Source organism: Tympanuchus pallidicinctus, unplaced genomic scaffold, assembly GCF_026119805.1.
Source record: "Tympanuchus pallidicinctus isolate F22 unplaced genomic scaffold, pur_lepc_1.0 scaffold5, whole genome shotgun sequence".
NCBI classification, from domain to species: domain Eukaryota; kingdom Metazoa; phylum Chordata; class Aves; order Galliformes; family Phasianidae; genus Tympanuchus; species Tympanuchus pallidicinctus.
The window spans coordinates 21,001,361-21,145,539 of NW_026294769.1; the positions used below are offsets into that span (position 1 = coordinate 21,001,361).

The 144,179-nt window shown below is 35.5% G+C and overlaps 1 protein-coding gene across 4 annotated transcripts; it reads left to right on the forward strand.

The window, feature by feature from the left end:
- Positions 1-53,226: 53,226 nt before the first annotated feature.
- On the forward strand, positions 53,227-116,543 carry NETO1 (neuropilin and tolloid like 1). Of its 4 annotated transcripts, none has more exons than XR_008211288.1 (11): positions 53,227-54,783; positions 58,177-58,230; positions 59,687-59,824; positions 66,169-66,417; positions 88,332-88,373; positions 88,450-88,607; positions 100,070-100,298; positions 110,714-110,827; positions 113,054-113,612; positions 114,713-114,801; positions 116,019-116,543. XR_008211288.1 is itself a non-coding variant. In XM_052704204.1 (11 exons), exons 1-10 carry the CDS (start codon positions 54,756-54,758, stop codon positions 114,785-114,787), a joined length of 1,608 nt encoding a protein of 535 aa, XP_052560164.1. In that variant the 5' UTR covers positions 53,227-54,755; the 3' UTR covers positions 114,788-114,801; positions 116,019-116,543. The 4 variants fall into 4 exon arrangements, 3 of the variants coding, with proteins under 3 accessions (XP_052560164.1, XP_052560163.1, XP_052560165.1); XM_052704204.1 differs by having other exon boundaries at positions 114,751-114,801; XM_052704203.1 differs by having other exon boundaries at positions 53,236-54,783; positions 114,727-114,801.
- Positions 116,544-144,179: the final 27,636 nt, after the last annotated feature.

Sequence of the window (144,179 nt, forward strand, 5' to 3'; positions counted from 1 at the left end):
CCCAATGGTGGAGTGTCAAAGTTTTGTTTTTTTTTTTTGTTTTTTTTTTTTAATTAAACAAAAGATGAAACAAAACAAGGCATAAGCCTGAATTTTTTTTACACAGTATTTAATGGTTGAGGTCAAACAAAGTTTTGGTGAAGTAAATAAGTACATTTGGCTTTTTCTGTTTGCATTTGTTTTTTCTAAAAAGTTTGGTTTATAATTGACATCTACTATGCTGAAAAATTGTCAGAATGTTCCACTGGGGGATTTTTGTTTGCAAGAAAGAGTATTAGAGAATAAAGGAAATACAAAGAAAGAAGAAAAGGGAAAAACTTGGAGCTTGATACAGGATATGTATGAGATGTGATCAGGAAAAAATTATGTATGAACTGGGCATCTGTCCTGCTTGCCCTTGCATGACTGAACACTGAAACTGTATAGCTCAGTTATTCCCTTCAGAAGAAAACCCAATACTTTATTTCTTAAATATTTACAATTTTGTGATTATTGTGAAATATGTATTTCCTTCCAAGCATACTTGTATACATGATGTATATGTTTCTGTGTGGTATGTAATTATTAAATTTGATCCAATTACTGTATGAGCTGTGAATGTTTCTGATGAATGAAGGTGGCAACTCAGAAAATTCACAGATCTATAGATGTATACTCTGTACATATTGTTTTTAAATATTCCATAGAGGGAAGCCAATGTCATTGTTTTATTACATACAAGTAATTTCTAGATTTGAGTGTTGTGAAATATTACAGATGGCACAATAATATTCATAATACACTGAATATTTAAATACCTTTCACTTTGCTGCAAACTTGAAAGTTCATCTCTTACATTAAAAATCAAGATAAATTACGTGAATTGACTTGACTAGAAGCATTGATGCTGCATAGAACATGCTACCTGATGATATTTGTATTCTGGCCGCATCCTCTCCTGGTGCCCTTTGCCAGTGCTGGGTTGGGACTGAGCTGCCATCTAGGCTGATTCTGCAGTAGCTAGGAATCTTTCCAAGCCAGATACCTTTTTGGCTCATCAGCTTTCATGTTTTCTCTTCCTTCTATATTAGGGATCAAACCAAGATGCCAGAGTATTTTAAGATCATATATTTGTTTTAGCCTTTCTTCACACAATATAACAAGCAATCTGTAAATATTACTATCTAGTTGATTCCCTCTCTTTTCTTCCTTAGCCTCACTGAAAGTCTGTCATCAGTTTCTGTGCCAAGGAAAAGAAGCACAAGCAGGCTAATGATAAAAGTCAAGCCAAATATGCCCAAACCCCTGTTGCTGCTAGATTTAAGCAGAAGTGCAAATTATGGGAAGCTGGCTAAAAATAATAAAAAAAAAAATACTGCAGTTCAAGACTTGGGTTGTATTTTAAGTGCTCTTCTCTGAAAAGATTTCTGTGATGTTATGAAGATTTTCTGTTTTGCTTGTTTGTTTAATTATTATTCATAACTAAGGGGACAGCTCTATGTTGTAAGCAATGGAGGTACAATCTAGGTCTTGAAATCAGTACAGATTTCCAATTCATTTCAGTAGAGCAGGCAGGCTGAAGAGGGACTTTATATAATCACAAATAGTGAACCTGTTCCACAAGAGCTGATTGAGCTCCAGTGCGCTATATATGAGGGGCGGGGAAATAAACCAACATTACAAAATATCTAAGGAAAGATGTGTCTTACACATTGATGGGGGGAAGGGGGGCAGGGGAAGAAGTTTAAATCAGTTTAAATTATATGTTCTATGTTTCTAATTTGACTTCTTCCATGTTCAACAAGAGGAACAGCAATATATCTGATACTTAAAAAAAAAAAAAAAAGCACTATTATACAATAGTAGGTTCCCAGAAAAACATATAACAGGGTCCTTCTGTAATTCAATTAACTTGTGTTCTTGGCTTCAGTAGATTATTTGCTCCATCTGCATTTCAATAGTTAGTAAAAAGTTGTGCCATTGATTATGCTTATTCTTTCATTTCTTACAGTAAGTTGCCTTATGTACAGTGAATACTGCTGACAGCTCAAAAAAAAAAGTATTTACTGGCAAACATAGGATTTTACAAATAGCTGGTTTGGTTGTTTCTATAATTGAAAACTTACACAGTTGTGCCAAAAAAAAAAAGACACACTGTACTAAAAAATTGTACAGGATATGCTTCTTTACCTTAATGTAGTTATTAGAATATTTTCTTACTATTTTACCTCTGATGTGCTGACTTTCTGTTACAAAATTGTAGTAAAATTACTTTATTTGTATCATAACCTCTAAAAACACAAATTAAAGCACAAAGCAATCTTGATCACAAGTGTGTTACCTCAGTAGATAAACAATTCTACTATTGCAAAACAAAGGTAGACTGAGACAAATCATTTTTGTCAAATATCAGACAGAAAAACAGATTCGTAGTACTGTGATTCAAAATTGAAATTAATAACATTTATTTCTTCACCAAAAATGAATAATTTTACAATATGTGCACAAAAAACAATCTTCATACATGTGTCTACAGGATACACATTTTAACAGAAAGGCTAAAATTTAGTGGCACACCTGAAATATTGGATAATTGAAACCCCTGATTTTGACTCTCTATGTCTTGCAATGTCTTATCACTTAAATTAACAGTAAAAGTCCTATATGGACTTGGTTGACCTTTAAGGTCAACCAAGCAGGAATTCTCTCTCTTTCTCAGTAAACAGAGATAACTATACATCTTCATTTTCAATGTTATTTCCCGCAATTATTCCATGATCCTGAGTAAGTGTTTAATATCATTGCTTAAGTAGAGAAAATTTATTTTAAAAAATATATATTTATTCAAGAAGATTCTTGAGTATACATGAAGGATATACTGGCAATCTCTTTTTCTCTGTGTATTTGTTACATGCAGAATAAATACTCAAATATGTGGACATAAGGAAGACCCAGAACTTCAGTCAACGTAGTTTTCAGAATAGCTGTAGTAGTATTCAGTAGTAAGTGACTTTCAACTATATTGAGATGCATTCTTTACTAATTAAGTATCATTAAGTATGAAAAAACTAGAAAAAGTATTGATGTAGGTTTATGGAGAGCTGGCTGCATCCTCTGTCTTTAAATGAGTTAGAAAAACTGTTGTCTGCTGTAGACTGTTTAGCAAGCTTTAACTTTCTACAAAACTTCCTCAATCAAGTCCATCCTATCTGACTGATCTACAGTCTACCTTCTGTACTGATTAAGTTCGTTTCAGGTTCATAGAAAACATCAAGTAACTGAAAGCACAGATGAGGCATTTGCAGCTGTATTGATCAATATCTGATCAATTCTTCTCCCTGGTGTTTAATTTAAAGCATCATGTGGATGACTGACCAAAACAGAATTCTACAGATCTCACTTTTCTGTGTCTTTGAGGCAGTCATCCTCCAGGTCCTGGGATAAGTTGTAAGAAAATGAAAGCATATTATAGAGTTATGTCCCTCAAATTGTAGAACTGGTTCCAAAGAATGAGATTCTGATGGCACATAGAGGGGCAGCTGCACCCAACTCTTCAGTTTCAACTGTGATTCAAACAATTCTTGCAGTATTTGCTGAGCTCTGGAAGTAGTTTCTAAGTTCCCTCAGGAGTGCAGTGTGTGCTTTGTGAACTCAAATCTGCAACAGATGTGCAGGGCCTCCTGAAATGATCAGATCTCTCCTCTCATCTGTGCATTTGCTCTTGCCTCTTTTGAAAAAATAAGGTCAAGGCATGAGGCTCCAGCATGTTTTTTTTTTTTTTTTAATAGAATAATGATGGTGGCTTTCATGGGGGAAATGAAAAATTGGTTCCCTCTGCAGTCTAAGGTGGGGAAGATCGCATGGAAACTCATGTAGAAATTGTGCAGTTGTCCTTTGTGTCCTCTGTATTTACAAATAGTCCTATGCAAGAGAAAATACTTAAGTAGTTCAAGAAGCAGAGACCAGATTCCTCCTGTGTACAGTTCCAGAGACTCAGCAAAAGGGTAACACATGTAGTTCTCCAGTGCTTGCAGGTAGGAAGGAGGGATTTGAACTCAACTGGACCCGGATCCATTTGCCATACAACTGAGGCCATGAGCATTTTTCAACACAGGGCAGGTGGTTGCACCTGCTATTAGTATCCTTCTATCTGCAAGAGTTGAAAGGAAACATTAGGCACAGATGAGTTTTCTGAAATGAATGTTTTCTTCATCTACTGTGAAGAAAGAGTCATTGACTTTGGCCATAAAATAGCTTAGAGGTCTTTTTTGAATCACTGCCTTAGGTGCCTAAACTGTAGGAAGTATTTGGAATTCAGACTTTCACGTAATACTTAGCACTGATCTACATTGTTTCTTCTAGTTTGTCATTCAAAGGTCCTAATCAAATTTTGTGTTCCTGTCCATGAAAGTGACAAAGTGCTGGCAGAACAGCATTAACTTTGGGGCCTCTGTATCCTTTATTGCATGTTGTCTTCACTTTGCTGGAATTCCTAGAGCTAATCTATTAACCACAATACATTAACTTCACATCTTTCTGGTAAGACTTTTTTAAGTGTTAATTCACAATAAGGTTGTGGTGTATTGGTTTTGTAATTTTAAAGATAGATTAAACTCCTTCCCCTTATTTAATTGCTTTGAATTCTGCAAAGGACTGATACCTTGCTTTTCACACAGTTATTTTATTGAATACATGGGGGTTTTTTTGTGTCCTTAATGGTGTGAAATCAATCTGATAACGAAAGATCAGCTCTGTACAAAACCAGAGCTGTTTAAACTTTTTAGGAGGATGGTGAGCATTACTGTGTACACACCTAAGTCAGTCTGTTAGTGACTGAGAATGTGCTAAACATCAGATCCCAGTTCTTGAGGTTTATACTTTGCATTCTAATAGTGATAACTGTCTACATCATTATTTTCATGTTTTCTATGTGCACACACAAGGGGAAAAAGTTACTAATTGTGAAAAAGTGTTATAGGAGCCAAGTTTTAGTTCAATTTCTGTTTTTTCTTACCGTGGTTTAGCCCATTAGGCAGCTAAGCGTTGCACAGTTGTTTGCCTACATATTTCACAGTGGGATAGGGGAGAGGATCAAAGAAAGTGCAAAATTAACTGATTGAGATGGAGGTTTAGATAAGTTTAATAAGGGAAAAAAAGTCATGCAAAATGCAATTGTTCACTACTAGCCAACTGATGCCCAGCTGGTTCCTGAGCAGCAGTAGCTCTCCCAGCCAACTTCCCCCAGCATTATTACTGAGTGATGTCATGTGCTGTGGAATATCCCTTTGGGCAGTTTGGGTCAGTTGTCCTAGCTGTGTGACTTCCCAGCTCCTTGTGCATCTTGAGTTCATTGCTGGCAGGACAGCACAAGGAACAGGAAAATCCCTGGATTTGTGTGAGCGCTTCAACAACTAAAATACTGTTATCAAAAGTATTCTTATCCTAAATCTGGAGCAGCACCATTCGCTGCCACTTTCTAAGGTGTAGAGGGAAGGATATTGTGAGGGTCATTCTGTGAAGAGAAACTCTTTCAAATTTCAAGTCCACTACATCATGGAGAGTTCATAAGCACAACTGTCTCTTGACACAGTGCAAAAGTTCAGGGACAATCAAAAGACTGAGCTGTTTTCAAATGAATAGCCTACTTCTAATATAAATCATACCCTTAAAATATTGCATGAGAACAGTTTTTGATGGTCTTCATCTTGTATTACCTACGTATGAAATGTAGCTGCTGTATTAGGCGCTTCTGACAGACAAAGCGTGGGTATCATGCATTAATGCACAGTAGTGAAATTCATGTGGGAAAAAGGATGGCAATTTGGAAAAAAATCTAGTCTTCCAGCTGGCATTTTAAACTAGATGGTTCAAGAGTAAAAACAAATCTCCTTGGAAAAAATGGTATCATACAGTCCTGTGTCAACAGCCTTATGTGGAATCATGCTGTTATTGACTTAGAATGATGAGCTCGCAAACTGCTTGTGAACAATTGTCTATACAAAAGTACATTTCATGTTGAGGCATCACATCATTAGAACGTTGGTAGTCAATGCTTGAATATGATACTCATTTTTAAAGTATTATCAGTAAAATTAACTAATTAGTTTACTAATTTGTGGATTTCATCTAATACTGGCTTTAAAACAGCCTAATCAAAATTAATTTCAACTCTGAATACATTGATCCTTAAATGATCTATTAATGTAGAAAATTTTCAGTACTGATAATTGTGCATATTGGGTTTACGTAGCCAGATTTCAGTAACTGGGCACTGCAAGTCTCCGTGAGGTGAGGCTGTATCATGCCAAACACAGTTCCAGCCAACTACAGTGGCCCCACCATAGGGTGTAGCTGGGCCCAGTAGCTGCTCTTGGAAAGCATGTTTAAGAAAGAATTAAAAAAGTAAAATGCTGTGCAGCAGTGAGAAGTCATGAAAAAAGTGAGACACCATGCTGTTTTTCCTGTATTGTTTTTGTCACAGTCTGCCATCTTTTCAGTGGTTTCCAGCTGAAGTTGGAAAGTTTCGTTATAGCGTTCTCCAACCCCAATTATTATTTTGAAAGAGTATTGTGTGTTAGAATGACTACCTGTGCTTCTGAGTCAACCTCCATGTATTGTATGCCAGGTACTTGAGGCTTTAGACAACCTGAGCTAGTGGAAACTGTCTCTTGCCAGTCGCATGGGTGTTGAAACTGGATGATCTTTAACATCCTTTCCGATCAAAAATATGCTATGATTCTGTGATTGATTCTATGATTCCTAGAACTTAGGCAGTAGTCACTTGAGCAGTAGATCACTCTTATCACAGATAAATACAAGGTAAAAGTAGCTGTCAGTGGTTTATGGGCTGGTTCAGCTCGGTTCTGTGACTAATTGGGTGTGGGGTTACACAGACCCACAACCCGGGAGAGGGTAGGGAGATGGGCATAAAACAGTGGCGATGATTTGAGGGGGAAAGCTAATTTAGTAAAGACAATATAGGAGTGAAAGACAAAAATATAATACAATATAACCAGAATGAAAGCTAATAAATTAAGAGGAAGTGTCAAAAAAAAAAAAAAGAAAAAGAAAAAAAAAAAGAAAAGGCCTTACTCTAATGCTGAAGGTGAAATGATTTAGGGAGAATGTGCTGCTGAGATCAGTGGGAGGGAAAAAGAGCACCCCTCATGATCTGTGAACAGTTTTATCCTTCCCTATGAACTGAAACGGAAAGTCCCCTGGGTTATGTAGTTCTTCTTTTCTGAGAATCAGGAACCTGGAAGTATAAGCAGTCCGTGGAACTGGAGCAATAACTCTTTAACTCCCGGTGCACTACATGATGTTGTCATGTGGATAACAGGAAACCATAAAACCATGACAGTAGCATAGGCCAAGAAACAGTCAGACTGAGATTTTTCCCTGAGATTTTTGTATTATCAGGTTGTTATAAAGTCTATAGACTTTAATAATATTAGTAAAATCCATATGTACTGACCTATCTAAATATAGTGCATAGTGAAGTGTATGCCTTCTATGGGCATATGTGGACACATGTACATACATAGACATAATCTATATGAAGTTCTAAAGGAAAGCCTTATATGCTGCATTTTTATCACATTGTTGTATTTCAGAATGAGTTAGTATGTAAATTCTCTTCAGCTCTGATATTTTTTCGAGCACAGAGTTGCATGGAAAGGCCATTTCCAATCCCATCCAAGGACCATCATCACCATGGGAAGCTACTTTACAAGCAGAGCTGCAGCAAAAAGGGTTTTGCAGTTCTTCATTACAAAGTTCAGTATGTTGACACAGTTTTATCACCATATTGGAGTCTAGTCTACTTCTTATTCAATGTTTCATATCAGTGATTAGATTAGAAAGAGGGGAATGCTGTGGCTATGTATATCTTATGGCTAAGTTGGTCAAGCAGACCAATCTGTATTCAGTTCATTTCTCATGCTGTGATCACAAATTTAAAGACATTATGTTGATTGATAGATTATGTACCACATATCTCACTGGAAATCATGTTCAGCATCAGCTGGCTTTACAATAACCTAACACTAATAGTTAAATATTTAAGAATAGGCAGACCCTTGGAAGCCAATTCTGAGTGTTGTTAATTTGTCTATCTTCCAAATGCACAAACAGGTCAAATTTTCAAGGTCATTATTAACTGCTTTGGTAAACTTATCACATGTTTTTTCCTTTCCTAACCCCATCTTTAATGAAGTTCTGGACTAAGTGCAATTAAATAACTTGTTCTTTTCAGAAAGTTCTTGTGAGTCATATGACTTCTGGCTTTGAAAAGGAGTACCTTATGAATCCATTTAGTAACAAGTGCTCCTAAATGCATTTGTACAGCTCTTCTTGATTTTAATGCATGCTATTTGCAACTCACGTTTGGCCCAAAGTTGATTTTTAGAAGTAATTTTTATTTTTGCACAGTTGTGTCTAAGGGCAGGACACAGAAAGCTGACTTTATTCCAGAGTAAATACATAATTTCAAAATTAACTTGTACATTGCTTACTTGTGTAGCAACATTTTAAACAAGAATTTTAGGCCTCTACAACTGTAAATATGCTGGTTAGCAGGTCAAGGGAGGTGATCCTGCTCCTCTACTCTGTGCTGGTGAGTTCTCACCTGAAGTACTGCGTCTAGATGTGGAGTCCTCAGTACAGGAGAGACATGGACCTGTGTGAGTGCATCCAGAGGAGGGCCACAAGCATGATCTAAGGGGTGGAACACTCTTCCTGGGAAGACAGGCTGAGAGATCTGGGGCTTCATCCTGGGTAAGAGAAGACTTCAAGGGGACCTGATAGCAGCCTTTCAGTATCTACAGCGGGGCTTAAGAAAGAAGTCAACAGAGGTTTTAGCAAAGTCTGTTGTGATAGGACAAGGGGAAATGGTTTCAAAATAAAAAAGAGGAGATCTAGATTATATATGAGGGGGGAAAAAATTACCGTAAGGGTGGTGAGGCAGTGTAACAGGTTGACCAGAGAAGAGAGAAGTGGTGGGTGCCCATCCCTGGAGACATTCAAAGTCAGACTGCATGGGGCACTGAACAAATTGTTGTAGGTGTCCCTGTTAATTGCGCAGGAGTTGGACTATGTGACCTTTAATGGGCCTTTCCAACTCAAATGATTGTATGATTATGTGCTGGAAGGATTAGTTGTACCATTGCAAAATCGCAAGTGTTATTTTGATCATTGATCTTTCATGTGCAAAGTATGCATATAAAGATTGAGTGTCATCTAACGGCAAGCATTAATTCCTCTAATCCGTCCTAACATTGAGGCTGTAAGAAAGATTTCTTTTTGAAAGTGCAAGTCTTCTATGACTGATTATTCAGGAGTTCAGGTAAATTTAGGGGGGCTATGTAGCATAACTTACAACTATATTATAAATTCTTTTAGTGACTTTTTCAATATTACATTCTGCAACACTCTTAAATTCTACTTCTTCCATTCGTGAAAGTGTATTCATGAAGGCAGTCTGGATAAGAGTTTCCGTATTACGTATAAGAATAGAAAATTTAAATTTTTCCTCAAATAAAAACAGTGAATTTAAACAGATTTAATTAAATTGAAAAGATTAAAAGCAAATAGTGAAAATAAAGTGAAATGAAATCAATATGCAAATATGTACAAACTACAGTTTGTACCCCTAAATTCTAACACGTAGACTTAGATGTTAAATACATAATCTGTACAGCAACATGGGAAGTATGGGGGATGACCTGCTGGAGAGGAGCTCTGCGGAAAGGGATCTGGGTGTCCTGGTGGATGACAGGTTGGCCATGAGCCAGCAGTGTGCCCTTGTGGCCAAGAGGGCCAATGGCATCCTGGGGTGCATTAAGAAGAGTGTGGCCAGCAGGTCGAGGGAGGTGATCCTCCCCCTCTACTCTGCCCTGGCAAGGCCTCATCTGGAGTACTGCGTCCAGTTCTGGGCTCCCCAGTACAAAAAAAGACAGGGATCTCTTGGAAAGAGTCCAGTGGAGGGCCACAAAGATGGTGAAGGGCCTAGAGAATCTCTCCTAGGAAGAAAGGCTGAGTGAACTGGGTCTGTTCAGCCTTGAGAAAAGAAGACTGAGAGGGGACCTGATCCAGGATCCAGGTCTATAAGTATCTAAGGTGTGGGGGGCAGAATGATGAGGCTGGACTCTTTTCAGTGGTGAGTGGAGACAGGACAAGGGGAAATGGCTGGAAACTGCAGCATAGGAAGCTCTGCACAAATGTGTGCCAGGACTTCTTTACGGTGAGGGTGACGGAGCATTGGAACAGGCTGCCCAGGGAGGTGGTGGAGTCTCCTTCTCTGGAGATGTTCAAGACCTGCCTGGATGCCTACCTGTGTGACCTGCTGTAGGGAACCTGCTTTGGCAGGGGGGTTGGACTCGATCTCTGGAGGTCCCTTCCAACCCTACAATTCTGTGATTAGAAATATTTGATTTTTTTAGGACATACTAAATTCACGATTCAGTAAAAACTGTCCAGCATTTTAAGTATCCAATCCTATATTTATCCTTTAGTTTCTGTTCTTATTTGCTGAGTATTTTCCCTCAAGCTCAAAGGGTAATTTTTCATTGCACTGTTTAATAAGTTATTCCTCCAATAAATTAAATTCACAAATAAAATATTAATGTTTAAGGAGTTCTTATGAAAAGGCTTTTGTGTTTTGAATTTTGAATATAAATAGCTCCTGTTTCTTTTGTTAAAACAAAATCTGTTCCTCTCAGGAAATAGAAGGTGGAGTAGATTATCAAGAAAATTATTTTCATTTTCCAGGCTCTTTTGAGGAACTGTTTGTTAGCTTTGTCTTCTCTCCCTGCTGAATAATTTCAGATATCAGCCTGGTTGCTGCCCTAAAATTCTTCATTACAAAATATCAGGTTTCAGGAAATTATGTTGGCATTTCTATGCTTTTGTTTGTACTATGCACACTTTAAGTTTCTAATTTAAAATACATCTTAGCATTCCTTGTCATAAAATAAATATCCATAATTTTGTCTGTTGGCAATATTTCACAGTAAGTTAATGTAAAAATAGATATAATTTTTTTAAAAAAAATTCTGTTCAGAGAATCCATACTGTTAAAGGAACAGTTCAACTGGTAGCACCTTAAAACCTCTTCTGCTATTCTCTCAAACACAGTAAGATATGATATAGAACATATATTAAGGAATCCAGAGGTGCAATTAGATATAGTAAGATAGACTCTTTTAAACTTTAAAATATTTTAATCATTTTAAATATCATGGTCTGAAAAAGATAGATGCAAAAGGGTTTATAACAATAAACTGGCTTTTTATGGATATATGGATTGAAAAGACCTAATTGTAAAGACCTGCAATTGACTTATGCTACTTTCATTGCTTATTTAAATGCAATTTTTTTTTTTTTTTTTATGCTATCCTTGCATAGGATATTTTGCATATCCTATGCAAAGAAATTTAATGTACTCATAGGATATTTTATCAAGCTATTGATTTAAAAATTGCTTAAGTTCTGCTTGCCTCTAGAATTGTCTATACAAAATTATACAAAATGTATCTAAATTTTCCTTTGTCCCTTAAGCCCTAGGGCAACATTAAGATTAAATGCTAAAAAGAATTCTTGAGGTTTTCTTAAGCATTTAACAACATTTACACTCAAGACTTCCCCTGCACACCTCAGCAAGACAAATACTATAGTTCCATTATTTTTGAGATACTTTACAGTCACTGAATATATATATATTTAATATATTTCTGATTGGACTTTATAACAAACTTTCCTAATAATCTAGATGTTCTGGGCCTTTATTACCTGGGTAGAGGTAGCGTATAAACACAATTTTAACAGATGAGTGACTCCGTTGTAGCAGAATGTGTCATTTTCACTTAACTGTTAAAACTCAAGAGACCTTTGGGAGCTTTTACTTTTGTTTTCCTAAATACAGAATGCAATGGAATGACTGTGACAGAGTTAACTAGATCAATCTATGCCTGTGATGGGGAGAGCAGTAGACCCCTGGGCTCCCTTGGCCCTGCAAAATGGGAAGGAAAGGAGTTAGAGATGGGAGTTGTGCTAGGGAGGAAAAAGAAACAAAAACAAACAACAACAACAACAAAAAAAAAAAAAAAAAAAAAAAAAAAAAACAACAAAAAACAACAGCAGCAATGGTCTATGGAGCAAAACTTATTTTACTAACTATGATATTGGAATGCAAGATAACACAATATAATACAATCTAATTGAAATTGAGACTAATAAATCAAAAAAAAAAATAGGAGAGAGTGAGTTCCTGAGACCGAGTCAAATCTGAAAAGCTTGCTACGACTAGGAAAGCACCCTCCAATACCCCCTGCAAGGCAGTAAGAGACCACCCGACCCTAACAGTCCAGATCCCATGACTTCTGCGACGTACAGGGAGAGGTATCTGGAATTGGAGCATTAACACTTGAACTCCCAGTGCACTACATGATGTTCTGATGTGTAATACCGAGAACTAAAAATCACAAAACCATGACAATGATTAAGTTTTCTTTTTCATCCTGAAAAAGAATATTGTCTTGATGGAAAAAGGAACAATTTCGAGGATATTTATTTTTGTTAAAGAAAATAAAAGCTGACTCTCATTTTTGAGAAATGAGAGTGCCCACATGATCATTAATAAATTAAAGGGGGTGGGGAGAGGTAGGTTATTTTTGTTCTAGTTGGCAATTAAGTAGACAGTCATAGCAAGAAGGTTGAATGAATTGGTCAAACCTGACATTTGTGTGAGAAGTCCTGTGAACTGTTTTTCTGCAAAATAGCTACATTTGCACTTCTATAGCTTTTAGTCATGAGATTTTGAGCAAAACAGACATATCAGTGAATTATGAATTCCTTTTAGCAAGCTTGTTAAGTACTGAGCTTTGTATCCCTGTTCTATGACTTGAGATCTAAAAGCCTAAAATATTAATACATAAAAGACTGTTCATGCCTGGTGCAAGAGTTAAATGGAATCTTAGAAATCCCAAATGCAAAAACATAGGCCCTTAACTCCCTTGTTTGCCCACAACCTTATCTTGATGGTGCTTAACAATGTTACCCTCTCTAGTGAATTTCATGAAGAGAACAAAGATATCAGATTTAAATCCATGAGCATGAAAACAGTTAAAAAAAAATAACTGCGGAATGAAAATACCAAGTAATTTTAGCAGGAATTGGAAACAAAGCTTCCTTTCTCTGAAGTGGGTGCATCAGTGACAGTGAAGCAGGGCCATACTTCGAAGGTCTTTCCCTGACTGTTTTGAGTCCAATAAAAAGTGGTCATTTTTGCAAAATGACAGCATAAATTGACATATGTTACCACCACATGATCAAGTCATTATTTGGGAATACAGAAAAGAACAAACATCAACATCTTTAATGAACTTTTCTAATTTATGGCATGAAGTACACCCTGCTATCTGCTTCTTAATCAAATTTTATTATTTCTATAAAATTTAGAAAAAAAAAAAAGGAGTCAAGAAGAAGGAACAGAGAAAGGAAAAGTGATGGGAGAGAGCATGACAAGGGTTGGGCAGAGTGGTCTATAACATATATGCTAACAGATTAAGAACTATCTTCCATTTAAATGGTAGCTCTAGTTCCCAATTTTTCCAGTAGACTTGTTTTCTCTGAGCAGTGTGTCTTTGCACTGTACTGAGAAATCCACAGTAATTCCTGTAAAAGTATTTTCAAAAATAAGACGGCATGACTCAGTCTGGTCTGTGTACCAACGGATGAGTTCAATGTTTGTTCAATGCACTTTTTATATTTCCATAATACTAATGAAGAGAATTACAGAAATCTAAATAAAATACCTTGCAACTTCTTCCATTAGATGAAGGCAGAAGCAAATTCAATGTATTTTGAAAAGACCTGATGTGAAAGTTACGCTCAACTGCAGATATGGTATAGTTTTCTTCTAACCAGCAAATACAAGCAAACATTGCCTTTATTTCTTCAACAAAATTCTGAAAAGGGGAATTCTTTATTTAACAAGTGAAAACAAAATGCTAGTTTTGTATTGTCTGTCATCTGGCCATTTTCCAAGCATTTACACTTTTCCCATAAAGCTGATGACTCATTCTAGCTTCAATGTTTCTGATTCTGTTTCAAATTCCAGCCTGGATTTTATTAAGGAGTCACAAGTATGTATTAAGAATAATGATGTGCATCTAAGCTTCAGTTTCTACTAAACAAACCAACTTACTTTCTTAGGCTAATTTAGAAAGAATGAAGAGTTCATGGTTTTTAACAGAAATGAAATGAACATATGAGTTACACTTCTTTCAATATAGATTTAACAAGCATTTTTACCAAACGCGTATTCCTGCTTTTGCAAAGTTGTCTTGTCTTCTAAACTTAGTAAGAAAATGAATATATTCTGCATATAAAAATGCATATAAAAATACAAATCTGCATATAAATCTTTTTCTATTTGAGGTTCAATTTCTTCATTGTAATGATTTCATTTCTGATTTTCCACTGTCCTGTGAAGTTATTTTAAATCTTATTTTCTTGTTTTCCCACACCAAAAATAAATCTTTATATGCTATGCTTGGATAGGGTTATTGGCACTATAAACAAATGTCTCCCTCTGTGGTTTATATAGCTTTTATTTTGGGTGTTTCCCATTGTTGTCCATATCAGGTTTTTAAGAAGAGGAGATAATGCTACTTTTAAGAACACATGATTTATGTTAATTTTTATTGATATAAATAAATATTTGAAGTATTATTGATTGTGGAAAGAATGTAGCAAATGCATTATTAACATGTTCATCTGGAGACTAACCTTCATATCTTGGCTTTCACTCATCACTTAGCATAATCTCTATGTTCTTTTCCTTCTTTATTTTACCATTTTATTTGTTCCCATGCTCCTCTTGCTATTGTTAGGGTTCCACCCTCCACTTCTGTTTTTCGGTTGTTTGCCCACAAATACTACTCTTTTCAGTTCTTTCTGTCTACTTTTTATTGCCTCTTTACTTATCATCATCATGGTGAGATACACATAGCAGGAAGTACATAGTATGAACAAATTACTGCTTTTTGTTAACATTCCTTACAGATTCATTTTAACATAAGATTCTGTGAATAAATCAAGTAATTTTCTTAAAAATTAAAATATTAGGCAAGAAATGTACTTATTCAGCTATCCAAACCATACAGTGTTTGTCCAATTCCTTCATCTCTAGCTCTCTTAATTCTCCTTTCTCTCACATCTGCTGAAACCTACTATTCATTCAATACCTCTAAGCTTATATAAGCATCCAGTAATTAAAATAACAGACCTGATAGTCTTGAGCTGTAAGAATAACTAGCTCCCACGAGTACCTGTGGGAGATAAAAAAGATTTTTTACTTGCTTTCATTTTTTATAACTGTATGTAGAACAATAATAAAATTCTCTTCTATCATAAACACTTCCTAGACTGTTTTTATGTTATAGAAAAAATTTAATATACTTCTTAAAAGGTTATTAAACAAAAAAATATTTTGTTTAATAATATTCCTTTCCTTTTTTCTTTAGTTTTTTACTAAAAAATTTGAAATCAAAGTAATAAGAACTTTATCATAGAAGCTCAGAATTGTGTGGTTCTGGATCCCCAAGATATAGCCGGCAGAAACAGCAGATGTTCAGAATGTAATGGAATTCATGAAAAATTGAGGATGACAAATTTACCAGGTCCCTGAATAAGAGGAATTGCAGTTGCATTCTCAGAATTGTTCTACAGACATTAGCTGTATTTTAAAATATATAGTAACACCTTACTTTGGAAAAAAATGACAATTTTTCTTAAGGAATGGCTGTTGCTTGTTTTAACAGTGCTGAAATTGCATTGGCTTTGCATTCACAGTCTGACAGACATCTGAAGCACACTTCAAAAAAAATTCCTCTATGTGCCTGGCATTTTTGAACTGACTGTGTTATTGGTCCTCTCCCACTGACTGATAACATTCATGAGTAACTGAACAGATGTCATTTTCAGAAAATATATACATACCTTTAAGCGCAACCAGTACTAGAGTCTGACTCATTTTTTCAGTGCTTATTAAGCATTCAAAGTGTTTCTTTATCTTTTGAGAACAATGAAAATATCTTACAAGACTTTTGTCCCATAGTGTATTTTCCATTTGCATTCTTCTTCACATACGTTCTTCTCATAAACTGTCTCCATATATGTGTAAGTTCTGATAGAGAAATCCTTATGCAACTGATGTGTAGGAAAATGCATGAAATTGTTTACAATATCTATTTCCCTGTGTGTGTGAATCTTGGTCTGCCAACGACTTCTTCAGGCTTGAACAAATAATGTTTTCTTACATTCTTCTTGCAACTGCTTTGTGGAAGCTGTTCCTTTTCAAGGACCTGTAGTTACCATTTAAAAAAAAAATTAAGTTTATTTTTCATTTATTCTTGGAAAAGAATGACATATGATGTATTTCCATAGAAATTATTTTGTTATTTAATTCTGAAATATTTAAGACACGCAGGCTAAGGTTATCAATCATTAAGCTTTAGGAACTCAACAAAATTCTGGCTTTTAGAGAACTAGTTAGCTTTTTCATGTCAGTTAACAGAAAAGTTGGAGATATCAACGGAAGAAAATGTTTCGGTGGATCTATTTCTGTTGCTTCTAAGAAATACAAAATAAACTGTAGTCTTTGTGATATGGAGCTGTATTGAACTAGATACACTAACAAGTTTCCAGTGCTCTGGATATACTCTATAGTCTTGACTGAGACCTCCTTATGCAATTCACAGCTCCTGCACATTTATGTACTTTGCAACTTGAATTATGCCCTTGCTACCACTTGCTATCACTACATTTAACAGGTCTTTTTGGAGATAATTTAACGTCTCAGATTTTCAGGACATTAATATATATAGTAGATGTATCTTAATCTAATCACAGTGTGTCATGGTTCTATGTTTTTTTGTTTTTGTTTTTTATTTATGTTTTCAGTATTCCACATCAAAACATCATATAGTGCACGGGGCATTAAAGTGTCACTGCCCCAATCCCAGCTACCTATCCCTGTACATTACAGCAGTCACGGGATCTGGCCCTTCCGGGTGGGGGGGGGCACTCTCTTGCTCCCTGGCAGTGGGTACTGGAGGGTGCTTTCCTAGCCGTTCCAAGCTTTTCAGGTTTGAATCGGTCCCGGGAACTCTCTCTCTCATCTTGTCTGATTTATTAATCTCAATTTCAATTAAATTGTATATATTGTGTTATCTTGTACTCCAATATTCAACAAAAAAACATAGAACCATGACACAGTGGAACTTTTGATCACGAGGCACTTCCTACAATATGTATTCAAAAGTGCAGGAGCTTACAAATTTACAGTAGTTGACACACAGCTCGGTCAGTATCTGCAGAATATCCTTCGCATCAGAATGCATAGGAAATTCTAGTTATTTTACATCTATTGTACACTCAACCACTGATTTTGTATCACATCCTAAAAGAATTTTGTATGGTTGGGATGGAACAGACTCTTCATTTGTAGCAATGTTTGTGCATGAGCCATGCTTACTTCATGGGACTGTAGCTGTGCTTTAGCCTAGATAGCCAGAAACTCAGTAGATTGCTGCTAAAATAGGCAGGCCTGTGTAACTGATTTAAGCCACTTTTAACCACCTAACTCTTTAACCAATGTTTTTCTAATATATATATATAGGCAGTATTCCAGATGGGGCCTCATGAGACCAGGGTAGAGAGGAACAGCTACCTCCCTCACCCTGTTAGCCACCCTTTCCTGCAGCCCAGGATTTCATCAGCCTTCCAGACTTCAAGTACTGCTTGCTCACATTAAGTTTTTCATCTGCCAGGACTCATAAGTCCTTCTCAGTAGGGCTATTCTTAAGGAGCATATCTGGCATTATTACCCTGACCAAAGTGCAAAACCTTATTGGTTGTCCACTTCTGTAAAGGAAGATACATTTCAGAAAAATTTGATGAAGGCTAGAAGCCACTTAATTGAGAATGCCTGAAGAATGACTAATCATTTTGATTGTGAAGGTGTTTCTTTGTAATCTTGTAGCAGCATTTTTAATTTTTTTTCATAGCTTTGCAAAAAAGTCAAATTTTTGTTTGTTTTCTGTACTGCTGTACATACACTGTGGAAAGAAAAATGTTGCCATGATTGCACCGTCCATATGATCTCTTCTGATCTCTGGTTTTGGGATTTGCTTCCTGGAAAAGAAACAGTCGATCAACAAATAGGATAGTTGATGTTTTGTTGTTTTTTTTTTCCTAAAGAACATCTTGATCACCTTGTTTAATTTATTCCTCCTCTGCTGTCCAGTGTCAAGAATGGCAGGGGCATAACTGCTTCTGTCTTTACAACTTAATTAGATTGCTGAAACAAAATATTTAAGGAGCCACTCATTTTCTGGTCTTCATTTGGAGTATAAGCCTGAGCTGAATATTCCCAACCTGAATGTTTAAATTTCTCTTACTATATCTCAGTCTTATTATATCTGTCTTCTTCAAAACATATGTGATTTGCTGGCGAATGTATTCTTGGAGTTTTTTGTTGTTGTTGTTGTTTTTTTTGTTTGTTTATTGTTCTTGTGGGTAATGTTGGCTTTATGCAAAATTACGCTTTAGAATTTAGTTTTAGTACACTATCACTGCTGTCATTCTGATTTGAGTATTTTCTGTTTATCATTCTTATTAAAAAGTGCTTTCAACACAATTGTGCGACTGATCATGTATGCTGTTAAGTTTCATAGGAAACTTACTGATGATAGATGATCAGTATTTGTATTGATACTTCAATTTTATTAGCTTTTGTAGTGACAAAAAATTAAGCTTTTTCTTTCCCTTGCAGCATCTCAAAGATACACTTAACTTTTAGCACCTTTTCCTTTTTATATGTTCAACCTTTTTTCAGTATAGTTACCATATACTACAAAATACATGCATAACATCTTGGTGCTTTCCTTTTTTGTGTTTATTTTGTTAATGGTCTGCACCCACTTTCCATGTGCAAGAGGTAGTGTTGGATGGTAATGATGGCTTGGTGTGCTCTTGTGGATTTCTGCTTTCAGGAAGTTATTGAGTTCCTTTCAAGGACAGATTGGAGAGACTCAAATACATAATATAACGTAGCATAAGAACAAGATTTCATCTAAAATGATCTTTATTTTTTTCACTAATAATCTATTGTGATAGAAAGCTTTTAAAATTGTCTTAATTTAAGTAATGAATAATGAATAATGTAATTACACAGAAATAGCATTTAATTTTCTTTATTATTATTTATTTATTTATTTCTGCACAGTGTGACCTATTAGCACTAGTTATTGAGGCTCATTAAACTGACAAAAACTTTCACATAGTGTATCTTGGTCGTGCCAGAAACACTTTGTACTATTCTGTACTGCTTGATATTGCTTTATTATGTTTGAATGACTGCAATGAAATATGAATTCTATTGTAGCTGAAATTAAAAATTCAAAACCAATTAATATTTGAAATAGATCTTTGTAATCTTAACATAGCTCCAGAATATTCTTTCAACATAACTTTCCAATTCCAATGTATCAAAACAAAAGGAATAATAATTTGTTAATGGAAAGGTATATGGAAAATTAAACACTAATCATAGGTAATAAACCACCCTTTGCCCCAAATTAGCACAATCCATGAAAAATATACGGGGCAGCAAACAGTTAATGAAATCTCAAAATATGAATATTTAAATGAATGACTGTACATTCAGAGTCACGGATATCAAATTTAGAAAATGGAAAGGCTTTTATGCACCGAGGAAGCAACCACATGTAGTACAAGAATGAGTAAGGAAGAATTCATTCACTCATATCAGTGAAAAATGCTGAAGAATTAAAAAGAAAAGAAAAAACCCTAAACATTTGAACGAATTGCAGAGCTGAAATATAATAAACAGCCAATCTACAGAAAGTCAGAAGTGCTATGAGTAATACTCTTCACTGTCTGCCTGAGAGAATCTGATTTGATTTCTAGATTTGTTATTTTCCCTTATCAGGCCACCAAGTAAATGCAGGATTCTAGCCAACATCCCCTTTGACTAAATCAGCCTATGTCTTTGGATGTTGTCCAGCCTTTGCTGAAAGCATAATGACTGCTTTATTTTTCCGTACAGTTGTTGTCCCGTCAGGATTTAACTCATACTTGGTAAAATACCAACCATCACGAGTGTGAGAAGAGCTAGTTAGGAGTAGAACCCTTCCCTTTGGTTGCTCATGGGAAAGGAGGCTGTGCTACGTGGTATAATTGCAGGGTGTGAATACTCAATAAAAATAAATCCAGAAAATCATATTCTGACTTCAGTGAGAGCAGGAAAAGTCAAGTATAGCTTCCATAATGAACACTGTGATACAAGCTGTAAGACTGCTATCATAAAAGTACATTCAACAGTAACTGTGCCCCGCAGCTGAGTTGGAATGCCAAGCTTCACAACCTTTTATTTATTGAGAGTACAAAGAAGCTAATGACATGAATAAGATTATACTGTCCTCAGCACCTCATCTCACTCAACCTCTTCGAAGGCCTGGTGCTGCAAGACTGGCTGACACAAACAACCTTTGTAATTATGGCTAGACCCATCCTTTGCAATGAATGTCAAGCACAGAGGAGGAACAATTATTTCCGTGTGTAGAGAGCACAAAGGTTTAAATATCTCATTGAGACACAGTTGCTCAAAGTGAGCTGAGAAGATATGGAGATCTTTAAGTGTGATCGTTAAAATATGTAAAACAAATGCAGAGATAGAAAAGTCAACTTAGAGTCAACTTTGCAAGGTGTTGGAACCATACCAAGAATCTTAAGGATAAGCCATGTATTTGAAGTGAAATAAACCAATGACTTCAAATATGCACATATCTTAAGCAGTGCAGCCACATTATTCCAGTCTTGTTTTACATAAATCTCACTAATCATACAGTAAGGAATAGTTAAGAACCTCAACTTTGATTAGAGTATCAATTAAGTTATCTTTATTTTTCTTATTAAAAAGTCCAAAAAGATCTAACTGTATTAGAATGTAATCTTCATATTGGTCAATGGCAGACTACTATCTTTCATTTGTAATTTAATTTGTGCTACAGCATACTGTTGTGCTGGGAGTAAAGCAGACTATTCAGCAGGAAATAGTATTTATGCTAATATGAAACAATGGATTAGCACTGCTGCCTCCAGCATCACATGCAGCTGTCTGGAAAGCTACTGTTCTCCAATGTAGTGCTGAGAATATGAGGGTTGAATGAGGATAAGAATTTCCTCTCTTTCTACAAATATGCAAGTATTGAATCAGAATTATTTTTAGGGCATCTGTATGTTCTTGAGAAATAATGGTTCGAAAGAGTAAGATCGTCGTCCTTGCCAGTTAATTTTAGGAAAAAGTACTTTAAAAAGTCTAGGAGAATCTCTCGTCTGATTATCTTTTCATTTGAAGAGCAACAAACCAAAGTCACTTGTAAAAATATTTGGCAGCAATATCAGCTGGGATCATTAGAAGCTTTAAAATCCCAATGAATTCTTGCTGCTTGGCATGCTGCCAGTATGAGTTTCCAAACTCAGAAGCTTAATGCAGGTTATGTAAGAGAAGATATAGAAAGAAGACTAGATAATTCCAACTGTTTGACACAATATACTTATAGAATATGCAGTGGTACTATACAAGACAGTTACTATTTGGGACATGTTTAGTATGCTGCAGGTGCTTTAGTTTAAAGCACAACCTTCAAATAACGACAGCTATGATGCAATCTGGGATGCAGCAGCTGCTAATGTGTATTAATACTGCACAGGAAAAGCAATTGTTTTTTTTGGCCAGTCGAGCTGGCTTTGAGTAGAGAAACATAGCAGAAATACTCAGTTAAATGATTCTGTCAGAAAAACTGCCTGTGTATCACATTCTTTGCTTTGCTGATGAGTATTTCCAGTGCACAACTGAACCTGTATAATTTCTTGTCAGACTTGCTAACTCCTGTAGGAGTTTTAGCTTTTTATTATTCTTTCCTTAAATATTTCTCTTTTATAAGCTTTTAATAAACTGAATTACTGTGTCATTGCAATCACTGCTGAGTGAATGCAGTCATATTACAAGGACTACAGCAGAGGGTAAAGAAACTGTTGTAGCAGCTATTGCAGGGAGATATATTTTGTACTCAAATCAATCTTGTCCAACTTTAATTTTGTTTATTTTTATGAACAGTGGATGAAATGCCTTGTTTTAAGCTGTAGAAATGATATAAATGGTATAAATCTCCATTTTTATCACACCTTCACTATTCCATTGGCTTACATTTCCTCTGTGAGGAAAAAGTGAGCAGCTCTCTTTTAAAGATCTAACTGACCCTGGGTCAGTATTCCTAAATGTCAAAAGGCAGTCCAGACACAGCAGCTGCTGTCAGGAATAATAAGCATCCCCTTGCTAGTCCTTGCTCACCAACTGACTTGTAAAAATATTTGAAAGCAAATATTTGAAAATATTTGAAATTCAGAGCAACGGTATTTCACTAATTTCTGTTATCAATGGCTGTGAATTTACAAGGATTACTGAACTCACAGCTCAGTGCCTTGATTGCAGAAAGATTTTGAACAGAGATGAAACAAAATTCACACCCTTTGCATGTTCCTATGTGGCACGTTTCTCTTCAAATGTTAACAAAGATAAAGAGAATCAGCTGCCACTTGATATGCAAGACTCCTTCCTGTAAGTTGTCATTCCTTTGAAAATGCTTGTATCAGGGAAAGTATGAGGACAGGGGAAGAGCAGGATATTACTCCTTCACTTTGGTGTAAAGCTTGCACTGCATTCATTGGCATACTGGCACTAAACCTGCTGACCTAACTCAAGCAAAGGCTTGAGTTTGTAGAAGTACATCCTTTATACAAGTTGTACAAATAATAGTCTGTTTTCGTTCTCATCCATCATCCTCAGAATGAGTGGATGCCAAATTCAGAGGAATGAGAGCAAAGTCTGACTGTACTGCTGTGGATTTGCAATGGATAACAGTTATATTTCTTGAACTATTTAATTTATTTGGAAATCTCTAATTTCGTTTTTGTTTGTTTGTTTTCTACCAGATGATATCTATCAAAATGGAAAGTATCCCGCAGCTGTGATGGTCTGAAAAAATCCTGCGCCAGCTAGCATGACTATTTCTTTCTGAGTCTGAATTTTCTTTGAGGTATGTTTATAACTCTTTTATCTCCTAAGTAATATCTCTAAACAAATCACATGAACTGTGGAGACATTTACATTTATTTTGTTCAACTTCGATAAATTTGCAAGATAGAGTGAAGGATGTTAATTCTGGCAGAGATCAACTGATGTACTCTGTTATTCCTGGAGAAAATTGGCCATGTGCTTAAGCCCATGTAAGGCATAAGAAGTGATGGTTAAAAAAAAAAAAAAAAAAAAAACATCTGGTTCTACTGAATTTGTGGCAGTAGATCTACTCTTGCTTTAAAGCATCCCAAATCTTTCTGCTAACAATTCTTTTCTATTCCCTTATTTACCATTTCAGTCAAGCAAGAAAAAGAATTTAAAAATATCGGTATTGCCTAGATGCCCACCTACTCAATGTATGTGGGGCACAACCTTGTTCAAAGCACCACAGTTTATACGCTGTGATATAGAAAGGGCAGGGCTGACTAAAGTCTCTCATTTCTTTTGGTTCTCTTTTAATTTACATGTGCTAAGGAAAATACAGATCTTTTGAGGGACAAATTTTTCAGACCCTTTTCTCACCAGCATGATATAAAACTGAGTAGTGTTCTTTTTCATTTTTCAGCTACCAAAAACCTCAGTTGCCCATACAAGAGGAAAGTTTAGATTCATTTACAGTGAATCCCTCAGACAGGAGAGAGTCCTAATGAACCATAAAAACTGGAGGCTTTGATATCTTGCTGTGAAAAGGTGCCAAGCCATTTTCTTTGAAAATTTTGATCAGTAAAAATCCAAAACTTCGTATTAAAAAAGAGTAAGGTGTCTTTCCTTAAAGTCTTTAAATACAGCTGTCAGTCATGAAATGTACTTGCTGCTAAAATCTGAATCACTTTGAGCCTATTCAGATACCCAAGATGATCTTTATCTGAAATAGTCTCTGTAGAGTCACTATCTGTAGATCACTGTTTCTGATTTTTTATATAAGCTTTAAAGTAAGTATTGAAAGGAGGCGCACTTTTTTTCCTAGAGCTGCTCATGGGCTATTGCCTTTGGAAGGATTTTACGAAGTATTTTATTATTGGTTGGTCACTTATTACTTGAAGGATATCTTAGGCTTGAATTGATGTACTTCAGTCTTTCCCATCTAATAAACAGCGCTAATATCCCCAGAATGTTTGCAGATATGAAAAGGTCTCAGTACTAGAAAGACTGCTGGAGAGCAAGCAGAGGAAATACTGCTAACTTAAAGTGAGGCTTTCTTTAATCAAGATTTAACCTTACTAGATATAGAAGTGAAACTTAAAGTTTCATTCTAATTTTGCTTCTGGCATCACAGTTTTGGAGTGCAACCTGAACAAAGAGAATTGGACAAAATAACTCTTCTAGATTTTTCAAGGATTCCTAAAATCCTTGTATTTTTAATCATTAGTTCATTCACAATCTCATCAGTTTGGTTACCAAGAAACTGTTTTTTATTCTCTCATCCCAAGAAACAATTTCTTGTAATTTTCTTCATTTATTATTATTATTTTTTAAATATTACTATTCCAACATGTTAATCAGAATCACAGAGTCATCTAGGCTACAAAACACCTTGAAGATCATCTAGTAGTTCCTTACATCCTTTCTTATACGTCCAAATAATCAATTTCTGTAAAGGATTTCTGCAAAATATGTAAGAAATTTTTCGAGTTTTTACTGGCAGCTTCTGAAATCGTATTTCTGCCTTCAGGCTTCAGTTAGCAGGAGAAATCATTAAAGAAGTTATACAGAATAAAAAGCAGATAGCCTTTGTTAATGCAAATTTGAAATAAGATTCTGGTCATTGAAAATCTACAAGTTAATGCAGAGATTCAAACTCTCAAATGGTACTGAATTATGATACCCTATGTAAATCTTTAATACTGAACTGCTGTACTCTATTTGTAATAATTTTTTATAAATTGACCTGAACTACAACATAGCACTTATAATTTAGAGTGGTTGGGTTTGTTTTCTTTTTCAATGATCTAAAAACTAAGTACAGACGAGCAGCTTTACATTTAAGGATGTTGGAGTAAAAGTCTATAACTAGGCTTCTCTGAGTTCCAAGATTTTCATACTTACAGCTTTGGACATGAACATAGCTGCTTGAAGTAATTTCCATTTCACTGAAATTTGTGGATGAGTAGAATTATTTAACTTCTCTCTATATATATCTCTTGCATTTTTTTTCCTCCATCATATCTTTTTCATTCACCACTCCCCATGGAAATTGAAAGAACAAAATGTGAAAACAAGACAGTTTATTTGTCAGTAACTGATTTTGATGGTTTGTTTGTTTGTTTTGCCATAGCTTAGATTTTTTTGAAGAGGGTTAATCAGAATCCTAAGCAGAAATCTATACAAAATGGGAGCTGCAATGAAATTTTAAGTTACATTACAAATATGAAGGTATATGTTAAATTTACAATTTTATGGATGTACCCTGCTTTGTGATATGGTATTACTGATCTCCACTGAATTCTACGGGAGGAAAAGTGCTTTATTACCCTTCTAGAATTCATTATTAACAGAGCAATACCTTAATAAAGATATCGTTCTCAATTTTTTATTATTATTATTTTTTTATTTTTTTTGTTAAAGAAGCAAGAAAAAAGTTGATGTGTCCTGCTGCATCATCACAACTGAAAGCTTCCAAAAGAATTGAGTTTGGTTATTAAAGAGAAGTTACCTTTGGGCTAAGATCAGAGAATTCCTAAGTATTTAACTTGTTCTTTGTATGCATGCAGAGGTCAGACTGTTTCTGCCTGTTCTTTTGGGAAGTTTAGTGCTGCCAATTTTGTTCTGTATGACAAATACAAGTGAAGATAAATGACCTTCATTTCCAGAGTTTAACTGAAGTCATTTTTCCAGCAAACTAAACTGCAATTAAAGAAAAACAAAAGTGTGGTTCACAGCTCTCTGCTGTGTTATAGCGATTGATCTGAATAATCACTACCTGTTTTATTTCTACTGCTTCAGACAGATTTTTAGAAGTGCAACATACACAAACAAGAAGTCTTATCTACTTGTCAAATTATTTGTTAAGCCACTGATTATCAAGGGGCCTGACCAAAGATTCTGAAGACAGAAATTGTATTAATTGCCACAGGTAAACAGATATGCAGGATTGAGTAAGAAGGAAATCAATGTTTTTGAGATTTTGAAAAACTCTATTTAAAAAGAAAGAAAAAAAGAAAGAAAGCAACAACAACAAAAGACCACTAACAACAAAAGCCACTTTGTTGGCTTGTTTCCTTGTTGTTTTCACAAGGAAGGATGTAACTATTCACTGTTTCCAGGAACAAATTCCCATTCTACTCAAACCATACATAGAACTTCAAATCTGTTCTTCTAAATTCCAGCAAGGACTCTAAATTTTAAGTTTGGTTGCTGTTCTGGTTCATCTTATGTAAATTACCCTGAACAAGTGGGCAAAAGTCACATGTTCCCATGTAATATATTTGGCTTAATGAATCAGCAGTATATCTCTTCTGAGTCTTGCCTTGTCAGCTTCTCTTAATTCTTTCTAAAAGTACATGAAGGAACAATTTATTTTCTTTTTAGCTACACTGTTGACCTTTGCTAAGCGAGCTCACAAGGTATTTCTTAATTTCAAACACTGTAATAATATTTTCAATCTTGATTTATGCCCTAGCTAGATCAGTTTTACACCTATATTATTAGACAGTATTTTCACTGAACAATTTTTATTTATAATTAATCTCAAATAGTCTGAAAGAGATGCATAGTTATCTCTTCACAAAAGATGTGTAAAGATGTTCCAAAGTTATTACGGGCTAGTGCTTTGATTATATTAATTAAATTACACTAAACCACTGTGTAGAGATGGTTACTCAGAACCACAGGGTTTTAATTCAGATTAATGTGTTTTGAAGTGAACTGCACCAAATCAATTATGCCACTTATATTCAGAATGAACATGTTCATATGGTTTGTACATAAGTTTAAGTAATCTACTTTAAACTCACATGTTTAGTTAACTACTTAACTTTTTTGACTACATCCATACAGCATGGTAAATGTCATGGTCTCTAAGTCAATTTCAGCATTTATACAAGCACAGTGAAATTTAGTCCTCATTCTTTTATTCAGGCATATATTTGAGAATAACTAGAGAGAATGTAGAATATTTTTTTTTAATGAAAATCCTTTCTCCTTCTAACAGCTTGATTAAATCAGATCAAAGAGTCATTGAACATATTTCACAAATTAAGTATTACAATAATTATCCCTTAGTTGCTTGATCTTTAAATAACTGTAGAAGTATACCTACTTAGCAAGTGATATTCATCTAAGTTGATAGTCAAGGCAAAAGCCCTTCTTAATTGTTTCTACTCTCTTCAAACAAAATTTAAGTGCAGAATCTTCTCTCTGAGTAATTCTCTTCTAGCTAGTTTTGAGCCAAGGAAATTAAATAACATAATATATTGCTAATTAACATTACTGATTCTCCTGCTAAAAAAATAAACAAACATTTATGGATATCACTTCAGGTTCCCTCCAGGTCACTCTCCTCCCCTCTTTCCTGGCTGCTCACTCCCTTGATGCAGGCTATACTCAGGCCTATCAGAGTGCTGATGAAGATCAGTGCCTTGTGGTTCCTGCTGCTCCAAAGTCGTTCCTCATCCTGAGTTTCCAATTTGTCCCTGCTCAACTGGCTGTTTTGCTCCTACCCTACTTGGGGCTGCTAGCTTTCCTTCAGTGATTTTCCTGTTCTGCTGTCCTTCCTGTCCTGGTTTTCTTCTTACTTGTCTTGCTCCTACTCTAATGATATTTTTTGCTCTGTTTTCCAGTGTCTTTCCTGCTCTTATCCCTCCTTTGTGTTTCTTCCTGTCTATCCCTCCTGCTCTGGGATTGTTTTCTCAGCATTTAATGTCCTTTCTTAAATGCCTTCGCAGAGACACCATAAGCTTATCTAATTGTTCTGCTGCACAGTGATCTGTGCTGTCCAGAGTCAGATGGAAGCCACTGTGTTCAGCACAGTTCAGACCCTGATTGAACTCATGCACAGGCCATTCCTATTCCTTTTCCACTACCAAAACCCTGCCAGTTATGCCCTGTACTGTAATGGGCTCCTAAATTTCTTGTTTGGTCAGACTCAGACAATAAACTTGTCAAGACTTTCCCTGTGAAAAACCTGTAGAGATCCAAAAGGTGCACAATATAAATGACAGATTTCCTGTTATTTATTTTACACCCTTGTAAGCCTGAAGTGATTTTGCTCCTGTCAATGACCAGTTTAATAAGCCATTGACCATTTTTTATAGTCTTCACCCAGACAAAATTTTCTTGGCGGCTGGCAGGTTGGTGTTTCCAAAGGGACACAGCAATGTCTCCTGCCTTATAAGGCAAATAATGAAGGCTTTGTCATGTTCAAGCCAATTGCTTGCAAAAATGGTATCAACTCATAAAAACCCATTCTGTCAAGAGTAATTAATTGATTGCAATGTAGAAATCAATTCAGAATATTTATTTTTTTTAATTTTGAGTTTTACTTAGATCTTGACAGTCCCCACCTAAACTAAAATGACAAACATTTCCTGAAAGATTTGGTATTCTTCGCATCAGGCTTTCATCATTTATTGATTGGTAACTAAATCAGGAAGAAAATACAAAACAAATACCAATCAGTGCCTACATTGACTTCAGCGTGGAACAAAGGTGTAAATGAGTTGCTAAGCTGAAGAAAGTGTAAAACTTTTCATGGAGATAGTGAAAACCCATATTGACTAATGCTTTCATGAAATCTGGAGCTAAATCTTCCTGCTGCTCCCTGGCACATTTTCATTTTTTCTTGCATTCTCAACAATCGCTTGAAGCTCTGTTGAGCTTTTCAAAGCTGCCCACTTAGTACAGGAGGAAACTTCTTTGCTCAGTATTTTTGTTAGGAAATGTAGGAAATGTAAATGCTCTGTCCACTCATCAACAAAGACCAGAATATTTTCTCACAAATTAAGTATTTGGAAACAAAAGCTCTCGTAATAAAATCTGATTGTGAATCTACAGCAACGTGTAGTTGAGGCAAAAGGAAAGAAAAGATGTGTTTGAAAGAGTATGCCCAGAGGGCTTCAGCTTGCTTTAAAACTTCAGAAATGGAAATTAGTTATATGTGACTGAATGTAAAATTAGAACTAGGCAACCAGAGCTGAACCACTTAAAACTGTCTGCTGGTGCTCTGATCCAAATATATATTTTTTGCATCTCATACTTAAGTTAAATCACTGGAAAGTAATGTTTCCATATTAAAGGGCGGAAGATTACAAAATTAAATTTTGATCCACCAGTCATAGAATATCTGAATGAAATCTCAGAGTAACATACCTTAATCATTGACTGTCATTACCTGACTAATGTTTTAATATATGACAGGTCAATAACTTACTCTGCTTCTTAGTTGATAAAATCCATTCAAGGACATCTCAGGTCATTATCTTATTGAAGTTAAACAATTCTCGAATCTGCAAATAGTACTCCTACACTCAGTTTAGATATAAACACTTCTTTGTATTGTCTATAATAGTTCACGTAAGTGTGAGATCTTGAAAGTCTTAATTCAAGTGAAAGAAGATATCTTCTTAGGTTTTTCACTGCTATAGAAATGCATTGAATATAAGCTAGATTAACTGTACTACGTACTCATTATTTTTCGGAGCTTTTATAGGTTACAAAATCAGTTTTAAAAAGTTTTTCAACTCCTCTCAAAGAGTGACTACTAGTTTATAGAGCTGCAGCTAAAAAGGGTTTTGTGAGGAAAGTTTCAAACATGTGAAGGAAACTGTAAGCGTCATTATGCAGATCATCATTTAGCAGCCACTCCTATCTGAACAGATGGTGAAATCAATTCAAATGAATATGTAAACATATTTTCAAAGATCACAGCACCCTAAAGGAGAGTGCTAGAATTTATTTATCTTGAACATTTCAGATATCTTAAAATAAGACAGAGATAAGACTACTGAGGCAAACATTTTCACTGATGATTACCATTTTAGATGTTTAAATACAAAGTATAGATCCTGGTCCTTAAAATCTTTTCATAGCTTCAAAGGTTTCAGAATTTCCCAATTTCATTTTTGTAATGTTGCATGGCCTTTATGCAACTAAATTTCTGAAATGGGGTATATCCATGTCTGATTAAATTTTATCTTTTAATGCTTGATTTGCACTAAGGGTCAGGGGACATTCACAGGCTGACTATTTATGTAAAAGACATGGCTAAAGTTACGCCCTCTATTCTTCATAGACCCAAATTTTGAGAGGATGAAATCCTTTCTTACAACTCAGTCCACTTGGAGAGTTTAACTGGAGTGTGGGAGACACAAACCTTGTTTTTTCTCATCTATGCTTCTTAACTCTTCCCTGCCCTTTCTTTCCCTTTTGTGCCCTTCTGTTTTCTAAAATTTTTTTCTCTGATTTTAAAAGCAATTTATGACTGACTGGTATCAGAAAGCTGTATTTTTCTTGGGATGATATGCTTTAAGTGTTACACTTTGTCATTTTGTATCACCGCGAGACTGTCACTGTTAAGAACATTCAGTTGTCTGAATCTACCCTATCTTTGACTTTTTTCTTTTGTCCATTCATCTTTTACAGTAGAAGTATAATGAAACTCTCTTGTTTTGTGTGCTAGTGGTTCATCTAAAAATCCGAAGCTTATCTGGTCTCTGAAATATCTAAGCACAAGCAACTATAGATCAAGAGATCCCTAATCATAATAAAACTGTTTTTTGATACTTACGCAATCTGAACTATTTTAAGATATTGATTGGTTGCTCACATTTAGCTAACAGTTTACATAATGAAAAATACCTGTGAATCTCACTATTTTCACAGATCTATTATTTTTTAATTGTAAAGCAAGGATAGCTATCTTGTTACTTGCTCTTGCCAGGTTACCATGTAAACTTTTTGACTAGTATGTTGAGATGTTTGTATAAGAATAGATGCCATTTTTTGTTTGAGTACGAGCTCTTGGATTCTTTAGAGGCTTGTGGCCCAAGATGCATTTTGCCAAACAGATTAAGGAGCCATTTCTTCCCTCCCCTCTCTCACCTAACCCCCTAGTTATTACTAGAGGGCCACTGAGAAGAAAGCAAGAACCAGCTTTTTTGTATATGTAGCAAAAGGCACGTACAATCATGCACAATCCTTGTGTGAGATGTTAACAGTCAGTACAGATAATTTAGCCACTATGGTAACCTTTTAAAGTTTAACTGACTCATATCTCTTTTTCATCTTCTCTGTAATTTCAGTCTCATCTGATACGTTTCTAGTTAACAGGAACAAAGAGTATCCTTAAATCTGTCTTGTCATATTCTTTTCATCTCCCAGTGAAACAAGAGTTCCAGTGCCAATTCAGTCCATCTTTTTTTTTTTTCTTTTTCTTTTTTTTTCTTTTTTTTCTTTTTTTTTTTTTTTTTTTAACTCCACATGCCTTTTTTTCACCCTACAACATTACAGCTGCAAGTACAGCAATTCATCAGAAGTTGGCCATAGAATTTGAGTATGGAGAAACAATAGTTGAAGTTGTTTTTTTTTTGTTTTTTTTTTTTTACAGTGGTCTGCATATACTTTTGGCTGAAGTGTTTCACTCTTAAGTGTTCCTGTGCAACAGAAAATTAGAAATTCTGATTGCAATGACAAACTGTATTTATGAAGATACTCACACAAACATATTTATATAAATGGGCACCAAATATAAATCCTAGATTGAAAGAATAATTACCATTAATCATGAACTACAAGAGAGCATGATCCACATGACAAAAAATTTACCTTTAGAACATTTTGTAGAATAGTTGATCGGGGAAAAAAAAAAAAAAAAAAAAGGAAATTAAGCTTTTCCTACTACTCCACTATAATCAAGATTTTAATCAAGCCATGCAGATTCATCATTTCATTTGTTGTATGTATCTGCAATAGTCCTCACAGTAAAGCATCTGCAGATCTGCTATGTTACATGACAGAGTAATTGTCTCAGATTATGGTAACCTCAAATGATCAAAATTGTAGATTGCAAAGGCTGAAGTATTCTAGGATTCTAGAAAAATATTAAGTAAAATATCTTGAAGGAATAAATCAAGAAGAACCCAATCAACATTAATATCTTAACAATCATAATAAAGAATCAGATATTTTTAATGTATACATTTTCACTTCTTTTATATTTGTTGCCTTCTTCTAGTTTTCTTTTGTCCCTGACTAAAAAAAAGGCAAATGTCTCATATCCTGTAAGGCTGCTGTATATGTAGCAAAGTACTATTGAAACTCATCTAAGAGCAAGAAAATCTGAAATGGAGAAAGATGCACATTACAAAAAAGAGAACTTTATTGCTTGAAGTTGTGCAGAATTTATATTGTGTGTCATGAGATGATACTACAAAAATATTTTTCTTTGGCTTTTGCAGCAAGCTGACAATCCAATTTATGAAATATTATTGGGAAAAAAAATCAGCATTTTTTAAAAAAATCCAAACCTAGTATATTTATATTTTAGTCTGATTTATCCGTTATGTCAAGGCAGAGACATGCCACTGTAAGTTTATACTCACTGCTAAAGGCCTAAAGAAAAAATAAGATTGTTGAAAGATTGTCAGTAGCTCTGATTTTATGTGCCAATATGTCTCTTTGTTAGATCCATATTTGATTGGTTTGATACATCCTTTTCCAGATTATGGTAAGTGCTTCATATGGTGGAGAGATCTCTGCAGTACAATATTACCATTTCTTGCAAAAAAAAAAAAAAAAAATCTGTCTATCTACAAGTAAAGGAATTGAGTTGCCTCATTTTTCTACTTAAGCACCCTCACTGGAAAATCTTGATACACAGTTTATTCTTTCTATAATATTTGTTGGCTTGTGAATTCATGTACCCAATCTGCAAGGATTTGTTCATGTAATTTGTTAATCTACTTTTGTAAAGCCATTCAGGAATAAGCTGATCATTCCTAACTGAAGACAATTAGGTCACTAATTGTTTTTAACTTTGAAGAAAATCTTAGGATGTTTATAATATGTGTCTGAAAAATATATGGTAGTGAAGGGAAGTCTTCTTTTGTTAGTGTGTTGCAGTTTACTTTTTGTTCATTTAAATATTTCCTGTCTTTTTACTTAAAATAGTGTAAGTTTTATTGGTAAATTCTGAAATTTCTTTTATTTGTCACTGGAAAACTTCCAGACACTGTATTAGTGATCCTCATTCTTGATTGTCCTTGAACAGAGAAAGTAAGATAGCTCTATAAAATTATAATTATAATACAAATGCCTTAAGGAAAATACCTGCACAACCTTATTCCTATCTAATATTTTTGAAAACAACTTCCAGAAATTTGTTTCTTGAATCGTCTTCATTTCCCTTGATTGATTGATTGATCCCCTTGGTTTTCCCTTAAGACTGCAAGTATCCAGGTGGCAAATACAGAATGGGCTGCTTAGTTATTCTTCAGCTTAAATATACTGATCATCCTAAGTCTACCAAGTGAAATGCATAGCTGCTTTGGAAGATCAGAGAAAAGATCATTAAATAGTTCATAAAATTTTCACCTTTCATTTTCACAGTGTTTCAGAACATGTGTTCCAGAACAGAACTGCATTCACAGGTAATAAATTATGCATGAATTAAATTCAAATTATGGTACATGGAAGCAGGGAAACTGGATGTGTTGATCTTCTTTGGTAGCTTGATCTCCTGAGATGTTTTGAGAATAAAGTTGCTGTCCCTTAATTGTCTGATCCCTTCTTTGTTTTTGGCTTAAAGCTTGCTTTCTGAGACATTTCTTGTGATAAGACTGACTTATATAGGAGATGAGAGGTGATTGTTATCATGTGGCAGTTGGCATCACTATGAGGACAATTATACATTTGAAAGCATTTCTTTCACTGAGGAATGGCCAAAGGAACTGGAAATGTTCAGTCTGGAGATGAGGAGGCTCTCTTTAACTACCTAAAGGGAGATTGTAGTGAGCTGAGTGTTGGCCTGTCATGTAACTAGTGATAAGATTAGAGGGAAGATTCAGGATGGATGTTAGAAAATACTACTTCTCTGAAAGAGTGGTCAGGCACTGGAATGGGCTGCCCAGGGAGGTGATGGAGTCACCAACTCTGGTGGTGTTCAAGGAATGTTTGGATGTTGTGTTGAGGGACATGGTTTAATGAGAGCTATTGTTGATCGGTGGATGGTTGGACTGAGTGATCCTGTGGGTCTTTTCCAACCTTGGTGATTCTACAATTCTATGATCCTCAAGAGCTGTTTGCCTTCAGAAGAGAGTGCTTAGGACCGTTTACTGGCCTGTGAACAAAATAACTCCAGCTTGCTATGTGAGACTGGGGTATGATACCATTTTATCCTGTGAAGGCAGGATACAAGTTGGCACCTCCGTACTACCTTTTATCTGCTGGAATGGCCCAGAAGATAGGAACAAAAGGAGTTCCTGCTGAGATCCGAAAGCCAGAAGCTGTCACTCTAAAAAAAGCTGACTCTTGAGTCACTTTGGACTTATTTATAAGTTTGTACTGCCATTGGAAGGCATAGCCATTGTCACCATTCTCTCCGTGGTCACTGTCATCATTGTCAACCGAACAATGCCCAATGATCCACCACTACTGAAGATCAGTGACTGAACTACAAACCACGCTAAACCCATGGTGACTATCTCCCTCTTTTTTTTCCTAAAGAGACTCCTTGCTTCCATTTCCTGTCTTTTCTATCACCCTTCTTCCCTTCTCCATCTCCTTGAATGACTAGGATTTGTTATAAACTGGTTGGGCTAATGTTTGACCCATTGTGTCTTAATCTTGCCATCAAGTATACATGTATTAAAAGAACCTCCTCTCCCTTCTATAAATTGGAGTGACACAATCACCTATAAATACAGGATACTTTTCTTCTCACAAGCACATATGATCAGAAATGTTTCATAAAGCATTTTGAAAATATTAATAGAAGAAAATTATATAGCTCTGTTTCTTGACTCATCTAAAATTGATTCAGAGACCTGATTAATCAAAACTGAAATGAATGGAGGTATAACCACCTTGCTGTTAAATATGTTCAGAGTTGTTTCCGTCTGGACTATGAATTCATGTGATAGAGATGTTTCGCTTTATTTCATTTGAAAGAAAAAAGTTCTTGCCAGGAAAAATTTATTATCTGTAACTTTTAGAGGTCTTCTGAAACTGTCTTGGCAAAAATAGATCAGAGTGGAGACACAAAAAATATACTCAGAAAGAAGTAATTGTGACCCCATCCCATGTCAGAACATCTTTTGTTGTATTGCATCGTTTCTCATGTTGGTGAAAATCTCAGGATGCTTGCTCAAGGTCCTGACCTGCAGATAGAAGAATTTTTGATTGAGATTTTTCAGTGTTGTCTGAAAACTTTTTTGAATCCTCTCATCCAAGCGAATATCCTGACCTTTAAACATAAAGGGCATACAACATCCTTAAAACAGTCAAAGGTTTTTATTTTATTTTGAATGAAAAGATGAGCTAAATCTTAAGAAGAATGAAATTATTCTCTTCCACTATGTTCTATTAACAGATCCTGCAGATCCTTAGGGCAATGATCTATATCAGCTTTATAGAGGATTACAGCAGTCAGTTGGTAGTTCATAAGACACCAGAAATTCAAGAGTTTGCTTATTTTCAACTTGTAATGAAAAAGGGCCCAAGGACCTGCTATTAATATCACTGTATCATTCATGTCACTATCATGAGACTGCCTTTAGCAACTCTCTAAGTGGTATTTACCCTCAAACTGGTACTTGAACAGCTTGTGTAATATTTGCCTTCCTCAAAAATAAATCACTATCAAAACTTTCATATCCCCAGACATGTGACTATACCATCAGCACTGTCTGTTTTCCTACATGACCTTTTTCAATATATTTAGAACTGTCTTATTATTCTTGACACCAACATAATTTCACACCACGTGAAAGACTTCAAACTAAGCATCTGCAGGTGGAACTGCTAAATGAAATCTTGTCTGACTTTTCATTACCTCCTGGAAGAACTATATTCTCTTTTTGCAATGGTTATCCTGTAGGAATAGTAAAATATATTGCTCAAGGGCATTTTGCAGAGAAGCATTTGCTGCATTGAATGTTTTTACATCATGGAATACCCTGATGATTTTGAAACTCTAACATTATGTTAATATATCTGACAATGTAAGACGTTCTTGCGCCTACATCCACATTAGTCGTGAACCTAGATATGTCTTATCATCTCATTTTTAAAGCTACTAAAGAATGCAGAGATAAATAGCTACACATTGCTTGCCCCAAGGACAGTGAACTGTAGGTGTCAAAGCAGAGAAGACTAATTAGTCACCATCTACTACCTCAAGGTCAGAGGAAGAGGTTTTCTGTAGCTTGCATAAAGTGATCACCTACTCCGTCCTATGGTCAGAGTGTTCCTCTCAATTTTTTCTTTCTCTGTACCTTCTGTCTGGGCAGCCATGAGGAAAAACCTCCAGTATTCAAGTCCTATTTTTGCAAAGTGCTTTGTTCATCACCAAGTCTTTGAATAATACGTAATTTATTTTCCTCATAGAGTCAATTGATCATGCCGTCGCCTTGGCTGTATTTCAGTAACTGAGGGGACTGGCATTGAAGTCTGTTTATCTTCTCATGCATTCTCATGTGTTTTGGTTCTTTTTGATGCATGCCAGGATTGTGCAACTTTGAAGACTAAAGCCATATTGTACTTCTGTGTGTTCAGTGTGCATGCATGGTAAACAATTGTCCATCCTCATTCAAATTTTCCTATTTATAATGTCTTTGAAGTGGCTTTATGCTATATTAATACTGAAAATACGTTAATCATCATTTCTAATACACTGTCATACAAATTCATTCATTGCCATTTAAAATTTCAGCCAAGTAAGATTTTTGCCATTTACAAGAATTTTCCTTAAAGAATACTGTCACTGTCACATTTTACACCATTCTGTATTTGACTAGATAAAGCTATTGCTTAAGTAAAAATAAATGAGTAAATAAAATAATAATTGAATTCTCTCTGTACTCCTGTGATTAATTACATGCAATTTCAGTGAAGAAGCAAGTATTCTTTTTTAAATAGGCTTATCTTACTTGTAAAAGTAGGACAACTCTTCTGACCTCACCATGTGATTCTAGTCAGATAATCTGCTACCGTATTATTATTATATTTCAAGAAGGGTAAAAAGGATGGACATATTTTCAGGAGAGAAGGATCTTCTTTCTGTGGGAAAATCATGTAACACCATCATATAGGAGAAGTGTGACTGATGCTCCATATTCTGAAATATGACCAAATATTATTAAAGCTGTTCTAAAATAATTCATATTCACAATGAAACAACACTCCCTTTCATTTAAGGCATCTTTAAGGTGTATAACAAAGTTAACCAACTAGCTGGCATCATCACTGTGCTTCTATTTCTGTTTCTGTTCTGTTTTCCCTTCATTTAGTCAATCACATGAACAGAACATTTGCTCTCAAGCCAAACATTGTTCAAACCTTAAATCGGTTTCTTTTCCATTACGTCTGTAACAAATCAGAAGGGATACTACAAATATCAGTTGTAAGTTTGTGTTAAATCAAGAAAAGAAAAAATTCAGATAATGATTAAGGAGAGGTTATCTTTTAAACCAGGACAAATAGCTTTTTCCTAACATTTAGGTAGGAACATAACATTATATATTGCGGGTACATCAAGATTTTCAGGATGTCATTTCTGCAATGCTTTCAAAACACCTGAAATCATGACAATCATGTTAAGAACAACCAAAACTTCTGAGAAAAATTGCATTTCTTTCCATCTGTATCTCAAGTCATATGATGAAAGTGAATTTCATTTTTTTCTCTTTGAAAGATGACCTCTCTATATAGTATTATGAAAAGGGACAAAAGTTGAACAAATTATTTCACTCAAGACTGGGAAACAGATAGGAGAAGATTATTCCACAAATGCAGCTTTTAGTTAAACAAACTGCTAACTTTTCTGTAAAGTTTTGCAAAAAACATGTAAGAGTCCAAGTTCTAATCAATGTTCTTTCTTCATTCCTAATCATTGATAATACTCATTTTGTCTTTTTGCTTGCTGAAAATTCTAACTGATATCATTTAAGACCTCACCACAAAAATTCAAGACCTCTTTAATGCATCTTAATAAAGTACAGTTGTAAGATACTACTCTGTAAGTTATTATTCTGTTAACTTCTGTGTCTCAAAGCTTGCTGGGGACACAGATGGACTTGTTCAAGTCCAGACAAGTCCCGAGCAAGGATTGTGAAATCCTTTGTCTGGGGGAATGCAGATGGACAAGGCCAGGGGCAACGAGAGCGAGATGAGCTGCAGCTAAATAGCTGTGAAGTGCTCCTTTGTGTGGACCTATCTCCGGATGATGGCCATCTCAGGGGGTACTCAATGACTCTTGCTCGAAGCCCATCCTTGTCACGTAGGCAGGAGAACAAGGAGGATAAAAGAGGAACTGAAAACCACGAGGATAGGTTTCTGACAACAGATTCCTCAAGAAGAATGGAGGTTTCTGACAACAGATTCCTCAAGAAGAACGGAGGTTTCTGACAACAGATTCCTCACGAAGAACGGAAGGTTTCTGACAACAGATTCCTCATGAAGAACGGGAGGTTTCTGACAACAGATTCCTCATGAAGAAGAACTGAGAGAGAGGAATTCCTGAAGATAGAAGGATTCCTGAAGATTGGGGTGATTCCTGCATACTGTTGAACTCTCCTGAGCCTGCTGCCTGACCGCTGTTGCTGCTTCAAGAATTGGCTCCTCGACTTCCTTCGACTTCGACTTCCTCGTCTACCTGCCTGCTGCCCAGTGCCGGCCACGCTGCTGCTCCCCGTCTTTTGCTGCGTTCTGCCGAGGACCTTCAAACACCGTGCAACGGGACCACTGCTGGATCCTGCTGGTGACTATCCCCGCTTTACGCAACTCCTGCTTCTTTTCCATCTTTTCTATCGCACTCCTTCCCTTCCCCGTCTCCCTGATTAGGTCTTAGTAATAAACTGGATGGAACAACATATGAACCGTTGTTTCTTAATCTCACACCGGGTATACAGATATTAAAAGAAACTCATCTCCCTCCTATAAATTGGAGCGAGACAACAGTTTATTACTGCATGTCGCTGGGTGATTTCTTTTTTAGATGTTACTTGGTGTTACATCTTTGAGTTAATCTGCTGCTTTATCTTCTATTTTTGATACATCACCAAATATTATAAAGTTCTGTAATACATTCAGCTTTGACTGTTTTGAATTATTTTTTATTTTCAGCAAGCTATATTGCATTGTTTTCCATAAAATTTTCAAATTTAGATATAAAAATGTACTTAACAACAAAGAACTATTGAAACTATTTCTTTGAAAAGTCCCTACAGCTGTGAAAACTGCCCATTTATTTCAGCATTTTATTTCTTACCACATTGGAATCATCCCTGTTGTCACTGAATGTGCACACTGCGTTGAAGAGCCAAGAATGGTCTATTAGCCAAATAGCCTTTCACTTTCTCGCATGTTCATTAGTACCTTAGAGAACTCTGACAAATATGTCAAAAAATTACCTTCTTCTCCAAAAGCTGTGTGGATACTTTGTACCATAGCGTATTTATCCTTAGGTGATCCTTGACTCTCATTTCTGCCATTTTGCCTTCTTTTAAGCTCAGACTGATCTTTGTTTATCCAGATCATTACCTGGTTTTCTTTCACAAGCAGACATCACTACTTTCACCTTTTATTCCTCTATCAACAGTTTCAGTTTAAGTAATACTATATATTCATCCATAAAAAATAGTTTCAAAGAGAAAATATCCTCACTTCTGTGATGAAAAAACAATACAGAATTTACCTTCTTTTTTATTTTTCTGATAGAACTTCATCTTTCTTGCATATTATATGCATAATGTCTTTACCTGCCTTGTATATCTAAGGATCTACCCTGACAGATTTTTATTAAACTTTGAAGTAATGGATACCAAATGATTGCATTCTATTTTTTTGCTGTATCATGTATTTCTGGTTCTGAAAGGTATCACAAAATCCAGTGCTAATCCTATTAAAGTTTTCATTTTATGACTCAGAAAGTGAATGTGGTTTGTGGTGTACTGTGGCAAATACAGCATTTCATTAAATAAAACAAGAGTGATATGTTTATTTGGTTCAAATCTGTTATGAAAATTCACTTATTAAGCCTGATCAATAGAGTTGGGGCATTTTTTCGTTTGTTTTTTAAATGATTAATTTTGCAGAGGTAAAGACCCTTGCAAACAGTGCAGTTATGATGAATTTGTGGTCATCTTTCTAAATTACACTGCAAAAAAAGTTAAGGACATACAATTTTTGTAACACACTAAGTCACAATAGAAAATCAAGAGTATGTAACTTGTAAGAGCATTTTTGAATTTTATCACCTATAATTTCTCACTTTCTATATGGCAGCTCATTTCTGAATATTTTGAAAAGGCATTGGTATGATTAATGAGGATTACTATTTTATTATTTTCACAAATGCAGTTATCTGCTTGTCCTTGAGATTTTTTAGAAAACTTAGGTATTATCTGGGAATTACTTATATTCTAGCAAGCATGGTCTTGTGTGAAACTCTGCCTTGACATTATATGTTGTGGATAAAACGTAAGGACTTTATCATTTGTTTCTTTTCTTGGTTCTGAAAGGTTTCTGCAGAAATGGGCTGTGATAAACCAAATTGTGATCTGTAGCATCAGCCAAAACAAGTAAGTTGAACAGTAGTGATGGACTTGTTCCATGTACTGCATTAAGTAGATGGGAGAGAAATGAGGAAGGAATATTTGGCATCCCAAATGTCTCAGGCATGTGGTGTCATATTATATCCATGCCACATAGTGTTTAAATGATGTTACAAAACTAAAACTGCAATACTTTCCATAAACCACTGAGAAATCACTTTAAAAGTTCCACATGTAGCTTGCTCGAGCAGTAGAAATTTGGCAAGGAGCTCCTCTGCAGCCCATCTGGAGGTATATAAGTGTTAAACCTGTGGTATATGCTTTGATGTACCTCATTTTGATATCTTCTTGTGAATTCTGTTTGAGCAAAAGACTATACTAATCATAAAGTTTAAGTGCAAAATCTAGCTCCCTTAATGGGGGGAGTAAGCTTCCAATGAGTAACACCATGATATTCAGATCAGTATAAGCTCATACTCTTGTAATGCTTAGACATGTTCTGTTGGATGGTGTACTTTGTCAATGTATGGTTAATTTGCATCTAGAGATTCAGGTTAGATATTAGCATAATTATTCTAATAATAAGGTCACTGAAGCATGGAAAGAAATTGCCCATCTAGACTTTGTTATCTCCTACACTAGGTATTTGTAAGGGTTGGCTTCACAAGCAGGCATCAGGAATGACAAAGATATAGTAGTTTTTCCTGCCTTGTGCCGGAGAACTCAGTGACCTCTTGAAGTCTCTTTCAGCTTTATTTTCCTATGATTCTATGAAGATTTGAAAATAAATATAATAAAAGCTTTGAGATGCTCACAGACTTCAATATTGGAGCCATATAATGTTTTGAATAGATGACACAAGTGCTCTGTTCCTGGGACTTTTGCCAGCTAAAGGGTTTTGAACTATGGCTTTCCTGAATACTTATACTGCCGAATCCCTCAATTTATCTCTAGTGAAGCCTTTATTCTTAAATCCATATAAATAAATTAGGCATCTGAACAGAAGAGAGCACACTCAAATTGTTGGGAATTGATTAGTATGCTGCAAGTGCTAATAAATAGAAATAAATACCTCTATAGAGGACGTTTCTCTAATTTAGTCAATTTCCCCTTTCACTTGCAGAGACCTCCTTGACCTCTGATCTCTGTGTGGGTCATCAGATCAATTACAAGCACATGCAGATGTAAAGATGTAAAAACTTGTCTTTTAAAATTTTGAAAATTGCCTGAAAATATACATGGAAATGTCATTACAAGATACATTCAAAAGTTAGGTAATGCTATATGTGAATTATTTTATTATCTTATTACGATACCTTATTTGTGTAAGTTGTGTGGATTTATATTTATCACAATCTAATATTTTTCTAAAAAGATTTTTTCAACAAGAGCTAAGCAATAGCACCATCTAGAAGAAGTATTGTTTCAGTTATATGTTAGTTGCTACTGTTTCCATCCCTTTTTCCTTCTTGATGGAAGATAACTCTAATAAGCTTCTGAAATTAATTCTAAGTCTTTTAATTTAGTCAAATTTGGGTGGACATTTATTAATTTGCACAAGGCATTAGAAACTTAACGTAAATTCATATTCCTCTATGTAAAATGAGGTTTCTGTAAAACTTTTCAGTTAAATAATTATAATAAAGAATTAATGAAGAGAACATTTTTCCTGTGCATCAGACTGAGAAATGGCCGATCCATTCTAGGCATGTACTTTCTAAAGTACAAAGATAAAATCAGATACTTGGAAGAAGGGATAAAGCTTAGAAAAGTATAAGAAACTGAGATTGGACCTTAAAATTGAAAAAGCTGAAAACTCAAGATAAGCATTGATACACTATATAGGGTATATGCTCATATCAATAACATTGGGCCAATACTAACATGTCACATGATAATGTAGCTTAGATAGATAATACCATGATAGCCCTGATAAACTTTTCTCCCAGAAAAAAAAAATAAAAATAGAATACATAAAATTTTATCTGTAGGCAAAGATTGGGTTTTCAAGTGTGTAGCACACCAAAAAAAAAAGTTTCACTAATGCTGGATCACTGAATGGTTGAAGAAGTGAATGGTTAAACTCCAGAGAATGAATGATTGAACATCCCTCTCTGGATATTTATGCTGGTACTATAAATTTAGGAGCCGAGTTCAATAATATTAGTTCTATGAATATTTATGCTTAAATTTGGAGATTCAGTCTCTCTAAACTCCAGAAATTGGAACTTGGCACTGGAGCTATAGAATCCTCATGAACTGTCCAAAACAGTTTTAGTCAATCAGTAGCCAGTGTATCTAGCACCATTCAAGTGTTTAATGTATTTTAGAAGGTCTATATTTTTTTTTCAGGGAGGAGACTTATGGAAGATTTTTTTTTTTTTTTTTTCCCTAGAAAAAAAAGGTTCTCAAAGTGAAATTTTTAATGTCAATGTGCATACGTACCTGAGCTGGCACCAAGCAGTGGTTACACAATCATAGGGCAAAGTGAGCACTCTATTCTAGAAAATAGAATATGCTTCCCATAGATGTCTTGTAGCTTGAGCTCCTTCAGGCCATGGTCATTATCTTGATGAAAGTTCTCATCTGGCTGCAAATGGAATCAAAGCTAGTTCGGGAGCTGCCATGCTATGCTTCTTGACACACTGTGGACAACCCACTGAAGCTTTCATTGCTCTCCTCGAGGAGATGAAATCACCAAAAAAGACACAGCAAAATTGTAGTAAAAATTGAATTGCCTAAAACTCGTGTTTCTTCAGAGGTAGAGTGCCTCTCTTATATATAACATAAATGATAGCTAACCTGGAGAAGCTGTAAATTTAAAGAGAATAGAAACCACAATTCCATAGCTTCACATGAAAGGTGTTGTGGACCTTAATTTTTTTTTAACCTACACATGGCTATTTCCATTACTTCACAACTGAGATCTGTTATTTTATGCAAAATTAATATGGTAAGGAGATCTACTATGTACCAGTTGTTTTTCCAATTTAGAATGAGTTGAAAGAGAATAAATAAAAAAAATAGCATAGCTAAGAAATATGATGTATAGACTTCTACTTTTTTTTTCTTTTTTTTTCTTTTGGGTCAGTTTATAAATATCAGGAATGTGACATATGTCTTTAACATATTTCAACTTACATTTAAAATGCATTAAACATAACTGATTTAGACTGGTTTTTTATATTCTAAGTACAAAGAAGCAGGACATTAGTATTTAGTGTGCTTTTAATTAAAATAGCAGTTTACTCTAAGCCCTGGAATTAATTACTTTTTGAACTGCTTCTCTGCTTTGCTAATAATGTTTGGCAGTTTTAAAATAGAGTAGCTAAACTTGAGGCTATTCATTTTAGAAAGCTGATGCAGAATACATTGGATAAGCAGAACTGTAATTAAAAAAACTGTCATGTGCAAGTTCATACAATTAATTTAACCATGAAGACCTCTGTGAAAAACTGCATATGTGAACTGTGAATGAAAAGCTGTTCAGAAAATGGAAATCAAAGCCGATTGTTGCATTATTGACCTAATGACACAAAATGTTGCCCTAGCGAGGATTTTAAACGAAGATGATTACCTTTCCACAAGCTTTGCCCTTGGAAAGAAACAGTACGTTTTGCAAGAAATGTGTACTACAAATACTGTAATACGGTTTTTTATCGTATTTAACTGTGGAGAATTATTACAGAATTAAATAACAAGACATGCATTTTAAAGTAGAAATTGAGAAATGTTTTCACCTGTTAACAATGTGCTGATGTAAAAAGTAGTCAAGGAAGGATTCTGTATTTATAATTAGCTTGCAAAAATGACTACCTTGATACCTACTAACATTATGCTTCATTTAGAGTATTTTGACACCAGTCTCCTAAAAGCAAAACCACCAGTTATATGGAACAAGAAATACTCTCCAGACAGCTTTAGGCATTAATTAATAGGTTTCTACTTAAGGCAAATAAACTTGGAAGTAATACAGAGACCCAAGGATGGACAGATGTGGAATTAGTGTGTCAGTTACTAGCAGGGACTGGTAGTTTGATTCACGTTGGTATATAAAATTATAAAACAGTATCGTCTAGTTGCCAGTGCACTTGTAGGTGATGATGTGTCAGTGGCTCTCTGGAGTGCTTTTCCTCTTCTTCCTAGGTCAACTACACCTTGGATTTGCTTTGACATGATTCTGTTTTTACTCATACACATTGTGTTTAAACCTCAGAAACCTGCTGAGTGGTGTAACTGGATGAGATGATCCTGAATAAATCCATCAGAAGTTGCCAGTGAATACATGAATTCAGATCCTCAAAAATATTTGATTTTCACTGCCAGTTGTTTAATATTTAATAGTGAAGCTTCCTGTATTCGGATGTATTTGTAATGAAACAGTACTACCTGAGAAGATTTGTTTGCAATGGTACATATTAGGAGGGTGTTCTGCTTATCACTACATATCCAGTCTTTCCAATCTCTGCCAACCTTCCCTCTTCTCCCCACCTCAGGATTAAGAGCAGAAAAGTACAATGCCAGTCTAAACTATGTGTTAATCTAGAAGCTAGTAATTAAAATTGAACTTCATTTGGACTGATAAATGTGTTTCCAGCAGCCTCAGTGAAATTTTGTTGATTTACACCTGCTGACCCAGCTGGACATGTTCTTCTAATTCAGTGTTCCCGTATAACTCGTCCTCTTTTACTGTCATCTCAATCTAGTTACCAGTACATCATTTATTTACTTGTAGCTTTGCTGTATATGCTACATATATAAACCTTTTGATGGATATCACAAAGACGCTGACTTGGCAGTAAAAAAATAACATGCAACATTCCAATTCTTTTCCTCTAAGACATTATAATTAAGTCTTTTTTGAATGAGGTTTACAGTAATGAGCATTTCCATGCAATCTAACTATAATGTATTTCTGTCCGAAATGTGTGACCTGCCCCTACCTCCCTTATTCTCTCACAAGTATAAAATGTTTGACAAGACAGCAAGATTCATACTCTTCTTTCCACTACATGAGATTACAAGCATACCATTTAAATAATAAAATAGAGCCACTCTGCCTCCCTAGTGTAAAAAAGGAGTATTTGTCTTTAAATTTAAATTGAGTCCTATTAACAGTTGTAAAGCTGTTCCAATTGAACATTAATGAAATAAGAATTCATTTAACTTTCCGATTAATTCTTTTAAGATTCTATACTGTCAGGTAGGAGAAACCATGCTGTTCAGTCTTAATAAAGACTTCATTTCCATTGTCATTGGCAAAGAGAATATTTAACAAGCTTGAAAAATCCAAGTATCTTCATGACAAAATTAAACTTTGTTATAACATACAGTAGAGAGCAAGAACTTTCATACATTTTTCACACAATCTTTGTGTAAATCATTATTTTTAAATAAAAAATTTCAGATGGGACACACATTTGCTGTTGGATATATTTCTCCCAAATGCATTTGTAGGAAGAACAGTTCAGGCAAAGCTGTAATGAGATGGTTCAGAGTTAACTAAGATGGATCTGCTAATATCTAATAAACCACTGAAACAAGGATATTCACTGTGGTTCATAATCTACTTTACCTGTACATTGTGCCAAGATCCCAATGGCATCGATCAGTAGGCTATAAGTCATTACCACAGCGGTTACTTCTAGACGTTTTCCATTCACATATGGCAAAACAAAACACAAATGAATACTCTGTTAGAGCATTTGAACATTATTAGTTAAAGATGACTGATGTAGGAGAAATTTTCTGTTCCTCTGTGAATTGATAGGGAGGGTTATATTTCAGAACACCAATAGAGGCAATGCCCAGAACTATCTCACTTACACTAGTAGAAAGTTCCTGAAGTCCATCAGCAGCTTCTATTGGCTGCCTGCAAGCACTGGAGTCCTCATGAGGATGAAGTCACTTGATTTTATTGAGAAGACCATCCTACAGTTTACATTTCACTCCTCCACTTGGCATCCTCATGGTTTTATCTGGTGTTTTCATTTTGGAATAACATTTTCAACTTATCAGGATTCTTCCCCTCAGACTCCCACCGTTTATCCCTGTACTTCTCCCCCCCATTTTTTTTTTTTTAATGTTAAGATTGAGCAAGATTTCGGAAAGGATTCATTTTAATTTATGTAAATGAAATATTTAAGTGTGTTCTGCCTTGTATGAGTGTTCATATTTGAATTAGCATAGTTCAAATAAAATGAAGTCAGAAACCTCAAAGTTAACTTGTAATCCTCATTATACAAGATAAAGCAGTTCTACTAGGAATACCTAATTTCAAAATTCTGCATATGCATATGACTGTGTTTATGCAGATACATAGCATTTGATTTTAGCAAGATTTAGAAATCTGAAACACAGTTTAGGATGTAAAATGAAAGATGGCCTACATATTTTGCAAGTTTGAAAAACTCCTGGAATATTTTCTTGTGTGTGCAAATATGAATCACACAAGAAAATATTTTTTCCAGTCAAACGATTCTTTTATAGATTTAAAAATGGGTATGTATCTATCTAAATATTTTGTATGACCCTGAATTATTCTTTACTATCGGATCCTGAATCCTTTAGTACCTCATATCATCCTTGAATCTAGCAGTCTTTCATAGTATTAAGTATTAGTTTTAATAATAAAGTACTTAGAGAAGGACTGATAAAATATTTGCAAATAATATATAATAATATATTTGTAATTTATTACTTCATAATGAAAATCAAATAGTTATAGTCCTTTAATGCATTTACCCAACATAACTTTTTTGCTGTAAACACGTAAAATAATGTTGCATGTGATTTTGCAGTTGGTCTTTACTTACAAAACCAATTTTTGGTTATATGGTGGTTATTAGGTTTAAAGAGTCAATGTTAATGTTAATTAATAAGCCAATTAATGCAGTGTGGTCCCAAAATCTAGTAAAATGTTTTTAGTAAGACTGATCTTTGTAAAAGAGATTTTCACAAGCATATAATATGGCAGTTTTTTGGCAACTAGGTAGAAAAAAATATTTGGGGAAAAATGCAAGTAGCAGTTTTAAATTAAGTTTTCATTGTGTTGTAAGTTAAAGATGTAGACTTTTTGAGGAGGAAAATATATATTTTAGAATTAATTTTAGCTTCTGCCATTTTGGTTTCCATTAAGCACATTCCTATGGTTTGTATTCAACAGATTTCTTAAAATTCTTAGTCTGTGATAGATGACTCAGAGTGTAATCTTGGGAAAGTTTTGATGTGAGATTTCTGTACTCTTAAAATGTCTTATTTGGAAACTGATTATGTATATGTTTTTTTTATTTTCACTTTTTTTTTTTTCTAAAACTTTATTTTGATCACAGTGGTAATCACAAAACTCCTGCAAAATGAATTGGAAAGGAAGCTTTCCAATATTTCTGTTTAACAACTTTCTTCCAGATTCTGTCAATAATAAGCATGGAATTTCAAGAGTTCTTTCATATACCAATATATCTATGCTTAATGATAAAACAATTCACCAAAGTGTGAATATGTGAATTACCAAAACAAAACAAAAAAAAAACCACCAAAACAAAAACCGAACAAACAAGAATAAAATAAAAATTGAATCCTGGCTAGCACTTTTGCAACTATCATTACTTCAGACATAACAGCTGGCAGTGGTTTTCTAGGTCAGTGATCCCCAAAAGTTTTTGTTCATGAATCTGTTTTTGTTCATGAATTTGCAGTATGTACCTTCCAATACACATATATTTTACTTATACATTATACACATATATCACTGTACTAGTATATTATGTACATTATGAAATATATGTCAAAAAAAGAAATTAAAAGATTAAATAAACCTGAAAGAAACACATTTTTTAAAATTGTTTAATTTATTTAGTTTCATTTTCTAGTGATACAAAAAATACTTTCTTCCTCCTCCTCTCCAATGGACTGTCTCATGCATCTGCAGGGGTGCATCCCACTTTAAGACAACCATTCTAGTTAAAGAAAAGACAGTGCAAAAACAGCCTTTTCAATTCCTGTGTCACCCAACAAATACCTTTTAATTAATTCAGTTTCTGAGTGAGCCTAGATCAGATGGGAATACTCTACTATCATTACCACCACCATCGTTATTACTAATGCTGAGCTAAGAATTCTGTAGAAAGATGTCTGTTACCTCATTGAAATCATGATCTTATATATATGAGATGCATAGAGCAATTAGCTTGTAGTAAATGCTGGGGTAATTATTAGCAACTCTGCAGATAAAAAGCACCAGATCTCTCTTCTTTCCTTGTTTAGATTGAGTTGCTTTTTTCTGATATTTAACTGTTATAATACAGGCTACCTTTAAGAGCAACAAGAAACAAGAAATGTTTTTCCAATAAAAGTTAGTGAAAAGAGGTGCTCTAACCCTGCTATCTTCAGGGCATTTGGTTGGAGGCATGGAGCCTCAGAGTCCTTTTGCACTTATGGGAGAGAAGTTTGTGAATGCCCAGAAAATGGGTAATAAGAGAACTGGTTTTAAAGGTGACCCGAAGATGCCACTATCCTGACATCAAAGAGGACCAGTTTCCATTGTTTCAACTTCTGTCCTAACTGAAAGAAATATTGGGCAACACCAGGCTAATGAGTTATTCTGTGCAAAAAGATTTTACTCAAAAGGTGAAATGGGTGTTGCTGAGATCTTCATACTGATAAGATTATCAGTATCGGTTTTGAGGGGAGTTTCTTAAGTTTAGCATAACTTTCTCGTGTGCTGCTTTCCCTTCAGGTGCTAGCAAACAAGACTGATCCTGAAACATCTTTCAGTTTAGTTTCATCCATAAATAACACAACTCACACGCTAATAGGCTGCTCCAATTTGCAATCCAAAATTCAGTAAGTGGGGGCAATTGGGAGATTCACTTCAAAAACACCCTCCTGATCTGAACCAAAGCATGAATGTAGATATGATGATTGGCTTGGTGATTCATTTTAGCATTTCCAAATGTCAGGCTGTGTACATTTGTATTATTATGAGCCCGTAGTTTGGAATCTAGCAACAAAAAACATTTGCAGAGATCATAACGAAAAGTACATTTACATACATCAGCATAGAATTCACACTATTTTTTTAAGTGTAGAGAAGTGAAATATCATTCTTATTTCTTCTTTCCCACCCTCAGAAGGGTAGATTGCTATCCATAAAACTGTAAAACAAATTCTCTTCCATTTCAGAACTTAGCTGTTTCTTGCAGTTCGAGGCATTTTCTGTATAAGAGTGTGGGAGTGACTCATATCTACTTGGAATCCTTAAAGTTTTTTTTATCTACGCCAAGAGGAATTAATTCACTTAGTTATTAAAGGACATAGTAATCAATGGTAAAGTAGGGCTAGGATAAGAGAACCTGAAATGGCCCTGGAAATAAGAAAGATTTTAACTGATAAATTTACAGGGGCAATTTACCTCAAGTACCTCCACGTTGGGAAATTTTTGACTGAGACTGAGTAATTTTCCGAACTATATCCTCTGGTTCAAGGAGAAAATCATTCACATATGTTGCTAATTCTACTACATGTTGCAAGTGAAAGCAAGCTAATTCAATCCTGATATTTAAAGAGATTCTTCTTCTCCTTTATGATAAAAAGGAGAAAATCCTTTTTATCCCTTTCATCATGCTTCTTCTTCCCTGGTGCTTAATTCTATTTATTGTATAAACAAAGAGATTAACTATACAAGGAAAAAGCAAGACAGAAATCTTATTTTTTTCTTTTTTGTGATTGAAACACCGCTAAACACAGTTCCAGAGGAAAAGATTTTTATCTATTGAGTGTCCAATCCTTGACTTAGCACTAAATGAAAGACTGCACACTAGTGCTTCTGTCAGAACTGTCACAAATATTTTCATACTTGTTTGTCTTTTCTTTCACTTTGCAGATCTCAGCTAAAAAATCTTCCATATTGCCTAAATTTGTGTCCATACGGTTGGTCTTCTTTCTGCCATCCTATCCATCTTCTCACTGATCAGTGCCTAAGGAACTACAGGACTTTAGGAAGGAATTGCTCCATATCTTGCTGAATAAAATCTTCTGAGCCCAAACAGACCCTCATAAAAATCAATAGAAAAACTCAACTGTGAAAGTGAAAGAAGGAGGCTGGCAGACTGTGCTATATAGAGAGATTGCCACATAATGGATGGTTAAAACTGAAAAAAAAAACATTGCACTGTATGTACAGAATCAAGAAACACAATTGTGTTTGGGTGCTTTGCTTACTTTTAAGAATAAGATTTCAACTGGCAGCCAATAAAGAGCTAATAAAAGACAAAGCTGTCACTTTTTGTAATAAAATAAGATGATGTTCATATTCTAAGGAAAATACAAAACTTAACTTCAAACTTGAAAAAAAACAACACCCAACATCTTAAAACCAATTAAAAATCAATTGGAGTTTTACCAAACAAAATCCAGAGAATTCCAAAAAATAATAAGATGTCATTTGAGAAAGTATGCTTATTCTTTCCCATTTAAAAATTATAAATCTTTAAACAGGTCACCCTTTATTAAATGTGAATACATTTATTCTTTTATTATTATTATTATTATTTATTATTATTATTATTAGTTTACTGCTCAATAGAAATGTAGGACATGGTTACTGGCTCATTAAAGGCTGAAAAAAGAGTCCACACTAATTATATGAATATTTACCTACACAAAATCAGTGCAGTGAAAAATGTATGCTGGTTGATGAGCTGCCACTTTTTCAGGAAGAGTATTTATCAAAGCTGATACAAACAGATTCTGTGACAAAATGAAACATAAAGCCTTCCAGAATGTGCTGGTGAAGACTATACTGGTTGTATGAAGTTCAAAATTTTGTACTCTCTGTAAGAAAGAGCTCTGTATAATTGGAAAGTGGTTCTGGTCAGTCTCTAACTTGCAAACCCTGTGTGAAGGGGAGTTGGGATAAACAGCCCCTTTAATGGCCCCTTCCTACTCAAACTATTCTATGATTCTATAAATACATTTGAACAAGCTTTTTCACATCCAGTTATGTAGGTCCTGACATGTCCCCAGGATGCATCTTTAGTAGAACAGATAATGGTCTCTGTGACCATTCCTCAGCTTTTCTGTAGATGTCTTACTCTGTCATGACAATTGCTGATTACATTTTGGTATAATTTAGGCATACCTGCAATGTAGCAGTCACTATCTGTCAATACTATTGCAGTGGTAACCTTCAAATAAAGAGTGCCAACCAAAAGATTTCTGAGATATTTGAAGATATAAGCCCCCAACTCAGAAAAAAAAAAAAAAAAAAAACCCTAAGGCTTGCTGTTGTACAGTGTGACACAGCACATTTCCTCAGAAGAGCAAAATCAGCTGTTTTGTGCCTACTTGTTCTTTAACCTTCTTTTAAATAACTATAACTTGAAACTTAGCCATATGGATGGCTGCATCACCCTGCCAAAAAAACATCTGACTGCCTATAAACACTTCTCTGACTGTTCTCAGCATTATCCTTTTTCAGTTATTCTACTGTTGCTTGACTAAGGCACACTGCACATCTGTAGTACAGAAGTTTATCCTATGGATAAATCAGAAGACTTTCAATTACGGAACAAATGAAGTTCTTTAACTTGAGGTGGGAGAGAATAGGGAAGGTCATAGAAAGCGCTGAGAGGGCTGAAAAGCAGAGCAGGACAGTTTATTAAGATTAACAGCTGCAGGCTTGATGTTGCTAATGGCAAGATAGACTGCACAAAACACAGGTGAATCTTTTCACAGTCTTCTTTTTGCTACACTCCTTATTGTAGAGTGCTTTCTGCAGAATCCTGTGGCTGTGCCCTTCTCACCCCACATCACTCGCGAAGGCACAAGGCCAGGCTGAAGGTGTAATGGCTGATGGCCACATTAGCAAATAATTCTGCCAGCCAGGATCCCCTCTGCTCCACCGCCAGATGCATGCTGCTGCACTGACTGCCTGCAATCATAAGGGCCAATGGAAAATATTTCCTTGATTTCAGAGTACAGAGCAGACAATCCACAGTGTGAATAAAAATGATGTTCTTTGTTATAGTATGGTGACTTAATGGGAAAACAACAACAAAAAAAACCTGAGGGTTTCATATGGTTCCCCTCCTCAATTCAGTGCTGTCCCAAAGGCAGCAAATAATCCCTCGGCTCGTTAAAAATCTGCCCTAACACAGTGGTCCTGCAGCTGGTACTTTCCCCTCCCCCAGGCAGCAGCATTCCCGCTCCGCGGGCGCGCATCGCCCCTCCGCGCCCGGCCGCGGGCACGCACCGTGCCATCTGCTTGCTGCGCGCAGGTGCGGATCCCGGGTCGGATTTTAGCTTCTCTCTCTTTGCAGCCCCTTCCCTGGCAGCTCCCCGCCCCCAGACGCACTTTTCCCGTAGAGCGCAGAGCATCAGGTGCGGGTGTGGAGCAGCGGCCGCCCGCTTCCCCCGCACCCCAATGGCACAGATCCTCCTTCCCCTCACTCCCTCGTGCTATGTGCCCCCTCCATCCGCCACCCTCTCCTGTGGGCGTCTGCTCTGTCCGCCCCGCTTTTTCTCGCTGAAATCCTTTCCCCTTGTCTCAGTACTCTCAGTGTATTTGCCCCACTCTTCTCCCTCCGCAGCCAGAGGGATGAGGGCCTGGGGGTGGGGGGGATATAGCTGAGGAAGCGGATAAGCTTGGGAGAGGGAGAGGGGAAGCTAACGGGAGAGATTTTGCTGTCGTCTAAGGGCTGATTGGAAGAGGCAATCATTGTATCTGCGGTTGGAGGATTAGAGGAGAAACTTTTATTGCTCCCTTTTGTGAGTGCGTGCGTGCAAATGGAGAAGCCTCTTCTCCAAGGGGAGCATCCTTTCGGTTGGCATCAGGTGCAGCTCAGGGAGGGACTGAGAGCATTTCCCTCATCCGTGAGCTGAGGGACGAGGGGAAACAACCCCTCTTCTCTCACTCTTCCTTCTCCAGTTCTGAAATCGTTCCTTCTCCAGCACTGCCGCCTCCCCGTTCCTCCCCTCCCCTTCCCTTCCCCTGCTCTGGATGAGTGGAATAGCCTCCAGGGTTTCCTCCTGCTCCTCGCCCCGGACCGGAGCAGTGAGGGGATATCACTAACCCTCATCCGTCTCCGTCTCGCTCCATCCGTTCCCGAGAGGACTTCAGACGGTGCCATGTGTTTTCAGCCTCTCGCCGCTGCAACCACTTGATACCACGCAACGCGCAGGGAGAGAGAGGCTTTTGCAAAATGGATTTGTTCGATTTTAAAGGATTTCTTCTCTAATAAGGATCGCATTGCACACAAATATGACTAAATCCCCTATTTGGTAAATCTTTCTTCCCCCACCCCTCCTCTTTGGGTTCCCTCCCTCCCACCCCCACCCCTTCAGAGGAGCAAGCACGGGGAGCTGATGACGGACCCATTAATCCCTTCTTCAATGCATCAAAAGAAGCCGAAGGGCTGGAAGTCGCTGGGCGCGGAGTCCTGCAGGAGATGTTTCCCTCCGCTCTGGGTTCTGTATGAAGCTGGGGACTAAGGCTCGGCTCGCCCCGCCGCAGCTCGCCGGCACCTGGAGGCGCGGGTCGCCGCCGTGCCCGCTGCCGCGATGCTCCGCTGCCGGCAGTGCTGCCGGGAGCTCGCCGTGATGGGATCGAGCCGGCCGTGATCGGTGGAAGGCGGCGAGGGAGAGAGCGAGCGGGAAGAAGGGCTGCTCCGCTCCGCTGTGTGTGGGCTCCGCGTTTTGGTGTTTTTTTTGTTGTTTTGGTTTGGATTTTTTGTTTGTTTGTTTTTTCTTTTTTCTTTTCCTACTTCCATCCTCTCCCTGCCACTGGAAGTCCTCCCGTATCTAAATGGAATTAGTGGAGACCGAAGCCCCTTGTGTAAGGCACAGACATGACCCATGGGCGCAGCTTCCTTCACAGTGAGTATCTCCTCCCGCCTAGCCTTACCTTCCGCTGCCCCCACAACTCGTCCTACGGGACCCCATGGCAAACTCCCCCCCTCCAAAGCACCCCCTTCGCCCCTTCCCCAGCACCCCCCTGCGGTGCTGTGGGGGGAGGTCTGTGTCTCCCCCGAGCTCCCGCTCGGGCTGTCTGTTGGTTTTCACCTGGGTGCGAAAATGGCTTTCGGCGTGCTGTGGGGGAGAGGGGAAGCGGCCCCCCTGCTGCCCCACTCGTGACTAGAACCGGCGGTCCCAGGGGTGGCCAGGGGGTGCGAGGCTCCAGCAGCGCTGCACCCATCGCCCGTGGGCTCTGCACAGGCTGTTCCCCCACAACCCCCGAGGGGTCCTCCGGGGGGCACAGAAATGCACCGAGACCTCGGGCTGCGTGGTAGGACCCCCTCCTCCTGACACAGTTTTGGAGAGGATCCTCACTGCTGGAGGGGTACAATTCTTTCACCACCTCGCTATGCGCCCACACCTGTAAAACAACAGTGCTACGACTGGGTATAGGTTTTCCAAAAACTCTTCACTAGGCTAAACCACATTCATGCCAAATCATAGCCTCCAAAAAGCTTCCTGGCAGAGAGATAAACCTCTTAATATGAGGCTTGCAATGGGAAAATGCACAAATCCATAAAGATTCAAAGATGCGCAATCAGTGGAAATAGAAAATGTGATTATAATCACACTGATGATTAGGAGAGGAAAGAGAGGGAGAATGCAGAGAGAATGCAACAAGAAATTTGGTAGAAACTCTTTGAAATAATTCCCAAACCCAGATAATGTCAATATTGTTGGTGTACTGCTAAAGATTCCCAAGTGACAGCTTTGAATGTGTAAAGACAGTGTGATTGGTCTCTTTGGAGGGGTCTTTTTATTTTATTTTTTTCCTGTGAAAATGTTCTTTTCTGATGGTTTGAAAAAGAAAAATGCAAGAGATCATAGCATAGAATGAACTATCATGACTGCTTGAGTGAAAGGTATCATGTTATCTTTCCCTGTCAACCCCCCAGTTTTAATTACTTTCTGGCACCATATGTATTTTGGCAATGCTGGTGTTAATGCCACCGTGTCAAGAAAAAAATCTTTTTTTTTTTTTTTTTAGACTTGAGAGGTATTTCATTTCAAGTGATGGATATGATATATATGCAGAAAAAAATCTTTGCTTTTTTTTTTTTTTTTTTTTCATTTTACATTTTATTGTCAAATTTGTTTTGACTCTGTGATGATAAGTCAGTGTAGCTCCCTGCTTTGGAATAACACAGCTCTGCAACTTGGAAGCACTCTTTCTAGCGGTTAGCTGGAATTGAAAAGACCTGTGTTTTTCTATCATATCTGTAATTATATCTCAGTGACTTGGACCAAGTCTCTTTAATTTTCTTGACTTCAGTTTTTAACATTTAGAAGAGTTGATAGATAAAGGGACCCTTTAATAAAAAGACATGAACTGTGATTAATAGCCTAAGAAGAAACATTTCTCACATAGTGTTTGTTTAGCTACTGTTCTGCTCATTCTAGCTTTCATAAAGAATGCTGTCTCCACATTCTAGCACCAAGCCTCCTTAACTAAGGAGAAATTTGGTTTCAGCTGGCGAGAATTATGCACATAGATGCAGTGTGTTCACTGCATGAAACACAACTAAGTAAATGAGCAACGCGCAAAACCTTCATTGCCTCCAGATTCTGACATAGCCGATGGTCAGAATCCCAGCAAGAATGCATTTCCAGAATCCATCCCTGAGGAGCGTAAGGGCATGAATGGTTGGGTAGCATCCAGATCTGAGCAGAAGATGCAATGTTCTCACTGAATGCCCAAGACGCAGAAGAGTTTTTAACTATCAGCCCTGCCAACATCCTGTCTCTGTTAGCTGGGAGAATCAGAAAGACACAGGGACTGTGAGCCTGACCAAGAAATAGAGAACGTGCTGCCAGGACTTTATTTTCCCAGCACTTCAACCTTTTCTTGCTTAATGAGGTAGTCGACGTGCACACCTAAAACCTTCTGTCACATGGGAAGGGTCAAAGGCATAGAAATAAATCTCAAAGCTAAACTATTTTCAGGACCACTGAGGATAAGAATAGGAAAGCATATCATTCAGTTATATGTGTTGAAGACTACCAATTCCTCCATATAGTCAATGATACAAACGCAAGCTGATGTATCCAAAATACTCAGGATAAACAGGCAAGTTCATCTCCACTTTAACTTTAGTCTTGCCTGGGCACTAAGTTTGGGTTTTATGCCAAACTCACTGGGGTCAAAATCTTGAGCGCTCCAGGAACTCATGCTCTTGCTATCCCACTTTCTCCTGGAAATTGCTAGAGAAGACCAGGGAGGTGGGAAAAAAAATCATAGAACTATGGAATGGCTTAAAATTAGTGGGACCCAGCCCCACCACGTTCCAAGGGCAGGGCTGCCCCTATCAGCTCAGCTGCCCAGGGCCCCATCCAATCTGGCCTTGAGCACCTCCAGGGATGGGGCACCACAGCTTCTCTGGGCAGCTGTGCCAATGCCTCAACATGATCATTCCATGATTTCTTCATCAGAGAGCTGGTTAGTTATTTTGGTCTTCTGAAGCAAAATAATCTGAACTACTATTGATCTGAACATTTCCCTCTTAGCTTTTTCTAGTTGAAACATTATATTCTGTAATACCCAAAACTCAAGAATTGTCTCCAAATTGAATTCTATATTTGTTCCCAAGAGCCACATCTGTCCTATCATGGTTGGAGATTATTTATGAAACAAACTGAAGCTTAACTGCTGCATAAAGCAACATACTCTGGTCAAGTCAAACAAACTAGATTAATGAGACTATTAAATACACACAATAATTTATTTCACTGATGATTTGCATATGAAAACCTCAGCCCTCACTTCTTTCAAAGTCCCAGTGCTTATTTTTTAATTTTATTATGCCTTGATAAGAAACCAAAGTGATTCAGTGGCACTGAAACTTAATAGGTCTTTGTCTACTTTGGTTGAATACAGCTTTTTTTTTTTTTTTTTTTTTTTTTTTTTTTTTTTTTTTTTTTATTACTGGCCCAAGCTATGATTATATAAATAAATATTGCTAAAAAGTTTTGTAATATTAAAAAAGGGAAAATAAAATAAGAGGCAAACATTAATGCTTGGAAATTGTATTTTAAGCCAAATAGTTCTCCTCTTTATTTGAATACTTTTACAAAGATAAACACATGTGGGCAGATTACATGCAAATGAGTTCATATGAAAAGTGAAACTTAAGGATACAAGTACACATGAAATACTGAATTTTTTACAGTAATTCTATTTAATTTGTGTTCTTTTCAGATGTTTACATTTGATTTAATTGCAGACACTATTATATCTAATGCAAATCTCTCTTTCAGTCGTAGCAAGTCTAATCATCCTACATTTGTCTGGGGCAACCAAAAAAGGAACAGGTATGTAAACTTCAGACTTGTTTTTCAGATATTATATTACAGTCTTAAGTTTGGATGCAAGTTGTTAATGTAGGTCTGGAAATTTTTTGTAGTCCACCTACTTCCAGTGTCTATAGCTTGTTCATTTGTTTTTAGTCTGTAAACTGCCAAAAATCCAGTGGTGATTTTTTAACAAGTTAGTGACCTTATCCATGGCTAAATTTAACTAAAGGCTCCACCTGACCTTATCTAGTGGTTGCAAAGTGCCTTCTCTTTCAGACTAAGTGTTCATATTTGGTACCAAGTAATTTTGTCTCAAAATCTTTTTGATTGCTGAAATAGAATTCAGAATGTGAAATCAGGCTTCCTGGCTCCTTGTGCAGCGTGGGGATAGAAAAACAGCCTTCAAAACCCTGCATGCTAAGTGAGCTGATGGTCAAGCAGGGAGGATGCTCAGCACAGTGTGTGTCTGAATGCTCACTCCCTGCAAACCTGAATTCATTTCAGAGGATCAGGATCCATTTCATTCTTAACTTGTATATGGACCATGAAGAAAGAGAAATGCATGCAGAATCTGAGGCAGATCTCAGGTGGTTAAAATCATGCTTGAAAGGTGCCCGTCTCCCTCCATTGATCTTAAGAACCTCAAACAATTCGGCCTTGAACATGAAAGTCTTGGTGGGACAGACTTGGATACAGGCACCTGGCTGGGAGCTAAGCATAGGAGGCCATTTTTGATTCCTGTGAACTCTAAAACCTGGTGCATTTCCTAGAGCCTGCTGTCCCTTCAAGTCTAAATTTTTTTTCCTCCAATAAATCCATCTTATTTTGGCTTACTAGTTAAAGCACTATGTCCAGAAAGCAATTCTTCATCCTTTTCAGCCTGAAAAGATTAAAATCTTAAAGTCTTCAAGCTCTCTGTCAATGTGCAGAAAGGGAACACAGAAGTTTCAGGGCTAGCAAATGAGGACTGACCCTGCTCTCTGATGACTCACCTTGGAGGAGGAAAGTTCTGGGCTGTGACCCCGTCTCTGTTAGGTGAATCTAGGCTCACAACACTGTGAATTAAAAACAGTTCTATTCGAATTCTGGAATGGTTTTTGTTCTTTTTTTTTGCTTGTTTGTTTCCTTAATTTTGTGTCTTGTTGAGAAGGCACACACTTGGATTTTTTGAACTACACAAGTGAGAAACTCGTGTCTTTGATTCTTGAGCATGTAATTTAAAAGGTGATGTAAGGATGACTTCCCTCAGATATTCAAGACTCCTCTCTGCTTTGAAAAAAATATTTTGAGGGAGAATATCCATAAAGAACAGTCTAATTTTCTTCCAGGTCAATGGTCATACTGAGACACAACTGGAAAAAGCTGAGACCACCATCAGATGGAACTATTTTGTTCTGTAGAGGAGTTCAAAGTGTCAAATAGCCGTCATAATTTTTAAACTAACCATATGATTTTTAATGTCATCTTTTCACAGAAAAGCAGACTACTGCCGAAGGACAGAAACCAGTGCAGTGTGGAACTTGGACAAAATATGCGGAAGGAGGCATCTTCACTTCTCCCAATTATCCCAACAAGTATCCTCCTGACAGAGAGTGTGTCTACATTATAGAAGGTGAACAGTCAATGAATCTTTGTAGTCTATCAACTGTCAAAAAAGTATTTTATTTTGCTGTGTGTGAAGGGTAGATAAAGCTTCTAAGTTCATGATAGCATCAAGAAGCAAGATTTAGAAAAGTTCTATCTCAGCAATTTTTTTTAATAAAAAAATTAAAAAACATTGGAAAGCATACTAGAAAATACTGGAAAATGCTGGCTTTCCTAACAGACTAATAAAATAGTTTAGGTGTCAAGTATACATAAGTCACTTAGGAATAAACAGTATTATTTATTTTAGAGAATAAATAGAACCTAAAAAAGCTGTAATACGACAGAAACCAGAATATTTAAAATGAATAAAAGGCATGAACACAGGAAACTAAAATGCTTTTGACTCCTCACATCAATTTTTAAACATGTCATAACTGAATCAGGGATGGCAAGCACAGCTAGGTGAAGTACAGTAAAGAAGATTATGCAGAAAACATCCATACAATAAGTATAAAAATATTTTCTACCCAAGTAATCATAAGAAAATAAGGAGATTAACAAAATGAAACAACATCTAGGAAAAACAACACAGAAAATAGTAGATGTAAGATTCAGTTCTCAATGAGTAGATAGTTGAAGGTCTGGAGTTGTAAAAAAGGCTTATTACATACCTGCAATTTCTTTTCATGAATCTTAGCAAAATGGATGTGAAGGGATTCCTGTAAAAAGGAATCTGCTGAAGGTAACAAGAGGTTAGATACTGTTGGAAGTTAGTAACAGAAAAGATGAATCAGGAACAGAAGTGGTAGAACTCTGAAACTAAAAAGATAATGAGTTGTGATTACATGCAAAATACAACACTGGTGATTGCCCTATCCATGCTGAGTTGGACAGAACTATTAATTTAATGTGCTGGAATCAGGAATTGTAGAAATACTTATTTTTTTTTAAAGATACTGATTGTTCCAAGAGAGATTTTGAAAGCTGTATAGATCATTCTAACTAAATTAGCTGCTTTAGAATCCTCCAAAATAAACTTAGAGAAAACAGTTTGTCTTTCCAAACCTAGTGCTGAGTTACTAATAGAAACATATTTCATAAAAATCTTTCAGGGAAATGATGGATGGTAAATGTTGTATAGTATGAAAAGAAAATAAATAAATAAGTGAGATATCTGAATTACACTTTAGTGATAAGTAAACTGACTGAAGTCAGAAGTAAAGAGATGGTTATAAATAAGGGAGTCAACAAGCCCTTTGAGATAAATTTATGCTTCTACAGTCTTCCATAATTCTTCCAATATAAGTCTAGAATTTAAGCAGATGTATGGTAAGCATCTCAGTTCTTTCATAGTTTAAAAGTACTTTTGAAACAGCAATGAAAATCAATAATAATAATGAATATATAGGGTCTATATGTTCTACTTAGTATTATATTTTTGTGATATTTTTGTATCATTTATGTTGCTACATCCAGGTCTTTTTGCACACTGCAGTGAAATGATCTCAACATTGCTCTAAGGAGGGGAGGAAACATGCCTGTTTTATTTTCTAGGAATTGAGGCGCAAAGAGAAAGGTAGTGGGAAAAAAAAACAAACAGAAAAACAACAACAACAATAAAAACCCATCAATTCTGTAAACCATAATCCAGTCTCTTAAGCCACGAGGAATTCCTTCTGTTAGTAAGAAGGTGCCAGAAAAATATTTATTGTAAGGACCTGTCTTTATTATTTTAACTACTTATGAAAAGATAATAAAATGAAAAGTGGTAAAATCTGCTATTCAAATAGACTGCTTTAGAATAGCTCAAATTGGAAATGTCAAAGTATAGGAAGGAAATATTTAATCAAACATCTGTGTTCTAGATGATGAAATTATATGTTGACAATTCTGTGGTAATTTCTATGCAGTGCAGGAAATAATCTGAATTCAGCAGACATCTTTATATTCTATGGGATAAATCGATTTTAGGCTTCTTGCTTCTTGTCCAACTGTACTGAGGAGTCTGGATTCCAACTGGATAATTTAAAACCTATGATGATGTCATCTGTAATATGTAATTTAGTGGGAACCATGCATACTGCACAACACATTTGACTCTGCCTATTTTTGTCTTCCAAAATGGTCAAGAATAGAATGTTTTAAAAAAAACCACCAAAATGTAGAGATGTCTTAGAAACCATACTTTCAGTAGTATCAGTTTTGGAAAAGGGCAAAAGGAGACACACTGAAGTAGAAAAAAATAATCTTCTGTACTTAAAGTGATGTGTCTGTTCCAACTCTTTTTACAATGGATAAAGACAGCATAAAATGACAAAGAAGGCTAGCCAATGAAGATATTCTTGCATATCTTTTGTACGTTGTAATATTTTCTAATCCAAGACATAAATGTCTATAAACATCTCTCTTTACATCTCATTCCTATATTTATTATTGAGATTCAGCATGCTTGGAGTAGCTTCTGTCTGCTGTTATATTCCAAGTATCAAATGACAGGGAGTGTTGATGTGATCCAGACTAGCATTCCTATACTGAGATCTCTTCTTTGCATTTCTTAGCTCATTGTGCCAGTACCATAGAGTTTTGACTACTGTGTAACCAACTATGAATACATATATGGCTCAGCAGGTTCTTTCCTGCATGCTTTCTTTCTTTCCTTCATTTTTTGCTATCAAGTACTATCAAGGGTAAATTCTGATGGCTTCCCACAAATACAATTCTGACTGACTTTAAAGGATTCAAGTGAGCACTGCAGCAGATAGTCTGTTATAATAAAATTGATTTTCATCTCACGATGCAAGTTTTCCCCCATATTTTAAGTCATCTTAAGTGTATGCAAGCCTTTTATCATTTCAGAATTATATTGGTGAAGTAAAAAGCTGGCAAAAATTGCTGTGATCATACACAGTGAGCTTTTAAAAGTGAAGAGGATTTTTGATTGTAGAGTCTATACTAGCAGTCAAAGTTGCAAACAGATCAAACAGCTAGAACTTTCTTTTTTCTTTTTCCTTCTTTCCTTTTTTTTTTTTCTTTTTTCTTTCCTTTTTCTTTCTTTTCCTTCATTTTTTTTCACTTCTCGTTTGGTTGTAATGACAATTAACTTTTGGAACAAGCAGAATTTTTTGAAGTCCAGGTTGGATGCCTTTCTAAAAGAAGTGCTTTAGGTCATCCAGAAGTCTTGGACTCAGTACAAAAAATTTTATGCTGTAAAGCAGCTTCTGGTGAGTCCCATCTACCTTTCAATATGAATCAAGATTTTTTTCTTCTTTGTTGTTGTTGCTGTTGCTTTTTGTTCAATCCTACTGGGCATATAGAGAACATAGGAAATAGCTGAATGTACATATTAAGTTCTCTGCTGGGACTAATTTTACCCTTGTTTCACATGTTCATGACTCTTACCTGGCAAAATTCACAGCTGCTTGGAACAAACGCAGGAGCAGCACTAGACTTTGCCAGACTGCAGAAAATTGGGCACACATACTGTAGAGGGAAACCAAATAGGAGTTTTTTAGAAGCAATCTTTTGTTGGTGTTAAAAATATGTGGGCAGTAGGACCGTCATACTTTACGTAGTATATTTTAAGAGCTGTTTTGGAAATAAATAATCTTAATACTTATGTGTTTTTATCAGCTCTTCAGTTTTTACTAAATAAATGCTTATGTATAAATAGAGTTATGGACCAGAATTGCTTATGAAGAAAAGTATCGCTTCACTTATGAAGTAAATCTTACACTTTATATCCTTGTGGAAGTTCAGAGTAAGTTTTTTTGAAAATCTTCCATGTTTTTTCCTAAAGACATTAAACTCTTTACTCCTAGATGTTAACCTGTATAAAAATTATCACCTCTCAAAGTCCTTTCATATTTCAGGTTGATTTTTTGTGTTCAAAAATATTCATCAAAACAAAGAAAAATTCCTCTTTCAAAGGAGATTGTAAGTGTCTTTCCCATCAACAATAGCTGTACAACCAGAAATACTATGGATCATTCAAAACTGTTAGTACTGTAGTATCCCAGATAGATGATGTTTGATTTTTCATTTCTATGCTGTCTGGTAAATTGAAACATTTTTTGCTTAAATTCCATTGTCACTTACGGTCTCAGAGACTGATCAGAATCTAAATCCTAATTGTGTGTTTTATTGCAAATGTTCTTCTTTAGCTGGAACCCAAATGACTTTTTTTGTAAAATCTTAGTACAGCTCTTGTAAAAGATAATTAGATTTAAAAGATGACAAATGTAAACATTAAGTAGCTTTTCTGCCATATTAAATGTCTTTAAAGAAACATAATTGGAAGTTAACTACGGAAGAACTTATGATTTGAAATTTCTGAGGTAGCTTCAACATAAAGCTTCAATATGAAATTCATTTGAACACAGCAGAAACTTTTTCTGTGACACTGTAGTCACAAAATAAGCTTCGAATATGTTAGATGTGAATGTGATTTACCTGTGAATGAGGATCATTTCATCCCTCCTCCTTTGATTAGACAGTGGATTCCAATCCAGTATGGAATAAATGCTTTTTATGCTTTTTTTTTTTTTTCCCCCCTGTCTGTTCACTTAATTTTCGTGTGTGTCTGTGTGTGTAAGTACTTATGCATACTTTGTTCTTAGTCATTATTTTAGTCACTGTATTTCCATAAGGCTTACTGTGATTATATTTGCATACACTGTTGCAGAAAGAAAGCTGTGGCACAAGGTATATATTCATAGAGTACCTGCTTGCTTTAGTTTACTTATAGCAAGAAAACCTTTTACTAAACTCAGAGTAAAACTGTGAAAAGATTTTTGTTTGTTTGTTTCTAAAGTGTAGATAAAGCTGGGAGTTTGAATTGTGTTTTTATCTCTTGTTATCATTTTCAGGAAGGTCTGGATCACTTTGGTAGATTATTGCAACAAAATGTTTAACCTTTTCCTCTAAGATGAAGCAGGGAAGTGCATATAAAAGTAGAGAAAAGGTAGCATGAATGCTTACTTAGTATCCCTTTCAATCTCTGCTCAGTCTTCTGTAATCACCACAGTCACTGTAATTATGGAAACAGAAAGTGTTGAATTCCTGAGAAGAGTCAGGAGAAAAGAGCCATCATCCTTTGAGCTAGTGTGCAGAGAAATTTGTGACACAGACTACAATCAATTGGGAAACATTCATTGGGTTTAAGACTAATTGGTGCAAATCTGCAGGAACATATAAGCTCCTTTCATCTTCCCAGTGACCAGTACAGATCCAAACCATTTGTTGTGAATGGTCCTTGGCTGATGAGGAAAACCACATCATGCCTAAGAAGACTTTCTTGGAATTCTGACTGTCACGGGCCAAAATCATTCTAGCAGGTGATTTTAATGGTTATGGAGTGAGAACTGTCAGTTACCAGCTTCTAGACTCACTCCCTGGCCTTCTTTTATTTAGCAGTGGAGAAGCAGAGCTGATGAATGGTCAGCGCTCCATTCTTAAAGCAGAGCAGCCTCTAAGCATGGGAGACCTGGTGGAAAGATAGAAACTCTTCCCTGGGCACTCCGTAAGCTGATGTGATTTTCTTCGATCCTTTAGCAAGAACTGAGGTTGACTGAAAAAATCCTTGTCTTGGCGTTGTTGGAAAATAAGCAAAAGCAGAGGAGAGTAAGCTACAGCAACATTTTGATCCTAAAACTAGTTGGCCTTGTGAAATTCAGATTTTTAGTACCTATCGCTAAAGTGTTTTTGTTTTTTGTTTGTTTGCTTGCTTGCTTGTTTGTTTTGTCTAAAATGGCCACTATAAAGTTTCTTCAAGGTTATTCTAAATAACATTTTTTTGCTCTTTAGTAAATTACTTTTGCTTCATCTTTATTCTTAAATGTGAATTATCTTTACTTTTCCATGTTTTAATGAGATAATTGATATGAATTTTACTCAGATCTGCATTGACTACCGTATGTATGGGAACAGAATTTGTGCTTAGTGCTATACCACAGTTCCGAACAGACTTTTCTTCATCTTTGTATTAATTTTAAAAGTATTCTGATTCGTATTTCCCCTCAAATAGAAGACAAGGCTGTTTTTTTCAGATACATAAGATTCTTAGAAAGCTGTTGTGTTTTACATAATTGTTCCTAAATTGTATTTTGCTTTACGTCATAGATATCTCCTTTAATTTTACTAAAAAATTACACATTTTTCTGTGAATAGATGAGTAAAACAATGTGTTTTGTTGTTGTTGTTTTTTTAAGTAATAATTTTCAAACATAGGGGGTTTTGTTTTGTTTTGTCTATGGACAATGTTAAGATTCGTATGTTAAGGTGTATAAAAATTGTTTGATTCTCTTAATTTTGTATCAAGTTTGAAGGATTTTGCTTTAGAAAATAATACAGTAATTTTCTTTCCATCTCCAGCTGCCCCTAGACAATGCATTGAACTACACTTTGATGAAAAATATTCCATAGAGCCTTCTTGGGAATGTAAATTTGATCACATTGAAGTACGAGATGGACCTTTTGGCTTTTCTCCAATCATTGGACGTTTCTGTGGACAGCAAAATCCACCTATGATAAAATCCAGTGGCAGATTTCTGTGGATTAAATTTTTTGCTGATGGTGAGCTGGAATCTATGGGGTTTTCTGCTCGATATAATTTTACACCTGGTAAGTATAAAACATCACAATTATTGATAGAGAACTTTGCTTTTAACTTTGCTTACGATGTACAATGTATAGTAGTATGTTATTTAATATCTTTAATGGGGTCTATCTTTAATATCAAAGAAATTATTAATAGATAGGAGGTAATAGAAGATACATTTCACGTAATAAGTAGGGCTTATTCAAGCAAGAACTTTTCAGTACAGTTCTATCCAATATGCATATACTCTGGCTCTGCAGTTTTGTAAGAATTGTTTTCCACAAAATTCTATTACAGTAAATCATTCAAAATATTTCATGGGAAATGCTGTGCTTTATGCCTGACTGTTACACTGTACAGCTTATCCTTCAAAATTATTATTGATAAAGTATTCTAATAAAAAAACTAACTACCTCAGGAAATTCCATCTTTGCATTTCCACTTCGCCAATTATTTCACCAGTTGAGGAGTGGACTAGTTCTCCCTTTTCAATAAAGTAAATTCATATGTTTTGCCAGAGAAGTGTGAAATACTAAATTGTATTAAGTAAATCTTAATTGTAATTATACAGCTATTCATTTGTCACTTTTAAAACTTAATTCATCAAAGTAAAATAAAATTCGAATTCGTGGTCATGCTTTCCAACTGTTTTTTTTCTCCCACTTATCAACAAAAGATTGCTGCCTTTAAATTTCATTTTTGGCTGAAGCTACAGTATATTGCACTGAACTGCTGGACTTGTCGTACTTCTGTACCTTCTTATGTATTGAGTGATGAGTCATACCTTAATATAGCTTGCTCTAAAGCACTACAATTATAATGTAATTTTATCAAGTATGTCACCATTGATTCAATTAAATTGTTGTATTAGGTGGAAAAATATTCTTTTATAGACATATATATATATCTGCTAAAAATAAAGAGCCTCAGATTCTGCTTGCTTAATTATTCCAGCAGCATTACAGAAAATACCAGGGCTACTTGAATGTTCTTCTATGTGGCTTTATTTCTCTAATGCAAAGAAAATAGTTATAAAATTAATCAGAGTAGTTCAATCTTCTTTAAAGTCAAAGATTCTGGTTTCCAGAGGGAAAGCATACTTAGATAATTCAAAGAGCAACAGAACACAGAATTTCTGTAGGAAATAACCTATAAACAGGTAGATGTATATGTTGTAAATGCAAGATAATACATGAAATTGCACTATATCCTTACACACTTGTCTCTGAAAAGTGAGTTAAATTAGTATGTTTCAGTTGCCATGGCTCTCTGGACTTTTGCCATTTTCCTCTCCATCTTCCCCAGAAGTTCTTTGTTTCAGATTTCATTTCCTTCTTTTTCAAAGGGATTTGTGATATGGTTGAAAATATGTCCATAGCATGACCTGCAGTTTAATTTGTCTAAAAAAATTCTCAAATGATTATTTCATGGACAATGTTTTATTCTCATTTATTTTCTTCTGATGTAAGGTGGATTTCTACATGGAGATCAATGCTGTTAAATTTTTGTAACAGCATGAATTACTGCAGACTTCAGATCGAAAAGCTGTCTTTTTTTTTTTTTTTTTTTTCCCTCTTAGCTTTTTATAGGAAGCTTTGTAAATGATAAAAGGTTTCTATGAATATTGGCCAAAAAGAGAATATGGTTAGTTTTACAAGTGCAAAGCAGCAATGCTGCCTCGTTAATCCTCAGTAACAGGATCCAGATCACATTCTGGACGAACTGCTTGACCAGTTCTTTGTGATATAAGAATGGATCAGGCCTCATATTTTGAGATGTACTGTTCAAGTATTTGCAGTTCAAGGGTTCGCTGTCAACTCATCAATGACTGACAGCTTTCAAGAGGGTGTAAAAGAGAGGCATTGCCTCTAGAAAGTAGCATCTAAATCCATCTTTGACTATTTCTGCAATTAAACTATTTACAAAGGAAAGGTCAGAAGAAAAAAATACAGCTGACTTATTTTTAAAGAACCTCAAGAATATGACTGAAAGTAATTTGACAATTGTTGGTATCTGGAGCAGCTTAATGATAGCTGAGTGATAGTTTGTTACCTCTACCTGTATGGGTGTAAAAAGTACTTGCAGCCCTGTGTAAGAGGCTTCCTTCACTCTTGTGGTAAGCACTACACAGCTGTCTTTTTTGTAGCAGCACTCTTTGATGTTTCCCCATGTGAATTTTCCCCCAAAATTCCCCAAAACTTCCTCAGTTGCCATCTTTGCTCTTGGTGTCTGATGGATGTGTTGGTTTGTTGATGAAAGAAACATAGTGCTGAGTGTGTGGGTGTTTGTGGTGTTGTGTATGATAAGATTTACAAAATAAGTAAGTAAATTTGGCTAAATTGAAGCTGTAACCATTTATTATTATTTGACTAGTACATGGAAAAGTAGAGAAAGAGATTATTTACTTTGTCTCCAGGGTGTACAGAAACAGCTCAATAGATGGAAGTTGAAAAAATATCAATAAGGGCATCTAGACAAATGTTCCAATGAAGATCTATTAGTCTGTGTAAAAGGAAAAAGCTCTGAGGCATTTTAAAACTAGTTTAGATTAAGTTCTAATAAAAAATAATTTATGTAGAAGAATCCTAAGGAATAGAGTAGTATTTTGCATTTACTAAACCTTTCCTGTTTAATTTCTTTCACTTTTGGATTTGAAATGATTGGAGCCCTAAACTGTATACATAGATAGAACTTCTTCTACCAAAGCAAAATGCCAGTCTAATTTCAGCAGTTTCCCAACAGGTTGGGGTGTCAGGCATCTTTAAACAAACATCATTGTCTCGTCATATACTCTAGTTAAGTGAGACCATACTTTCATTCCTCAGATTACTTTTCAGCATTCTGAAAGATGAACTCTAGGAGGACAAATGACTTTTATGACAAAAATTTCCAGAAGTCTATATAAAAACAACATAATCATATACCAAATAAGTGATAATAAGTGTCAGGTCCTACATTTTGGACACAACAACCCCAGGCAGCCCTACAGGCTTAGGGAGGAGTGGAGGAATGCTGCCTGATTGAAAGGGACCTTGATGTACTGATGAGCAGTCAGCTGAATATGAGACAGCAGTGTGCCCAGATGGCCAAGAAGGCCAATGGCATCCTGGCTTGTATCAGGAATGGAGTGGTGAGCGGGACTATGGAAGTCATCCTGCCCCTGTACTTGGCATCAGTGAGGCCTCAACTCGAGTACTGTGTTCAGTTTTGGGCACCTCAGTACAGAAAGGACATTGGGGTGCTGGAGCAGGTCCAGAGAAGGGCAATAAGGATTGTGAAGCACTTGGAGAATATGCGCCACAAGGGGAGACTGAAGGAATTGGGGCTGTTTAGTCTGAGGAAAAAGAGGCTGAGGGGAGACCTTATTGCTCTTTTCCAATGTCTGAAAGGTGCCTAAATGAGAGCGGGTTGATCTCTTCTCACTGGTGGCAGGTGACAGGACGAGGGGTAATGACCACAGGTTGTGCCCGGGGAGGTTTAAGTTGGATATCAGAAAACACTTCTTTACAGAAAGGGTTGTTAAGCACTGGAATAGGTTCACCAGGGAGACGGTTGAGTCACCATCCCCGAGTGTGTTTAAAAACCCTTTGGAGTGCTGCTCAGGGACATGATTTATCAGAGGGTTGTTAGAGTTACGGTAATATTGTTAAGTCATGGTTGGAATTGATGATCTTTAAGGTCTTTTCCAAACTGAGTGATTCTATGATTCCATGATTCTATGATTCCATAAAACTACTGACAACTGCAAAAAAGTAGGCTTCTGGATTTGGTTTTTTTTTTTTTGTATTTTTATAAGGGTTAAGTATGATTAGGTTGAATGGTATAATTCTTGAATATTTTTAATGTTAAAACTCTGGGTTAAAGGAAACAGCTTTTTATTTTGTTATATCTAAGTACAAGTAACAACCAGATGCAATTTGGATATAAAATATCAAACATGTTGTATGCCTTTATGTTTTTAAAAGTAAAAAAAAAGTTTAGTCATTCATTTTATGCTAGTTTGATTTTATATTTATTGTTAAGTAGAATTACTATCAAATAAAGATTAACTTCAATCATTTCTAAATGAAACTATATGAACCTATTAAATCTTTCTAAATACATATACAACCTTTTATTTTTACTTTCCAATCTCAGGTATGAAAAAAAATGACAATACAGTATTTTGATTAATATTTGATATTCAAAATATTCTACAATATTTTGAAGTTGGTCTTTGGTTCATTCTGAATGCAAAACATATTGGTTAGTGAAGTACACAAAATGTCCCTTGCTCTTATTTCATTATTCTCTGGACCACTGAAACTTCTATGGCTTTCAAATACGTGACATTTCTGGGTCTTATTCTCCATCTCTTGTCCTCCTTTCTCCCAAAAAAGTTATGTCTCAAGAGCATTTTCCCAAATGATGTTAAATTTTTTGTCCAGTGCCCCACATGATATTATGATGTGGAATACTGAAAACCAAAAATCACAAAACCATGACATCTAATCTTGCTATTTCCAGCAGTACTTCAAAGGGACTTATTCTTGACAACCACTCTTTAAAATGACTCAATTTTTCAGAGTAGACAAGGATTCATCGAGAGTGGACATATTTATTCCATCCCTGCTACTCAGCTAGAATAATCAGATTTTTGTTTATCCTGGTCTCTGATTTTGCAGGACAGTGGCTTAAGATAGCACATCATTACTTTCAGTTCCATCACTTAGTAGAAACCATCTGTGTTTTTATTTAGTCTTGTTAATATAAAGGTCAGACAGTAATGTTTTCTGTTCAGCTGCCTGATAACAGAAAACTGAAAAAGCTTTATACTCTTATTCCCCAAAAATGGACTGTAAAACTGTCTATTCAGAACAATGATACTTTTACATCCACATTGCACTGGTACAAGTAGCTCTAGAAAGACAGAATACAACAATAACATCATCTATCTTGAGGAAAACAAAAAGCAAACTCAAAAAGAACAACAAAAAAAAGTCTTCTTGATCAGGGTAGGTCTGTATTTTAGGAATGATGAAAAATGTTTGATAGATAAACTAAATTGAACTGTAATTCTAGAGAACAGTCATTTCGACACATTCCTTGTCCTTCTTTGTGTGTATTTAGGCATCCCAGACACCCAGGACAGGTGAAGAGTGCTTGTGAAATCTTGCTCACTTTCATGTTATTTTATTTCATTTTATTTCATTTCATTTTATTTTGTTTCATTTTGTTTCATTTCATTTTGTTTCATTTTACTTTAATTCCCAGTTCTCTTTAGACATTGGTCTAATTGCTTCTAAGTTAAAATCAGCCACAACAATTTTTAACTAGCTTGTAATCCATTTAAGTTTTCTGGGAAATAATGAACTGTCTCAGAATGCATGAGACTATATGTGTTTGCCTTTTCCTCTAGGAAATTGTCTAACATTGTGAAAGATGAGTCATTGTAAATCTTCCTTTAAGCTTTTGAGCCAGAACAATATTTCTATTTTTATTTTTTTTTTAATGTGTGAGTTTGTTGCATTTATTTCTAGTCCTCAGAACTTCAAATTGTTATAAAATACTTATTTGAATTATGAATTTTTATTGTGTTCATGCAAGTGTGCAGGAGACAGCACTGCACTGCCTTTTGTAATGCATGTATTAGGACTTACGGTCTTCTAAGTGAAAATGAATTGCATGTAATGTCTAGTATGATATATTTGCTCGTTAGAATGGACGTCATGATCAGCTACATAAATGTATTTTCAAGGGAATTTGTTTTGCGCTCTTCTGTTCTACAGACCCCATTAATTTCCATGAACTGTAGGCTTACATCAGAGTATTTCAGTACCATACATATTGGAAGGTAATGAGATAATGAGTTTCTTTCAAATACCAAGAGAAAAAGAATGCCTTGAGTGGAACAAATGAGTATATGGAAGTTCTCAAAAGATTCTCGGGTCCCATGTCACTTTTATCACTTTTCTTCCTCTTTTTTTTTTCTTTTTTTTTTTCCTTTTTTTCTAATAATACCTTGCAGAACTTCCTGCTATAGAAATCTCTGCATGCTGGAAGTATTATACTACTAGCAGAAAGAAGCTGTACACTGAAGTCCCTGCTATGATGAACTTTGCTGTAAAAATAAGGGTAATAGAAATAGATGACATGGCTAATATTGAAAAAGAGAAGAAACCTATTGCAGAGTTTGGTAACAACTGCATTAACTGGAGGCATAAGAGTTGCATTTGCATTGACTATGCATACATAGGAGTGAAGGGACTTTCCAAGATGTGTGGTCCTAACACCAGGACTGCAAGCAATATGTTTCTAACTCAGTGTTTTATTTTATTTGGGTATCTTCTGCCTCAGACACTCCTATGGAAGTCCTATTGAAGCTTAGAGATGATAGTCATATAGAATCATAGAAATTACTCAAGTTGAAAAAGACAAAGATCATCAAGTCTATCCACAACCTGACCATATTACCCTAACAACCCACTGCTAAATCATGTCCCTGAGGACCATATCCAATATACTTTTTAAGATGCCAGTTTTCTTAGTTACAAAAGCTAAATTCTTCTTCCTTAATGCCACGTTCCTTTTGACATCACTACCGTCCCTCTTCCCTCCACAAGTCTCTTCTCCATGTCTGTTCCACAACTACTGAACACAGAATACTAGAGGAGGTTGAGCAGGACATTTTACAGTATTATATGTGCAAATAATTGTTCTCTATCTCCACTGGAAAAACTTTTCCATATATATGTGGTATGTATGTGATCTTACCAATAAAGGTGATTATGGTTTTTCATTGCTAAATATTTTTAACTGAGGAACAGTGTTTCCCTGACAAAGAATTTGTCTTTTCAGAATCACCTAGGAGGAAACTTTAACAAATTTATACATATGTTCAAAAATAATCCAAGCAAACTTTTTTTTAATATTAATCCATATTTTTACAACACCATCTTCTCAAAATAGTTTATATTATTACTTGATAGAGAACAATTAAAATGAAATCTTAGAGGCAGAGGAGAATTTTCTTTAAATATTATCTTTGTTATGCTTTTCCCCTAGAGACACTCTTCTGTCTTTACATAGTTACTACACTGAGTTGGTAAGCCTCAGGTCTGATTTAGAGAGGTCACCCTCTGCTTTAAAATGTAGAAATAACCAGTGAGCCCTAGACATTTATTTTCCTTTTTAATGCTTGATCTGACTGTAATATTTGTGAAGCACTTGGAAGTGATAGAATAGGTGAGATAATAAAGAATTTGTACTGAACAGAAGCCTGGGTAGTCTTCTTCCACAAGTGCTTTGGAACAACTAGTCTACTATGAGCATTTTCATTATTAGTGTATATATTCAGCATATTACCTCCAAAATTTATAAGACATCTTCACAATTCTCCTTCAAATATTTTCACACCTATTTCATCAGGTAAAAAAATGAGAAACTTCTTACCTGATATGTAACAAATAAGTATCCAAAATATTTTAGTTCACCATAGCTCATCTGACTTCCTTATCTGTTAAATTTTTGGTCTATTTTTACTGGGATGCATTTCTAGATGATTGTGTTGTGACCCCACTCTGGAAACACTTCTGTCTGTAACATTTTCTCTTGGTGTCCTTGGCAATGTGAATGTCCAATTCCTCTTTACTTATCCATTCCTTAAGTGGTTGAATTTTCATCTTTATGTATTGTATCTACAAGTTTCTGAGGTGTATGGCCAGTAAATCTTGACAATGATCTCTGTCCTTTTGTATAATCAGCATGACTGTGACTCTACTGTTAGGCAGAGAATCTGTTTCCTATTCTAGCCACAGACCTGCGAGTAGTCTGATTCTTTAGCTGTCCGTATTGAAAACTATGCTTTTTATGTTAGGTACAAAAACATGTTTATATCACTTGTTTTCATTTGTCATCTGCATAAGTTGACATCTGTTAATTTGACATCTGCATAAGTGATTGTTGATTTTTTTTTTTTTAAATCACATTATTTACTGAAGTATTTCTCAAATCTAGCAGTAATAATTAAGGCTTCTTATTGTTATTCTTCTTATTATTATATTCAGCTTTTCTTAACAGATTTTTGCTTTCTTTGTATAGTTCTTCTGCCTAACTGTCCTTAAAGAAATTGACACAAACCTTTGTTTTAAAGTTCTGTATGCAGTATAACTGAGAAAAAGTGTTCTTATCCAATAACTAGGAACTCTTATTCTGCGTAGTGTAGTCTTTGAAAAAGTCAGTCATGTTTCCATTTCTAGAATTAAGTATTTTTGCAATATGAATAGTAAATTAGTAAATGCATCAAATTCAAATTGGCTGCAAATCAAACTAGTGTGGAAAAAAAAGAGCTTGAATTAAGTTTCTAAACACAGAGATTATTCTCAGCTGTCTCTCCCAAACTCTTCATAATTACAAAGCTCTGACAAATCAGAATTACTAAGATAAGCTGCTGACAAGCTCTATTTGCTGTATTCATCTTTACCTGCACTAAGGGTTTATGAACAAACCCCATCTCACATATAGTAAAAGTAGACATACTGTTCTAAAAATCATCATGAAAAACAGAGAAAGTGAGAAGTTGAACTTTTAAAAGTGAAATCTTAAAAGAATCTAAACTTTTAAATCTGAAATTTTGTAGGGAATATGGATATGAAGATAATAGTAGGTTGATGCAAGAGTCATTTGATTATTGTGAGACCTGTTCAGTATTTGTGTATGCTAGGTTAAAAATGTGTTTTCTTCTAATGTTAATTCCCTCTGTGCACTGATACTCCTTTACAATCTCATGTATAGCATATTCTCTAGGTCCAAAGCGTAAGGCTGACAAAAAGTTCTATTGCCAAATATAGGACATAGCAGGGCTGAGTGGTAGGTAGTTCTCCACTTCTACTCAAAATATGTGGTAGATATCAATTTGGTGACTGTCAATTTAATAATTACCATAAATCTAATATAACCTTAAGAATGCTAAGTTTATTCATTGACTCTCAGTTCTCTCTCTCTTTTTTTTTCTTTTCTGATGCAATAAATTGAATTTTGTTGGTGTTAAAACACCACAATTAGTGATTTGTCTGTCTTCCTCAAAATCATCTGAAATGAAAGTACTTTCTTTATGTAAAAGTGCATCTTTTTTTTTTTTTTTCAAATGTGGTTATTGGTTAGTTCAAATACATTTTTTATCCCAGTTCCATTCGTCAATCATTTATACTGCTTGTAAAATTAAGTGATAGAAGTTCTGCAATAACTTGCAATGATTACTGGTTCCTCTCCTTGTATTTAATGTTTTGAATACAAAACAAGTAGATTTTTGCTACATTTCCACTACTGCCAGTTGGGCTTTCTGAAATGAAAGTGTCTGAGAATGTTTTTTGAAAGAAACAATTATTGATAACAAAAGAGGCCTGTGACTTTTGCTTTCAATTTTTTAATTATTTTGTGTTTTTATTTTATTATGTGTTCCTTTCTCTAAAATTGGAAATTAAATTCCAGACAAAATTTTCACTAACAAGAGGTACCAAGCAAAAGTCATGATGATCTTCAGTGTCTTGAGCTGTTTACAAAATCTCATTTCCTCACCCTATCTGGTGTTGGAATTTAGTAGAAGTCAGGATTGAGAAGTTATGTATATTGCATGCCTTCCAAAAATGAAGAAAAAAATTTCTTGAGTCTGAGCTTGCTCAGCTACAGTTTTTCCATAGAGTGGTGTCTATCTTCCACATTATATGGTGGGAGCTGGCAGCTGTGATTACATATCATTAATTTACTTATTCCTTAGTCACCTCATTCATTTATCCAGCACTCTGCAGACACTTAAAATATCTTTTTGGGTTTTTTTTCTCAATTCATTTAGGAGCTAGTGTAAAGACATTTTGATGCTAAAATGTCTCTTGAAAGAAAAAGAATTTAAGTAAAATTGGATTTAGGAAGATGTGAATTAAAAATGATTATTTTCTTTATGGGTCTGGCAATTAATTATCTTTCAATTACATTTTATGTGTTTGCACTGTGTGCATTTTCTTTCCCCTTTAAGTACAAAGCAAAAGAAATCTTGTTTGCTAGAAATTTCATTCTGTTAAAAGGTTATATTCTCAATTTATTAATAAAAGGTGATACTTAAAACTACTTTCAAATTTTGCATTTATGATTAGTAAATGAAAACAGAATTCCTTAATCCTTCATGTATTCCCAAAAAGTGCATCTTATTTTTCAAAGTGATTTCACTGCAGTACAATGTTGATTTAATTAGTGCAATCTTATTCATAAAAGCATTGTCTACAACTTTATACAACACTGAAAAGATTTCATCTAAACAGAACAAATTCTTCTTCAGTGTAAAGATGGGTCTGTAGCCATATCAGTGATATTATTTGCATAGTCAGAGACATTAGATTAAGTCTCGTTTTCCATTCTGGTGTGGTATTCCTAATCTAACCAAAGAGTGCTTTGCAATTTTAAGGACATACAGTTTAATTGAGATTTTTTAATTAAAATTATACTGATTATTCATAACTATGTCAATAACATTACTGGGAGCTAAATTACATCTGTCCACATGTTCAGTTTCTTACAAAAAATGTACAGTATAATAAATATCATAAATATTCTAATTCACAAAAACATTTTGAAATCAAGAAATTCTGTTCCCTCAGTTTTCTTTTTGCTCTGAAGACTCTACTCAGTTATGTCAAATGCACTTTTTTGAATGGTAACAGCTTAGTTTAGAACTCACTAGGTAAATGAGGGTCTGATATTAGCGTTTCCTCAAATAGATTTGTAGAGAATTTAACTTTAGTGAGCAAAAATATTTTAGTCTGTGCTACATGGTGTAAAATGGACTTGTAGTTACAGAAAAATTTTGATATTTATAGTCTACCAGATAAATGAAAATACTATCTGAGAGGAAGGAAAATAATGGCAGATTTCCAGAAATAAGTAAGCAAATGCTATTCAATAACACTCAAAAAATATTACTTCAGAGATGTTATGCTAGATATACATAAAGGTTATTTGAATGCTTTGATATCAAAAGACTATTTTGTGTTTGGTGTTAAGAAAGACTGCTCAAATAATGAGAAAGATGATGAGAACACAATGGCCAAATATTTTTTTGAGAATTCAGATTCAAATAAATTAATGCCATGGAACATCCATTATTAAAAATCTGTGGTAGCATGACAAAAGCAGGCAGCATGAAATGTGCTATTCTAGTCACATATCAGCCCCGTAGATGACAGTGAGAAGCCAGAAGTTGTTGTGTAACCGGACTTACAAACATAATTTGCCAGATGTTAGTTGAAGCTCAAGAGACAATGTTATCAAATCTGCTGGTTGCGGTATGTGGGTTAATAAAAGATTGTATGATACCACTTCCGGTTTGCTTTTGAATTTTCTTTTCCTTACTTTGTGTAGTTCATTTCTAAACTCTAAGTCAAAATTAATATTAAATGAGAATGCAACACATAATTGTTTTGCTCTTTAACGCTGATTTAATTTTATGGATTAAACACTTGGTCATTAACTGCCACCAACTACGAAGTTCATGATGAAATTATTTAAAATAAGTAATTTTTTTTTTTGTAAAATACATACTGATGCAGCAGTTTAAAAATCAAGATTCAGGTAACTTTGAATCTCTTTCTCCTGTGTGCTTGCTCGATCTCTACAATGATCATTCTTAGCAGTAATATGCTTGTTTGTATAAAGTTTTATTCATGTTGATGGTTTTTGTTGTTGTTGTTGTTTGTTTGTTTGTTTGTTTGTTTGTTTGTTTGTTTTTATCACTACATCTTTAGATGACTCTTTTAAATCAAGCTAGGAAAAATCCTGCTGTTTGGCAGCCAGAAACCTGGTCTAGTCAAATGAAATGTAATTATTGCCTGCCTGCTGGATAAGCAGCTGACCTATACGTAAAAATCCTGGGTACTATGACTGACCAATTTTCACTCTTTCTAAGACACTGAGCTAGAAAATTGCTGTAGCATTCAATACACAAATTGCTAAATTCAGGTCGGATTGTGGACATAATTATCTGTATTGATTAATTACTTGAATAATATTAAGAATGCCAGCAAATCCAGTGGAAGTCAAATTGTTGCTTTGGATTGGTAGTTTTTGAATAGAGCAGAAAAAGTGCAGATTTGTTAAATTACAGAATCGCAGAATTGTAGGGGTTGGAAGGGATCTCTGGAGCCCATCTAGTCCAACCTCCTGCTAAAGCAGGTTCCCTACAGTAGGTTGCACAGCAAATCATTCAAGTGGGGTTTGAATATCTCTAGAGAAGGAGACTCCACAACCTCTTTGGGTAGTGTATCTCAGGGAAAAGTAGATGTAACTATGGTGCTAGTAGACATCAGTTTAAAGCTATTCAAACTCTGGATTAAAGATCTCCAGCTCTACAATGAGCTATATTTTTCTAATTTCCATGATAAACCAGCTTCAGAATCATTTAATGAATATTGAGCATGTGGCATGAGTTGTACATAAACTTACTGTCAATTGGTTAAAATGTTCTAGTTTACAGGAAAAGTTTGAAGACCCTCTGATTTAGAATTTATCATCCTGTTGATTTTTTTCATGTGGGTATGTAACAAAACATGTCTTACTGCTCCTGATTAACAACACTTTTTAAGTGTTTAACTTAAGTGGAAATTATTTAGGGCTAGGAATAGTATGAACTATGTTTATTTTAGACATATGTATGGATATCGTAGGGATTTCCTCATCAAAATAATAGAAGTCCCAGATGACGTAGTGTCTTGTTTCTAATAGATTGTCTATGCTATATAAATATTAGCAATTAACTGTGGTTTGGATTTTACTTTGTCACTTTTAATTGGAGCAAAACTATCAAAGAAAAGGAAACGTTACCTTCATGAAGTTGTAACCAACAGGAAGCAACAGAACCGTAAGGCAAAAAACTAGCTGTAAATCCTTAGGTAAACCATGAATTCACAATCTGCACATATATCCTCCTTCATTCCTTCATGTTTTTTGATTCTTCCTTAAGTGTATGAGGAACCACAATGACCTTTCCAACATTATTCTTCCCCAGCATCTGCATCATGGCATCTGTCCCCTGATCACAAGGCATTACAGAATCTATGTGGGGCTTGAACTTTGTCTAAGTGTTTTTGTCCCAAAATCTCAGAAATTCCATCAGGAAGTAGGGAAGTGTTATTGCTCCCTTCTTATATATTACGTGTATCTTCTTTATATCTTGATTTTATCCTGTATAATGAAATATAAAATTCATAACTATATGTGAAATTTAAGTAGAAACTCACAGGAGTCAGTCTTTTGAGTTCTGGAATATATTGAAACTCTTCCCCATAGAAAAAACTTCTACTCCCTGCTGTTAACAGATGAAGAAAAAAAGGAGAGTGAAAGTACGACTATCTCCAAAGCAGTTCTACAGTATAGTCTACATCTCCATCTGATATAAACCTACCTTCATAAGCCATATTACATTTAAGAAAACTGCTGTGGTCAGCAGCTCAGTGCACTCAAAGGAACATGATTTCTAACCAAGAAAACTCCAAAAAGTAGCAGAAAGAAAAAGAAAAATGGTATGACTGTGAGTTATAGGGCTGGAAGGACAGGACAGATGACTTATGACTTCCCTGCAGATGTTTCATTGACTTGCTGCTGAGCTCAACAATTCCTCATGTTATAGGAGTTTCACAGCTCCTCCTCTTGCTTACTGAAAGCGACTACTTAAGCTGCCACATCTCTTGTGGTAGGCACACATAATAACAATTGGATTTAACAATCTGGTTTAATTTTTCTGGTTTAATTTTCTTTTTTTTTTTCCCTTCTTTGGAAACAGTGAAAATTCAGGCTACAATGAGAATGGGTGAAGCTCTAAAATTCTCCCTCTGCTGCTGAAAAAAATACATATTTCTACTGAATACTAAATACATTTTAAAAACATCCTACAGCTCTACAATATGCTTTATCCATTAACTTTCAAAAGTCTAGCAGCTGCAGAGTCAAATAATGAAAAGCTCTTTTTCTATGATTACTTCTTTCCACTCTAAGGATCACATATTCAAGAGCATTATGTCTGTTTTATCTTTCTAGTATCTTATACAGACAGATGATTAAGCAATCAGTTGTTTTTGCACATTCAGCTAGATTTATTTTCTTACAAGGTTATTCACTTTAGAAAAATACACCTGGTTCTCTGCTAGGTGCTAAGAGAAAAATATTTGAAAATGGCAAGACATCTGCTCTTAAAGTGGAAGATGAACTGTTCACATATGACAATTAGGATCTGTTTAAAAACCGTTTGGATGTGGTGCTCAGGGACATGATTTAGCAGAGGGTTGTTAAGAGTTGGGGTGATGTGCCTAGGTTGCAGTTGGACTTGATCTTTAAGATCTTTTCCAACCTGAGCAATTCTATGAGTCTATGTACCTTACATCCTACATAACATTGCCAGCTACATCAAAGGGATGTCAGTTGATGTAAGCACTGCTGACATTTCTTTTTGTATTGAAAATATGTTTTAACGTGTGGTTAGCTAAAGGTTATTCAGACACAGACACAACTTGAACCAGCACAATTAATAATTTCATTTGAATATAATAGCTGAAAACAAAGTAGCACTTCAACAGAATTGAGAGTTCTCTTGAATGTTCTGGTTAATTTTTTAAAAATAAATATTATGTCCAGAATACAAATAAGAGAAAGCCTTTCCACTACAATAAAATCACAACAGTTACTTTACATTGCCAAATTATTCCCATACATTTCTTCCATCCTGGTAAATCCACTCTATGGACTAATATATCATGAACAGCTTCTCTGAAAAGACAATGTGAGTTTTCACACAATGGTAGCAAGAAAAACCATGTATGAATTGATTCAATCTGAAGAATGCCAGCAACCATTTGTGGCTAAACCCATTGAGTCATTTTCCCCTGTATTTCTATAGCGAACTCAAAGTATTATTTCCTTGGACTGGGCTACCAGTCATCTCTAACAAATCAATAAGACAAATCATGAGCCTTAGTAATATTATACTGAAATTACATAACTAGGCCATACTTAATATTCAACATCATTCAGCAAAGGCTCTATAGCACTTTTATGTTGCACACCTTTCTCATCTTTCTCCCTGGTGTGGTTTAGGTACCATTAATCAACCACAAGAAACCACTAGGATATTATCTTGGGGACACATATGCAATACTGCCCTTGATAGTTGACAGCCAGTCCTGGCAGCCATATCAACTGCACTTTCGCATCAGAGATTGCTTGGCTGCAGTTCTTAGATAGAATGGGTTCCTGAGCTAGTTCAGTTTTTTTTCGCACATTTCTGGGCAACTGGCAGAGAGAGGTGTATGCAGACTCAGATATTTCTCATACGATGACCTTTTCCCCATATTTCTAGACACATTGTGCTGCATGAGGGGAATGTGATTCCTAATTGGGGCATCCTGCATCTAATATAAATATTTAACATAAAAACAATTATCTGCCAAACAATCTCACCCAAATCATCAAGGCTCCCAGAACCAATGTTTCCACTAAGCAGTAAGTAATTGTGGATATTCCTGTTCTCCTTTCTAAGTCTGTATTGCAGTACCAAGAAGTACTTCACACTTTTGAGATTTAGGTACAGATATCAAATAGTCCAAACACTCTTTGAGGATTTCAGGATGGCTTGATTCCCACTCATACAAAATCTATATTGGAGAAATAACTTACTCTGAAGAGATGATAGAGTAAAACAGAAGCAGGCTGAGATCCCAGAAGTCCGCCACTGCGTACATAGAGAGAAATCTAGACACAAACTCTGTATTCATATATCCTGTTCCAGTGGAGTTCATTCAAGCACTTCTTGTGTACATAGTCTCACCAAGCGTAATAAGTAGCTAAGATTGGATTCTCTTTTTCTGATGACACTGCCCTTATATTTCCAAAATTATGTCAAAGAAACAAATATTAATTTTTGGCATACAAATACCTGTCTCTTGCTAATGCATGCAGTATATCTCATCTCACTGATGTCACCACAGCTATGGAGGTTGAACACTCGTGTAACACACTTACCAATTACAGCATACAGATAAATTGACTGTGAACGAGCTGAGAACAGTAAGTGTGACATAAGAATTAAAAAAATAATATAAGTTAGAAATACAATTTCTGGGAAGCAGTCTTTGTTATTTCAGCAATACTATATGGAATCTAGTTAAAGTAGCTTGAGTAAGTAGACTATATTTCTATGATTTTTTGTTTATTTGTTTATTTGTTTTTTCTTAATATGATTTTACTTTCCTTACTACTTGCATCATTTATTTATAAAATTTCTTCTTAAGAAAAATAGAAGCTGTATACTTTACTGGGACACTGATCACCAAGCACAAGGCAGAGTAGTGCATCCTTGCAGTCCTACATTTTCAAAAACAATTTCTCAAACTTCTTTAGGGCATTCACTTCAATTATGCCCTGGTTCAGCTAAAAAAGCATTAATAGCATAACCAGCATCATGGTTGCTGACGAGCAACGGAAACACACCCAGAACAGAACTCTTGAGGCGGGGTGAGCCACAGCCATTATGTTCCAGCAGTAGAAGATGGGGTGGGGCCAGAACAGGTGGCCTGGATTGCTAAAGGGTTATTCCACGACCTGTGACATGTGGAAGGCTATAAAGCTTCCTGCTACTAGGGGGAAGATGGCTAGGAGGGAGGTGTTTTCTTGGAGGATTGCTGGGTGTTGGGTGAGATATATTGGTAGAGGGTTATTGGTTAAGTGAAATAATGATTTTGTGGTGCTGGACTGCTGCTGAGTTAAATCCCAGTAACTGTTTTCTTCACGAGAAATTGATCTAGAATGTCGAGGTGAAATGCAGAGTTGTACTCACTTCTTACTTACTTCAGTTAACTTCTTTTCTGACTGTACTGAGAAACTAAGAATTTGGAAGCGTTGTTCTATGTATAACCTCAAAAATATATGTTGTTGCTCACAATGTTTTCTTTAAAAGTCAGTGCATAAAATACCAAGGCCAAATGTGGTTTTTGCTAGCTGTAATTATTATAGAGCTGTTTTTCCGGGTGTCTAGTAAACTATGTTTTTATTTGAAGATCCTGTTTTACAGACACAGAAATATTTATTGGAGTGTCAGTAAGACTACAGAGCCATAAAGATTCATTGAACGAATTTCCTTTTGGCTAACAAAACAATAATTCCTATATTTTTGTGCATCTGGTTCACTTAGAACTTTTTTGTTCCTTAGCACTTTTCCATTGCTCTTCTAGGGAGTAGCTAAATCTCCTTGCGTGTACACATCACAAAATATTTATTTTTAAAACCTTTTGCCCCTTCATTTTAGATTTGCTTTTGTGATTCTTTAACAAATTTTCATGCTTTTAGAATATTTTTGGTCATTTTCTTGTTTGCTCATTGTATCATCAAATACTAGGAGAAAACCATTAAAAATTGTTTTGTATAGAGTTCTGCAAGCACTGCTTTTACGGAGAAGTATTATTTGAAAATGCAGGACTAGTTAGTCCCATAAGTAACTGTAAAAGATACCTAATTTCATAAACTTGAAAATAAATAGCTGATGGTATGGTGAATATTACAATTCTGTTTACTTTTCCACGACTATTTACATGAAATCAGTTCTCTGATAAATACAGATAGATGTGCATACGCTAGAATACCTTAAATATTCATAGTTTAAAAACTGAATGACTGCTTCTATTTTTTTAAATATAGGAAAATGAAAAGATATATCTGTAGTTGTCTGTTCAATAAATGAAACTGAACATGCATTTTTTTATCATTAGCAATTTTAACTTCTACATGCTGTGATTCTTGCTCATATATGTAAAGTATATTTTTCTGTATAAAAAAGCATAAACATTTGTTTCGAAAATCAACAATCTATACTGCATAGTTCAATCAAGTAATTCCTTCATTTCCAAGTAATAGGGGAAAAAAATTAACTGTAAAATAGGTCTCATACATGCACTAGGATTTTATAGCTTATGTCTTCTAATCATACATTAATTGTTCATTGTTCATATTTTTCAGCATGTATACTTTATTCACATATAAATGATTCTGAGAAATTAGATGGATTCTAGATCTAAGATATTCTAGGAAATGCCAGTTGTATTATGATTTGGAGCAAATTCCACTAGAGTGGACAGTGCACTCCAGATGAGGCCTCACCAATGAAGGATCAGCTGTTGGTGATACTTTGCCTAATGGTCCTGTTGCCCTCTGAGCCTCAAGGGTATATTGCTAGATCATGTTCCACTTGGTGCCTAGGTCCTTTTCTGCAGATCTTCTTTCTAGTTGGGTAGCTCCCAGGATGTCCTGCTGCTTGGAGTTTTCCTTCCCAGGCTTTGTATTTGGGCATCACAAGGTTCCTGCTAGTCCATTCTTCCAACTTAGGATTCCTCAAGATGGCAGCAGGATTCCTCAAGATGGCAGCAAGGCCCTCTGGTGTGTCTACCAGTTTAGTGTTCTTTGCAGACTTGCTGAGAGAGCATTCTGCTGCATCATCCAGATCATTAAGGAAGATATTGAACATAACTGCAGCCAGCAAGTACACCACCAGTTAATGTCCTCCAACTAGATCTTGGGCCCATCTGTTCAGCCACCACTGTCTCATTATCCAACCCATTTCTTACAGGGTAAGAAAACCTACAGATATCATCAGCTTCTTCCTGGCTACTCTAAATTATCTCATTCTGTTTGTTTGGTGGTAACTCTAAATAACCTGGTACATATTTTGTATCTCATAATATTTTTTCAAATGTAGTACTGTGCTTTACAGGGATTTTGCAGTAAAGCTTGAGTTAACAAAACAACAATCTGTTATTTATGAAACTGATAGTGGTGTATCACCTAAGGAAATTTTTGGATACCCTTTTTTGTTTGCTAGTTTTTAAAGGAGGCATTTCATATCTAAGAAGCATTGCATTTATTTTGGCTGTAAGGTCTTCTATTTACATATGCTTTACATATTTGCACGTTTCCCATGTAAATACCATTTTTCTCATATTTCAGTTAATGAGAGAGTTCTCCATAAGAAATAAAACAAGAAGTCAGTGTATTGCAGTGCTCTCAAGACTTATTGCATGTTTTTCTCTCTAGTTGTAGGTGATCAATCTTGTTTTTTACAGTGTGGTTTTTTTTTGTTTGTTTGTTTTGTTTTGTTTTGTTTTGTTTTCTCTGACTTGGGAATTTTCCCTAATGGAACTTGATTTTCATTAGTTGCAAAAGAAATGACTACCTGGCTATCAGAAGATCTAGTCAGTCAGTGTTTAGATACCATTAAAAGAGTTCTGACTCAGCCAGACAGACAATAACAATTTAATTGAATTGCATACAGAAGAGCTGTTGAAGTATAATCTATTTAATGGTAGATTATTTTAAAAACAAAATTTTGCTGGGTAAATATGCTTCAACATCATTGAAATTTCAGAGTCTCTGATAATGCCTTACTTCCAGACTGTTGTATCAGCCAGTATACTATTAATATATTACTTGAAGTGTCACAGACTTTATTTCACTCTCACTCTTAAGCTACAGAAAGATAATTTTTCACAGCCTGTCCAATTCAAGATCTAACATATCTGTAGAATTTTAACAGATTTTGTACTTTGGTGTGACTTTGTAATAACTGTACTGCTAAAAAATGGGAAGGTATGACTGGAGTTTTTTAATGCATTAAAATGTATGGTCTGGATTACACTTCAGCTTTATTAATTTTACTCAAGTAAGATGCTTTGAAAATTGATAATAAACACTGAAATAGCAGGTAGAATGAGTTTTACATCTGGAAAACAAAGGTGTTTTTTTTTTTTAAATAAAAATGTATGAATTCTTTTTATCTTCACTTCGCTATCATTTTGAAAAATTTAATTTTATTACCATAATATTAATACTTATGGAGAGCAGATAACTTATCTTTCTACTTCTGTCATGAACTACCAAAACTGGACATGGAAGCCTTCTAACACAAAGCGTATCAACTACCTGGTGGGCATGACTGAACAGACACATTTTCTCTCAAATTATTGGACTTGGGTCCGAAAGCACTGCATAATAAGTCAGGTCTTTCTCTTTGCCCTAAGTTTTCAGAGCTTTCTGTCCTTCGCAGCTTGGCAAAAGGTTAATGTATGCTTAGTATACGATGTGATCAGACTTTAAAACCTGAACAGCAAAAGTTTTTCACAATCTGACACACAGTCTGTGTCCAATTCTCTCCACCTGTTTCTAGTATGGTCAGCTGATGCAGAAAGACACTTGGACTCTTGCTACCACGACTCCTTTCTATGAAAATTCACTTCAGCTGAGAGAAGTTCCATCAAGATCTGTTTCTTCCTGTTTGCTTCTCTGTACTTTATAAGTGTGTTGGAGTGTTTGCAGACCAGTCCTTGTATACTCAGAAGAAATTTGATGGTTACACTAGGCATGGTTTTGATGTTAATTTAAACCAGTAGTTTAATTATATTTCTTTTAAGTGTCTTGCTTTCAGCAGTAGATATCAACATCTGAGTACATTAATTGAAATGTTTAATTATGTTTACTATTGTTTGTTATCATATCTATGTGCTGATCTATAAAACTACGTAATATTAATTGCCTGCTCAATTATATTTGCAGTCTCCTAAGTTCATGAGTATTTAATCAAGATTTATATTGTGCCACTGTAAAAGAAAACTTGGAAGAACAATGGCAGCCTGTTTATAACAAGACAGTTTTAAAAGGTGATTTTACAACTCCAGTTCTGACAGTATATCCTCCCTGTTCGGACTGAAATGGCTATTCTTGCTCATAGAGCACTGGATTTTGTTTTTCATATTATTTGTCAAATTTTCTCCTCCTTTTTTGTATAACTTTTGATACACTGAATTGAAGCAGTAATGTGTTCTGACTAGACTACACGGCTCAGACTCTAACTTGGTTTTCCTTTTGTACAGTCCTTCAGAGGCCTGGGTAGAATGTGGCCAGGAGAATCTTGATGCAGAGTGTTTGCATGTAGATGTTTATAATTGGTTTTGGAAGAGCAGATCCTATCAAATTTTGTGGAAAAAAAAGAGTAAAGAATGGTGGAGTTCTTTGCTGTTATATTCCCCCTGAAGATGAGCAAAACAGTATAGAATATTCGTATTAGGCAGAACAATAATGCAAGAGAGAAAAAGTACAGGCTAGTCTGTTCTGAAGAGATAGTTGTCCAGAACCAGAAATATAAAAGGGGCTAAAGTGTTTCAAAGGAAAATATCTTTAAACTATGGAAAAATCTTGTGAAATACTGCTTGTCTATGGATACCTGTTTGAGACATAGATCTATGATCAAACTTATTTAAGTGTTATCAGGCTGTAAAGGCATGATATAAAGCATCTTAGTAAATATTATGTTTATCAGATAAAAAATAGCAGGCATATTAGACCTATTATCTTCTTTATGTGATGAATTCCATTACTTATGGAATGCTGGTTGGGTGCCTCTGAGAAAGAAAGAGAATCCTCACTGTTGATAGGGGTGGTAGAGTATTCATAAATGCAGAATCAAGTTAAGTTGGGTGTTATAATCACACTGAAAATGCAGAATAGGCAAAGGGATTCTGAAAGGATTTGTAAATTTATCCTATTTTATGTGCCTGTATTCAAATGTCTTGGGGTTAACTGTGTAATGTTCTTGCATGCCTGGATCTGCATAATTTTTTTTTTAACTCTCACTCATGAAACAGTGAGTGAGATAGAGGAAATTTTGACTAAAGTAGAAATAGAATAAGAACTTTGCACAATAGTATCAATACTGTCTGCATTAATAATTACTGTGTTGCCATAGTTTTTAAACTTCTTGTATAAGCAAGTCATGATCCTAAGAAATGTATGTATAACTATATCACTCCAGTTAAAATTTAGCACACTGACATTACAGCCAAGATATTGAACAAAACTAATTTTCTCTTTCTCAATTTTTAAGATCCAGATTTTAAGGACCTTGGAGTTTTGAAACCATTGCCAGGTTGGTATGTTGTTTTTTCCTAAGTTTTGGAGGCCTTTGTGCTGTGCTGTAGAAAATATTTTTGTTTGCTGTTCAGGATTCATTTTTCTGATATTTTGTTATTTAGTTTGTGAGTTTGAAATGGGAGGACCTGAAGGAATTGTGGAATCTGTACAAATTGTCAAGGAAGGAAAAGCTTCTGAAACTGAAGCAGTAGACTGTAAATGGTACATCCGAGCACCACCCCGATCCAAGGTCAGTCCTTCATCCACTTGCTAATTTGCCACTTAATTTAAGAAATTGACTTTTCTAATATGCTGTGCATTGCTTAGTACAGACAGACCTTGTTTAATAACTTTACAGCTTGAACCTGTAAACTGTTTTTTTTTTCTTCTGCTGTAGAAAGGTAATTTATCACCTCAATCAAAATAACCTTCTTTCTCTATAAATAATGATGTGGGCAGCATTAATGTGCTTTTTGTGCCATAAGTAATTTTCTTAAATTCATCTTTAATTTTGGTCATACTTTTAAGGCATCAGTTTGTTTAGTTAAGTGGGAAGCCATCTTATCTAACGTAGGGACTATTAAGGGAACACTGCTGGGTCCCTATGATCATTACTGTTTCTCATCTGGGAACAGTGAACATGGAGCCAAGGTGAATTAATATTCTTGTGTATGAAGCCTTTTTCTATTATTGTAGAGCGATTGACAAAAAAAAAAAAGATAGTATTCTCCTTTCCCTCTCCCACCATACACAGCAAACCATGTCTTTGCAACAAACAGGAGGGGGATGCAATTAATTAATGATTCTTTTCTTAGATTCTGATCCTCTCTTATCCATGGCTTATTTGTTATTATTCAAATTAATTTTTGCTGGCTACCCTACTGTTTCTTTTCTCTGAGCTCAAGCATCTCCATACCTCCAACCTGCTTTCATTCCCTCTGCTAAAGACAAATTCTACGCATATTTTTATTAGCAGGTTTGTTTTTGGAAGGCTTTTTTTTTCTTTTTTTGTAAACTCAGAGCAGACTATACTGCATACATCTGACTGTTCCAGCACTGAATAAGCAGCAGGCAGATTTTCCAATAGAGAAAACTTATTTAGTATCAAGATCTTTCTTATTTTGAAAGTTCAGGAGTTAAATAGTTGGCATATCAGACTACAGATAAATTATTTCTAGAATATACTTCAATTTCATATTTTTTTACATTTGCAAAATTCAATATTCATAGAAGTTTCCAATTAAGTAGATGGAATTTCCACTTCACAAGAGTAAGTAGCTATCGATGTGAAATTACTAGACTAATTAGTTATCGTACATTATATACTTAGTAGGTAAGAAAACAGGTAAACACAATTAAAGACTTAGCCTGGTTAAATAAGATAAAAATTGCCCTACATTTGTATATCTGTTTAGTTTGTCAGATAATATCATCATGACATTCTTATCTAATCCAGCTCTAAAGTGCCGCAATTCAAAGTGCTCCTGGAAATCCCATATTTAGTTATCTGTAGGATTTATCCAGAATTCAGTCCTGATTTAAAAATACTAATTTTGCAGCCACATAACTGTAATAACAGTGTATAACACAAATATGCCAAACCACGTTGATAAGAGGATAAAAAATTATTAGTTATTTGTGAATTTTTATACCTGGATTTAGCTTTGCTTCATTTCATAAAGTGTAGACCAGCTGAAGAGTGTCTGAAATAAAGAGCAATGAGAACATTTTATAAAATGTGAGAGAAGATTGGAAGTTATATAATGTTACATAGAGGTTTTTGTGAAGGAGGATGTTACGAGACAGTATCCCTAAGTATCTAGTGAGGAGGAGAGGCTGCTCAGGTGTCAATTCATTTGCAGAAGACGCCAAGTTGGCAGGAAATGTCAGTCTGCCTGGGAATAGGAAGGCCTTACAGAGAGATCTGGGGAGGCTGGAGCTGGGCTGAGGCCAATGGGATGATGTTCAGCAAGACCAAGTGCTGGTCCTGCCACTTTGGCTGCAACAGTACCAGGCAACACTACAGGCTTGGGGCAGAGAGGCTGGAAGACTGTGTAGAGGAAATGTACCTGGGGGTATTGATTGATGCTCAGCTGAACATGAGCCAGCAGTGTGCCAAGATGGCCAAAAAGGCCAATGGCATCTTGGCTTGTATCAGAAACTGTGCAGCCAGCAGATGCAGGGAAGTGATCATCCCTCTGTACTCAGTCCTGGTGAGACTGCACCTCAAGTACTGTGTTCAGTTTTAGGCTCCTCACTACAAGAAAGATATTGAAGCCCTGCAGCATGTTCAGAAAAGGGCAACAAAACTGCTGAGGGGTCTGGAGCACAAGTCTTATGGGGAGCTGCTGAGGCAGCTGGGATTGTTCAGAGAAGAGGAGACTCAGGGGTGACCTCATTGCTTTCTGCAACTACCTGCAAGGAAGCTGTGGTGAAGTGGAGGTAGGCCTCTTCTTCCATGCAACCAGTGATAGGACTAGAGGGAATGGCTTCAAGTTGCTTCAGGGAAAGATTCAGGTTGGATGTTAGGAAATATTACTTCTCTGAGAGAGTGATCAGGCAGTGGAGTGGGCTGCCCAGGGAGGTAGTGGAGTCATTGTCCAAGGAAGTGTTCAAGAAACATTTAGATGTTGTAGTGAGGGACATGGTTTAGTGGGAAATAGTTGCAATAGGGGAATGGTTGGACTGGATGATCTTGCTGATCTTTTCCAATCTTGGTGACTCTATGATTCTGTGTCTTTAGGATAAGTCACAGTATTGCATGGGCAAACAAAAGATTTAGGTTAGATATAAGGGAAGAAAAATTCAAACAGTAGGACATGAATTATTGGCTGAAGGAAATTTGTTCAGCTGATGTTGTTAGCAACATTAAAGTGCAAGTAAGGCAAAACAAACAAACAAACAAAAAAAAACCCATGGAAAATGTGAGAAACATCCCTAATGTTATGTTTTGTCAGAGAAGTGGACTAGCTTGTCTCTTGATGAACCACATTGCTCCCATCTTATAGAATTATCTGGCTGGAGAGAGAGGACAGTATAAAAGAATTTAAATCAGTGTTTCTTAAGGTGAAAGATTTTTCAGCAAGCTAGGAAAAAAAAAATCAAGCCTAAAGGGTTTTATTCTGGCTTTCTTGTTACATACACAAGTGTATAAATGTGCATGTGTGCATATGCATTCATATTCACGCGTCTGTAGTCATGGTATCGCTGTACTGGGAAACTTTTCAAACTGGGAAAATTCTCAAATATTGAAGAAGAAATTGGTGGATAAACTTTAAAAAGGTATTATATGAAGTAATATTTATGGTAATACTGTTTTTGGATCAAGATTCTGTTGTCTGTATTTTACAGTCAGCTTCCTTTGTGCTTATCTAACCTTGAATTAATGACATATTCAGTACAGTGTCAGTGACATCATTCTAATTTATGGCAGGTTGCACCTATGAAAACAGGCTATCCAGCTAGGAACAGTAAGAACTCAACAGCTGTCTTTAAATCTATATGCTCATGTGTTCTGGGCTGCACAGTTTGTTACTGGGAACTATGCCTAAAAGGCCAGAGTTTCTCAGATGATTTTGAGTTGGATCTTTACATCTTCAGTTTCTTAATCTTTGCCAGTTTGTGGGCAATTTCATTTGGCTTAAGCTCATCCAATCTAGCAAGATGCAAGTCTCTGCCACAGTTTGCAATTCCAGATTCAAGCCAAGTCTGAGCTCAACATATATGCAATGAGATCAATTGGGGTGTATGAACTTGAGAGCTCTAAGTCTGAGCTTCAACCTAACAGTTTGGATGTAATGTTGCTGCTCTCCTCACCAAGCTAGAATGACAGGGAGCACTCAATTTCTTTCACAGGCTTAAAGTACTGAGTCATCACTGATTACCTTGTAGTATGAAGAGTAGAATGCTAAAAATGAATGCAGAACTGGAGCTTTCTGGAAGTTCAGAAGACAGGAGAAATACAACTGAAGTCTTTTTTACTTGTTGCAAAATATGTCATTTGTGTAATCATTTGGAGACTATTCCTGTTGAGTAAGATAGCTGTGAATCTGAAATTCAGAAATACTGAGGGTTGTCAGCTATGTGTATGAGTACAAGTGGATGAGGAACTCAGCGTGAGCCAATTGTGTACTTGCAGCCCAGAAAGCCAGGGCAAACATAGGTAGAAGACTGAAAGAGGTGAGTCTTCTCCAGTGCTCTCATGAGACCACACCTAGAGTACTGTGTCCAGCTCTGGGGCCCTGAACATAAAGATATATTGGAGTGAGTCCACATGGGGGCCACATGGATATTCAGAGGTCTGGAACACCTCTTCTGTGAAGAAAAGCTGACAGAGTCAGAGTTTTTGAGCTTGGAGAAGGATCCAGGAAGATCTTATTGCAGCTTTCCATTACCTAAAGAAGGCCTACAGAGAAGATGGAGAGAGATGGTTTATCAAGGAGTGTTGCAACAGGAGAAGAGGTAATAGCTTTAAACTAAAAGAGGGGAGATTTGGATTAGACATTAGGAGGAAGCTACTCAAAATGTGGGGAGGCACTGGAACAACAGGTTTTTCCATGTAGTTCAAGGTAAGGTTGAATGGGCAATCCAACCTAAGGTTGGATTGGAGCAACCTGGTCTGGTGGAAGGTGTCTATGCCTTTGGAGGAGTGGTTGTGTAACGATGTGGTCTTTTAAGATCCCTTTTAACATTAACTCTTCTGTTGTGATTCAGTTGGTGATAGTGACAGAATCTGACTCACCTTGATCCAGGGTGGCTTCTTGATATGATTAGACCAGGGCAGTGTGGTTGGTCATGGGCTATAAAATATCCTGTGCAGACTTCAGAGGGTCCATGTTCAGACAGAGCCACCTGCCCAGAAGCATGACACACTGCTCTGCTGTGTTCATCCGAGTCAGCATGGAAAAAACAAATTCAAGCCAAGCCTGCCCTTGCGCCCAGGGTCATGATGGGAGTAATCACAACAGGACACTAGAGCTTGATCATTCAGGCATGCCATCAAAATATTGCTGTGGAAAAAAGGTATCTTCAAGACACTGGCACATTTAGAAAGGATTTAAATAACTTCTCACTGTTTTCACAATGAACCTTGAATTTACTTACCTAATCAAAAACAGCTTTCAGTTCCAGAGCCTGACTCCAGACTGATTGTGGTCTTGAAGGAAATTTGGTTGTTGCTCATGTGTTTCTTGTACCCATAAGAAGAAGTAGGCAGTGAAACAAATTCTGGAGCTACAAACTGACTGAAAACATTTTCTGTTGTTGTTCACAAATGGCAATTTATGCTCTGAGATGAGACCTACAAGAGTGACAGTTTAAACTGTCAGCTCTAATATACCAGAGTAATCCTGATTTTTTTTGAAGGATTTTTTACCAGCGCACTAAAATTGTAGAATCATAGAATAATCAAGGTTGGAAAAGACCTCTAAGATCATCTAGATCAACCATCCACCTACCACCAATGTTTCCCCCACTAAACCATGTCCCTTAGTACAACATCTAATGTTTCTTGAACACCTCCAGTGTTGCTGACCTCATCACCTCCCTGGGCAGCCCATTCCAGTGCCTCAACACTCTTTTGGAGAAGAAACATTTCCTAATACAATTAACGGGCATTTTAATAGTGATTCTTGAAAAGTTAAAGAGAAAAAGAATTTAGAGTTTGAAAAACCTAAGGAACAGATGCATCATTAATAGCTTTATGTAGGTTCCATGTCTGGAAAACTCTGAAGCCTGATAGTATGCAAATAAGATTATGAATGAAAAATCCTGTGCATTTTTCTGGCATATGAAAAGCTTTTTCCCTGGAACAAGAGGGGCAAATTCTGTTTGAACAAGTAGAAAATGTTGTTTACCTATGTTAAAATATTAAAATCACTTTTCTGAAACAGTTTTTTCAGATGACATTGCAAGACGACAGTATGTGTGTATAATATTTTCTAGCCGATGTGGTAATACACATGGCAGACTAGCACTTGCAGAAAAATGCTGTTAAGTTAGCATTAATATATTCTGTTCAGATACAGAAATAGAATTATCCTTAGCATCCTCAGTCCAAATAATTGTTAGGAAATACAATTTAAAAAGGTACTCATGAAGGTAATAAAAAATCTACCAAAGAGAACAGAATCTACCAAAGAGAATCAGAATCTATCTATGGCTTTCACTGTTAAAAAGCAGAACAGTATCAAGGGACGTTAGCTCCCACTTCCCGCTATTTTTCCATTGAGCAAGAGAGAAAATGCAAGTGATAATGGCTAGAATAAATGTCAATTACTGAGAACTTGTGGAAGTCTGAAGAAAAAAAAAAAAAAAAACAACAGAACAAAATAGAGGATTCTAAAGAGCTTCACTCCTTAGGGAAAACAACAGCCAGTATTTCTCAAGTGCCAGGAAAGAGAAAAACCTGAGATATGGAGTTCTGTCTTTCCATGGTATCACAGGATACTACCATTGATGCTTTTTGGTTTATGATTATTGAGAGAAATGTTTAGAAACCAAGCAACAAGATGGAAGATTTTTAGAAGAAGAAAAAAATCAGCATTTTAGTAATATGACTCTGTTTTGGCTGTTATGTTTGTCATCTTTTTGCCTTGAAGGAGAATAATTAACGTTGCAAAAATCTGCTTTAAAAAAACTGAACTTGCTATGCCAAAATAATTGAGGTATTGTTAAACTCCATTGCTAATTGCATAGAGCTGAACAAGATGCAGAATAAAGCAAATGTAGATGATCAGTAAGCAGTAGGGAAAGACATAGGACTCTTTACCCTAGCCCTGTGCTTGCAAGAGAATTGACTGAACCTAGAAACTGAATATGTAAAATTTGGAACTTAGGACCTGATGAAGAGGAGGTTTTTCTCTCACTTCTAAAGCATTGTTGGCAGTTGAATGATGGCTTTTTCTTCTTTTCTATCATTTGGTGTTTTTTTTGTTTTTTGATGCATTATAAGGGACTGAATGTCTGTGCACATATATTAAGTCTGATATGCTAGGATATGGTTAGAAGGTTTTCATGACTGGTCTGATCAATCATGTTGTCAGCACTAACCTTCAGTGATTGATTAAAAAGCAGAACTCATCAAAAGTGATTCACTATGAAGAGATTATAATCTGACTATTTTACTGAAGTGATATATTATTAATAGTTAACAATCATTCTTTTTTTTTAATATATGCAGTAAAAGATTTCTCTTGTTTTCAAATTTAAACAAAAAATAGTAAAACTTGTCCAACATTTCCTTTTTCATTATTATGATGACAGTGGGAACCTTAAAAGTGACAAGACAATTATTTAAACTGTAATGTGACTGAGCATTAATTATATATACCACAGTACAGTGAAGGTTTATCAGTTTTGTTTCTAATGACATTACTATTTGTAGTGACTCAATAAAAGCTCAATAAAAGCTAATACTTGAGTACTAGCAACCTGTTTTTCTAAATACTATGGATCTGATTATGTGAGGAAAACGTCTTATAAAAATTTTACAAGAAAAATACAAAAGGACGAAATACGGCAGTTATGCTTCTTTTGGATACAATGTTCTCTTCAACAAGAACGGCCTCATTATGCTAAGATAATATGACAGTACCTACAGAAATAGTAACATTCAAAAAGCCTCCATTGGTATCAATGGAAGAAGGCTTAATGAAGACAGAAGATAGTATTTCAGTTTTTCTTCATTTGTTTGCTTCTGAAGGGACAATTTCTTATCTACTGTTGGTGGAAGTAACGACTGAGATCACAGCAAATGAAATAACCAGAAATATTTATAATTTTTCTCTCCCTCTGCTTAATTTATCATAGTGAGATCTACATAACAGTGAAAGTTATCTTGCCACTAATTTCGGAAAGCAATGTATCTGAAATGTTTTGCATTAAATAATGATTTGTTGTATAATCAGATTTATTCTTTCCTTGGGGATCTCAATTTATTAGGTTTTTTTTTTTTTTTTTTTTTTCTGCCAGTGTGGACCTCACCCCCAATGACAGCAGCAATGGCAACTATATTGAATAAGACTATAAAAATTGACAAAAATATGCATATGCAATTAAATTACTTTCATCTCTTTAAAATAAAATCTGATTCAATATTAGATTGTCAGTTTGTACGAACAGTTTCCAATATTAAAAAATTTGCTCCAGTCTTAATCCGTAGGTATGATCCAAATAAACTTAACTAAATTGATTTCAGATAGCTTTGGATCAAGTCCTCATTGCTTTATATAAAGTTCTAGACATAGTTGTCTCCAAAAAAGAATATAAGAACTAAATTCCAGCTCACCTCAGACTATAGTTAATTTATTTTTTTTAATTTATGAAACTTCATGCTACTGTAGAAGGTGCCATCTTTCTTCTGAAGGATGGGCATAGATTTTTTTAGGCCAAATATTTATTTCCAGTGGTGCCAGCACCAAATCTCTGTCATATATGTGTGTGTATCTATATATTTTAGCTGAATTTATCATATACAGGAATCAACAGAAGTGACCAAAAGCAGAATTCAATCTTGGAAAAAAGTCTGTAGTGTCTTCCTCACTGAAAGAATCAAAGCAGAATGCTAAACTGTTGTTCTCCTGTTCCCTTCTCAGCATTTATAACTGTTTACTCTGAGATATATTTACCATTTTAGAAGGCTAGCATGATATCAGAAACAAGAGAATGTCAAATGATAAGCTTATAGAAAAAAGACTTTGGCCATACAGTTTATGAGTAGTCTCTTTTCCTGAAGTTTTCCTGAAGACAGCAATAAGACAAAAAATATAATCTGTGCATTTTGCATTATATCTATATGGTCTTACTATGTCTAAATATGATCTATTTTATATACGTATGTACAGTGATAAGTGAAATATTATGCAGACATGGACTATTTCAGCAGCTTCGCAGGGAGGCTGAGTGCCAGGGTTTCACGGTGCCTGTTAGGCTTGTGTTTGAACATTGACTGGTCTCTAGGCCACAGAAAACTGCTCTTCAGACCTGTCCCAGTTATGGCTATTTTCAGATGTGAGAGTTCTAGTTCTGGTTCCTGCCATACTTCCCTTCGTCTTCCAAATCTTGTTCTGGCAGTACAGTGGTGACCATAGGAGCTGCTAGTATAGGAGGGCCTTGTCAACCACTGGAGTGAGGAGCCCATCTCACCCATCTGATTTCTGCATGACTTCATTTGAATCTTTTGCTGGTCCAAAACTTGTGCCTAAACCTCTCTTACTAGACTTTTGTTGCTCATTCATGTTTGTTTTCCAGTTGACTTCTGCATGTTTTCACACCTTTCCTTTTAGAGGTGTAACAGCTTCTAGGAAGTAGATTAAAGTGAATTCCAGCCATGGAATTGTAGAATCATTAGGTTTGGAAAAGACCACTAAGATTGTCTAGTCCAACCACGTTCTCATCTCCACCATGCCCACTGACCATGTCCCTCAGTGCCACATCCACACCATCCACGCATTTCTTGAACACCTCCAGGGATGGTGACCACCTCACTGGGCGGCCTGCACCTGCGCTTTATGAGATGTTCTGAACCCAATCTGAACCTTCATCTGCTTAGTGGCCATGGAAGAGGCTGAAAAGGGCAGGAAACTGAAAACTGGTATTCCCCTGAAGAGTTAAAGTTGCCTGGCATCAGCAAGACTTAAATGCTCTAAATGAATGGAGAATGGCAAGAGCAAGGTTTGGAGGGAAGAAGAAAAGGGTCAGATGCCTTGGCACATGGTGAAGGGAGAAAGATTGGAGAGAATGAAAGAGACTTGCAAAGTGATACAGCCAGTGCAGAGAAACTTCAGAAATACATTTCCTGTACTCAAGAGATTTAAGAGTTCAAAACAAGCCTTTAAATATGACTTTGCCAAGGAAGTTGGTGACCCATTTTAACCGAAATGGAATGTCTATGCTCCCAATACAAGAGGAAATTACAGGACAATTCGAGACAATGTATTAATAAAATTGGTGGATGACTGAACTCAAGTAATTTTTGATTTCTCTACAGGAGTGGAACAAGGGCAAATGAAATTAAAAACAAAATTATCAAGAAGACCAACACTACAAAAACAATTTCTTTGCATATTTGCCATCTGAAAATTATTACTTTTTGCTGCTAAATGTTCAATTTTGTGGAGATCAGTACAGCTGCTTCAATTTGTAGTATTCAAAAATAATAATGTAAAAAGATGCTGAAAGAAAGATTTATCTGTAATTTAATTGAAATATGTTCCTCACAGTTCTTCTGGAGGATGGCTATGTTGGAACAGAATTCGGGTATGCTCTAAGAAATGACATAGTGGAAAAAATGAAATGAAATTCATATACTGAATTTCATGTGCAAGTAAAAAAATGTCTAGCAAATATTTGCTTCAAAGAGACCAGTTACAAGGAATAGCAAGGAAAGGAAATGTGCTGTAATACGATATCTTAAAAAAATAAAAATAAAAAATAATAATAATAATAAAAAAATCTGAGCTATAATTAAGCAGTGTCAAACTTCTTAGTAAAACTTCTGAAACCTTATGAGTTCTGATATGTCAGTGAGGAGATGTGTTGAGTGCTGTATGCTTCTAGAATATAATGTTTGTGTACTTTGTGCCAATCCATAGAAGCCTTTTTGTGAACTGTCCTGTTTATGTAAATAGCTATCTGATGTTAATAAGACTATTTGTAAAGTTAATCTGATGTATAATGCAGTGGAGTTTTTGGGGGGGATTGTTCTTTCAAGATGCACACAGCCAGATGTTCTTTGACTTTTTATGCAGTTTCTGCCCTACTCCACCTTTCTGTATCATTCTCTTGAAGTCTCCCAGGTACCCTTAGATGTTTGATTATATATCATCTATCTAATGGAAATTTTACTTAGTTTCTGTTGCTGGAATATTTGATGTTGCTTGTTTTAGCAGTTGCCTTTAAAATGAGATTGTTTCCCTGTTCAAGACTGTATAAAGTTGAGTACCAGAAAATAGCATTTTCTCCTCACTTCTGTTGGGTAGGTTTATAGACATCTTTGTAAAGGGTAAGACATATATTGTAAGAGAACTTAACTTGAATGCGAGTGATATTTTCTAAGGAAAATTTCAAGGTTTCTAGCAGTTTCCATGGAATAATCTTGATTTCATCCCTGCTAAATTATGAAGACAAGTACTGTAAGTGCTTTGTTTAGAAAAGCTGAGATGGTGGCCAAATTGCTTGAGGAAACATGAAAAGATTAATGATTGAGTTCTGCCTGTCTCCTAGATTCTCACTTCCTGATCTGTGTAGCTGAGACATATCACAAAGATGACACATTGACTGTGGGGAGAGAGTAGCAATTATTTGCCTTGTTACTTTCCATGTCAGGCAATAATAGAGCAATACTGTGCCAGTTAAAAGAAGGAATTTTCAGCTTGTCTCTGTCCTTCAGCTTCAAGGACTGTTGTACATACTTCTACTGAAGGGGCATATGTTTGGAAATTAGGACCATGCTGCAAAGTATAAAAATCTAGATCTTCTATTTTGGAGTTCTGTTTTGGAGCAAGACAAAATACAAGAAATTATAAATAGTTTGCACTTTCTCTATTAATGCCCACTCAGGGAAGTTGTATGTGAATCACTAGCTCCAGAAAAATTATTTTGATGCTGTTGTGTAGCCTTTCTCCCACAAGATAGAGCACTGTTGCTTAACGCATTTTCAGTCATTCTAAAATGTTTCTACATGTTGCCTTTTCTTTCTTGTTTGTTTCACAGATATATTTGCGATTCTTGGACTATGAGATGCAGAATTCCAATGAATGCAAAAGGAATTTTGTAGCTGTCTATGATGGAAGCAGCTCTGTGGAGGATTTAAAAGCAAAGTTTTGCAGCACTGTTGCAAATGATGTAATGCTGCGGACAGGTCTTGGAGTAATCCGTCTGTGGGCAGATGAAGGCAGTCGAAGCAGCCGATTCCAGATGCTCTTCACATCTTTCCAAGAACGTAAGGCCTTAATCAATGTGTCTGCCTTTCAGTTTGTTAAACAATACCAGTCCCACAAACTGCTAATGTTTTCTTCGTGCAGAGTATACACCAAAGGATTCTCCTGAACAAGCTCTGTGAACCAACAGAACAGATTTAATTCTATGAATTTTTAATACTGCACAATGATTTGTAACACAATAGGTAGAGCACAGGATTCACAGGCAGGAAGGCAAGTACAGCTTGTCACTATAAATATAATTTTTTCCTGACTCCCAATCTACTGGGCTACTCTGTCAGTTTTCTCTTACATGGCTGGAAAACAGTACAACTCTGAATGTTTTTATCAAGCCCCATGTTTTTTATGAATGTGATTTTTTAGATCTTACAATGATGGTACTTTAAAAATGCTGTATGATTATTTTATAGTAGATGATGGGTACGTTTGTTCATATACCAGAATTTCAACAAACATGTATCAGACAGTGTTAGGCAAATAACAAAGGATTTGGTGGTTTTAATATTCTCTCTATGCAGCTTTCATTCATACATCTATATGATTTCTGAGCTCATGTAGTAGGAAAGACAGCTTGTGAAAGAAACAAAAGGTACTTCTTCCCAGTCTGAAAAACATGAAACCCAATTATCTCATTCACTGAAAATTATTAATTCAGTTAATCACTTGTGAAAGATTTTGCTTTGTTTTCTTTTATGTAAAAATGCACATATGGTCCCTCAAGGAAGGAGTGTATATATTTGTTTTCTTGTTCTGATTTATGTTCATTTTTAACTTATTTTTTGGCTCGTGTTTCACATTTTTCACAGAAAGATTTCTATGTGACTGTCAGTGATTGAAATGAAGGTGCAATCCTACCAAGCATATCCTTCATCTGTATTCTGTGTGTGTGTATCCCACAATGAGACTGTTGAGAGCGGCCTCCGTAATTCTTTAATTATGGCACTGATTAAAAATTTCTGGCAGTTTACGTGCTTGAAACTGCATATGCCACTGTACTTGCATGCTGCAGCATTAGGGTAGATTATATTTTTTTTGTATCTAAGTCAGACCATAGTCTAAAAGAGGCCTCAGTTGAGATGACACTGCCCTTTTCTCATTTCAGCAACTGGAAATGTCTTGAATATTCAAGATCTGATTTTTTTTTATTTTTTTTTTTTTTATTTCTCCACAAGACATCCTGATCTGTTACCTTAGAAACAACTGCATAGACACTGGAGGTTCAGAGCATAAAGAGAAGTAAAGAGTGAAGCACTGTGATGACTAACTTGAGATGAGGGTTTGAATAAGTGTGGGTTTGCAAGATTTCTTCATTTTAAAGGAGAATAAGGAAAGATTTTGTTAGTTTTTATTTTTGTTTTTATTTTTCCTCCAATAACATTCTAATACTACATATTGAACTCCTCTGTTCTTGTAAACAGCTAATGTTTTATAATGGATGATATTCTGACTGGGAGGTTGAAAATAATAACATGATGTGCCTTCCGTAAATTTATTCTGAACAGGTGTTACAGGCACAAAGCTGAAAATTTATAAAGGGATAAATTGTGCTTTGAGATATGTGTACACAGCCTGATCATAAATATTAGAAGAAAATGCATCTGTGTTTTAATGCTGGAAGCTGACTTAAAAGGTATAAAGGTGACACTGACTGTACTCTTCGTGCCATGTTAGTTGTGCGTAGTGCTGCCCCATATTGCAGATTTGTACTGGCTGTGCAAAGTCAGATCAAGCAAACGTCCAGTCTGCGTGGTGTGATGCAACACATAGTCTAAGTCTTCCATAGTGTGTGGGAATAATTAGATCATCTGCATGGAAGAGGAGGAATGTCAGATTTCATTCAGGGAGATAAGTATAAAGAAACAGACACCTGTGTCTCTATGCACAGAAAGGAAGAAAAAAAAGCTTTTTGTTCACTTAGAGCTGGGGAAAAAAATAAAAAATAGAGGATGACTCTTTTGTTGTGGTTAACTTGCATGTAAAAGAGTGACAAAGTGACTGTTCCTGTGGGAATGACCAGGTGACGCTATGTATAGTTATATGGTGCTCCTTGAGTTCTCCAGTGTGTGGGGTTGCTGACTGTAGACTTAAGTTGTTGAGACTGTGAACTCTCTGTTAGGCAAGGCTCCATGAATGTTTTCTTTCTGAGTCTGTTCATTGTTAATTCTTGTTACAATGCTGTTTTGGGGGAATTTACATTTGTGCAAAAAGAGGAAATATTAGAGATTTCTTAAATGATTATTTTCATGCTATTTCTTCAGTCTGCTTCAATTGTAAATATATACTAGTCCTCTTTTTTTGGCTTCTGAAAACTGGTCTTACAAGTTTCCAAAGCCTTAATGGTGATGCTCTGCAGTGCTATTAATATGTTTCAAGGAAGAACAGTCATGAGATGCAATAATTTGTAAAGCTTACTACTCCAGAAAATCGGTAGTGATTCTCATATCATCAAAATTTTAGTAGAGTTCTAAGTAACATTTAATAAAAAATATAGCTAATATTGTAGAGTGATGATTTAACAGTTTATGATCAGTATTATCAGCTATTCCAAATATCATTGGATTTTATCTGTTTAAGTCCTTACCTTTTCAGTCTTTTATATGCCCTATTAGCACATACATTTGCGTCATGTTTTTTTGGTTTTTTTTTAAAGGCCTAAAATATATTTCAAATATCAAACTAAGTTAAGAGGCAGAAAAAGGAGTTGGGGGGGGGGGGGGGGAGGAGGAACAAAAACTTGTAGCATCATCAAAAGATTTATGGCCTTTGGTATATGGTGGCATTGAGTGACATGGTTTAGTGAACATAGGGGGTGGTGGGCTGACATTTGGGCTAGATAATCTTAGTGATGTTTTCCAATCTTAATGATTCTATGATTCTATATGTTCATCTGGTAAGAAGACTAGAAAAATGAATTTTTGTTTTTTTTCACCCACTAGCTGTTCATTTCATTTTCTATTACTGTGATGTAGATTAATGACAGACATGCTACACGTACAGTTTCTTCAAAGAGATGCTCTGGAGCAGACACACCTACACTTGAACCTAAAAGCAGATCTGTAAAAGCAGAGCATAAGGGATAAAAGAAAATCCTTTTATATGCAGAACAAATTGTTTATTCTCTCACCTCTGACAGATGTTTGGTGGCATTGCTTGTCTCTACATTCACAACTCTGCTTCAGAAAGCTCACATCAGAAAAAATATCATTTCTCTTATTTTTTTGCTGCTTTGAGCTTTAAGACTGTTTTAAAGGTTCTGTCACGTGTAACTTTCTTAAAGAAGTACAAAATATGACTAAAACTTTATTAACAAAACCTATATTTATGTAGAAATCTAGAGTCATCTTTGGAAGAGCACTGCACAGATTTATAGAGTAAGAGCAGTCAAGTCCTTATTTGCAGACAGAATCCTTGAATACGATCATCCTAGCATGAGCAATTCTCTAATGGGGAGAGGGCACTGCAGGTATTTGGTATTAATGGCTGTGTTTATTGTGATAATGCAAAAGGAGCACTGAGAAAGGGAACAGAAATACAATAAGTGCAATGCATGCAAAGAAAGTTTCCACTTCGGAGGACTTAGAGGTGTAAATAGATTATAGCCTTGCTGGATTTCTCCCTGCTTCCACACTGATATATAAAAAAAGAAATCATTGGGATTGCCTTCTTAATTATGAGCACTCATCTGTGATTTTCAGCCCCTCTATGCTATCTTAAACTGTCTGTAATTACTAACCCCCACTGTTTAAGCTTCCCAATGGTTTTCTGCCCCTGAACAAAACAGGTGTTTGTGGTGCCTACAGTGTGTAACTGTGCTGAATGGAGTGGTGCCTACAGTGTATAACTGCTGAATGGAGCTCTGAACACAAGCTTCTGAGCTGCCAGTCTCTAATAGACTCATATTGACATGTGTCTAATATTAACTCTCAGAAAAGATTACATTTATTTGGAGCAGAGCTGTCTGAAGCTGGCTGAGAAAGAAAATTCAGAATTAAAGGCATTTAATTCATTTTCAAGCTCCTAATAGACGCATTTTAATAAATTGTCTTTTTTTTTGTGGGAAACGAAAAAGTAATTTTTAAACACTTGAATATACACTTCTAAAGTCATCTGAATTTTATAATTTTAATAAAACAAGTAAACCCATCTATCAGTATGGCTGATGGACATTTGCCTGGGATTGCTGAGAGACAAGTTCCTCTGTTTCCAGGATGATTTGAGGAACATCTGAAGAATTTCTTTTTTCTTTCTCTTGTGAGGAAAAGAAAGCTCTATTTTTCAGTAAGGAGCAATAGGAAATTCTAAATGATCTATGCTTAAGGAATTGATGTGCAGAGCATGATGCAATGAGCTATCTTGAGAACATTAAGAGTAGGTGTGAAATGTGTAATGAGTTCAGCGGAAAATATTTTTCACATCTAACCATTATTCAGATTTCAGAATTTTCTCATTTGCCCTCAGGAGATGGCAAGACCTCTAAAAAACGTTATGACAGGAATGGAAGAGAGGAAGCCTGTAAATAGTAAGTAGGATAAGGCATTCATCTAAGATAACAGAGTTCTGGATTGAAAACCCTATCCTGAAATAGACTAAAAGGATAAATTCTTAAGTTTCAATTAAATAAGATGTAGATACCCAAGATAGCTTGCTCAGAGCTATTGCACAATGTAGAAATAATGGAGTTAAAACTAGCTCCATATAGTGCTGAGAAATAGTGTAAATACACTGGGGAAAGCACTGCACTGGACCAGGCAGGCATTACACCAGATATGTAAGAAGTCAGCTTTTGATTTCATCATGTAAAAATACTTTGACCCCACTGTGTCTGCATTTTATACCCAGCGTATAGCATATACCCGGTGTAACCCCTCTAAAAATCATGCTTAGCACACAGATAACGTATTTTGTTCCTTGTACTACTATATCTCTATACTGTACTATTATAGTATAGTACTTTTACTACTATTACTCTATACTATTACAGCTATTAATATCACAATGAATATGTTATAGTCCTATATATATCATATTTTTAATATAGTATAAATGGGTGAATACTAATTTGTGATTATTTATTTTGTAACCCAAGTGAAAGCAATATTTTTGGGAAAAAAATATGAAATATGACTGCTTTTATTTCATTTACTTTGTAAACTGGCGTATAGAAGAGCTACTAATGCTCTTTATATTTCTCTGCCTTAGGGCTATTCAAGATTAAAAGAATTTGTGATTGGTTTGGATTAGTAAATGAAAATGTATGAATTATTACCTCCATGTGCATTCCAAGAACCTTTTAACATTGAAAAGATGTAGACAATGCCATTGGCTCAATTGTCATAACTTTTGAAATTATTCTTCAAATTCTAAACTTGGCTTTCTTAAGTACCAGGACGGTAACCTTCTGGAAATATGATGGTTGTAACAAACTTCTAGTCTTCTAACTTGTCTCCACTAAGAATAAATTATATTTATTAGTCAGGTAACAGTAATAGGTTTATTATTCTACAGTTTTTTAAAGTATATGTTTCATAAACCTAAAAAAAGTCTCTCTGTGTATACCATTTCTCTACCTTCTTAAAACACTTGTTTATGTGTCTTCTAGGGATAAGTGCTCCATCTTGTGTTCAGAGTAAATACTTGTTGCAAAAGAGAAGTCACTACATTAAGCTTTGTTCCATGACCACAAAATTTGTTTGTGTATTGAAATACAAGGCACACCTACACATAACGTAAAACATTCTTAAATAATGTTCTATATCTTAAAGGGAAACTGTTTGAAGGTTTATATACACACACATATATGTATATATATATGTATAATTTCCATACAAATAATGCGTGGTTCAACTCTAAAACAGAAAAAGGTCTTTGAGTAATTTTTCTCATTGAATTTTTAAATTACATTATTTTTGTACTTTACAAATTCAATGTTTTAGGAAAGACTTTCAGTTATTAAAGTAGATCAACTAGAATTATATGAATAATTACAATTTTTTACTTGTGCTGTTAACATTATGAATTGTTCATTGTGCTGAATATGTTACTAATTTCTAGGCCAGTACCTTGGCTGATTTTGATTCAAGGTTGCGTTGGGATACAGTAAAAATAAATGCAACTTTGTGATCTAAGCTGTAATTTTTAATCCTATTATCAAGCCATGTCTTTTCAGCCTCTTTGAGGCTGGAAGAGACTTTGGGGTTTGAACTCTGCCTTAGACCTACTCAAAACAGGGTCAACAGCTGGTAACAGGGGGTGGTGGGGCAGTGTCTAGTTGGATTTTTGATATCCCCTACAAAGGAGACTGCAGAAACTTGTGGAAAAACAAATCTTGCCCAGTGTATGACAACTCACAAAGTAAAAACTTTGTTCTTGTGTTTAGGAGGAATGTGTTTCATTTAGAGCTCATTGTGTCTACTAGGCACCACTAAGAAGGTCCTAGCTCTGTCTTTTTTACTCTGCCCCATTAATTATTTGTACAGACTGACAGTATTTCCTCTGAGCCTTCCCTTTTCCAGACTGATTCAGTTCCAGCTCTCTCAGACTTCCCTCATATGTCAGATTACACAAGCCTTTAATCATCTTTGTGGCCTTCTGTTGGACTTAGTCCATAATGTTCGTGTCTTTCTTAAGCGAGGGAGCCCAGAACTGAACACAGCACTGTAGATGTGAATCTTAGCTGCTGGGCAGAGGGTCACTTCTCTTCAGCTGCTAGCAATGTTCTTTCTAATGCAACCTAATACTTGATTGACTTTCCTTGACACAAGGGCAAAGTGTTGGTTCATTATCGTCTTACTGTACATCAGCACCTTTTCTGCAAACTTGCTTTCCAGTCTGCTGTCCGGTCCCTAGAACATAAAATTATTCCTTTTGTGCCCTCCAGTGCAGCCCTACACAGGCAGTTAAAATCCCGCTAAGCCTGTGAATATGTGGCTACAGACGCTTAATGCAGTATTTCTGTATTTGGTAGCCAGTTGGGTATTCTTAATTTCCCTTTTGTAAGTTCTCTCCCTTTCTCTTTAATTTTTGCTTAGAGCGCACAGTTAGAGTGCCAAATTATCTCCACACTGACCAGAACAAAAGGAGTGCAGCTAGACTGTGAAAGAATGATGGTGCCTCTGGCAGGTTCTCTACTACATCATGATGTGACACTGTCCCCAGATGAGGACTGTTCCAAAGTACTCTCATTTTCTAATATGCATGTGTGCTGTTCTGCTTTTCTACCTGCTTTAAAGTAAAAGCCTTCCTTTAACAAACTTAATACCTGATCAGGCTCTCTGCAGGCTGGAGAGATGGTATATGGATGTTTTCAAAACTGAGCACTGCTAATTGGCAGAATCAGTTTGGCCAATTTGCCTTCTGTAAAGGCACTCAACTCTTCCCCTACCTTTTCCATGGTGTGGCTTCCCCAAGCCTTGGTTCCAGGTACTGTGCAGCCATGAAACTCAAGCTGTAATTTGGGCAGAAGGAAGATATAAAGCAGTAAGCATTAAAATAGATCTTCTGCTATGGAATTGTAACCATTGCCACTAAGAGATATTATGATGTATTATATATATTTTAGTAGTATTTTCTACTTTTTAAAAGCAATGCGAGCAGTGGAAATGAAAGAGCTGCTATGTTTCGTATTTTAAAAAAACATAAAGCCAGCTTATAAAGCCTCCCAAACTGAAATTTTTATCTACATTATTTTATGTAAATATCTGTGTTTTAAAAATGTGTTCTTTCTATAATAGATCAATAACTCTTTAAGCCTCTGACAATACTGGACTTCTGTGAAGTCAACAGAAGTGTAGTTTAGAAAGTATATGCTATTTGAAGATGCAAACCTTTATATATGCCATAGATAAATGTATTTATGCTATAGTATGTGATTGGATAGATCTGTACAAGGGCTGCTCTGAGAACAATGCCTGTTGTACTATAGTAGCCCATTATATTATAGGTAGATGATGGTGATATGGTAGTAGAGGTTGAATCTTCCCACCGATATCCCATTACTTGTTGCAGTGTGACAGATGGCAGTAGAGGGGCAGTCAGACAAAGTGGTGTCTGACATGGATGTGTGTACGAAGTACAGATATGCTGCTGAATTCTCCCATGTGAAAAACAAAAAAAATGCACCCATGGATATTCACTGGCACTTTCTGAATGTTCATGGAGACCAAATAGTGGATATGACTACAGTATGGCAGTGGAGACAGTGACATGATAGACAAGGCTAGACGGTCATTCACAGCTGTTACTCCATGAGAAGACAGGCATCTCAATCAGCTAATTTGTGTGAATTAGTGGATTTCAGCCAGGGAACTGTGTGTAGAGCTGAATATCAACTTCATTGTATTGGAAACGATGGTTGCAGCATTGGAATACTGCAAAGTTTGCAGCAGATGGGTCCCATGAATTCTCATGCAGGAGCTGAAAGAACACTGTGCAAGTTTATCAGGGCCTATTGAACAAATGCAAGGCTGAAGTTCACAGTTTCATGGATCACGTCATTATCATTGATGAGATGTGGTGTCACCACTATAAGCCAGAGTCAAAACAGCAGTCCATGGAGTAGTGACATGTGAATTCCCCATACTAAAAAAATTCCATATGAAGCCCTCAGAGGGTAAAGCAACGTACACTGGCTTTTGGGATAGGAAAGGAGTGTTTCTTTTAGATTTCTTGAAACCTGGACAAGCCATCAACTCTGACTGCTGCACTGTGACAATGACTATAAGCTGATGGCTCAAATTTCCAGAATCAGGCCAGAGAAGAAGACAGCCTTTCTCCTGCAATGTGGTAGCTACCAGTTTGAAAATTGTGGAGCACACTGCCAATCTGGGCTGGACTGTCCTGCCACACCCACTGTATTTCTGGATTTCACGCCTTCTGACTTCCATCTGTTTGGGCGCACGAAAGATGAACTGTGTGGCAACATTTTCCCACTAATGGTGCCATCACAGCAACTGTGAAACAATGGATTACCTCTGCTGGTATAGATATTTACAAGCTCAGCATTCAGCAACAAGTTCCTCTTGTTGGTGAAATCACACAGCTAATAGTGGTGACTGTGTCAAAAAATAGTGTTGTGTAGCTGAGAATTACCTTCAGAGAAACCTCGTATCTAGGGATATATTCAAGTTTTGATGGCTTTTATTATTTATTCAAAAGAATGTAACTGATCTGGAGAAGCCATTATAGTCAGTTATGCATATCTGAACTTATACAGTTACTGAAAAGGGAATTTCCTGATATAATATATGAAGTCATTAATTTCTGAGACACAAAGCCTTTGCATTGTCCTTAGCAAATAACTGAAGTAGTCTTCTGCTCTCAACCAGTCTCCACGGTGCAAATATATCTTACTATATGAAGTATTTTTAAAAGTGCAGGAGAGAAAAATTTCCATGAAGCATCAAATTTTATTACTGTCAACATCATAACTGCTTTTTGATTAGCAGGTTCTTAGGTTATTTCTTAAAAACTTTTCTTTAGGAAATATAATAATGGTTTGGGGTTGAACTAATATAAAATTGCATAAAGAGTTCATTTTTGTTGATTTCACACTGATAAATTGTGTAGCTTTTTTCCATAATGAGGAAGATTTGGCTTTTTTTTTTAATTTAATTAAAAGAAATATGAGAAGTGAATTATCTTTACTATATCAAATGATTTTGCAATACTGTCTTTATAACCCCAATACCTGAGAATCAGGTCCAATTCCTATTGATGACCTCAAAGCTGCCACCATTGTAAAAGTTTGTTCTTCAGTAAAGCTTTAATCCTGCATGATTCCCTTAAATTATGAGCTCTAAGGACACTGATGACAGTTGCTGTTTTTAATCTTCACATGTGGCTAATAGGATACTTTTTTCTACTGCAATCTTTCTTTTTAGCTTCTTTTTTAATAGTTTTATTTTCTCTGAATATAAGGGTTCAGATATCATTGATACAAGCACTAAAGTATGTATCTTCATTCAGCCATGCAAGGTTTCTTCTAAAATTGGAGTTTCTACAACAAACTTTGAAACGAATTCTTTGGCTTGTACTGGATCTAGCTATGATATAGTCAACATTCTCCTTATTAGCTCATAAAGTACTGTGTTTTGGATCTATGTGGCTAAAACTATGTTGATTACACACCTGTGACCCCCCATCAATATATGAGGTGTCAACCCGCTGCAGCCAACAGAGTCAAACTGTGGTGAAGAAGTCCATCTGTCTTAGTCAAAAGTGAAAATCTGTTGCTCCAGAGTAATAAATGGTGTGTGACTTGAGTGCTGCTGATAGTATATGTCAGATATTAAATATGCTTAAGGAACCTGTGTTGTACAGCTTTCTCCTAGTACAGGTGGTTATGATACAGCCTTGATATACTTGTTGTAAAGAACTGAATCTTTACTATTTAATATCAGCTTTTTATTTTTGTTTTTAGCCCCTTGTGAAGCCAACACTTTCTTTTGCCACAGTAATATGTGTATTAATAATACATTGGTCTGCAATGGACTCCAGAACTGTGTGTATCCTTGGGATGAAAACCACTGCAAAGGTAATGTGTAGAATTGAAACCGTCAGTTTATCAGACACATGGAATACAGCATGTTCTCCTTAGTTTCTTGTTAAGTTATGTATCAGGTTGATCAAGGCTCATGAAATGTAATTCAAGGGCAGCATGCATCAGACAACAGATTAAAATGCAGAGCTGAAAATCTTTGTGGATTTTGCTTTCAGTGTTTGCATTTGTTTTGTTTGGTGCTTGTTTGTGTTTGTTATATCCTTCTGGCAGGCTTTATGACCGTTTGGTTTCTGTACAATATAAAAGTTAATTAATAGTAATCTTTTGGTTCCTTTGGTATAGTTGCCTATGCAGTGGAGTAGCATATGCATAAGCAGGTGTCTGCTAGCTGCTTGTCATGCCAACAGTAGCCCAGGTGGGCTAAAAGCAAACAACATAGCTGAACTGAAATTAGCAGCATTAAAAAGCATCCAGATCCATTTATAATTGCCTAGTGAAATTGAAGTGCAAGGATAAGCACAGGCATCATGTCTGTTTCATAGGCAGGAACTGGTATTCCCAGTCAGGCGTTGACAAAGTTTCTAAATATTGCTCTATATCTCCATAGAAGCCAGCATCTCTGTTGTCTTCATAAGAAAGAGCTTAACTAACTTCCATTGTAGATCCAGGATATGGTCTGCTGCTTCTTTTTTTTTCCCTCCTCTGCTACCGCAGATTTGTTCCTTAAAACATGAGTAATGCCAAATTTAGGAACCAATCAAGAAAAAATTCAGAATTACTGGGATTAGCCATCAGCTTGTGAGTCTGCTGAAGTCTGTAAAAGCCTGACAAGCAGTGCAGCAGGATAAAAAATAAATGAAATCATGTTTCAAAGGAACACGACAAAATTGTGACATCAAAAAATATTCTTCAAAGAAATAAACAACCAGGGAAGAACTGTGCTTCTTCAGCACAGACGAAAATAGAAAACCTTCCCCTCTCTAATTTCCAGAGTGATTTTCATCTTTCACATGCGAAATATTTTTTTGTTGGCCCTGTGCTTATATCCCATCCTGTTTGATGGTTCCTGCAAAAACAACTGTTTGCTGCTCCATTGCTTTTTCTAAATCTGTTCTTTCCCTACAGACTTTGTCAGTCAGTTAGAGAAACCCCAAATGGATCTACAAGAGTAGGCAATGGGGAGTACTGAAAAGTTCATTTTGTGTATCAAGAAGATTATAAAGAGCTGGATTTTATCATTTGGGGGCCAGTGACTTTCATTTCAAAGGCTTTTTATTATGTTCTCTGGTATGTTTTAAGTTGATAGAAAAATAACACCAGTTAGGGTATTGAAACTTAATCACAGTTGTCAATTTTGATGTGCCTGTGAGAAGCTGATGTGACTGCTTTCAGCTTGGCTCTGTCACTGTCTCAGGTGTCATCAGCTGTTTGAAATTAAATAACGGAAGAACATACAGAACACTAGAGTGATTTTTTTTTCTCTGTATTATTTTATTGCATATTTTTCTTCATTCTCAACACCAAATTTTCTGGCCAGCTTCTTGGCAGACCTTGAGTAAAGCATCATAGCTCTGATCAGCTTTGAACATTTATACATTTTTTGTAATGTTCTGGAAAGTAATAGGTCACAAACAAAATAAATAACCTGCTCTCTTTTTTGTCTTTTTTCTTTTTTTCCCTTTCTGGAAGCTCAGTTTGAATAGCTCTTCTATTTTCTCCTGACTTAGCTTTTCATTGACTATCAACAGTCCCCAGTTAGCCCATAAATAAACTCAAAAAAGTTCCCAATGCAAAGAATTTATTTCTAGAACCTGTAAAGACTTGCTGTTTCATTAATCTTAATGTTCCACCTGCATGTATTTACTGGAAAAAAGAGTAAATAACAGAAGTTTTGCATCTGACATGGGGGCTTTAGCAGGTGAATAGAGTTCAGAGATGGCACTAAATCCATTTATTTCTTATTGTGGTTGCTTTTTGTATTAAACAAGCATATAAATATTTCAGCTAGCTAAGATTATAATATACCCTGAACAAAGCACTAACCAAGTGTGAGGCCAGTTGGAGGACCTACGTGTTATTTATTTGGTTTGCACAAGTACCTGATTTCTTCCTTTTCACTTTTCCCCAGTAAGACCAATTATGTGAACTTAGACATAGTCTAGGCGTGGCTTTGCAGTGATCTGTGAACACATCGTGGCTGTTTTTAATCTTGATATGAAATTAATTCTGTGTTTTATTTCTTTTCTTCATTGCACACAGAAAAAAGAAAAGCTAACCTATTGGACCAACTCACCAATACCAGTGGGACTATAATTGGGGTGACCTCTTGCATTGTCATCATCCTCATTGTTATCTCTGTGATAGTACAGATCAAGCAGCCTCGTAAAAAATTTGTCCAAAGGAAAACAGACTTTGATCAAACAGTGTTCCAGGAGGTGTTTGAGCCTCCTCATTATGAGTTATGCACCCTCAGAGGGACAGGGACTACAGCTGACCTTGCTGATGTTGCAGATGACTTTGAAAATTATCATAAACTGCGGAGATCATCTTCAAAATGCATTCATGACCATCACTGTGGATCACAACTGTCTAGCACTAAGGGCAGCCGTAGTAACCTCAGCACAAGAGATGCTTCTGTCTTGACAGAAATACAACCCCAGCCTGTAAAACCCCTCATTCAACCCGTGAACAGGAGAAATATCCTTGTCATGAAGCATAGCTACTCACAAGATGCTGCAGATGCGTGTGAGATAGATGAAATTGAAGAGGTACCAACCACAAGCCACAGGCTGTCAAGACATGATAAAGCTGTTCAGCGGTCAGTATCAATAGATTTTTGATGAAGACTGTTGTGTAAGGACTTGATTGCCCAAACATATTCACTTTTTTTTTTTTTTTTTTTTTTTTTTCCCAAGTAAAGGCATATTCTTTTATTTCTCTGTTTATTGCTTAAATTTCTGTTTCTTGACAGCACATGCCATTTGTTATCACTCGCTGTCTCTCACCTCTGCTCCAGTTTCATGGAGGCTTCTGCATCTCAGTTTCAGCTTTCAGTCCAATATCTTTCTTTCACTGTTTTATTTACATGCCCACATGCGTGCACACACAAGCCAACAGAGAACAGGTACATTTTTTTAAAAAAACCAAAGATTTTGTCTAATTTTAGCTTTTGAAATAGCCACATGCATATGGTTTCCTTGAAACTGAGGTGGCCTTGAATTTTGTCCACTATTGGTCTAACATTTCTAAATCAATGCAACAACAACAAAAATACATTTATTCGTTATGACACATGACAGAACAAGGAGACAGGCAGTAAGGAAACCCATGAAATAGTATCTTTTATGAAGTGAGTGACAATATTTGCATAACATTAATGTATGTGTTCCACTATCACAGTGTATTTTTTTTATATAAACATATATTAATTATGAGACAGTGTAGCAAATAGAGAATGCTCATATATTTACATATAAGAATGTAGTTAAAAAAAATCTTTTTATTCAGTGAAAATATCAAGCACGATATTTTTAATAGAAAAGTTAGGTTATTGTATACTGCACTCTAAATGAGTGTAAATATAAACTATTAGAAGTTTACAAGTAGAGAAAAAAGGAAAAAGAGATATGAACCATTTATTCGGAAAAGCAAACAGAAACTTTTTATAAATATTTGTGTTTTCTCTTGCATGCATTATTTATGCTCTTCTTGTGACTGTTTACATGCTCTCTGTATTTTCTTTGCACATTAAGGCATTTCTTTCTCTTAAAAAGAAGTTATTTATCTTAATCTAATTGCATGCCAATGTAAATTACTTCATGAATATTGAACAGCTAATCAATATGTACTCTCTATTAAGTATCTATATGCATATATTTCTTTTTTTCTATGCAAACATTATTATTTTGAATGAAATAGCCATAACATTCCAGGTTCTGCCTCATTGGGTCTCTAAGCAAACATGAGTCTGAGTACAACACAACTAGGGTCTAAGAGACAAACCTGAGGTAAGTAAACATACCTGTACAACAAATGAACCATCTGTTGCATTTCATTTTATTTGTTATATTGTTGAAATGTCTGTTTCCACTTTATACACCACCTCATAGAAATCTTTGCATAGAAAGAGATGTACGTTTGAATACAGAGAAAACTAAACATCAGATAAATGATTAGTTTAGCACTGTGAACTAAAACAATAACTATTAAATTCTTATGATTGATTGTAGAATCAGCTATGTATAATCTTTCATCTAAATATAACCTGCATTCTAAACACATCATGAAAAGAGATGCTTAGCATGGCTCCAGTGTTTTATTAATTTTTTGTTTATGAAAATAAAATTTAGAGTCTTGCTGTGTGAAACTATGTGAAATTTATCAGTCTAACCCATGCCATGAAGATAGGAAATACTTGTTTTCAGTTTATTTTACTCTTTAATCTTGTTAAGTGTCAGGGGAAAAAAATATGGGAGTGTAGATAAATTTAGAAATTCTTTAGAATTAATGTTAACGTTGGAAATTAAATTTTAATTCTAAGCCTTTTCCTAGGCATTTAATTTTATGTAATTTCTTATCAACTCTTAATAAACACCACCTCATTTTTGTATATTAAAGTTATAGTTGTTAGTCTGCCAATTTATGTATGTCTATATGTATAGACATATATGCGCATGTACATGTTTACATGTACGTGCATCTATACAACAATTTCACTGAGAGATTCCACTAATACTTTTTATTTTTTTTTTATTCTAATAGTTTAAGTAAACCTAGAGAAAACATATTTTAACCTTTTTTTGCTTTCAGAGAAGAAATATTTATATAGTCATGTGAACTGAATGGAAAAATCTATAGTGAATTACTTCACCTGTCAGAAAGAGAGAGTGGACATGTTTCTAATTTCATTTCACTGCCTTTATCCAAACCTAAGATATTTCTTACTTCTTTAGCAAAGATCCCCATTGCACAATAATATGTTTCTTTTCTAGTTTGGTTGCTGGCCACCAAGTGCTCCTTAGTTTTTAAATACATTTTAAGATTTGCTGCAAACTTGAAGAAGAAGTTAGCTCCTGGCTGAGACTGTCCCTATTTTATTTTTTTTCTTAGATTTATTTTGTTTGATATATTTCTTTTTGTCTGTTATCTACATGTATGTTGTGTGATATGTGGAAGAAGAGTTACACTGAACTTTTGTTGTATGTACATTGTTTTCATTATATAGAGTTCTTGAGAATAGTGCGCACCTGGGTGATTTTGAACATGCTACAATGAAATGTGAAACTATGGACCTTGGAAACACCAGCTAGAGGTTTTATGGACTCTCTGACCAGCTATTCTCATATCATGACAAAATTCAGCAAACAGTGTTGAGTAAAATCACTAGATGGCAATAAGACTTTCATCATTATGCTTATCAGTCCTTTCTCTTTTTCTATTTCTCTCTTCTTTTCATTGCAAGTAAAATTCCCAATTTCAGGAACAATTTATTAAAATCAGGTATTTAGCAGCTCATCTTCAATAGAAATGTTTGTTGGATAAGCATCTAGCAATATGGCTGAATTTGACATTGAGAAAATAATCTGCATGTATGTTACTGAATATTTGAGTTGGCAAAAATCTCTTGATTAGACACATTGTAAAAAGCATGCATTCACAACTGTTGCTGTTACTGTTCCATTTCTGTGTCATATGCTTGCTACTTGTAACTTTTTATATAAAGATACATAAAAAAATGTATAATAATTTCCTACCTTGAGTTTAATGGCAATTTTTTTTTTTTTTTTTTACTAAATTTACAAATCTTTTAGCATTCATGAGTTTAAACTGTTTAAACTCAAAGCTAGCTCTTAAGAACATGAAACCCCAATACATCAGAATCAGCTGCCTCTCATCCCTTATTTATTTTGCATCAGCCTCTTCAGATTTGAGCATTCAGAATACACAACAATGAATAGGTTTGTGACAACATTTTGTTGTCACAGTTCTGCACTCTTAACTAATTTATTTTTCCGGCTGTTAATGGGGAGTTTGCTTCAGTGATTTTTTTAGCAGGTGATTTTTACCAGTTATGCAAATATTATGGCTGCACTTCAATTTTAGAGATGCATACACACGCTACATTCTCATACAAGACAAAGTGCTATCTGTAATTCAAGCCATAAACAGTAATAACCAACATTGGAAGCAAACTTTTGATGCTAATTGATTAATGAAATATCGTAGGTTGAAAATTCAAAATTAGGTACACTTGAAAAAAAAATTATCGGTTTAAGAACTCAATAATCTTGCATAAAATCATAGTATCAATTAGTTACCTTCTAAATTCTGTCTAAAAAGAAATCTCATTTCTTTCTTAAACATTTTGTCATTCATAGTGGTTTGCTAGGTTTAATACTACTGTTATGTATTTCTGATAAATATTTCTATTGGGTTTTATTTTATTTTTAACTGGGAAGAATTCCTTGGGTCTTCCCAAAGTATAAAAGGATGGGGAAAAAGAATACCTGAGGCTGAAAAAAAAAAAAAAGAAAGAAGGAAAAAAAAAGAAGTATTTTATCATCTATTTATATATATGCTACATACTTTACATAGCAGCCAACATAGAAAATTTGTTTTCTTCGAAACAGATTATTTTCTACAGATACATTTTAGGAATTACATGTGATGAAGAAGATTTCCTATATTTTCATGTATATTCAGCATATTATACAGAATCTAATTTTAGCCTGATTTATGAAAAATACTCCCTCTCCACTCACTGATAGTCACTGAGCCATTTGTAAGTGACATAGATCCTGAGCATGTGTTAATTGTACGTTCTGAGTATCCATTTCGAACTTCATACACTTTGGTTTTTTATTTCTTTTTTCCTAATCTTCCAAACTCTATTTCATGATAATGTTTTTGTCAGTTCTGTGCTTAAAATGGATGCAACTATGCATTCATAGAAGTAGGAAAGACTTGCTGAAAAAATGTATATACATGCACACACATTTTTGTATATTTATAAATATTTGCTAATCTGACAATGTATAAATAAATATATAAGGAGAAATCTAAATATGTGAATTTAGCTTTGAATTATATCTGCCACCTAGAAAAATACTGAAGCCTTGGGTTTCAAAGCTGCTATACATTTAAGTGTCTAAATCCCACTGAAGCACAAAGCTGGTCTACTCTCCACTATGAACACAGGAAAATCCAATTTATGATTTTTTAGTGAATTGCTGACTGAGAGAACATAACTGGAGAAGACATGGGCATTAATGTTTATGTAGCAAGCACATCTCTACTTTCTTAAGGAAAAATTAGTTGCATCAAGGAATATGAATGCAAAATGCTAAAATCTGTGATAATGCAGCAGTTCAAGCAAAACAGTCAAATTACACAGAGGAAACAGTCAAATTATAAAATTATTGGCTAAAGAAATAAACAATTTCAAACCCAGTTTAAATATTTAAATAGGAAGAGTAGTTTTGAGAGATTTTATTCTGTGTATAGTCTGTGTAAATAATATCCACTATATTACGAACAATAATGATAGATTTTGTTTGGCGTTACATAACAGTAAGATATCTTAATCTGATATATGAAACTCATCACATTAAAACAAAGGGGATTGTTGCTGAAAATATACAGTTTGTCTTTCCTATAAGCATTTTTTACTATCATGAAGCCAGTTCTTTCAAAAGCAGAAAGCAGTTCAAGATTTTCAATTTCAAATAAAATGAATCTCACAACTGGTATTTGAACACAGATTACAAGAAAAGTTTTACCAGCTCCATACCTTCTTCATTCTATGGAAAGATTTATTTTATTGAATTAACATAACTAATGTGCTTTGTCTGACAACTCAGTTAACTAGTAAACTTAATAAAAAACTGAGGATTAGATGAGTTGGGAATTATAGCTTCATGCGTTTGACCTCATGTTTGCCTAATGCTAAAACCAAGACCAAAAGTCACTAGAGCATTTTGATTTGACTGGTGGATGCAATGTGTGTGATGTATAGCCATGCTCACAGTATGCTCGTTTCTTACATATTTGTTTTAAAGATGAGTTTTTGTAATCATGGTACATTGCCACATTACTTTTATCTTTTTCTGTTCTGACTTTCCAAGCCTGTAGTGTTATGTATTTACTTTTATTTTTTAGGTAATGTGTGAACTACTCCTACTCATTTTTCTCCAATGCAGGAAATACATTTTTTTAGTCTTCAAATGTTTTTTCTGCATCAATATTAAAAAATCTCGATAATTCCTTTTCATAAACCATCCCAATGTAAACATGTTCATTGCTTTCCTAATTGTAACAACAGCTGGGGAAAAAAAAAAATGAATCTGAGAAGTTTAAGTAGCTTACTCTTCTGCTTTTATCCATTTTCTTTTTCTGGAGATATTCTCTTGAAGTAAGTAGGTATGATTTCCTTTTGGAAAAGGTTTTCTCCTCATAAGAGATTACTGGCACCCAACTAAGCCAGAAACAAAGGGAAATAACAGAGCAAGGAATGCAAACGAAGTGTTGTAATTCACAACCAATCACAAATTTGCAGACAACACAGATAAATTGTATTGCCATCCAGTAAATATACTGTCCATGTTCAAATCCAAAAGGGAACTATAATACTTAATAATACTTAATAATTTTCTTGTCTTCTACTTTCTTTATGTGGAGTCTCCTGGCTACCACGGAGAGGCACTTGAGTTAAGGGAGGAGAGATGAAGACCTAAATGATAAAAAGATGAAAAACTGAACCATTCAAAATTGTTTTAAATATTAAAGTTTCTATCTGATCTTGGAGTCTCATATTTCCTTACACATGACTTAGCATTTGATGTGAAGTTTTTGACTCAGGTCTCCACTTCTCTTCCTTTTCATCAGTATCATCTCTCTTTACTCTGATGGTCATTTTACCTTTCTCACTATCACTTTTCACTTCTGTCCTCATTTAATTCAGTTTTGATCCCTTCTCTCCTCCAAATTCATAGAAAATGCTGAACTCCTGTTAGCTCATTGGACTTCCACCTGGCTCTTCCCCATTTATCTCATCCAGAACCATCTTAACCTTCTCTTGTCCAGAAGCAGCAAAATGAAAACGTGATCACAGCATATCTTAATTACCATTACTCTGTACAGAACAACGAATCTGCTAAGATGTATTGGGAAGGACTGGGGCAAAGTTTTACTGGGAATACTGTTTTTTTTCTTAATGATTATGCATCAGTGTTGTCTGGGCCATATACCTCTGGGCTGGCATGCATGTTTCTGCAAAAACCATACTTCAGTGTACTGGGAAAAAGAATCTCATCTCCACCCATTTTCTTCTTCCAAAGACATCTGTACCATTGTTGAACCAAATTTTGCTTAAAGCACTTCTATGTTTTCTCCCATGCTGTGTTTGTAAGAGTATGTTCCTCCACACAACATAAATCACCATTCTAGCTTCCTTCACATGTATAGGAAAACAAATTTGTGCTGCATAGCCGTGCAAACATGTGGCATAACAAAGCTGTCAGCAGTGAGGCAAGAACATCGGCTACCGGGAGAAACAGGAGCTGCTGCTTCCCCTTCATTTTCTTTCTCAGAAAAAGGATTCAGAAAAAGTTGATCTGGAATCTCTCAGTGTCATCACAGGAAAAAGGGAAGCTACCAATCCCTCCGAACAACAAGCCACAATGAGAACAGCCTAGCTGTTTGTGATAAAAAATGGAAACAACGCTATTCTGGTTTCATTATCAAAGTAACAGGCCTGACCAACACCATGTAGAAATATTGCATCTCTTCATTCTCAGAAGATGGAAGACTGCAGTGCAATCCTGTTTTATTCCAACCGGCGAAATTCCACAACTGTGAGTACTGATTTGCAGTGCTCTGGAAAGGATTTAGTAGCTGCTTACACAACTATAGGAAGACAAGAACTTACTGGGTCTATAGGAAAATTCTCATGCTGCCATATGCAGAATGTTCTTCAATATCAAATTATTCTGTCCTTTTAGGCTTACTTTTCTTCAGTACATTCTCCTCAGCTCCAGTGAGAGATACAGTAAACATGTTCTACTATTTATAAAGATATGGCTTCATTGGAAAGTGGTTATTTGGAATTTAACAGTTATTGGATGTGAAATGGAGCAATGGTGTTTGTTGAACTGATCCTAAAACAAAAAATTTTGGGGGTGTGGGGTTGCACAAATCCTCAATGATGATATCTGGTTAAATGAACATCCAGCTGTAACAGCTGAATCTGCAAATGAAGATACCTTGCATAGGAGGTTTTGCTAATACAACTGCAAGCTGTAATTCATGCCCTATTCACATCTTAATTCTTGATCCTGCTTTGCTTTGTTCAATCAAAATTTTAATTACAAAAAATCAGTTTGTTGGAAGTGAATGGCTTTTGTTCATCACCTTTAGTGATGAACAAAATGCAATTTACATTAGGGATAAACTACTTCAGTCCTCAAATTTTTGCTAAGTGCTAAAGGACTTTTCAAAGTCAGTGACGATATAGGTGAGCTGCGCATTAACAAATCAGTAATTCAAAGAATCCTCTATGAGTAATTGACAGTTGTAAGTTAGAAAATGAAGTAAAACATTGAAAGGGAGCATAATAAACAAAAGAAAGTGATTTTCCCAATGACCAATGCAACAATGACAATTTTAACAGTTACAAGACTAAGAGATGGAACATTTCATTATCATGCAAATACAACCCTAACCCCCATCCATATAATAAATTTAACCAAAAGGAACAATGGTTTTCTTTTATTCAAAGGTAGGTTCTTGTATTTTGAGTATTCCTTGCCAATGGCAGACATTTTTAATTCCTTTTTCACTCCCACATTCTGCTGAATGTTTTGGTATAAAAAGCATCTGTGGGATGACTTGGTTTGATATTCTGAGTGTATCTGGCACCTTCTTCATAATGAAATGAATGTTACGGCTTTCTTGGAATGAGGAATGTATTCAACTGTGGCCTAAGTTTCATGGTAATGTTCCAAGCCCAGACACTTGTGTTATCATAAGAGGGTAACTTTAGTAACATAACATTTCTTCTTAACTTTTAGTCTCTTGGTGAAAAGTCTACAACAGCATAGGCAAATATTGAGCATTTTGACTTAGTTGGTAATAAAGAGTACTATTACAAAGTTCATCATCACATTGGTGACTGAAAAAGAGTAACTGGAAAAACTTTCAGTTCTAGTCAGAAGGAAGAAAAGTTAATGTGACCTTAATGTTATAAGAGCTTGTTTGTTCAAATCTGCTTTTTTTATCCCAAAATTTAGCTAGAATTCCTAGTTTTACTTCTCTTCCTCTTTTTTAATGCAAACATGCTTCTGTCAAATGGATGACTCAAATGAAAAAAATATTTGTTGTGATATGATATAATACATGGCTTTTTTAAGAAGTGCTATCAGATTTCATTAGAGTTTAGCTGAGTCACTTAACGTACTGCTGGAAAATGATTAGATCCAAGGTGCATACAAACAAACATAAGAAAGTACACTAGAAGATCTGCATGATTTTACTTCTCTCAGATTTTATTATTCAACTTGCTTTGATCAAGAGATGAATCTCAATAGCGCAACCTTTTCTGGAAATCACTTAACAAACTTTATGCAGCATGATGTTTTAAACACACATCTGTTTGGAGAAAAGAAAGAGAACTATTAGGAAATTTTTGATGGTTTGAGAAAATGAATGTTTTTTCTACCTCTTAGGATTAGTTGAACAGACTTTGTACATGTTCTTTCTGTTCATTGGTTGCATTATGATGAAAAATATATCTGAATATGAGGCTATTTTTTTTTTAACTGTAAGCAATATGGTTTCAAGCTTCTACACACTGAGGGGGATGTATCCAGTAAAGTTACTAACAAAAATTCTTAGCTTCTTGGCTAATTTCTGAATCGGGATCTTCTCATACAGTCTGTGATGGTGAGCTCACCACTCTTCATTGCTGTTGACACTAAATGGAATAATGATACAGATATGGTGGTCTTTGTTGCCTATTTTGGTAGCAGTGTAAATCCTTCCTCTAGTTATGGTGATAATAATAGAAGTTAGTGAGCATTGGAGAACTTGGTCTACTTAAGCCTCATCTATAAAGATATTTACATTGTCTGCATATGTCTGTATAATTTAACAGTTAAATTGGAAATAGCTAATTAAATTTAAAATGAAATATTTTTTATTTTATTTTTTTTAATTTTATCTCTATTTTAAGTTAACATATTTCTAATATTTTAAAAAAATAAATTCATATTACATTCAAACACCCTGTTGGCTGCATTCTTCAGAAACATTTATATCTCAACTATTACTTTCTAAATGCCATGGTTCAAAGGACACTGAAATTGAGCATGAAGCTCTAAGGAGAAATTATTTTTTTTCCCCTGAGATTTAGGAACATTTTAAGGCTCTCTCAGAAACAGCTATACTGTTTGGGACTGACTTTTCAGTGATGAGATCACCTGGGTTAAAACAGAGAACAAACTGCATGTGAATGTTGTTAAAACATTTTCTCAATGTGAAGAACAACATTAGTACTGTGGCTGCATGGCTCCTCCTAATAAGAGGGGATAAAAAAACCCTAATTTTGTAATCACTGAGGTTTACATTACAGTTGTATTTCCTACATTTGAATGTAGTGCTAATTATCCTCATTTGCAAAGTAGAGACAGGAGAAGTGGAAAACAAAGAAGGATTCAAAGAAAAAAGCATCGAAGAATCCAACTGTGGTAAGTAAATAAATAATTGTGCACTATACTTACGGTTAATGTCTTATCCCGTAAAATGGACATGTTTCTGTTGAACAGTTTGCAAATTCTCTAATGCATTTACTTGTTTTGATTTTAGATTTTGACTGACATTGGCTGCTAGCTTTTTGATTATGTTTGTTTCATACAGTTCTAAGAATTAAAAACTCTGCATTCCCAGGTACACTTGAAAGCTCATTGTGAGAGCTCAGACACTTTCTGCTCTATATTTTTTAGTAAATCCTTTAGAAAAGGAAACTATGCAGTGGAATGCCTATTGTGCCCAGCAAAAAAATTGCACTATGGCATCTAGCCAGTACTGTTGACATAATACATTGTTTGAAGGAGAAAAATGTGATGACATAATACAAGGTCACATTCAAGGACCTAATCCACAGAACTCTGAAAAGGACCCTTACTTAAAAAGGCAGTGTAGAATCACTTCTGAAGAGCAGGGATGTCTAAAGTGATAAAATACATTGTGAATGTGAGAGGAAGAACCACAGCATAATCTAGATTGTTTCTTTCATGATAGTAGTAATGAATATGGCTAAATCTGCTGCTCAGGTGATGTGTTTTTAGGGGAAAATTTTGTGCTGATACAAGCTTGTGATCGTGATGTGTAACAATTATGCTTACGTAAGCCTCTGCCAAGCTTGTTATTTAAATTTTATCAAATTCTTAAGTTCAATGAACATGGCGTGACTATATTACAACATTTTGCCTTTTTCTGTTTTCAACAGGACATAAATTCCAGATTAAAAGTTTTCAAAACTGTCAAGTTTGAAGAAAAGGCATGAATTCCCCATATATCATGCATGTTGTGGAGCTTAACACAGACAAATTTGTAAAATGCAGAGCATGTGCTGATATATGCAGTAAGTTTTATAATATGGCATAATTTCTATCATTTAGTATGCATACCTCACAGGTATGTGGATACTTCAGAATGAACACAAGGGCTTATGTGTCCCCAGATAGCAATAAACAGTGATCAGATTGCTGAAAACTGCAAATGTTCCCAAGTTAATGCTATTTGGACTGATATTGTACACAGAATTTGTCTGAGAAATAGAAAGGAAGGCTTTCATCCATTTCCAGAACATTTCATGCTTGGCATTACAAAATGTATTTGAATTCCTATGAGGATGAACATAAATTTAAAAGATTTATTGGTTAGCTTGCTGAGGATGCTTCTAGTGTTTTATTCTGGGGGAAAAAATAAGTAGATAAAATGCCATGATTCTTAGAAAATATCTGTTCTACCAGATCATGACTAAATCATTTTATTTGTGTTTTGCTAACTTTTTATGCCTTTTAATCGTTCTTGATGAATCTCAAAAGCTGTTAGTCAAAGATATATAATATCTTGAAGCTGAATGTTGCTTCAAGAAGATCTAATATGGGTTGAGTACTCACTGGGATGAGCAGAGTAAAATCAAAGGGAACTATGAGTACTTGGAACTGCTTCAAGTTAGTGCTACTGCAGTGACAGCAGTGCAGGGAATAGCCTTGTCTAAAAGTTTCTATATATCTGTTGTACTCTTTAATTCTACTGTGTACTGGAAAGCATTTTAAATAAAGCCCCTCTTCTGTAGAAGTACTTCTTCTATTGGCATCAGTGTAAGGCAGACTGGCATTCTCTCTTTGACGTTCCTTTGCTTTCTCAAATGTTTGTCTGACTGCATTAATTTTTATTTTCTCCAGGGACTAAAGAATAATTCATTATTCCTGTTATTTGAATTGGCAGCTTTAGGTAGCCATATCTGAAACCCTCTGGTTGAAAGGAAGCTTGGATATTGCATCCTTCCATGTTTCGGTTCTGCTATTGTAATTGAATTTGGAAGTGACTATGGAACATAGTCACTACAGAAAATGGACTGTTCCCCAGTAAATTGGACAGCCTTAGGTAGCCATTCCCCCTACCAGCTTAGTCACTCTCACAGGTGAAAAAGGTCAAATACTTGTCAACACCCAGTGGCAGATGGAGGAAGGAGATCCTGAGGTGCTGTTGCTGGTAAGAGAAAAATGAGTTCTATCCTTGGTCTATTAGTACTGGTGCTTCAGCATGAAGAGCTAATAAGTTCTCATGCATGGAGGAAAAGGGATTGAATGTTTCTTTAAGCAGGTCCTCCTTTTGTGAATTTCCAAAAAATGCCACCTGGAAGAAAGCACAATAAGCATGAGTAGATGTGTCCTTTGTCCTCAACTAAACCTACATATTTCTCAGAGAAAGGCTTGATGTTTATTGTGTTTAAATAGGACTTCCTTCCTCAGATCAGGTCAGGACAGGTTTTAGATACTTCTATAGAGCCAATTTCAACAGTTTCTAGCACTGCCAATAAACTCATACTCAAAAGTTACTCTCCCCCAAAGTAATTATTGCCTTTAATCCAGGTCTCAACCAATCTTTTTTATTCTATTTTTTTCTTCTAGAATTTGAAGACAAAGGGAATAAAGTAACATTTCATCTGAAGTAATTTCTTCATTTGGTTAGAACTTCATCTTGGCCCAGTTGAACTCACTGGCTTTTTGCCACTCACTTTAATAAGGCTAGAATAAGAATCATAACATTTCTTATTTCTTCCAAATAACCAATTAAAATATTAAGTATCTCAGGGTGAATGCTTTCTTCTATTCTGAACCTCCTTTTAATATTGTTACTGCTTTTTTCTTCTGTCCTTCATTGAGGTTTATTTAATATTTCCTTAGTATGTAGAAGGAGATTATTTTATTTTAAAACTTTTCAGGATATAATTCAGCGTTGATTGTTTTCTACAGAGAGAAAAACACAATTGTGAACATTGCTTTTCTAGTGGATGTTTAATCTACAAATGTGTTTTGCCTGAGGATGAACTGGAAAAGTAAGGAATATGAGAACAAGAGTGCATTCTATCTCCTCTTTTAATTAAAAAATAAAATAAAATACATTTAGTTAATAAAAATTCTGTTTCTCCTCAATGTTCCCCAGATGGGAAAAAAAAAAAAGACTCTCTTCCACTGTGAAAGCAAGATTAATAGTACTGATACTCAAGTTTATTTCTGAAGCCTCATTACATTTTTATCATTTCATTCTTCTTATAAACCTGTGCAATTACTGCTTATTATTTTTCATCAGTATCAACCATAAGTAATGACTTTTGATATAATTTGTGGCATTGTTGCTGTGAGTGACAATATAGGTGTAAAGGATGTGATAGAAAGGACTATATAGTCAGGTAAGGGAGTGAAGGAGGAGATGTGGACCAAGCAATATTTCTGAAAATATTCTTGAATGTTCTAGCATGAATAAGATCATCATCAAGATGTCAATAAGACATCTCCCTGAATGATGGAATGAAAAAAAAAAGGAAAGGGAGAAATTTTGTACATTTTTCATTTGGATTTGTACTTGCAAGGTTCTTGTGCTTGTACCAATAATGTTGCCTGGGTTATATATTAATTAATGTGTATTGCCTTCATTTCAGGTACATATATGAAAATCATAACTTTGGTTTATGTGAAGATTTTATACTACAGTTAATGACTTAGACTTCTTGTGCAAGGCCAAAAAGATCAGTAGTTGTCTCCTGTGTATATTTTTAGCAGTACCATTACAAATTAATTAAAAAATGAAAATATCTCAACTTTTGAGCCATTCCTGTCTGTATGCATAAGCAAGGTAAATTAATAAATACTGCTAGTGGAAATTTAGTGAAATGCTAGCAATGGATAACAACAGAGTTCCTTTGGAATGTCTGATTCATTCAGTGGTTTATCAGACAAATAAATTTTAAGCAGGAAAAGCACAAAAGACCTTTGTTTCAGATATTTATTTTCTATAAAACCGATCCTAATGCAGACATATATTTGTATCTAATTGAATGATTCTGTAGTAATTCTGTTCATTTACTGTTTGTCAAAGCCTACTAATATAACATTTCACAATGCACATCTGCAAGCTCAGAGAACTTAAAGGTCTTATTACTTTTTTGTAATGTCAATATCTTTCTGCTCATCTCATTATGAACTGATTGTGGTTTGTTGTATAAACTGAAAAAACACTGTGACAATTTTTGTATCATGTATTGTCTGTTAATTTAAAAAGAAATTAAACTAAAACCCTTATGTAGTTAACTGTACAATAGTTTATTTATTGTGAGACTCTCTTCTGATCTCTCCTTTCATTCGTTCCTTGATGAAATCAATGTCTATATTAAGTTTCTGAAACAAATATGATTTGAAAAATATTTTTTTCTTTGGCTTCAATTATTTTCTCAGGATGCCTGAACTGATGAATTTGACTATAACTAGGAAATCAAAATACCGCAGTTAATGTTTTCTTATCACCCAAAAAAGACTTCAGCTTCATCTTTCAAATTTCAGCAGACTGCAGTCTAAAGTGAAATTGTTCAGCTGAAATTGCCGGGACTTTAGGTACTCCACGGTACTAGAAAGCCGTCTTGTTATTAATCCTGCATTAATGAAGAGATTGGACTTAGGGCATGATCCAGAGCCCATTGTAGTCAATGGGAGTCTTTTTCCATTGACTTCAGCGGGGTTTGGATCAGGCCTTTACTTCCTGAAAGGATAGACTCCCAGGAAAAGTCTGCTGTAATCAAGAGGCATTCTAAGATGCTGAAGACCTAACAGTTGTGACTGGCTATGGGTATGGCTCACTGCTTATGGGGAAGTGTATCTTAAGTTCTAAGCTTTGCTATTCACATTCAGAACACTGAATTTATGTTCGTATATTAAATTGGTAAATTATGAGAAACAATGAAGATACATTTATAAGTATTTCCCAAGGGGGAGGGGAGAATTTAATTTTAAAATTTGCAGAAATCTAGTTTGTGAATCCTTGTTATTCTGAAATAAAAAGCTATAATATCACAAGGGATTTCACTTTCTTTTACAAGCACCGTAATGGAAAACTAACATAACCATTATGAGTACTAACATAAAACCATAGATCTTCAGTCACTCTTTTCAAAATGCCTACCTCTGTGAAAAGGATCTAGGCATGATACAAACCTGAGGGAAAATTAAGGATTTTCTTAAAAACAAATAAATATTAAGGAGTTCCCTTTTTTTTTTTTTTTTTTTTTTTTTTTTTTTTTTTTTTTTTTTCATGAAAAAGTTTAAAGAATTTTCCTGGAGTGAAGAGAAATTAAATCTTCCCCTACCTCTTGAACAGATATATATTCAAAGGAAATACAAAATCTCTTTCAAACCATGTAAATGTGTGAAATCCTGAATGAAATCTTTAGATGAAAGACTGGGTTAATGGATTCAGGGCTTTTGGCTTCTTATTGTTGTTTAGTTATGTGATGTATCATTTATACACCTGCAGAACTATCTTAACATCTGAGCTAATTGCTGAACACCTTCCCTATAGATGTTGTAGGCACTTTTGTGGAAAAAATCTAACCAAACTTTTCAGTTGTTTAAAGTAGATGTGTTGAACTGTGCCCCAAAACCACATTCTCTTCTGACTGTGAAAGAAATAAGTATGACAATTGAAAAAGATATGTTTACATATGAGCATGTAATTTACTTCTGCCTCTGTCTTCATATGATACTAGGAACAATAAAATCCTGCACTGAAGGCTGGAAGTTCAAGAGCCGTGGGGTTGAGAAAGTCTTTGGACTTGCAAAAGTCATTGTAACCTCGAGAGGGCTTGAACACTGACTGTTTACAATTTACATGGCTGTAAACAAGTCAGTTGCAAAGACAAGAATAGGGAGCCCATAAGGTTTCTGCTAGATCTGTCCCAAATCCAACCACTTCTGATTTTTTTCCTTCCATGGGAGTTTCTGGCCAATAGCCCAAACCAATCACTTTCTGGTACTTTTCAGAAAAGTCAAAAATTGTCTCATTTTTAACAGAAAGTTCAGCATTTGAAATGCAGAGAAAGGAATAACAAGTCTCTGAAATTCTTGTTCTGTCTGGCACCTCTGAAAGGAATAATCTGTAATGTTTGAGTAGCATAATCTTTGACAAAATTAATAATTTATGGCAAATGGATTTTTAAAGGGAGGATTCTTGATACATATGGGGTAGTTGCATTCTCCAAAATCCTTTCATAAAGTGGGAGTCCTTTGACAGACTACAGTGTGACTTTAGGGAAAATGAAGCTGTTTGAAATACCTGCTTTGAAAAGAGAATTATACATAGGAACCCTGAAATAATTCTTGTATTTTTTGTAGAATATGTTAATCTTATCATTTAACACAAAGTTCACAGAAAACTTTATAGTCAAATAATGCATCTTAATTGGCATCACTGATATAACTTCATTTCTTTGTGGTATTTCATCTCTCTCTTGTTGATGTGGCAATATTTGATCCCATTTTTACAGTTAACAGTATTATATACATATATATATATAAATACATATATTTATATATATATTGCCATTGCTGCTATGTAAATTATTTCTGGTATATATATAAATAAATTTTTATCAAGTAAAGCCAGGTTAAAATATGGAGAGTACAGCTTTTCATCAGCTTTGGCAAGAAGTTATGCAAGGAAACCATTTTTACAAGTGAGAATGGGGGAGGATCATTTATGTGAATGACATTATAAAAGAAGGATTGTATTGAAAATTATATGCGATAACTTATGTCTTCAGCTTAAAAAAAGAATCTGCATATTTCTTACACAGTGCGATAATTCAATAGTGACCAAATTATAGGGATGTCAACAAACTTCCTTTTTTTTTGACGCCTTCCTAAAACAAATCAATTTTTATTGTCTTACTTCCTCTTCTCTTTCCTATATTGTTTTTCCTCTCCTTTTTGTTTTCCCCACAGAATCACAGAGTGACCCAAGTTGGAAGGGGCCTCAGGAATCTCCAAAAACCCCACTACAGGCAGGGCCACCAACGTCCACATTTAATACTACACCAGGCTGCCAAGGATCCCATCCAACCTGGCCTTTCCCATTTTTCTCCTTCCTTTATCTCCTTTATCCTTCTCTCTTTTCCTTGGTTTTTTTTTTTTTTTTTTTTTTTTTTTTTTTTTTGTTGTTGTTGTTGTTTTGTTTTGTTTTGTTATTTTTTTGAGGTAACATACAAATATGAAATACTGTAATTCACTCAAGTATGCTGTAGGGAATCTGTTTTGTCACTGCCTGAAATGATGATTGAGCACCTGGTGAATTGGGTGACTGGCCCAGGAAGCACAGGTGCAAGCAATTTACCTGTGCTTCCCAAACAACCACAAAGGGTAGATCCAGGGTCTACTCCTCCCTTGATCATTTAGAGGCTAGCCTTTGAAAGGAGAATGTCCCTTGGATGAAGGTTGCTTTCTAAAAAGGAGTGTTCTACTGTTAGAGAACTTCATCGCTAACAGAGTGAGTCAACTTTTCTCCTTTTTGTGATTACTGGTATTTCAAAGGGTATTTTGTCTGGGTTTGGAAAGAAGTTCTAGAAACAGTTTTGCAGCTCCGTAGGGTGGTCAAATGCTGTTGATGGTGTAGTACATTGCGTATTGTTCCAGGTTAGATGGAGAGTTCTACAGGAACTTTACACATTATCTGAAATTTCATGGTTTCTTTGTAGAGACTGCCAGAACGTTGTCATGTTCTTATTTTTAAATGTCTTTGGAAGTTAGCTGTGCATGTTTATAAAACCATGACTGTTTCAGATGCATCAGGAATATCTTGCTGCTTTTTTTCTTGTATGAAATTCATGTTGTAGCGTTTTCTGAGAATAGAGATTAAATGGTTGAATACTAGAAAATCATTGTAGATTATAAGTGAGCAAATAAAATTCAATTACACTACAAAGAACTGAATGATTACATAGATTTGTTATTCCATTGATTAAGATTTACTCATGAAAATAAACATTTAAGAAAATAATACAATTCATCTACTAGAAGAACAAATGGGTGCTGACAGGGAAATTAATGTCTTAAATAATCATTACATGGAGGAGTATTCTATGAAGCATAGATATTGGCAAACATTTCTGATTTTTCTGTATTGCTATGTATGCTTGAAATAAGGCTATAGAACAATTCATTCATGTGAAGATGCATCTTTTGAGCGCTAGAGAGTGACAAGGTTATTTATTCACACGGATGCAGCTTAAAAGAGAAGCCAAATCAAGGCTTCTCGCTTCATGTAAGACGCCAGGTTAAGAAGAATAATCATTCTGATTCACATGTGATAGTCTCAAACCTTAAATTACTTTCAATTTTTAGAACTGGTATATCCCAAACTATGCATGTAGGAGATTCTGAGTCTTGACAGCCTGGAAGAAAACCTCAGTTGCCATGCTCACTTAAATATGCAAGAAAAAAATACTTCTCCTTAATTGAGCTGTGGAAATGTGATACACAGAGATATACAGATAGAAAGGCACATACACACACATTGTTGATACTCTTGCTATTCATTGTTTGAATGACTTAGCTTTAGTATTTCTGGTGTATTCCTTTTTTAAGAAAAGTTTTTTGAAAGAAGGTACTTGATGAATTACTCAAATAGCAGTTAGAGAGATGATTTTGACACATCTAATAATTAGATAAGGAATAGCTTCAATTTCTGGTTGTGTAATGGTATAGGATTCAACTTCACTTGCAAATGATGTAAAACTAGCCTGATAGCCTGCGTTTTTGACTCTGTTAAACTTCTGTTCTATGCAGGTTGATCAGATCCGCAGTAGATCTACTACTACTTTTTTTATTTTGATGCGGAAAAATACAAATCTGTTAAAAGAATTTCACTGTGCATAAGAACTGCTTCCTGTGAATCATAATAAGCAGCTCCTATTATTCCTGTAACTATTGAAACTATCAGTGTGGAAATTATATATTAACTCTCTTCAACATCCTTAATACATTATTATTTCTAATGAATTTGGAAGTGAAGGTAAGTATTTTTTCAATTGTTACAAATTAACAAATGAAGTTGAAAATTTTAAATGTGATATGAATATGATCTTGAAGATGATGTTTTGTAAAGTAGGCAACTACTGTGATCGCTAATTTTAATTTATGTAGTTATTTGCTGTTAGCATTAAACTATCAATCTCCCTGACGAGCACTGAAACTATGATATTCGTATTACTGTTTTTAATAAAGAACAATCTTATCAGTTATTCTCTAGGGCATATTAGCTTAGAAAAAGAAATTCAGGTTTAGATGAACAGACTAGAATATTTTCGTTTTTGTGTCTGCAAACATTAAAATCCTAAAATGAGCCAGAAAAGCAAGAGGTTTTAGGTAAGTTACTTTACTTTATATCTATTTCTATGTACCTCACATTAAAAATCAAGAGTGTAATTCTATCGGATTTAAGAGGTGAGGTACCAATCTTATATTTTCTGCTACATCTTTCGTAGTTTTACCAGTAAAAAAGGACAGAAAGGCTTCAAAAAGGCTCCTTCCCTCTGTCAGGTGCTTATCTTTTTGTGTATGTTCTTAAATTCACTTTTATATTTTTTTTTTCTTCCAGGAGAGACTTGGGGAAAAAAATAGTAAGATGGATCTGATCTTCCATATAAATTGTCAGAGCTCTAACATAAAAACATAGGTGTTTCTACTGTTCTAAGAGAACAAGTGCATCCTTTAGGCCTGTGGATATACTGGCAGTATTATATTCTTTTATGATACCAGATGGTTATTAATTACTAAGGCAGTTGCCTGGAAGACTACTTCTAGTCACTGACAAACAGTTCACATCCTATTTATATTTAAATGGTTCTCAGATGTACCTAATAGCTTCTGAATATGGTGTCAGTAGAGGCACAATTCTACTCTCCAGTTCTATGCAATAGGTACACTGAAATAGCTACCACCTTGCTACCTGTCTAGAAAATGCATATTTCTGCTTGAAGTGGAGATCTGTGCCTGTAACGTGATGAGTAGTTACCTGTTACTTTATTATTCAGAGCAGCCCTCTTGTATGATAAGTGAACTTCTATCTTTAACATAAAATACTCTTCAGACAACCTCTTACACATTTCATTACAACTTTTTCAGAGCTAATATGAATTTCCCTAAAGAAGTGAATGATTTCCAAGTATTAAAGGTATTGTGCCAGAGAATCTTCCCTTTACTTTGAAACAAGAAAATTAACTCAATTTCTTTATGTAAAGCTTTCATCATAGTGTTATCACTGTAGACTGTTCACTGTGTTTCATCCGCAAAGAAGTTCAGAAATAAATTATCTTCTATACAGGTTAGCTTTGTAGAATACCATTTACAAAACTGAACTTCGCTTCAAAAGCAATGACTTATTTCTATTACTTGCAAATCCTCTGTAGATGAGGATTCTGATTTTTGAAAGTTAAGGAAGGTGGCAGGTTGTTTATTAAATGACTATGCCTTCAAGATAAATGCTCAAAAACAATCCATATAATTTTTCCATATTCAGAAGTTTTATTTGCTTGCATTACACTTTAAAAAGTGTTTAAGCTTATGATTAGAACTCATAAAGATGAGAAAAATACTAAATTCTGATTGTTCCATCATATCAGCTATAGCAGGTTTACATATGGTTGCTGTTGAACAACTGCAGTGTCTGTAAAATGCATTTTCTCCACCTTGAACCTAACTGAAAGCTCATGTTGATGTTGAAGGAATTATAAGTGCAGCCTGGTGTATGGAACCTGCTTTGGCAGGGGGGTTGGACTCGATGATCTCTGGAGGTTCTTTCCAACCCCTATGATTTTGTGATTTTGTGTTTGTGATAAGATGGGCGGGTAATTGTTCGCATGTGATGTATTATTATTCCATTTACTCTTTGCGATTTGAGATTTTAGCCCACCAAAAGCAGGGCCTTTTATAAGGCAAAACATTTCTTCTACTCATATCAATGTTAAAGGACTCCCTAATCTCAACTAGGCCAGATTTCACCTCTGGTATTTATACTCACTTTAGACCGAAATAAATGTGAAAGCTCTTCAGTGTGGTTCTGTGTTTTGGGTTGTGTTTTTTTTGGTTGGTTGGTTGGTTTGGGGTTTTTTGTGTGTTTTTTTTTTTATTCAGAGTGGAATTAGCCAGGTATGATTGCAGACAGGAATGTTTTCTTGAGTGAATGAGCACAAGTCGTATTCTTGTTTGGGAAACTATGCTTCTAGAATTTCTAGAATCTGTTGCTTTTTATGTACTTTACTGAGGAGTATTATTACTGCCTAATTGTTGGCAGTACTTATACAACTGACAGCTGGAGGCCCAGTACAACTTACAGCAGCAGAAATCTTTTCTTTGATTTCCGCAACAGTCTGGAATGAACTTTTGGTTCTGCATATTGTTTATCTGCATTCTTTTTGAGTTCCCTTTGCAGTCAGTAGAAAGGCTTAGGCCTCTATAGAGGATGAGTAACTTCATTCAAAAGCAGGTGTGAAGAAGTGCATGGAAGATGATTCACCTGAGTTATTTCTATCCACTTACTTGGAAGGAAATGAATGACGTGACTAACATAGACCAGTCAAGTATTCAGATGACACTAGTAAATGTGCTCTTTGAAATAAGTATTTTTTTTAAGATCTTGACATAACTAAACACTTCAAGAATGTTCAACATTCAAGACCCACAGTCATGGAGCTGCATCATGTCTGAGGTTAGAATGGATCTCTGGGTCTGTTTATTTTAACCTCTACTCCTGCCAGGCCACCCGGAACAGGGTGCCCAAGCCCATGGCCATGTGAGTTCTGAGGATCTCCAAAGATGAGAGTCCACAGATTCTGGGCAACCTGCATAAATGCTCCAACAGTCACGCAGCACAAAACTTCTTGATGCTCAGAGGGCACCTCTTATGCTGCACTTGGTCACCACTGCCTCTTGTCCTGGTACTTGGTTCTACTGGAAAAAGACTGGCCCTATCCTCTTCGCACCTTCCCTCCAGGTATTGATAGACATTGAAGAGATCCCATAGAGCCTCCTCTCCTCTGGGCTGGAAAGTCCTAGCACTATCAGCCTCATAGGAGGGTGGTCCAGTCCTTTCATCTTGATGGTCCTCCACTGAAGACCTTCCAGCATATCCATGTCTTTCTTAAATGATAAATTATGATCAACAGTTTTTAAGCTAGTAAGGGTGAAAATAATTTACTTTTTTATTTTGTTTCCTGCATAAGGTGGTTTGATAATGCAGGCTGATTTTTTTATTATTATTATTTTTTCAGTTGCATTTTTAAACCTAGCTTTCTAAATTTTGATGTCAAGGGCAAAAATCCACTGATGTCTTTGAACCAAACTGGACAGGCATAAGCACTATATTGCTACAGTTGTATAAAAGTAGGCATCATCCCTCCCTGCTGTCTGGAAAGGTAATGCACTTTAAGAATCTATATAAAATCATTGTTTGCCTAACGTGCTAGTATATGACTTCTAATGAAGAACTAATTTTTTAAATTGGTAACGTGATAGCTGCCTTTAAGGAGTTCTAATTCTGTAGTAATGCTATGGTAGAAAATATTTGAAATTCATCCTGACCTGAGCAAATAACAGAATCTGGAAAGACTACGTACAGGTTCTGGTGCTGCCACAGTTGCAATGTCCTCTGCCTGGGAAAAGGAGAAGGCGCCCTGGTAGGTACTAAACTCAGCTCTGGTCTTATGATCTTCATTTCTGCCTTCCTCCTAGAGATAGGGTAAACTGAGAGCAACCAAGGAACATTAGGATATTTAGAGCCATAAATCATTTGTAGAAATTTATTGGATAGCCAGTTTTTTGCCTTGCCTACTCTTTAGAAATTAGAATTTAAAAAAAAAAAAAAAAATGTCTGCTGAGCCATTCTTCTGCATTTCTTTGCAAATAAAATGACTGTCATTCTTCAATCCTTTAATATCAAGCACTCTGGTGTATATAAAAAAAAAGAAAATTGCACTTACTAGAAGGATTTAGCTATTCTAAAACAAGCTGATGGAACAGTGTTACCAGCTGAATCTATTCATTTCACTTTTATTATGTCAATCTATCTGAACCTGTTTTTTCTACATAGTCATTTTTCCTATTCATCAGTTTATGTTTCCAAAACTCTGGCAATTTCTGCTACCCAGCAGAACAATATTACATCTTTTTCTTTAATTAATTAAGAAATATGTCTCTAAATGAAGTATAAAAGGCTATGACTGTTGTGTAAATTAATCGACAAGCAGACCACAGCCTAATGCACTTATTCATTCAAGTACCATTTACTTCTGGACTTCCTTTGCATCAAAAGCAGTTGCCACTATCTTAGATAATTGAAGAAATAAATATTTTATAGCATTGTTCACTAAATTCAATGATTTTTTCAAAGGTAAAGGATGACTTCACTCTTTTTAGGAGTTATGTCCAAGCAGAATGTCTGTGCATAGATATTTAAACTAGTACAGTTGCAGAACATCTCTGTAGTTTTTTCGTAGATACTACTTTAGTGAGATATGTCTTGGCACAACCCTCTGGCCTGGAGAAAAGATCAAGAAAATCCCGTGCATTTCTGAAAACTGTAAATCTATGAAAACTCCTCTGCTTATCATTTTTAAAACCTTTTTTGAATACAATGCTAACACCAAAATTACTATTTCTAATTCACTTACCCCTAAGAAATTTTATCTGTGCTAAACACAATATTCATCTCTGGTTGTCAGCTAAAGAAATGACCTTTGATCAGAAGCATAATGTATCAACTTTATTATCTAAAGCAGCAGCTCCTGAAAGTCATCCATATGTACGATTTTTAAACAAACACAGAATCCAGGTAACACAAAGAGAACTCTGGGCACATTGGTTTTCTTCCAGATTTTTTTATTTGTGTTCCTTTTGATATACTGTTGTCATGCTATAGTAATAAAAAACTTCAAGGAGCTAACGGGCTATGGTCACCCTCATTGCTGACTGCGGGATTTATGATGATCTATTTGTGCATAAAATACCGTCCTGTTGTTAATTGTTTGCAGTTATTATCTTTGTAACTGTCTATCTATGGATATAGGAAAAAAAAAAAACAAGTATTACTGAGTTCCATTTTATTACTTAACTTATGCCTTCCACCAAGAATTTCAAGTTAGTCTTTGCTAAATGAACAGAAAGAATTTTATTTGCAGCGTATCTGTAATGCCCTCAGCAGATCTCTTTAGTATTCTATTTAGGAAAGATCAATTTACTCAATACTTCAGGAATTCAGAACTCCATTAAAATAAGATTGGACAAAACACGGTTGAATCTACACAAACTTAAACATGTAGTTTACATCTATTACTGAGCAGTGTTCATTGTAGGCACTGAGAAGTAACTCGGTAACAGCAGATCTGGTGGAGGGTCATAGAGCTTATCAGGTGGCTGGAGAATCTCTCCTGTGAAGATATGCTGACTGGGAGTTTTTCCTCTTGGAGACTCTGAGGAGACCCTGTAGTGGCCTTCCTATGCCTAAAGGGGGGCCTTAAATAAATAAATAAAAATGGAGAGAGGCTCTTTATTGGGAACTGTTGTAACAGGACAAGTTGGAATCAAGGTGGAATGGCTTTAAACTGAAAAAAGTTAGGTTCAGATTAGACATTAGCAAGAAACTTTGCACAGGGGGGTGAGGCATTGGAACAGACTACCCAGAGAAGCTGTGGATGCCCCATCTTTGGAGAAGTTCAAGGCTAGGTTGGATGGGACCTTGGAAAACCTGAGCTAGGGGGAAGTCTACTCACTCATGGTAGGGTGTTAGAATAAGATTATCTTTAAGGTCTCTTTCAAATCAATCCATTCTTTGGTTCTACAGTTCTATGATTTTATATTAGGCACAAAAAGAGAAGTGCTATGAGGATTTTTCTGGACATCTCCGTGAAAATTATCATCAACTTTTCACTGGAGTGTCTTCTAAAGATATATACACTCATGAGGATATTTTCATACTTGTCAGGTGCAACAGATCTGTATAAGATGTAATTATTACCCTTAAATTTGAGGTTTTTAAATAAATGAATTGATCATCCTACATGTATTTTACTTAGGAAATGTCTCTTCCATCATCTCGTGGGTTGTGAAGTGAGCATGCATTTGGCTGGTGCAAGGTTTGTTAAAATTCTGATATTGCCTTATCTTTTAAGAACAGCTGGCTGGTAAATGTTGCACATTGGGTTGTTTGAGCTTAGTCATATTTCAAAGCATGTTTATATCTGTCAGTGAGCAGTTTTTAACATCCCTCATATATTTTACATCAACAGTATTAACTACAAGTAGTCTTGTTTGTTTGCTATTAAAAGTAACAGATGGCACACTAAGCTGTTTTTTCTTCAACGTAAAACGTGCACCATTTGACATTAAAATGTGATTCAGCTTGGAAATGTGGTTTTCATAAAAACATATCTTGTGAATTCTGCATTTATTCTTTCTTGGTTATCACTGAATGTGATTTCTATTTTAGAAATTAGAAATTGGATTTTCTAGATGCTTGCAAGTTTGTGTGCTGTTTTGGGTTTTGGTTTTTTTTTTGGTGGGGGAGGAGAGAAAGCTGTTTTTAATTGTACCAGAATCAATTGAGAAAAAGACTTTGCAATGAATATTCAAGTATCAATTTTGTTCATGTTATGTGGGATAGGTAAATATTCTATCTCAATCCACAGAATGGTTTGGGTTGGAAAGGACCTTTAAGATCACCCAGTTCCAACCCCCTTCTATAGGCAGCGTCACCTCCCTCTAGACCAAGTTGCTCAAAGCCCCATTCAGACCGGCCTTGAATGCTTCCAGGGAGGGGGCATCCACAGTCTCCCTGGGCAATCTGTTCCGGTGTCTCAACACCCTCAGAGCAAAGAATTTCTTCATGATATCTAGTCTAAATCTACCCTCTTCCAGTTTAAAAACTATTTTCCCTTGTCCTGTCACTACCTGCCCTTATAAAAAGTTCCTCCCCATCCTTCCTGTAGGCCCATTTTAAGTACTGGAAGGCTGCTATAAAGTCCTGGAGCCTTCTCTTCTCCAGGCTGAAGAGCCCCAGTTCTCTCAGCCTGTACTCATAGGGTATGTGCTCCAGCCCTCTGATCAACTTTATGGCCCTCCTCTGGACCTGCTCTGACAACTCCATGTCCTTCTTGTGTTGGAGCTCCAGAACTGGAAACAGTACCCCAAGTGAGGTCTCATGAAAGCAGAGTAGAGGGGCAGAATTACCTCCCTCAACCTGTTGATAAAGGATATGGTTGGCCTTCTGGGCTGCAAGCACACATTGCCAGCTCATGTTTAATCTCTCATCAGTCGGTACTCCCTAGTGCTTTTCCTCAGGTTGTTCTCAAGACGTTCTTTTTCCAACTTATATCTGTGCTTAAGACTGCCCTTACCCTGATGCAGGATTTTGCATTTGGCCTTGTTAACCGTCATGAGGTTGGCATGGGCCCACCTCTCAAGCCTGTCCAGGTCTCTCTGGATGACATCCCTTCCCTCTAGTGTGTCAACTGTACCACTCAGCTTGGTATCACCTGCAAACTTGCTGAGGGTGCACTTGATCCCAGTGTCTATGTTGCCTATGAAGATTTGTATTAACCCTACTAAGCAAGGAGGACTAAAATAAATATACATAGGACAGCATGTAATTCACCCTTCTCTTCGAGATAAGCCCTTCTGAATGTACCATAGATTGTTGGCATATGCTATGTATATAATACTTAGGCAGTTCATCTGTCTTTGGCTAATTAGGCAGATAAGGTTTCCATACTGCCTGGATAATGTAAATTAATATGGAAAATTCTAGTGTCTGTTTTCTCCCTGTGACAGTGATATTTTCAAAGGTTTCTCTTTTGATTGTGTAGCGTTGATGAAGCTCTTGTTGTAAGATCTCAGACATTGCTGAGAGTTTTTAACTCTCCTGTTTCTTTTTTCTCTGAAATGCGTACTGGTGTGGGGACATCTGGCATAGAGTTATGGGTAGTTGGCGTTCTAGAAAAGTTCAGAACATTTGGAAGTCTATAAAGGGGAAAATTTGAATTTTCTACATTCTAGTTAGAAGACCAGTCCACAGTTAAATGGCAGTTCAGAGGCAGTTAGGATATCGAGATTCGAGAGACAATATCTTATCACTGTAAGACCTTATCTCCCACTTTTGCCCCACTCAAGAAAGACTGAGAGAAGACATCCATTAAATTGCTGAGGGGGGACAAAAACCCAACCTTTTCATAGTTGCTTTTAGTGATGATTTGAACTTTATTTTGGCTACAACAAATTAGTATTAAGGGACTTCTTTCTCTTTGTTGGGAAGCAAATTTTTAGCTAAATTAACCCATCTCATTAATTGAGCTGTGTATTTTAACAGTAACACCTTTGAAACATCTCACTAATAAAAACCATAAGCAAGAGGGATAAACAGGCTTCTTTAAGCATGATTAGGAAACACTGAAAAAAAAATCATGCCGCATTGATGTTTTGCAAAGGATAACAGAGACACCTAATGGCAAAGAACTGGAACTTGTTTTAAAACTAATTCTGAATACAACATTCCTTTTAGGGAATTTTGAAGTAAAAAGAGCTGTGCTCCAAAGGAAATCTTCCTTTTGATATTCTGGTCTTGTTGTACACCCACATATATGGGTCCAGAAAGGATATATTTATGCACTTGGAAATTAGTGATAGTTATTACCTATTATATGACCATTTATTTGGTTCAAAGTTTTTACCAACAAATAATTCTAATTTTTAAAAACCTTTCTTTTCTTCTGAGCAAATATCACTACAAAAATGCTCTGCTAGTCATAAGAAATATATATTAATCTTCCATTTCAAAAAGATCATTCACCAGAATGCACTGCTTTGACAAAATTTCCACTTCACTGAATAGGACTTTTAATCCAACCTCAAACAGTAAGATATAAAGGAATTTGCTTTATTTTTTTCTTAAGAAAAGCCAACAGTTGAAAAGGACCTACATCCCTTCACTGTCTCCTGTGGTGGAAGCTGTGGTGGAAACATAAATGAAGTGAGAATTGAAAATCTGGTTTTATCAAGTCTTGTGCAGGCAAAGCAATCAAAGACATTAGATATAGACAGTACCTGAAACTCAGTGTATATATATGTGAATAGCTGCCTCCCTAGGCAAATACTACTCTGCTGGCATCTGCATGCCAAAATCGTAGTGATACATATGAAAGCAGCAGTCTATGCTCTTTATAACAAGTCCCATAGATTCATAGATCTGCTTAAAACGTGGCAAACTCTCACATGGACAGCTTTCATATTCAAGATATTAGATTATACATGAGAAGAAAAATGCATGGTTATTTGCTGTTATTTCTCCTATTAATCACCCAAGAAACAAGGGTAAGTGAAGTTTCTTCCTTGCTAAAGCACCAGCTAGAGCAAAGGGTTAAAAAGATATAATTGCAAATTACTCATGCCACCAGCATGAGGAAAGTGGGACTGCTCTTCTGCTCACCTGTTCAACTTTGGGAGTGTCGGACAGTTACTTAATTAGGCTGGATTGTGGTTATGGTAGTGTCTAAGGTGGAAGTATCAACCACTCATAAAATATTTAAAGACACATAAAATTGCATACTTACAATTCTCTTTTGATTTTTCTGCTTTTAGATTAATTGCTGTAGCACACCACTGACTTTCTAGGCTAGCCTGTGAAATGAACGTATTCCTGTGACTTATCTAAGGAAATACATATAAGATTGTTAATTCCAAGTGGCTTCAGAATATGTATATATTTCCGTCTTTCTGTAGACAATCTTATACTTAGAAAATATCCTGTGTTATCTGGCTTTGTCTATTCTTCCTTTTCCAAACAAAAAGTGAGAAAGGAGGAAGACTAAAGAAAATTATAGGATCCAGTTTCCCTCCTCCTCTCTTCCGCTAATACAAGATCTTCCTCTTACTATATATATATGTATATATATGTGTGTGGGAGTTTTGAACTCTTGAACAACTTGACACAACTCTTCAAAATTAGGATATTTCCAGACTTTTCACATTTCTGCTTGTATATGCCAATCCCTGTGTTATGTTTTCAGATAAACACTCTATAAATAGCTTTTTAATTCTTTACTGTCAGTGTCAGCAATTAGAAACCTTGGGAAATATTTTTATAAAATGCAGAGAAAAGCAAGGTCTTCACTGCAGTATACTCCATATATTTTTCTGAGTCACAGTCACTTTAAAAGTCATTTTCCTTATCATGGAATCTGCAAGTGAAAATCATATTCATAGAGAGACAGCAGCTAACCTTGTGTTTCTTTTTTTTTCTTTTTTTTTTTTTGCTTCATATGTTTCTCTCCTCAAAAAATACGTAACAATTGATGAATCTATCCCAGCCTACAGTTCTGTGTTTGGTCTGACCACAGACATTCCGCGAAGCTTGCAACACCTCTCTAGAGTGACCTTTTTTCAGTTTGCCAAGAGCAGTTTTAAATCTGATTTATATAAAACAGGATCAAGACCTATGCTGTCATCCTGTGAAAACAGGAGGCAATTGAAATAAAAACTTGATCAGGGAACTTTGCCTGGATAAATCCTAAAATTATACTGTTTTCAGACTCTGTAACCTATAGGCCCACCTGTGCCCAGATGTGTCTACTGACATCATCTATATACTTAATCCCTACGTCACCCTTAACTTTAATCATAGCTGCTGTCATTTGCAGACCAGCACAAACCTTGCTGGCACTGCAGAAGTTTGAGCTAAATTTATGCTAGTGCCACCTCTACAGCCAACTACAATCTAAATTATCAGGCATCTGAAACAGTTGTTGATCTTGTATCTGCTGTCAATTCCAGAAACAAAACAAGCAAACAAAAACAGACAGTGAAACCAAACCAACATCCAGGATTTCCAATGTTTTTTTATTTTTCTTGCAGATGCTATCTTAGGCTGTGGCTCTCGAGATTGTCGGTCCAAACAACCAAACTGTCATTGACAAACTCAGAGCAAAATTAGCAAGGTGATAGTTCTGAGTGGCTATTCAAAACTGGCAGCTGTTGATAGCTGTCACTGTTCAGCAGGCTTTCCAAGCCTGGTTGCAGCACCAATACTGAACTCACTGCTCTCTCTCTAGACACAGCCCTTAATGTAGTTTGCAGTTCTTTGCTCAGTCTATCTTTAATTACATCTGGAGTCATTAGTAGTTTCAGAGTAATTTTAATCAAACAGATCTCTGATGATATGTGTAATGGTACTGTACAGGTGACATTTAAAACATATAAATATGCCCTTACAAAATTTGTTCTCCATCTGTGCAACTGCTCTGGTGTGGTTATATGCTAAACATGGATCTAACTCTTGTTTTTTTTCCTGGCAAGCAGCAGACTCACAATTAACAACGTCAAACAACATTTTCTCATCTAGAAATAACCCTAATGTGTTGGCTTGGGGTATTCTGTGATTCTACGGACCTCACAGGATTCTCTAGGTTCAAAGACAGTTGAAGGTAAAGTAGGTGGCTTGTCCTTGTGTTACTGAGGATCTTCTGTAAAATAGTTTTTACATCTCCATACCTTAAAAGTGCAAGAACGCAACACCTCAAATATGGCAAATGACAGCATGATGTATATGTCCTATGTTTAAATATTTGTATTAGCATTTCTTTTCTTCTAGATCTATCAGCTGGATAAAAGGTTATTTTATTAACGTCTGCAAAAAAGGACTACATGTGTTAGGAATATAATGATTTCATGTTTTGTCTTGTGTATGTTGATAGATATTTTTGAGTCATTCACTTTCATATACTCAAATCTAAATT

Excerpts from the sequence above, each read along its gene's own strand:
- NETO1 (XM_052704203.1), top strand. The coding sequence starts at position 54,756 with ATGACCCATGGGCGCAGCTTCCTTCACA. Across the intron at positions 88,374-88,449 it reads AGTTTTGAAACCATTGCCAG|GATTCATTTTTCTGATATTT; the intron begins GTTGGTATGTTG and ends TTTGCTGTTCAG. Across the intron at positions 113,613-114,726 it reads CATGATAAAGCTGTTCAGCG|GTTCTGCCTCATTGGGTCTC; the intron begins GTCAGTATCAAT and ends ATAACATTCCAG.